This window comes from Hylobates moloch, unplaced genomic scaffold, assembly GCF_009828535.3.
Source record: "Hylobates moloch isolate HMO894 unplaced genomic scaffold, HMol_V3 SCAFFOLD_2, whole genome shotgun sequence".
Taxonomy (NCBI): Eukaryota; Metazoa; Chordata; class Mammalia; order Primates; family Hylobatidae; genus Hylobates; species Hylobates moloch.
The window spans coordinates 123,809,086-123,953,264 of NW_026652277.1; the positions used below are offsets into that span (position 1 = coordinate 123,809,086).

A 144,179-nucleotide genomic window follows, 5' to 3' on the forward strand; every position below is an offset into this window, starting at 1 on the left:
GCTAATTTTTTTTTTTTTTGGTAGAGACAGGGTTTCATCATGTCGCCCAGGTTGGTCTAGAACTCCTGGGCTCAAGTGATCCACCCTTCTCAATCTCCCAAAGTACAATACCATATTTTCTTTTTTTTTTTTTTTTGGAGACAAGAGTCTCCCTCTTTCACCAGGCTAGAGTGCAGTGGCGCAGTCTCGGCTCACTGCAACCTCTGCCTCCTGGGTTCAAGCGATTCTCCTGCCTCAGCCTCCTGAGTAGCTAGGACTACAGGTGTGTGCCACCACACCCAGCTAATTTTTGTATTTTTAGTAGAGATGGGGTTCACCATGTTGGCCATGGCCAGGACGGTCTTGATCTCTTGACCTTGTGATCCACCTGCCTCAGCTTCCCAAAGTGCTAGGATTACAGGTGTGAGCCACCACGCTCGGCCAATACCAAATTTTCATGACAACCCTGAATTAAAATAAAATTTGAAGAAATAATCACCCTCATACAATTTGGCACCTTTCTTACTATTTGCTAATTGTTATCAATTCTTGATTATTTTAATTCTAGTTCCCTTCCACTCATTAAGTTACTTTTAAGTAAGAATAATAGCTAACATTATTGAAAGTTTACTGTTGTGTCTGGCACTGCACTAAAGGACTTCACAAATATTTTCTCATTTAATCCTCACAAAAGCCCTATGAGGTGGGTTCTATTATCATTTCCATTTTAGAGACATAGAAATAATGGGCTTAGAGATACCAAAACATGGGTAGTTTCTTTTTTTTTTCAATTTTTAAATTGTGATAAAATATACATAACATAAATTTATCATCTAACTTTTTTTTAAATCTGTTTTTTAAGAGACTGAGTTTTGCTCTGTCATCAAGGCTGAAGTGCAGTGGCTCAATCATAGCTCACTGTAATCTGTAACTTCTGGGCCCAAGTGATACCCCACCACCACCTCAGCTTCCCAAGTAGCTAGGACTACAGGTGTGCACCATTATGCCCAGCTAATATTAATTTTTTTTTTTTGTAGAGACAGAATCTCTCTATATTGCCCAGGCTTGTCTCGAACTCCTGACTTCAAGCGATCCTCCTGCCTTGACATCCCAAATGCGTTGGGATTACAGGCATGAGCCACTACACCTGGAGATGATGTATAATATTTCTTTAATTTTTAGTATGTTTTTTTCTTTAAGAGATGAGATCTTGCTCTGTTGACCAGGCTGGTCTTGAACTCCTGGCCTCAAGCAATCCTCCCACCTAGGACTCCCAAAGTGCTGAGATTACAAGCATGAACCACTGTGCCTGGCCTAATCTTTGTAATATGCTGTTGAATTCATTTGCTAGTATATAGGTGAGGATTTTTGTGTCAATATTTATAAGGGATATTGGTCTGCAGTTTTCTTTTAGTGTCTTTAACTAGCTTTGATGTCAGGATAATGCAGGCCTCATACAATGAGTAAAGAAATGTTCTTTTCTCTTTAATTTTCTTTTTAAAGCTTGAGAAGGATTGGTGTTAGTTCTTTAAATATTTGGTAGAATTCACCAGTGAAGGCATCAGGTTCAGGGCTTTTCTTTGTCAAGAGATGTTTTATTATTTTCTTATTATTTTATTTTTTATTTATTTATTTTTTTTGAGACGGAGTCTCGCTCTGTCACCCAGGCTGGAGTGCAGTGGCGCAATCTCGGCTCACTGCAAGCTCCGCCTCCCGGGTTCACGCCATTCTCCTGCCTCAGCCTCTCTGAGTAGCTGGGACTACAGGCGCCCGCCACCACGCCTGGCTAATTTTTTTTTGTATTTTTAGTAGAGATGGGGTTTCACCGTGGTCTCGATCTCCTGACCTCATGATCCACCCGCCTCGGCCTCCCAAAGTGCTGGGATTACAAGCGTGAGCCACCGCGCCCGGCCTATTATTATTATTATTACTCATTCATTCTCCATACTAGTTATAGGTCTCTTCGGATTTTCTATTTCTTCACGATTCAGTCTTTGTAGGTTTTGCATTTCTAGGAATTTGTCTATCTTATCTAGTTTATCCAATCTGTTAGCATACAAATATTCATGGTGCTCTCTTTGAATCATTTTTATTTCTGTAGAATCAGTAGTAATGTTCCCACTTTCATTTCTGATTTTGGTAATTTGAGTTTTCTCTCTTTTTTTCTTAGTTCATCTAGCTAAAGATTTGCCCCTTTTTTGGTTATCTTTTAAGAACTAGTGTTTTTGGTCTCATTTATTTCCTTTATTGTTTTCTATTCTCTATTTTGTTTATCTTTGCTCTAATCGTTATTATTTCCTTCATCTTCTAGCTTTGGGTTTAGTTTGTTCTTTTCCTAGTTACTTAAGTTATATAGTTAGGTTGTTGATTTAAGATCTTTCTTATTTTTGTTTGTGTTTATAGCTATAAATTTTCCCCCTTAGCAATGCTTTTGCTGCATCCCATAAGTTTTGGCATGTTGTATTTTATTTCATTCATCTCTAATTATTTTTCTAATTTCCCTTTTGATTTCTTCTTTGATTTATTATTTAATAGTGTGTTTTAGATTTCTACAAATTTGTTCATTTTCTGATTTCCCTTCTGTTGTTGATGTCTAGCTTCATTCCATTGTACTCAGAGATAACACTACAGTCTTTCATGTTTTCTCCCTTTTTTTTTTTTTTTGAGATGGAGTCTCCCTCTATCACCCAGGCTGGAGTGCAGTGATCTTAGCTCACTGCAACCTCCACCTCCCGGGTTCAAGTGATTCTCCTGTCTCAGCCTCCCAAGTAGCTGAGATTATAGGTGTGCACCACCACATGTGGCTAGTTTTTGTATTTTTAGTAGAGATGGGGTTTCACTATGTTGCCCAGGCTGGTCTTGAACTTCCGACCTCAGGTGATCTGCCCGCCTTAGCCTCCCAAAGTGCTGGGAGGATTACAGGTGTGAGCCACCACCCTGGGCCTGACACTAAAGTCTTTTTAAGTCTGTTTCATAGGCCTATTCTGGAGAATGTGCTGTGCACACTCGAGAAGAATATATTCTATTGTTATTGCGTAGAATGTCTTGTATATGTCTGTTAAACATAATTAGTTTGTTATGTTGTTCAGGTGCTCTATTTCCTTACTTCTGTCTGTTTGTTCTATTCTTTATTGAGAGTGAAGTATTGCAGTCTCCAACTATTATTGTAGAACTGACTACTTCTCCCTTCAGTCCAAGTTCTATCAATTTTTGCTTTCTATACTATGATGGTCTGTTACTAGGTGTTTACATGTTTGTAATTGTTACATCTTATTGCTGTATTGAGCCTTTTATTAATAGAATACATCTTTCTTTGTCTCTTCTAAACTCTTGGGATTTAAATCTATTTTGGCCAGGTGTGGTGGCTCATGCCTGTAATCTCAGCACTTTGGAAGACTGAGGCAGGAGAATTGCTTGAGGCCAGGAGTTCAAGACCAATCTGCACAACATAGTGAGACCCCCCCTCCCCCGTCTCTATAGAAACTTAAAAAATTAACTGGGTGTGGTAGCACATGCTGTAGCCTCAGCTACTCAAGAGGCTGGGGTGGGAGGATAGCTTCAGCCTGGGAGATCGAGGCTGCAGTGAGCTATGATAATGCCACATTACTCCAGCCTGGGTGACAGAGAGAGAGAGACCCTCTCAAAAAAATTTTAAAAAAAAGACTATTTTGTCTAAAATTAGTATACCTACCCTGCTTTCTTTTAATTACTATTTATATGGGATATATATTTCTATCCTTTCAACTTATTTGTCTTTAGATCTAAAGTGAATCTCTTATAGATAACATAAAATTGGGTCATGGGTCATGTTTTCTAATTCAGTCTGCCAATCTTTGTCTCTTGATTGGAGAGTTTAATCCATTTACATTTAAAGTAATTACTGATGAGGTGAGACTTCTGTTATTTTGCTTTTTGTTTTCTTTTTTGATTTATGTTTTTTAAATAAATTTTTTTTTAATAGAGACAGGGTTTTCACCATGTTTCTCAGGCTGGTCTTGAACTCCTGAGCTCAAGTGACCCACCTGCCTCGGCCTCCCAAAGTGCTGTGATTACAGGCGTGAGTCACTGTGCCTGGCCAGCTATTTGTTTTCTATATTCCTTACAGAGAAGCAATTTTTTGACCCTCATTTCCTGCATTACTGTCTCTTTAGAATTTAGTTTTTTTTTTGTTTGTTTTTTGTTTTTTGTTTTTTTGTGAGACAGAGTCTGTCACCCAAGCTGGGGTGCAGTGGCGCAATCTCAGCTTACTGGAACTTTCCCTCCTAAGTTCAAGTGATTCTCGTGCCTCAGCCTCCTGATTAGCTGGGATTACAGATGTGCACCACCATGCACGGCTAACTTTTGTATTTTTAGTAGAAACGGGATTTCATCATGTTGCCGAGGCTAGATTAGTTGATTTTTTGTAGTGAAACATTTTAATTCGCATTTATTTGTATATTCTGTAACTATTTTCTTTGTATTTACCATGAGATCACGTTACAACACTCTATTTTGAATTTACACTAAATTAATTCAATAACATGCTAACTTCTGTTCATTTATAGCTCCATCCTCACCTGTGTGTTATTGATGCCACAGAACTACATCTTTGTACATTGTATGCTCAGAAACACACTAATAATTGTGTTTCTTAGTGTAACAGTCTCTTAAATCATGTAGAAAACAAAAAAGTAGAGTTAAAAACAACTTTACAGCCGGGCCTGGTGGCTCATGTCTGTAATCCCAGCACTTTGGGAGGCCGAGGCAGGCGGATCACTTGAGGTCAGGAGTTTGAGACCAGCCTGGCCAACTTGGTGAAACCCCTTCTCTACTAAAAATACAAAAATTAGCCAAATACAAAAATTTAGAGATGGGGTCTTGCCCAGTTGCCAAGGCTGGGGTGCAGTGGCACAATCATAGCTCACCGCAGCCTCAAACTCCTGGACTCAAGTGATTTTCCTGCCTCAGCACTCCCAAGTAGCTGGGACTATAGGTATGTACCACCATTCCTGGCTCTTTATTTCTTCACATGGCTTCAAGTTACTGTCTAGTGTGCTTTTATTTCAACCTGCAAGACTTCTTTTGGCATTTCTTGCAGGACAGTTCTGGTGGTAACAAATTTCCTCAACTTTTGTTCATCTGGGAATGTCTTAATTTCTCCTCACTTTTGAAGGATAGTTTTGCTTGGATATAGGATTCTTGGCTGAGGGTTTTTGTTTGTTTGCTTCTTTGCTCCTAGCACATTGAATATACTAGCTCACTGCCTTCTTGCCCCTAAAATTCCTGATGAGAAATCAGTTGATGATCTCATTGAGGATTTCTTGTAAATGATGATTCACTTTTCTTGATCATTTGCCTTGGTGTGGATTTCTGAATTCATTATACTTGAAGTTCACTGAATTTCTTAGATGTTTATATTCATGTCTCTCATCAAATTTTGTCAGTTTTCAGCCACTGTTTCCTCAGATAATCTTTCTACCCCTTTTCCCATGTTATAAGATTCCCATGATGATGAGTATGTTGGTTTACCGATGGTGTCCCACAGGTCCCTTAGGCTCTTCTCACTTTCCTTCCATCTTTTTTCTTTCTGTTTCTCAGACTCAATCATTTTCTTTGTCCTATTTTCAAGTTTGCTGATTTTTTTTCTTCTGCCTGCACAAATCTGGCCAAATACCTCTAGAGAATTTTTCGTTTTTGTCCTTGTACTTTTCAGCTGTAGAGTTTCTTGGTTTCTTTTTAGGTTTTCTATCTTTTTATTGCTGTTTCCATTCTGTTCATACATTGTTTTCTTGACTTTCCCCACATCTTCCTTTAGCTCTTTGAGTGTATTTAAGACTGTTTTTTATAGTCTTTGTCTAGTAGGTCTGCTGTCTCATCTTTCTTAAGGACAGTTTTTGTTGGTTTCTTTCTTTTGAATAGGCCACAGTTTCCTGTTTCTTTGTGTGTCTTGTGATTGTTGCTGGAAGTTAGACATTCGAAACAAATAATGTGGTAACTGGAAGTCAGACTCTCTCCCTTTCCTATGGTTTGCTATTTTTGTCTTTTTTTTTTTTTTTTTTTTTTGAGACGGAGTCTCACTCTGTCACCCAGGCTAGAGTGCAGTGGCACGATCTTGGCTCACTGCAACCCCTGCCTCCCGGGTAGCTGGGATTACAGGCATGTGCCACCATGCCCAGATAATTTTTCTATTTTTATTAGACACAGGATTTCACAATGTTGGCCAGGCTGGTTTCGAACTACTGACCTCAGGCGATCTGCCTGCCTCGGCCTCCCAAAGTGCTGGGATTATAGGCATGAGCCACCACACCCAGCCTGCTATTTTTGTCTTTGTCCTGTTTTGTTTTTTATTCTTGTGGGCTGTCTCTGTGCCAAGGATCAGCCTGAGGTATAAACTTAAGGTGTTCTCAGGTCTTTTCTGAGCCTGTACATTTCACTGGGCATGTGTGATGACTTGCAAATTTACTCCTTCTATGCATTGCTTTTGCATATTGTATTTTTTAATGTCTGGCTCCCAAAAGGGGAAAAGGAGAAAAATGAAGAAGCAAAGGGGTGCTGGTCCTTTAAAATCTCTGGCAATTGCTTTAGCTGGAGGAGGAGGACCTTGTAATAAAGGGATGGTATGTTCAACAAAGACAGCCTGTCTCTGTGTCTACACTTCCATGATCCAAAGCAGCAATCAGTGATCAGTGATCAGGACATAGATCCTAATCTTTGGAGGATAGAGTCCCTTTTGCACACCCTGGCAAGCTGCTCCAGGAGTACATACACAGCTGCCTGTCATGGGGCTAAGAGGTGGGGAATGGGTAGCTGCTGCTGAGTTAAGAGCTGAAATTGACCAAAATTAACCATAATTTGACATCCAAGCCTTCCCCTAGAGGTTGCATGAGTTCCAAAATAGTTACATGAGACAAATTTTGCCAGTGTGTTTGTTGTCTAGCTGAGAAGACAGGTCCCTACTCCTTCTTTCCAGAATCCTCTCTCCCAATTGCCATTTCACACACATTTTTATTCTTCTAGGTATATTTTTAGGAATCTTATTTTGATTTGAATAGAACTTGTAAATTCTAATGTCCCATTGCTAGAGAATATCAAATGAGACAATATATGAGTATGTATTTTTAAAACTTTTTTAAATAAGTAAGTAATCTTCTTTCTTGTTCACACTCTTTATAATTAGACCATAAACTTAGAAAGTTCAGAAACAGCTATGTTACAAGAAGTCCTTTTGATTGCTTATGGTCATCTTCACTATCTCAGGCTGCATTGGAGGAGTGGGGAGAGGCTCAGAGCTTTCCTGAAAGGATAAGGGCATGTCTTTAAAAATAGACAGAGAGCCTTTTTGTGTATATGGATTTTGTTAAATCCAAGAGTACAAAACTATATTTGGTCCGTGTATTCATAAAAGGCTGTCTTAAGTTTATTTTCATCTAAGAGAAAAGTGACTCAATCCCTGTTATGTTTGTCTAAGTTTCTGTGTAATTCAACACACTGATGATAGAAAGATAGATTATCCTCTTTAGCTACTATTTTGGTTACTCATAAATGTTTTTGAAACATTGTGCCAATTTATCAAAAAAGTCTATATTCCTAAACCCACTGATTTCAGGAAACAACCACAGCTATTTTTTTTATTGTTCTTATTTTGTACTGATTGAAATATAGGCCACCTGGAATTAGCTTCCTTCTGTCTCCCTTATTATTAAATTCAAGTGTATAATTTTACCCCTGATGTGTTCAGTGAAGCATGATTAAAATGTTACTTTAAAAGTTAAAATAAGCTAGTTTGTGAAACAATAGTACTAAATGGGTTAGTCACAAATCTATTGTCATACAATATTAGAAATAAGTATTTCTTGCTGACATCCCTGCCTTAATCAGTTAGCTAGTCCATAGCGGCTTAGCGAGATTGTGTTTAGCCTATTTCCCGAATGGCAATTAAGAAATGGTTTTATTTCCTAATAAAGGTTTGCCAGTGATATTTTTCTGGCCTGTCCACCGCTATAAATTCTCCGTCTCCATCCCTCCCTTTACAATACCCACACCTCTCTTGAAACCCTCTTACTTTCCCTGATCACTAAGACCAAGGCATTCAAAATATTCCCTGTGTGTTTGGGCACTGCCCAGTGAGGAAGAAATGATTAACCAGCCAAATGTTTGAAACCCAGCTACATGCACTGATTATTATCTGCTTAACTCTTTCTTATCTTGAACTGTGAGGAGCTTAATGGCTGGGACCCATTGTTCTTCTCTTGACATTAATGAAGAAATCAGAGCATGCAGCTGATTTCCTAAGATGGCTGAGAGTGACATGCTGAATTGACTGATTTGTCCTTTTCTCCCCAGGACCATTCTAGCTAGACTAGAGCAATGGAGAGTGTGGGGTTGCTGGAATAAACACATGTGCACATATAAGCACACATGAATACAAGCACACCACCTCCGTCTATCTGCAGGCCAGGGTGTATTTACCTTCTAGTAAAAGGATTGAAGAGGCTCTCAGATAGTCTGCTTAAGAGATATACTGTCCTCCTAGTTTCTGTTCTACTTTCTCGGTGATTAAGAATCCTGGCAGCAGCAGCCGTCTGCAGCTTTTCTCTGTAAAGCAGACTTCACAGTTCAAACCTGTATCCTGTGGGCTCAGGTGTTGTCCAGATACATACATACTTGACTAAATTGATCAGAAGGTTGTCTATTTCTTGTTTGTTAAAATTACAAGAATTACTATTAATTTGCAGTTATGAATTAAGAGTAAAAGCTCCCTTTTCAATGTTAACAACATGATGTGTATCCTTTATTACCTTCCTAAATGTGCATATAATTATAGAGGAACAATTAAGATAGAAATATATAGTGTTTTCTGTCATTGTTTGTGAAAAACAGATCATATTACTATCTTGCATTTGTCAATAAAAGGATGATGAAAATCCTTCTACAGCCACTGTTATACGTCTTAATTTGGCCTGGCGTTCAATGCTATGTTTGACTATAGTATATTCAACCATTCCTGCTAATGGGCCTTAGTTTACTTTCCTATTTTTTCCCCACTGTAAACAACATGACATTCTAGGAGAGGTAATAGTAACACAGTTTCTGAAGTTGGACTGCTTGGATTGGAATCCTGTGGCACCACATAGCAATGTTTGGAGCTCCAGCGGGAATGTTTCTTGTGTTCAATTCTGTTTGTTCTCCCTCCTAGGTCTTTTGAGCTGGTGTTACTACTAATGTTACTGTATGTCTCTCTGTTACTTTTCATTGTCATTGCTCTTTTGAGAGAATCTTCTTGATAACATAAAATACCTCCCAGGCCCTACCTGCAAACATTGTATTTTTCACATTGTTCAAAGGTTAGTATTTTTGTTCAGGAGCAGAATGAGTCAGTTGAGGAAGATTCTAAATTGAAAAATATCTGGGACATCTCTCTCAAATAATGATTAAGAAAAAAGCCATTGCTTTAGGTTATTGCTGTTATGTTCTTTTACTTTCATTACCTTAAAATACGTTTGTTTGTTTTTCCTGAAAATTCAAGCAATACCTACTAATTATAGAGAGTTTGGAAGCTACAGAAAAGGCTAAAAATTAAATAAAACCATCAGGTGTGACTATGAAGAAATAGCATGAGATAGTTTCTTGGCATGATGGAACCATTGTGTATCCTGATAGTGGTGGTGGTTATATGAATCTACATGTGTTAAAATTCATAGAACTGAACATCCCCCCAGAAAAGTTTGACCGTATAATAATTTTTTAAAAGTTACATAAAAAATAGAACCATCCATAATTCCTCCACTTAGCATTAATCATTATCAACATGGTAACATGGTGGCATCATTCTTCCTAGTATTTCTTTCTTGTTTTTTTTTTTTTTTTGAGACTGAGACTCACCGTCACTCAGGCTGGAGTGTTATGGCACTATATTGGCTGACTGCATCCTCCACCTCCCGGGCTCAAGCAATCCTCCCACCTCAGCCTCCCAGGTAGCTCGGACCACAGGTTCATGCCACCGTGTGTGGCTAATTTTTGATATTTTTGTAGAGATGGGGTTTTACCATGTTGCCCAGGCTGGTCACAAACTCCAGAACTCAAGTGATCTGCCCACCTCAGCTGCCCAAAGTGCTGGGATTACAGGCATGAGCCACCATGCCCAGCCCCTTCAGTATATATTTTGAAAAACATTTTTATATGTTTTGATAATATTTAATCACCAGATATTTCTAATTCATATAACTGTTCTCTTATTAGAATACATCTCTTCAGTGTTACCTTAAAAACTAAGTGTGGGGCCAGGCATGGTGGCTCATGCCTGTAATCACAACACTTTGGGAGGTCAAGGCGGGCAGATCACCTGAGGTCGGAAATTCGAGACCAGCCTGACCAACAGGGAGAAACCCCGTCTCTACCAAAAATACAAAAAAAAAAAAAAAATAGCCGGGCGTGGTGGTGCATGCCTGTAATCCCAGCTACTCGGGAGGCTGAGGCAGGAGAATCGCTTGAACCTGGGAGGTGGAGGTTGCGGTGAGCTGAGATCGTGCCATTGCACTCCAGCCTGGGCAACAGGAGTGAAACTCTGTCTCAAAAAAAAAAACAAAAAAAACAAAAACAAAAAACCAAGTGTGAATAAAAATTGTTAATTTAAGAATGAACGTTTAACTTCTGGTTTTTCTAGAGTTGTCCTCAGAATAAAACCTGGTCTTCCGGAGACAAATTCTTCTCTTATCATGGGCTATGAAGTTTTGTACCTCAACTTATGTATTCACCCTGCCGCAGCTATGTCCCTGTAGATCCTAGAACTCATGGAGTTCTTCCTGATTTTGGAGTGCTGGAAAGCTTCTCTTCATCCAGCGTTACTTCACCCTCATACTCCCCCTCTCTCCCCATTCTACAAGGCTAACACTTTTTGGGGGGAGGATGGAGTTTCACTCTTGTCACCTGGGCTGGAATGCAATGGTGCATTCTTGGCTCACCGCAATCTCCACCTCCCGTGTTCAAGAGATTCTCCTGCCTCAGCCTCCCGAGTAGCTGGGATTATAGGCATGTGACACCACGCCCAGCTAATTTTTGCATATTTAATAGAGACCGGGTTTCACCATGTTGGCCAGGCTGGTCTTGAACTCCTGACCTTAGCTGATCTGCTCACCTTGGCCCCCCAAAGTGCTGGGATTACAGGCATAAGCCACCACGACTGGCCCAAGGCTGACACTTTTAAGCCTCAGCTTAAAAGTCACCTCACAGAGTGGTCTTCTCTGAACACCCAGTTTCCCTCCACTGTTATTTTCTCTCACACAACACAAACAATTGCCATAATCGGTATTTATTTTTACATTAACTTGTTTATTGTTGTTCTCTCTCACTTAATTATAAGCTCCATGGAGGGCAAAGACTATGTCAGTTTTGCTGAATATCATATACCCACTGCTTAGCACAGTGCCTGGCATGTAGAGGGAGCTCAGTAAATAATCGTTGGCTAACTGAATGAATGAATGAATGAATGAATAAGAGCTATCATGTTCTCATAAGACATAGATCTAATTATTACAAAAATATGTTTGGAGAGCTTATATTCAGATTTTATTTTATTTATTTTATTTTATTTTATTTTTTTGAGATAGAGTTTCACTCTTGTTGCCCAGGCTGGAGTGCAATGGCACGATCTCGGCTCCCACAACCTCTGCCTCTCCTGGGTTCAAGCGATTCTCCTGCCCTCAGCCTCCTGAGTAGCTGGGATTACAGCATGCGACACCACACCCAGCTAATTTTGTATTTTTAGTAGAGACAGCGTTTCTCCCTGTTGGTCAGGCTGGTCTCGAACTCCTGACCTCAGGTGATCTGCCCGCCTCAGACTCCCAAAGTGCTGGGATTACAGGCATGAGCCACCACACCTGGCCCAGATTTTAATATTTTTTAATCGAATTAACTGTCAGTGGTATCAAGATTGCTCAGTGACCATCACTGTATCTTAATTTTATGAAATGGGTTGTGATCCTCTTATTCTACACAGGAGTGAATATTTTAAAAGCTAGGGAATCTTTTTCCATTTAGTTTTTTCTTACTTTAATTTCTTTTCTGTTTTAGTTTTATGCCCTACCTGCTTAACCCCACTATATGTGTGAATATGTGCTTGTATATCTCAATCTATATTGTTAGAGTTACTATTGGCTTTACAATTCTCAATTTCTTTGGAAAGCAAAAGCTTTATACTCTTTTTTTCTCCCACTAATCACTTTTGGTTCTTTCCTTTTTTTCTTTCTTTTGTTTTTTCTGTTCCTGCTCATGACTAAATTCTGTTGCTAACATTCTATGAGTCTGGCTGACAAGACCCTTAATTCCCTTTCTCTTTCTTGAACTGTTTAGAAGAATTTAAAGTTATAATTAAGTAACTAAATGGAATACTAGGTAAATTTTGGCACTAGGTATTGTGAGTGAGTTGGTTTATTTTGTTGTTAATAAATCACTTAGTACTTTTTGCGAAGGGAAGCCAGAAGTAAATCATCATTGCAGAGTGTAAAATAGATAGTATAGAACCCAGGGCGAACATTTGGGTATGAGAGGAGCAGCAGTACTGTTCAGTATCTGGCCTCAAATCATATCACCTCTTTCCACCCTTCAGTTTCTCCATCTTTTACCAATGCTTCCTGGAAATTCTTAATTTTCTAATCCAAAGTGGATCAAAGACCTACCACTACAAGTTTAGGCTTTCATCACTTCCCACACAGGTGAATGGATTATCACTATCCTTGTGATTGTTAAGCTCAGATGTAAGCATTGTAGTTATCAAAGACAGAATTAAATCAGGTTCCTTCTAAAGACATCCTATCCACCTAAATAAGACAAGGGAAAGGAAGAAAGGTTCACTCTGATTTCCAGTGAGACTTAGGTGATAAGAAAAAGGCAGTGAACGTCTTTTCATTGAGTTTTTTTTCCTTCAAAATGAAGAAAAGGTGAATACATAGACACTTTTGGAAAGTTCACTTTCCCTTTAAAGTGACTAGAGAAAACAAAGGGCTAGAAATATTCAACGTAAGATAACCCTTAAAGATAAGATGACTGCCACTTGAGCCCAGGAGTTCAAGGCAGCCTGGGTGACAGAGTGAGACCCAGTCTCTTAAAAAAAAGGGAGATGCATATGGTATTAGAATACATTTTTAAGTGATTTTTTGAACTTTTATCTTTCTGGTAAGCTACTGTGACTAGAAAATGCAATTTCTCATCCATCTTTCCAAGGTTCTAGCTAATTCAGGAACTCTCCCAATAAAACACCATCATTGTTATGACATTGTTCAGGTGAGTGGGAATAACAGTGTTAATCCCCAGAGAAGTGGCTATTGCACAAGTCGCAGAGGGCAGATTGGGTGTCTGTAGAATGCAAAACTTGAATTAAGGGTTGCAAGTCCACACTTTTACTGCTTTCCTTGAGATATGTGGTAAAAAAAAAAAAAAAAATTAGTTCCATATTAGACTGTTTAAAAAAGCAAACAGACTTTATTTAGTTTGGTAGATTTTCTTCCTGGTGTCTGGAACTATGCCCTCATTTATTGTGGCTTATTCAAAACAACATATTTTAAAGCAGTAATTATAGTACTGATGATCAACAAAGGCAAATATATGTGCCATGCTAATCTTTGTACAGTATTCTGAGAAATCAACGTTGTTCTCTTTTATTAGTGGCTGAAAGTAGTTAAATATTTTCAGTAAAAACCTTGTTGACACTCAAGGTATTTTTATTTTGAGAAACAATGGAGAGACAAAGGCTAAATCTCTGTTTGCTCTTCTGTGACTATCATTGATTCTCTCTAAAATGGGGTCAACAAAATGATACAGAGAGGTAAGAATATCTTTGTGCTTCAGTCTGATTAGGGGTGCGGGGGAAGATTTGGAAGAGGTTGGATCTTTTAAAACTCAATGTAGAGTTTCCCCTAGGCAAAAGCTAAACAAAACCAATGCCTGTGTTCTAGAGAAATGTCCTAAACAACCTCTTCTCCCCTACCAAGTTTCATGAGGTAGATGCAGAGCCTACTCCATATCCTCATGGGTGATATTATTATAAAATACACTCTCATGCTTGGCACCTCCAAATATCTGATTATTTACCTTGAGCAAGACAAAAATGTCACCACTGTTTGAAGAAATGAAAGTATTAGTCCTGATGCTAGCAGAGCTGCTTTAGAGAAGAAGAAGGAAAAAAAAACAAAAACAAAACAAAAAAAAACCACCACCAAAGAACCCTTGGTAGGATGCTAATCAGGCCTATTCAGAAAAGCCCTAATTAATGTAATTAAAATCTGTCAGATCAAACTGATTAGCCTGATACTCAAGCTGAGTGGAGGGAGTGGGGCTCCTGGGGGGAGGGGAGGCAGCTGCTGCTAATAAGGTGGGGTTAGCTTTCAGAAGAAGGAGGTGGTTGGTCTCCAAGGTGATCAAAGCAACTTGTCTTTCATTTCCATGGAGGGAGGACAGTGGGCTCCTGGCTGGAGACCTAGTTTCCTGTGTCTCTGGTTGCTCTCCCGTACCGAACCATTCAGGTAGGAGAAGCAGGGCCTTCCTGGGCTGTGGTGGAAGGCAGCTGGGGAGGTGTCTTGTCTTCCTCTTTGACAGCTAGAATATAGATGAAGCATTTTTCCTCCCCTGGCAGTCCCCTGTTGCAGTCATTGGTCATGACCACGGACACACCGGCAGGAAGGAGACAAAGGCTGTGTCATGTGATCTTCCTGATAGGGCTGTTGACACAGGCCTCTTGTGAAGATCCACATTCTGGGGTGGGAGAGCAGCCAGTGGCCTCTGCCCGGCGGGGCTCTGCGCTGGGGAGAGGGAGAGTTCTACTCAGGGGCAGCCCTTTCAGAGGTCCCGAGGAAGTTTCCAGGCAGCTTGAGTGGAAAAGTGAGTATTTCATCACCAGTGCAAGAGTCTTAGTCTAGCCAAATGGAAGAAGGAAGGACAAGTAAATTCGGAGTTAAGAAATTCTCTGAGCTTCTAATCATGTCCTGAGATATATTCTTTCCTGGAGGGGTAAAATGACATTTCTCTTAATCACAGTTATTCTGAAGTTCAGAGAAGGTTATTGCAGGTCTTTATCACTTCTTTACTGATATAGAAGTTTAAAAAGCAAGACTCACTTAAGAGATTGGTGCTAACCACTTGAAGTGATTTTATATGATCTTTCCTTGCTTCTTAACAAACGGGACAAAGTATCCTTGGTCTTCATGATACCGTAGTCATCTTGTACCCATTTTGATTTTTCTGCTAACACCAATATCAGAAATAACTAGGAAAGAAAAAGGAAGAATGGAGATATGGAAAGAATTTGGAGTTTCAGCTTTTTTCCTTAGTTGTAAGTGCTACATGTAGTTGTACACAGCATTTTTAGTCACAGCCTAGCAATTAGGTTTATACAATTTCTTGAGTTTTTGACAACAGTCAGAGAAGTAATTAATTTGGCTTTTGCTAGCATAGTACACCTTAAAAATTGCCTTTAACAGTGGGGTAAGTCTCTGATGGAAATGCCTGTAGAAAGATGGACAGACACATGAATTGTGGGCCAAAATGTAAGTTGAGAATTGCGTAGCTTCTTTTCATTGTGTATGGTTTAGCTAATAGCACAAGAATAGGATGTAAAAAGCTAAATCTTTGTTGTAGAAAGTTAGTAGGACCTAACCAGGGGAAAATGTGTATTAGGATCACCACTGCAATACCCTCTTCTGTCATCCTTAATCTTCCTTATCACATTTTGCTACCATTTCTTACAGTGGTTGCACCAAAGGAATAAGAATTGCAAGGGCTTTCACTAAAACTTTAGCAAGAAAGTAAGAAAACCGTTTCTGGTGACAAAGAGAGTAGGAACTAGGAGTTGAGAACCGTTGATAGTTGTCAGTTTTTGCTGTGGTTAGCCAAGTGAGAGCAAATCCTATATTCCAACCCTCAGTCTCTTCAAAGCTAATGTGGGGGCTGGGCTGGAAAAGTGCACAGATCTAAACACCTGGGACATTTAAATGAATAAATTCAAAGTAGAAACATACTCCATTTTCTAGCTGTGAAACTGCATATTTGGCACTTCTTAAACAGCTTGTGCCAGATTCTAAAATGTAGTGGTAATAAGTAAATGAGTATATGCCTTTATTTTTGCTTTATTTGGTATGAATGACTAGAAATGGGAAAAGTTCCATTTCCTTTTCTAGACCTCTAATAGCATGGGCCCTGTGTCTGTCAAAAGCAACATCTTACACTTTGGGAGGCCAAGGCAGGAGGATTGCTTGAAGCTAGGAGTTCAAGACTGGCCCGGACAACGTAGGGAGACCCCATCTCTACCAAAAAAAAAAAAAAAAATTAGCCAGACATGGTGGTGCATACTCATAGTCCTAAGGAGGCTGAGGTGAGAGGATTGCTTGAGCCCAGGAGTCTGAGGCTGCAGTAAGCTGTGATCATGCTACTGCACTCCAGCCTGGGCAACAGAGACAGTGTCTCAAAAAAAAAAAAAAAATACGCAAACATCTCTAGGAAAAGCAATATGAGTGTGTAGTTATGGACAGGACTCAGGCACTCAGAACTGACCACGCTGCATTATTGTGATGTCAACAGCTTAGTTCTGTCCACACCTGTTCTGATCAGACCACTGAGCCTATGTTTGACTTAGCCCCCCTTCCTACAATTTCACAATTTTATGACTCTCCTGGTTGCACTGATATCCTTGAAAAAGACAGCTGAATTCAGTTAGTGAACCTGCAGTAAAGTGGGGTTGCCTGGTCAGCACAGGGTCTTATCAGGAGAGAAATGTGTTTTATGGAATACTGAAGGCCAGAAAGGTAGGGGAAGGCTTTTCTCTTTTTCCTTGTTACTTTTGTCCTGCTTCAGATTTAACCTTTTCCACTCCTTAGTATTTTAGAGCTCTTTTCTCTAAATGTGAAGGAAATGCCTTCCATTTTTTTTTTTTCTTTCGGAGACAGAGTCTTGCTCTGTCCCCCAGGCTGGAGTACAGTGGCGTGATCTCGGCTCACTGCAATCTCTGCCTCCTGGGTTCCAGCGATTCTCCTGAGTAGCTGGGATTACAGGCATGTGCCACCACACTCAGCTAATGTTTGTATCTTTAGTAGAGATGGGGTTTTGTCATGTTGTTCAGGCTGGTCTCGAACTCCTGGCCTCAAGTGATCCACCCACCTCGGCCTCCCCAAGTGCTGGGATTACAGGTGTGAGCCACTGTGCCTGGCCCCATTTCCAATTTTATATTAGCACTTTTGGAGGCAGCAGAGAATGTGGGCATGATAGTATGGTGAGTATGAGAGAAAGAACAGAGAGAACAGATGCTGATACTGGAAAGCAAACTACTTGCAGCTCCCAAAGCCAATTGTGTTACCTCTTCTATTTCTATAATAGAGGAGCTGGACAGCAAATGTTGAAATCTGTAACTTCCTTTCACCAACAAGCCTCAGGTGGCTGACCAAGTCGTGTACATTTTATGTCTATATGAATGTGCTTTCCATGCATCCCTTTAGTAAACAAACACTTCCAAAGTCACTTCTCCAGCCATACTTCCCACAGTTCTGTGAGTCCTTCATTTTGGTCGGTATGGATGGGAGGATGGCCTGAGCTCTTCCCTCCCCTCACAGCTTTGCTTGTCCAGCTGTGGCTGCTGGGATGCCATCCGAGGCTCAGCTCAGATGACACCTTCTCCACCACCTGCCCTGGTTGCCCTGTCCTCCCTTGCTGTCTTCCTCTCCTGGGCTGTTTCTGTGGCATCTATCATATCCTTCCCTGAACTGCGTGCACATGCACATGGCCACACACACACACACACACAGGCGCGCTTGTACTATGCCAGACTGGAAACTTGTGCCTTCTCCGTGCCTGGCACCATGTCTGTAATTAACTACCCACTGAGCAAATGAATATAGGAAAGAATGATAAATGGCTGCCTTTACCTTTAAATTCAATTGGTTCCTTGTTCTCTTGATTGTCCGTTTCTCTTTATTTCATGTCTTTTTGGCCTTGAGAACCTGAATTTAGGCCATTGAGAATTTCATACACACGCTTTCGCCCTCACTCTAACCTGCTGACCACTTCTTTAGTTTTCCTACAAATGCAAAATATTCATATTTGGTGCAGAGTAGCATAGGAGATGGCACTGAGTAAGGAGCTTGAATACTAGTCTGAACTCCGATGCTGGTATGATGTGAACTTGGAAAAGTCACCTCATCTTACTGGGCCTCTGCTTCTATTTCCATAAAATGAGGGGGTTGGACTGACATTGCTTCTCAAATATGGGCCTTGGGTCCATAGGCTGCTTCCGCAACCAGATTTCTGGTTTTATCTACTCTGTTTGTTAGTGTTGCTCTAAGATTTCAGTAGGCTTAATAGAAGTAAAAAAGATAAACAGAGGCGGGTGAATCACGAGGTCAGGAGATCGAGACCACGGTGAAACCCCGTCTCTACTAAAAATACAAAAAATTAGCCAGGCGTGGTGGCGGGCGCCTGTAGTCCCAGCTACTCGGAGAGGCTGAGGCAGGAGAATGGCGTGAACCCGGGAGGCGGAGCTTGCAGTGAGCCGAGATTGCGCCACTGCACTCCAGCCTGGGGGACAGAGCCAGACTCTGTCTCAAAAAAAAAAAAAAAAAAAATAGATAAACAGTAGTGGTCCCATTACTGAGATAAAATCTTTGGATACAGTTATACTCTACTATATTATCTCTAAGGTTCTTTATGGAATCCTAAACTAGTGTGATTTGAAGACATGAGAAGAGCTTTACTAAAACTAAAATGAAAACCCAAAAGAATTATTACACATAGGAATTGGTTTTTTTGTTTAGTTTTGCAGTTGTTTATGGTACTTTTGGATATAAAGTATTGAGGGTTTTTTAACATTTACTTTTTATTTTCACAAAAACAGATGAGCTTGTTTCTGAAGAATGTATATTCCTAAGCTGTCAGCTTTCTGGGCATGTTAGCTTCTCTCCCTTCATCTATCTTACCCGCCAAGAGAAAACTTCCCTCACCACAGAAGGCTGTTTGGGGACTGGGTAGTTTTGTATGCTAGATGTCTTACACAGTTACACCTTCAAAAACGTATTTTATAACAGTTAGTACTTAGGTGGATTTTGGCCATTCATATTCTTTCTCTTTTCTTCTCTGAGTTAAAGCAAACCAATATACCCACATCTAAGGAATTCAGAGAAACACTATTCAAAAGTTAAAAGTAAAGCAAAACTTCTTAAAAAGTCATATCCTTAATGAAGAAAGTGTTTACTTTTTGTATTTAAAATCTAGTGATAAATTGTGCTTAGAAAGAAATATATAAAAATATATTTGGAAAAGGTACATCCAGAAAATCTTTATGCCTGATGGGTTGGTTTTGTCACTATCCCTATAGTGTTGTATCCATTAAAAGAAAAAAATCTTACTAGAAAAGTCAGGTTTCACCTGTTATAATATATCCACAATGTTATCCATCAGTTTGTGTATTTTTTTCATTCAGAGCATTGAGCCCGACTGAAGAGAAACTTAAGAAGGATCACAAAGCCAAAAAGTTTCCTTAATTGTACCTAGGAATGAAAATCATGGTAACAAGAATATCTGACATGTAATAAGGTTCCTTGTTAATTGTTAACTCTTTGAGTTGGACCTGGCTCCTTAAGCAAACATAACCTCAGTGGGCTGGGGCTTCTGTCCCCGCAGACCCAGTCTTAGGGACTAAGCTTGTGGACTAAGGAGGCCTCTTCCCCAAACTAGGAGAGTGGACTCACAGCAGGAGGGCTTTCACTGTCTCTTCAAACAGGAAGGGAAGGAATCATGTTACTTAAACTGCTATTTTCACATAAAGAAGGCAGAGAAGGGGGACTGGTTCTGTAAATGTCTTTAAGATCACAGGGTAGCTGACCTGACTTTCTCAGCTGTTATTTTGCTTGTTTAACTGACCCGTTGTCTGAGCAGGTGTGTGGTGCCGCAAAGGATTGCTTAGGATAGCTGGCATAACTTTCCTTTCCATCTGGAAAAAAGAGGGCTAAAGAGTAGGCCACAACAAGGCTTGGTTAGGAAGATTCTGGAGTCTGAGCCCTTGAAGGGGGAAATGATGCCGAAGCCTGAATTTTCTTTATAGAAGGCAAAATTATTTTTGAAAAGGTGAGTGGGTGGCCTATGATGTATTTGGGAAATGGTGTTGCCTGTATATTTTCCGGGTAACCAGTTTGTTTTCTTAATTTTTCCATGTGTAAATTGGAGAATTAGAATTTACACTAAAAAATTAATGTTATGCTAAGTGAAATAAACCACATTTAAAAAGACAAATATTATATGATTCCACTTATTTGTGGTATCTGTGTCAAGTTCATAGACACACAAAGTAGAATAGAGGTTACCAGGGACTGGGGGTAGGGAGGAATGAATAGGGAGTTATTGTTTAATAGGTTTGGGGAGGATGTGAGTTCTGGAGATGGATACTGATGATGGTTGCACCACAGTGTGAATCTACTTAACGCCACTGAGCTGTACACTTAAAAGTGGTTAAAATGGTAAGTTTTATGGCATGTATATTTTACCACAATAAAGAAGTATCAGTTATTATAATATTGTTCAAAGACATACTTATCATAAGATATACCAAAGGAAACCTGTAACACCTTGGTCCAGGGCCTAGAAGGCTAACATGATTAAGACATAGCAAGATTTTTTGTTTGTTTTTTCTTGAGTAGACTGAATATTTTGGCAAGATTTTTTTTACTCTATGGAAGATTTTCACATCCTTTGTTTTAAAGGTATGGTCGTCTTGAATTTCTGGTTATTGATGCCTTTAATGTTTTTTTACGCTTCATGTTTACATTTAACTAACAATTTAAAAAATAACTATCAACTTGCTGTTAATAATGTATATCTTACCTCATCCGATTGTGGCATAGGAAAATATCTAGTGTATTAAATTCAACAATTGTTTTGGATCTTTTGTTGGAAGACAGACTGTCTCCTTGATGATGCATTGGGTAGGATGGCAGATTTACACCCAAATACGTCTCAACTAGATGAGTAAAAATACAACACTTTAAAAATTCATGGTCACGCCGGGCGCGGGGTGGCTCACGCCTGTAATCTCAGCACTTTGGGAGGCCGAGGTAGGTGGATCACGAAGTCAGAAGATGGAGACCACCCTGGCCAACATGGTGAAACCCCATCTCTACTAAAAATACAAAAATTAACCAGGCGTGGTGCACACCTATAGTCCCAATTACTCGGGAGGCTGAGGCAGGAGAATCGTTGAACCGGGAAGACTGGAGGTTGCAGTGAGCCGAGATCATGCCACTGCACTCCAGCCTGTGCAACAGAGTGAGACTCTATCTCAAAAAAAAAAAAGTTATGGTCACTATTTAGAGGAAATTAAAACCTAAAAAAACCCTCAAATATTAAATATTATTTTTCACAAATTTACTTCCTAATTTTTGGAGTAGAATTTTATTTTAATTGCATTTTTATTTTGGAATGAATTGATTTTTAAATTTTATTCAGTTTAGGGAAACTGGACTCAATTTCATTTCTGCCTTCATCCGATAATTTTTATTTACACTGGTTTCAGGAGCATGGTCAGTGAGCTTTGCCTATGGTGACCCTCTTCTTCTCTACTCTCTCCCTGTCCCCAAAGAAGAAAAAGCCTTGTTGCAAATAATTTAATTTGAATTTCTAATCAAATCGTTTTTGAATCAGACAGAAGACCTCTTAGTGAAAATTGTAACCCAGTTGCAAATTAAAATTAAAACAACCAGAAATGTTGTCATAAGTAATCTCTTGTAAATAGCCTTCTCCCCTTTATATGTTTTTTTCCTGTTGTATTTATAGTTTTAAAAAGAAAACACAGTTGAGACCCCAGTTTAGAAATACATAAGTATTCTATTGTATCCATTATGTATTCTAATACAATACATAAGTATTCTGTTGTATCTCGATTGTTTTAATTCTTGAAATACACTTATTGGCACCCAAGGACTCTTAGGAAACTTTATTTTTTTTTTTATTTTTATTTTTTTAAATGCCAACACTCTAAGGAGGCTCACTTGTTCTCCTTGGGACCTAGTTATTGAGTAACAGGGTTGAAGCCAAAACTGAGTTCCCTGGATGGCGAGGCTCCCTGAATACAAGTGTCTTGGCTAATGTCCTTTTTCATGGTTTATTTTACCGGTAGCACAGTGCCCACCACCCCCCAGCCCTCCACCCCCCACAATGTATACAATACTCTGTTTGGGTAGAAAGTTCATGCCTTAGAGCATCCTTATCCCCTAGTTTACAGAGTGGTGAGATCTTTTGAATGAGTGTCTAGAGTACAAAGGTTATGAACCACTTGTAAAAAGTTACAGGATAAAAGCCCCTCTGGGGTTTCCTTGCAGAGCAGAATCATTGTGTTGGTCTCTTTTTTTTTTCATGGAGGCTAGATTCGTAGATCATAGGTCATTTGTTCGCAAGATCAGTCTGCCTATTGCTTGGTTAAGGGGTTGACCAAAGACTGATGGTGTCATGAGGTAGCTGTCATTATTTCATTGTAGCAGGGAAATAGAAAACAAGATCATCTCAACATTTTTACAGAAACACATATGTATAAAGAAAACTGAAGGAAGATACAAACTCAGATATTTTACAAAATGAATTTTAAATGCTTTTTGACTCTGAAGTAAATGATTTGCCTCTTAATCCTTCTTTAAAGCATTTAAAAATCTTTTGTGTGTATACCTGGTGTATTTGTATAAAACTGAAAATCAGATTGCTACTTGTTCGTTTCTGTCTCTCTCTTTCTCTCACTTAAAACTAATTCTGAATTGAGGCAGGGGCAGATGGTGTCTTCGGTATTTGGCTTTTTTTCAAGATTTTCTTTTAAGAATATGTCAAGTATTCTAAAGACCATTAGATGAATTAAAAAGCATGGCTCTTCTGCTAAAACAATAAATTCCATGTGTTTTCTTTTGTGCTTTACAAATGAATTTATGAAAGACTTGGATATCTCAGCCTAAGAAGATCAGTATCAGATTAATGTATAAGCTTTAAGAAGATAAGGACCATGTGCATTTTACTTCTTCAGGTAGAACTAAGAATAGCTACAGGCAGTTTAATCAGTTATTTAATGGTGATTGGAATGAACAATAGCTATACTTTTTAAGGAGAAAGAAGATGCTTAATGTAATGCTTTTCAAATTTTTCTATGCCATAAAAGGTATATATTTCTTTGACCTTTATGAGAATAGTGTATATGTGTTCTTTCATAAGCAAAAACATAATGATCCTTTGACAGAGTGGATACATATTCTGAATTCATAGTGAGAATAGGATTTTGACATTTCATACACATCATTTTACTGAAGACATCTCTAGCATGAATACTGGCAATTTGTTTATAATTTGGAACAAAATATATTGAAATGACCCATACTGCTATTGGACCTGTGATCTGGGTTTCATCAGCTAACTAGGACTCAGTGTGGCCTGTCCTGGATTATCTGAGCCAAGGAAGGAAATAATTCTCACGAAGCATGGCTAGTTAAAAATCACTGCTAATTGAACCTTCCTAGCATTTTGGCTGTTAGGATACTGGGCAGGGTCCTTAAATGTGTATCTGTTAATACTTTGCAGTTTGATGAAGCAAAAAGAAGAGTTGGCTTTTACAGGAATTTTTTTCTTTGATTTAGTTACATTTGTGTGAATAAAATCTGATCATTACTTTGGGAAGATACATACATGTCTTGCATTATTATATACATGAGAGATATTATTAATTGGATCAGGGCCTAGGGTGTGATTAGTAGCCTGGTTCACTATTATAACTAGTTGTCTTTACATCTGTTATGGTTTATTTACTTGTTAGAATACTTTAAATGGAAAATGCTTGTCATTTGAGTATCTGAATCCTTAGAGGAAAAAAGAATGGAGTATGTGTCCCCTTGAAAAGCCTGCAGATTAGATTATCAGCACAGTTAATACGTAAGGGACCTTGTGTCTCCCTAACTTGCCAATATCTATTTGTTGAGTGTTGCAAGAGTTTGCTAATTAAACAGTTCACAAGATGTTTTGAGCAGAACTTGTGGACATTTCACCAATTGAACATTTTATTGCTGCCGTTGAAAAAAGCTAGTTGGTGTTTATTAACTAACTTTCTTGCCATGGTTCTGGAAAGTCATGGGTACAGCTCCGGTCCCCGACTCTAGATTTTTAGAGCTCAGAGTCACTATTGACACTTTGCTTGCAAATGTGCCTGTTGTTACTTCAAGGCACAACCATCACTTTACTGAACTTGCAAATATGAATTAAGTAACAAGATGCCTTTGACTGAGAGTCCAAATCAAATTAAAGCTGTGTGTGGGAGGGGATTGGGAGAAAGGCTCATTCTTAAGAACAATTGTTTTAACTCAAGGAAAAACACATTGTTTCAGATATAAAGGTAGGAACTGAGATATTTAAAATTAAAAGTAAATCCTTTCAGGTTAAGAATTTCCATCTCATAATTCCTTACAGATGAAGCTACAAAGCAGTTTTCTGTCATAATGTAAGCACAAACTTCCCTTACCCAGTCTTTGTGGTACAGCCCAGCAGGACTTGGGCTACTGGCCTTCCCACTCTGTTGTCCTGCAAGTGAGTCCCCTCAGCAGCGAAATGGGAGAAGCACGGAGAGTCGGCACTCACCCACAGATCCCTAAGAGGATAAGGACAGTTTCTGGCCTTCTCGTCCCTCACCGCCTTTGCAAGTGATTTGAATTGAATGAATTGGCCATTCCTAGAATGTAATTAGTAGGAATATTAATCTAGCCTTTATAAAGGTGGAAAAACCGCCCCACTCTTCAGACAGCACATCTAATCTGCTCCAGTATGTATCAACTTGCTTGGACTTTAATGCCTTCAGACCCAAAAGCCTGTTTATCAGCCACACACAACCGACTCAGAAACAGCAAGAGAAGCTCCTGCGAAAGAAGTAGGTTTGAGTCTATTTGCCCTTTGTTGTGGTCAGTAAAGGAACTACTTGTGCTTTTTAATTAGAAGGGTGGGACCAGATTTTTCTTAATTGCAGTTTGAGCTATAACACAAAGCATTTAAAGAATGACTTTTTAAAATAAATTCATTTACATTCTCTCCTGCATTCAACCCCTAACCTTTTCTTTGAATGACTTCTCATTTTCCACTTTTTCCTTAACCCGTCCTTCAGAACATATTCAGCTTCCTCAGTTCTGAATAAGGTTTTGAAGCTGTAGCACTGCTTGTGTTCGTTATTTGGCTTGGGAAGGTGCCCAAGGTGTGCAAGGCCCTGGCAGGTGAGAATGCAGGGACAATGGGTGTGGCTTTTGTTTTCAGAATGTGGATTCACAAGTGCTCAAGGAATATGACTTCAGCACTATACATTTTGAATAGCCAGAAAGGGTTCATCAGAAATTGCAGACAGCTGCTTGTACTACGTAGGATTTATCCTTAGAACTAGACAAGGAAATTTGTATTTCCTGTTTTAATTAGAAGGGACTTTCACAACATAAGAATAAAAGGCATGGTTTGCCCCAAAGACATGCATCTGCTTTATATAAAATAAATGCATTATAAGTGTGAGAAATTGCTTGAAGATGGCCATGATATTGAGAATATGCTGTGTATTTACTTTATAGTCATCTGAGGTTTTCTTTTCCAGTAAGGTTAAGGACCTCAAGAATTTTTATGAGTGGTTTAGAGAAAAGCATATTCAAGCACTGGTGTTAAAGTTGTATTTATATAGAAATGTGAAAAAAAGCCTTTTGCTTCATCCACCTGCCAGATATATTCACATATCTGTAGCCTTCTTTTATGGACCCTGAGAAGAGGCAGTGGTCCTTATTTTTTCACTATAATTTTTGGTTTGGAATGCATACTGAATGGAGTATAAGTAGATAGGAATATATTTGTTGGGGTATTTTTTTTTTCTTCTGAATTTGTAGGATAATCTACTGGTTTACTGCACAATATTGATTTTTTTATTCTCAGTAAATCAACCTTACATATGTCTATGCAGAGAATGCTAAATTCACTGTTTCAAAGGAAAGCATGTCAAAGAGCCATTTCTAAATCATTTGGAGTGAGAAACAGAACCATAAATCATCTTTTAAAATGATATTGGATGTAATCATCACTTAGTCCTTGCTCTATATGAAACTCAATTTTTATTCCTATACCCCTCTTACTCCCAGAAAATGTGCCTTAAACCTTAGATAATTCATTTTCCTTTTTAATTATACAAATATAGGTAAGACAGAAAATGAGAGGTATATTCTAAAAATCATAATTCAACTTTTGCTGTAAAAAGTAGATAGAACTTGATGCAAGTGAATTTGTGTCAGTTTCTCCTAACTTTCCCATTTGGGCAGGGGCACCACTTGATTGTATAGGTTTACAATTTTAAAATGCTTTGTGACTTTTCACCTCCTTGGCCTATTCTTACATTACATACCACCCTGCACCAATATTTGGCAAAAATTATTTTCAACTCTCAAATGACTCTTGGGACAGACTCTAAGTCAGTTTGAGCTCCTATACAAAGTACCACAGAGTGGGCAGCTTATAAACAAAAGAAGTTTATTTCTCAGAGTTCTAGAGGCTGAGAAGTCCAAGATCAGGGTCCAGCCAAGTTGGGTTCTGGTGAAGGCCCTCTTCCAAGTTGCAGACAACTTCTCACTTGTTGTATCCTCATGTGGATACAATCAGAGTGAGAGAGCTCTCTGGGATTTCTTTTATAAGGCACTAATCCCATACACAAGAGCTCCACCCTCATAGCCACATTACCTCCCACAGATCCTGCCTCCTAATCTATCATATTGAGGGCTTAGGAGTTCAGCATGTGAATTTTGGGGGGACACAAACATTCAGTCCATTGCAGCCTCAAGACAATTGATTCTGGCCTCCATTTGCTTCCACTTTGGCATTCCCACTAGCCAGCATATTTCTTTCTTTCTCTTTTTTTTAAGATGGAGTGTCACTGTTGTTGCCCAGGCTAGGGTGCAATGGCACAATCTCGGCTCACCGCAACCTCTGCCTCCTGGGTTCGAGAGATTCTCCTGCCTCAGCCTCCCAAGTAGCTGGGATTACAGGCATGCGCCACCACGCCAGGCTAATTTTGTATTTTCAGTAGAGACGGTTTCTCCATGTTGGTCAGTCTGGTCTTGAACTCCCAACCTCAAGTGATCCGCCTGCCTCAGCTTTTCAAAATGCTGGGATTATAGGCTTGAGCCACTGTGCCTGGCCACCAGCATATTTCTTTAACTTCGTCTTCATAATGTCAGTGTCCTGTTCAAGAAATCATGGTTCATAAAGATCACTCGACGAACCAAATTTAAATTTATAGCATTCAGAGTCACCATCCATCTAGTCAGTACTTCTTTTCATCCTACAAATATTTCTTGAGTACCTACATGTATCAAGCATTGTCCTAAGTGCTGAAGACACAGCAGTAAAAACAACACAGACAAAACACCACAAGACCCCTGTTATTCTGTAACCCCAATAGGGGTTACGTTCTAGAGGGAGAGACAGATAAATCAATAAACAAGCACATTAATTAATTCAATTTCAGGTAAGATAAAAAAGAGTGATTATGATAGTAGAAATAAAACAGTGTAAGGGAATAGAGAAACAGGCTAGGACACTATTTTAGATAAAGCTCTGTAGACCAAAAAAGAGTCTCTGAGGAGGTGGTATTTGAGTAGAGACTAATGAAATGAGTGAGTGATCTGTGTCATGTGTGGTAGAAATTCAAAGATGTGAATATGCTTGTTTGCTAAAGAAATAGAAAAGCAAACAAACAAAACAAAAACCGTGTCTGGAGCCTAGAGAACAAGCGGGAGAATGAAAGGAGATGAGACCCAAGAGATAGGTAGAACATGGAAGGGCCTGGTTTGCATACCTTGGCAAGTAAGGAGTTTAATTTTATTCTGAGGATGATGGAAAGCCCTTGGCAAGTTTTACCATTGGAGTGACATGATGTGATTTATGCTTTCACAGATTTCTGAATGTAGGTGAAGAATACATGGTAGACGACAAGAAGGGAAGAGGAAGATCACTTAGTAGACTCATTCATTCAACAGTCCAGGCAAGTGATGACAGTGTCTTGGCTAAGATAGGAGTGGTAGAGATGGTGAGATATGTTTGGAGGATTTGGCATATATTTGGAAGGTAAAGCAAGTAAGACTTGCTGATGGATTGAATATAGGTGGTGGGGACGGAGATAGGGAGAATCATAAATAACTGATGATTCCTAAGTTCGATTTTGGTGGATGGAGGTGCCAATCACTGAGATTGGAAGATATGGAGAAGAGTAGTTTTGGAAAGAGAGAATCAGTTCTGTTTTGGATTAAGATTGATATGTCCATAAAATGTCCAAATAAAGATGGCAAGTAGGAAGCTGTTTATAGGAATCTGATGCTCAGGGGAGTGTTCCAGGCTGGAGATGAAAATCAGGAGTTGTCAGCATGTAGTTAATGTATTCAATCCAGACAGTTATTTAAATTCAAGTATTAGATGAAGTAGTTGAACTCCAGGTCATGCTATCTTTTCAAAAAGGAAAATGAGGCTCCAGCAAAGGACACTAGATGTAGTGGCCAGTGAGGAAGGAGGAAAACAGAAGAGTGGAATAGTCCAAAGTCACGTGAAGAATTTTCTCAAGAAGGAGAGCACGATTGTGTCAAGTGCTGCTCAGAGATAAACAAGCTGAAAACAGAAAATTGCCCATTCATTTGGTAACTTGGAAGTCACTGGTGAGCAATGTGAAAGGTGATTTTAGTGCAATCATGGGTGAGAAAGCTCGACTGCAGAGCACTGGGGAGAGACTGAGATGAGAGGAAGTGGAGGCCATAGACATAGATAACTCTCTCGAGTACTAGGGATTGGCATAAGTGACAAAAGACGAGGGACTATATAACAGAAAATTATATACAAGGAAGGATGGATCATAGACTTGAAGTTGGGTGATAAAGGAAGTGAGAACAAGTGGTAAATACTGGAGAATGAAATAGTAGGGCAGTTTTTCATTGGATTGGAAGAGCTGATGTAATTTGAGGAGTTTCTGGAGTAAAAGCAGTAAAAATGTGCTGAGAAGACTAAAGAGGAGGAGGTTAGAGACAGAGGCTTTGGAGGACGTGTGCTTCATGGCATGATGGCCATTAAGTGAACTGGGAGTGGGTGGCTGGGATGGGGATAAAGGGGGAGAAAACAATCAGATGATGACAGAGGTAACAAGAACTAACGGTAGGGAGGATGACAGTGAGCCAGATGTGAAAGTCTTCCGTCATCAAGGGGGATAGACCAGGAGATCTGTGGATGATGGCAACAAGTAGAGGTGTAGCAGACACCTGATGTCATGTGCTTCAAAAGAACTGGGATTGGGCTTGGGGGAAATGATCTGGAAGCAGTCAGTAGCAAGGAGAACCCCAACCTCAATGCCAAGTCCCCTGCTTCTCTTTCTGGTTTTTAGCCAGTGTCCCTGGATTTAGCCACAGCAGTTAGATGGTTCCACTAATCTGGACTGAGTGCCTTCCAGCAGTTCAGCTCTTCCTTGTTCTTAAAACACCTGGCTAAGGAGTTACATGCCCGCCAGGATGTCCCTGGTTTTCCTTCTGGCTGAATTCATCTGCAGTGGGCATGATAATCATGTCCAATATCTCATTGTTATCTCAAACATATTTTCCAGTATGTGATTAGATTCTGAATTCCCCTACTTCACTTTGGCCACCCTCAACAAATTTGGCTTTTATACCCCAGCAACAAGTACTATAGTGTAAGGACACATGATTTCTTATTTGAGTTGAATGTCTTAATATGGAAATTGAAGCTTAGAGACATTGAGTGATGGGCTTAAGGCTTTCAGCTAATTAGGGGCAGAGGTCTTCATGCATTTTCAAGGCATTGGGAGATTTTGATGATATCCAACTGGCAAATTCAGCTCTGGCCCATCCATGATCATTTCTACTTTAGTTCACGGAGTTAGAATTTAGACCTATCCAGGAGGCCTAGAAGTGAAGTGAAAGACTTTAAAGCAAGATATATTCAGGAGAGGATCTATCCTAAAGTTAATTCTGTTGATCCATTTTGATTATCAGATTGGGAATGATGAAAATAGCTGAAAAATGCCAGTATAGGCAAGGGTGGGGGAAAAACAGCTGTCAGTGAGGTTGTGAATACATTCATCAGTGTTGCAGAGCAAGTGGGATGTATCTATTAAAAATTGTAAAAAAATCTTTTAGCCTCCACTGTCTACATGGCTTGTTTTGATAATTCTTTTAGGATATTTATAGAGGTTCTTGATCATTTCAAATTTGGAACTGCCTATAGAATCTTAAAAATACATTTTTACTATATGGGAACAGATCTTTGTCATGTGCAGTATTTCTTTTTATTCTTCAAGATCTAAGTATCAAGGGTAATTTTCTATTTCTTTGTCCTATGGAAAAGTGAAATTTTAATTTTTCTTCTCATAGGGAAAGAAAATGTGTAATCCCTTCATGAGGCTAATCCATAACATGAAAATTCATATCTTGAAACTGATTTTCCACTGATTTATACAGAACAATTTGAGATGTATTTCCAGTGCTCCAGATGCCTCTGCACAGTTGTCGATGGGAATGTGGAGGAAGCTGGCTCTTACTAAAGTAATTTTAGTGGGATGTATACAAAAAATATTGGCTGCACCTGGCCCTTTCTAAGAGTGAAATGTCCTTTATAGCAAATTGCTCTAACAAGAGTTATTCCTGTATAGAAAAGGTTTTGGATAGCTTTCAAAGCGTTTTCCAACATAACTCCCTACCCCTCCTCCAACACACACACCATTTTGAATCATAGGTTTTGACTAAGTTTTGGCTTGCTGCTGCTCAGCCTGCAACAGTTGGTTGCTAAACAGGAGGACTACTAATGTGTTCAGAGAATATTGGTTCTCTTCTGGTTGCTGATAGGAGGTTTGTTGGGAAGGAATGGGAGTGTAAATGAATAATCAGTGCTGGTTTCTGTTTTTAAGAGTCAAAGGAAATGGCAGTCCCCTCTCATTTCACCTCCCACCCCCCAAAACGCCTAAATGAAGATAGATGGAGTCCCTTACCAGCAAAGGGCGAAGGGGATGCCCTCTATCTGCAATAGGAATGGCGGGGTGATTCGTGGGTCCCCGCAGATTTAGTCCTTTCGTTGTGTTGTTTTCCTGGGGCTTCCTGACTGTGACCACTGCTCAGCTCTTAAAACTTCTACCTTCAGGTCACGCAAAGGTCAATGTAAACTAACTCAACACCTCCTTTCCAGATCCTTCTTCAAATGGCAAGAAAGACCAGGGGAAATAATGAGCTTGGATTTTCAAAGGCTGCTTTCTACACCAAGTATGTGCACTGGGTGTCTTTTGTATTTTGGCTGTAGAGCAGATAATCTCAGCACCAAATAGTATGGTCTAATGCTGGTTTCACAAGTAGAGTTTTCTTGATCTTAATTGTATCCTGCCTATAAATATCTCACACCCCTCCTCCTACCAAATAATGAAAAGTCACATTTTAAAGCAAAAACATGAATTGCTGACATGTCAGGCTTAAGTTTTCTCCTCATTTTCCGGTATTCAAGAATTAGGTGTGACTCCCTGCCCTGTGTGATACATATTTTCTCTAGGCCATCCCTTCATGTATAAAGAGAATGAGTCAATTTAGCAATTCCTAGTTCCTTGAAAAATAATTTCTAAAAAAATAGGAAAGAAATACATTATGATCAATCCCCAAAATATTTATTAGTCAATTCTGGAAATTCCATGTTAAGTTTACGAAATGCTGAATCAAGTTCTTGACCAAATCATTTGTTAGCTTGAGATTAAAAAGATGGGGCAAGGAGAACAGCTGACATGGAGGGTAGAAGGCAGAAATGTGTCAAGAAGCTTTTGCAATGTTATTTTGGTTAATTTCCCCTTGTATGCTAGTCTTATTTAAAGTAAATTATTCGTCTTCATTGTGTCAGTGTGGCTTGTAGGGATTTAGCCTATATTCTGTTTACTTACATGTTTTAACAGAGTGCAGAATAGCGAATAGCTTTGAATTTAGAACTAGCTTAGAGAGTTCAAAGCTCACTCATTCTGCAAAGGGTAATAATGCCCTAGTATTAAATTTTTACCCCAAATCCAGAATCTGGGATGGACCCAATTGCAAGAGGAAGTACATTTTTCATAGATGAAAGGGAGAAATCACTGTCCCATCTAAAAATAGCATTGTGTTTTCCACCAGTTTATATCAGCTGGAGGTAGGATTAAACAGTAGTTGTCTAGAAGAAAGAGACAGTAATTGAGTGTGACTGTTTCCTCTGCAAAGGCCTGGCCCAGGTGGTGAAAGTTAAGTACTGTCATTCAGATAAGGCCCAAAAGCAGTTAGCCTCGATGTCTATTTGGCTTTTCTGTAAAATATCCTCTCTGGGTGTTGAGCTGTGGACAGATGAAATCCAGGCCTGTTCACAGGGCAGTCACAGTGATCACTCAGGATCAGTGAGATGCTTAGCCAGCGGGGAAACTGTTGGGCAGTTTAAAACACAGGTGGATGTTTTTGCAATGAGTAAAAGAGCCTTGAAGAGGATTTGCCAAATGACTCAAACCTGATGTTTTGAGGACCACCAGAATAATTCTACTCCTATGTGAAAGGGGAGATAGGAAGCAGTGCAAGAATGAGTACTTATCGTCTGAGGGCATGCGGCCCAGCCTCAATTTATCTTGACCTCTAATAGCAGGAAAATCCTCTCTCTGATTTTCCTGGCGGTATAGGCATAAGTTGGGTCCTTATGTTTCAGATGTTTCCAGAGCTGGTTCTCCTTGGTGAGAAGGAAAGAATGCATGCTTGGCCAAAGTCCTTACAGATGCTGAATTAAAGCTAGCACTGATCAGGAGACTTTCTGGGGATAGGGTGGGAGCAGAGAACAGCACAGAGCCTTGGAAAGAGCCTTGAGAGGCTTGCAGATTCTGGAGGGGTTTTCAGCCCAGCCACTGAATTGTTTTTTGAATTTAGGGCAGTTGCTTAACTGAATTACCGTTTCCTCTTCTGTAGAAGAGAGATGATGCTCTCTGCTGTTAGTCTATCTAGTCTTCAGTGGGACCTCTGCCAGCCACACTGGTTGTCCATGTGACTAACTGTGCACAGACTGCTGGAATGGCTAAGGTCTGCCATGGATGGGTTTATTCTGATCTCTGGGGTAGGTGGAGGCTGTTTTGATGGCTAGAGGAGGTCTGTGGCTTTAGTCTTTTTGTTGATCTTATGTATTTATTGGACAAGTGTTTCTTTTTGTCAAGTTTTTTGTTTTTTTAAACAGACCAGGTCTTGCTATGTTGCCCAGGTGCTGGACTCAAACCCCTGGACTCAAGCAATCCTCCTGCCTCAGCCTCCCAAGTAGCTGGGACTACAGACATGTGCCACCACACAATCTTATATATTATTAATTCAACAAATACTTCTTGAGTATCTACTATGATTAGACCTGCCCCTACACAAACCAATCCATAAGAGCCAGGTGACAGTACATTTTCAGAGAGCATCCTATAATTTAGCTCTTTTATAGCGTCTCGTGTTGTTAATAAGCTGAAATGTACATGGGTTAAAAGTCTGGAAGGAGGAAAGTGTAATCAACAGTTCACTTTTTCTTACGTGTATCATTATCATGTATCAGTAATGTTCAGGTTATAGTAATTATACATTAAAAGGGCTACACTTTTGGCACACAAGTATGTTTTTAATTACTGCACAAAAGGTAATACAGGACTAGGCTGCCTGCCCCATAATATATAAATATAGAAAATGATTATGTTATTTGTAGTTTGTCAGTTTATTTTAAATAAAAACTGGGTCAGCAGGCCTTCAGATAAGAGGTTAGGATAAAAGAAGATTGAGACTTCCCTGCTTCCATGGATTGAACCCATGACTTCCAAAATCAGGGGTCTGCCCCATAATCCTAATGGATTGACTTCCAAAATTCCTTGGATTTGTCCTGCTGGACTTGTCTTTCTAGGGCTTAGCTGGATCCCTGCAGATAGATATTATGGTTTATATACAGTAATTCCACTTAGTCCAGCTGTAAATTTAAGTCTGTTGTATTAATACAACATTGAAAGGCAGCCTTGCCCTTCTCATGGAAGCTGAGCCTGTCTTTCAGATGTGTTTAGCAGAAAATCAAGGATTTTCAATTAGTTGGTTGGAAGGCCCTTGGAGAAACAGCCGTGCTGCCTAACCACCCATTGTCTATGGTTTCCGCTTGCTCCTTCCAAATGGGACAAATAAAGAGATTCTGTGCGTGGTCATTAATAGGCAAGCTTTGGTGGGGGCTTTGTTCTTAAATGGGGGCTTTATCTTATCCCTGCTGGTTAAGCCCCTCCATGTACTCCTCACCTGTCATAACTGTCATACATTTAATTCATCATGCTGGTGGACAGGAGCTAGCTGTTCATGTATAAATGGAAGCGGGGTGAGCTGTGAGGAGGGCTCGGTCAAGTCAGTCTTAGAACTTTACCCTCAAAGACGATTATCAGATTTTAATAAAGATTTTTAAAATAAGATTTTAATCAAGTAGGCAGTTTTGTGAAGGAGAATTTTCTGCTTCATGATTCTCCCACAGAGCAGGTTGGATTTTAGAATCCAGCATTTCAAAAGATAGTACAACAAAATATGTTTAAGATTCTTGAATCCACATTTAAAATACAATAGACATTCAGAAAGGGCATTCTTCTGTTCCTTTCCTGTCTAACTTTTTTCTTAATTATAAAAGTAATATTCATTCTTAAAGATTTGAAAAAATACAGAAAAGAAATCAATAGCATTTCTACCACCTGGTTATAATTGATTACTATTTTGTGTATGTGTTTCTAATCTTTTTTTCCTGTGGATATACATATATACAGATTTTCCACCAAAAATGCTTACAGTAAGTAATGTCAGTTACGGGTCCAGGTACTTTCCTCATCCTTACATACCTACTGCAACATTGTTCTTTATTATAAAATTATGATATTGCTTATGGTAAAGTATTTGAACCATACCTGTGGACATAGTGTGCCAGGCCCTTTTCCGGATGCTTCATGTGTATTAAGTGATTTAGTCTTCACAATCTCCCAGTGAACTTAGTGCTATTATTATCTCCATTTTGCTGATGAAGAATGAGAGATGTAGGGAAGGTAATTAACTTGGCTAAAGTCAGACAGCATGTAAATAGTAGAGCCAAGATCTTAACCCAGGCAGGATGACCTCAGAGCCAATTCTCTTCACCACCATTACAAACAGCCTCATAGAATTTGCTTGCATAAATAAGACATTTAACCGATTCCACATTGTTAATCATTTGGCTTGTTTCCAGTTTTTCAATATTATAAACAGTGCTTATGGTCAAAAACTTAGTGGATAATTCTCTGGTTGCATTCCGTTACTTCCCTGGAATAAATTCCTGTAAATGTAATATCTATGTTTAAGTGTATGATGTTGGGTTTCCTTAAAAAGCTAAATATAGAATTACCATATTACCCGGCAATTCTACTACTAGTTGTATACCCAAAAGAATTGACAAGGACTCACTTATATGCCAGTGTTCATAGCAGCATTATTCATAATAGTGGAAGCAACCCATGTGTCCTTCAACAGAAGAATGGAGAATCAAGATGCAATATAAGCCATAAAAAGGACCGAAGTGCTGATATATGCTACATGTGGATGAATCCTGGAGACATTGTGCTAAGTAAAATAAGCCAGACACAAAAGTTCAAATACTGTATGATTCCACTTCTATGCGGTACCTAGAAAGGGCAGAGTCAGAGACAGAAGGTAGAATAGAAGTTACCAGGGGCCGGGGAAAGGGAGGAATGGGGAGTTATTGCTTAATAGGATCAGAGTTTCTGTTTTGAGTGATGAAAAAGTTTTGGGAATAGTGGTGATGGTTGCATAACAGTGTGAATGTAATTAATACTACTGAGTTGTATGCTCTAAAATGATTAAAATGGTAAATTTCTGTTTTATATATTTTTAAACCACAATAAAAAATGTACATTTGGTAAAAATTTAGAATATCTTCAGCAACATCTTATTATTTTAAAACATTCAAAGCAATTTATATATAACTTATCTATATTTATTTCGCATAGGTAAATATACTCACATTGTTCAGAATTGTAAAGGTACCAACAGGTATACAGTATACAGTGAAAAGTGTACATGCACTCCAGCCACCCTGTTCTTTTTTTTTTTTTTTGAGATGGAGTTTTGCTCTTGTTGCCCAGGCTGAAGTGCAATGGTGTGATGTCGGCTCACTGCAACCTCTGCCTCCTGAGTTCAAGCGATTCTCCTGCCTCAGTCTCCCTGGTAGCTGGGATTACAGGCGGATGCCAGGACACCCAGCCAATTTTTGTATTTTTAGTAGAGACAGGGTTTTGCCATGTTGGTCAGGCTGGTTTCGAACTCCTGACCTCAGGTGATCCACCTGCCTTGGCCTCCCAAAGTGCTAGGATTACAGGTATAAGCCACCGTGCCTGGCCCACCTTGTTCTCCTTAGAGTAGCAACTGTTCTCAGCTTCTTGTGTAGCCTTACATATGTTTATTTGTGTACAATATGTATATTCTCCTTCCTTCCTTTTCACATAAGTTATAGTATCTTGTAAACCATTCATTTAAATTTGTATTTATAGAAACCTCTCCCACTTTAACTCCTGCACTTTCCAAAAGCATGGTTAAATTCTCCTTCTACCATCCACAGTCATACACGGGAACATTGTTACCACAAGCTGTACTGAGCTGGGGTTCTGGGTCAAGAGATGGGCATCCTTGCCTGGACACACAGTACACTCTTCAGAAGGGACCTTTTCAACTCTACAAACAGTGACAGCATCATGTCATCTGCAAAGAAAAGAGGACATACAGGCATTTTTCTTTCCCCACATAAGGAAATTATGTTACCCTCCCTAATTTGTTGAAAAGAGGCAACTTCTTTAGGAATTTGGGCTATGAACATTCCCTGTTTAGAGGCTATGGTACATCCCCTACCTGTGGCCACTGTTAGGTCAGCAAGGGGCAGAGCCTTCTTCAGCTGCAGGTGACTTCCTATCATTCACCCATCTTTGTGCCTGATGGTCTATCTTGTGGTGTGGGGTTGCAGAAAGCACACCAGGTTGTGGGGATAGACTTCGGATTGGCCATCAGCTTGACTACCACTGGACATTGCCTTTGGATGGTCACTTTGCCTCTCCAGTAAAATAAAGGGCTTCTGTAGGGACCCTTCTGGCATCTAGAGTCTACAAAGTGTTTAGTAGCTTAGCACAGAGTCCAATCAATTAAAAAAACTTCAGACACATACAGTTGAGAACAAAGTCTGTAACTTTATTATATATGACTCCCAATAATGTCTAGGTTTAAAATAAATAAAATAGCAGTTTTTGATAAAGCCATAAACGAAGATGCTAAAACTGCCTGATGACACAGAGCTTTAAAAAAAAATCAAAGTTATCAAAATTGTTTGTAGACTCATGCAACTCCAAAGTACTGTTAAGCGTTAATAAATGAAAGCATCTTTAGCACTTAGGGAAGATATATGGCCTTTTTCCTTTCAACAGCAATAGATACCTGGGATGTCCTTTTATAGTTGTAACAATCATGGAGAGAAAGCAAACTGGGATCTGAGAAAGGTGCTGGATTTGAAGATTTAGATGACAGCATCGCCTTACTCTTCTAAGGTTTGGCAGCCCTCTCCACTGCTCAGATATCATGGAGAAAGAGAGACGAGCTTCTCAGATACTCCAAGTGACACGTGCCAAACACGTGGAAGGTAAATCCCCTAATACAGTCTGTTCTTCCAGCATTCCCTGGCAGTCAGCCAAGCTAAATATTTCTGCTGGATAAAAAATGCACTCTCATGTGCTCCACTGTTAACTGATTGCCTGACTTTAGTGGAAGAGGTTGCTTCGGTGAGGAGAATGGGAAATGAGGAGCTGGTCTCCAACACCCTGTGTGTGCATTTTTCAACTTAAAAAAAAGTCTCTACATTATTTGTGGCCTCTGACTGTGTTAACTGATGCTAGAAGGAAGGAGAAAATTGGGAAATAGATTTAGTGCAATTCTTCCCTCTCCCCATCCACCACTTCTCCCTCAATTTGTTTTCGGTGATTATCTTTTCAGATTTCCTCAGTGGCTGTCATTTGTGTCTGTTGCATGTTTTTTAGCTAAATCAATTTTCAAAGGCTGTTACATTTGGTCAACTGAGAGACCTAACATATGGACTAGTGGGTTTGTGTCAGATGGGGATTATAGTTAATTGAAATTTATGACAAAACTGCTGACTTCATTAAGACTAATTAGAGGAATAGAATTTGGAATCAATATTTCAGATACCCCCTTCTAATTGTTTTAGATGTTTTTCTTTTACATAAACGGTAGCACATTTTTAGTCATTGCGAGAATACAAATGAAATTATGGTACACTTTTGTATCTGCTTTTTTAATCCATGGACTTATCTCAAGCATTCTTTCATATCACATTTTAAACTTTTTAAATGCCTGAATAATACTTATATTATGTTCACCTTATCACAATCTATGTAATAATTTCTGTAAATTTGAATATTCAGGTTGTTTCTGGTTTGTCATAATTGTACATAACATTGTAACTAATGCTTATATAACTTTGCTCAAATTATTTCCCTGTGGATATATTTCTATAAGTATAATCATTTGGTCAAAGGTTATAAATCTCTAAGGCTCTTGGTATAGATAGGTAAATTTCTTTTCAGAAAAGTTATACCAACAAAGTATAGTTTGTAAATATTTAGACATTTAAATTTAACCTAAAATTTCAAGACTTTCCATCTCTTTCTATTTTCCTCTATGTAAATATTGGTAACATTGTTAATATTTGAATAGTAACCCTGTGGCATAGTGCTTCTATCTTTTGTGCATTTGACAAACATATTGGGCTCTGACTGTGTGCTAGGCATCATGCCATACCCCAAAGATTGGCTTTGCTACTTTCAAATATTTATTCTGAAGGCAATCTTCCAGACCGTTTCTTTGAACAATGATGATTTGTAGTGACATGTTTGAACCATCTACATTAAGAATGCATCTTATTGGCGTGGTGCAGTGGCTCATGCCTGTAATACCAGCACTTTTAGAGGCCAAGGCAGATGGATCATTTGAGGTCGGGAGTTAAGACCAGCCTGGCCAACATGGTGAAACCCTGTCTCTACTAAAAATACAAAAAATTAGCCAGGCATGGTGGTGGGCACCTGTAATCCCAGCTACTTGTAGGGGCTGAGGCAGGAGAATTGCTTGAACCTGGGAAGGGGAAGTTGCAGTGAGCCAAGATCACACCACTGCACTCCAGCCTGGGGGGCAGAGTGAGACTCTGTCTCAAAAAAAAGCATACATCTTATTATGCCACCCATTCATGTTCTAATTCACAAAATGAGGAGAATTATATGTATATGTTATATATGTATGTATGTATATGTATGTTACGTGTGTATATATATATATACACACACACACACACATACATACATACAGGTATCTCCAATAAAAATTAATACAGGAAGATAACAATGCTGATCCACTTCCCATCGATTTTGCATTGATTTTCTGGTATTGGATATTGCATTGCTGTACCCATCCATACACTTGCTGGTGGTTTCCTTTCCAAGCCATAGTATTCACTCATAACTGGAATTAGGGGCACAATCTGTGTGGCCACAGACCCAAGCCAGCCTAAGTGACCCCTCTGAGTACAGAACTCAGGTCCTTGGCCTCATTATCCCAGTTCTTTGTTAATCTCAGAGGCAGATTATCTGTTATGTGGTATCAGTCCAAGCCGTATATTCAGATGCCATTCCTGGGAATGTTCCACAACCACAGCATGTTTTCTTTGCTTGGGAGGGAGGGTGGCTGAGAGTTAAGGAAGACAATATTTTAAGTGTAGATATCATCTAAAAGGTTGGCATCTGATTAAGTAAGGCAGTGGTTCCCAAACTTGACAGCACATTGGAACCACTTGAGGAACTTTGAAAAGTAGTGGTGCCTGGCTCCCACCCCAGCATTCTCAAGGTTCATTAATTGATCTGAGATGCAACTTGGACATCAGGATATTTTAAAGCTTCCCAGGGTATTCTAGTGTGCAGCAAAGTTTGGGGACTACTGAAAGATTTTATGGGGCATATTTTAATGACCTACTATCAATGTGTTCCATTTTCTGATGCCCTTGGCTGGGCTTTTGCTGTTGTGTTTACACCAGGTCATAGACATTTATCTTCTTTACCTATGGTGAGGAAAAGATGTCCTTCATACTTCTTAGCTGTTTCATTGGGGGCAGGAAAAGAGGAGAGAAGTAGGGAAAAAATTCACATTCTAAAAGATAGCAACAACTAATTGAATCTGGACATTGTTTTTTAGGGCTATTTTGGGGTGTAATATGTAGGTCTTAAGCAGAATTCCAGATCGCAAATGAGGTAGCTCTGGGAATTGTGACCTTCCCTGTCCTGTCTCCACTGAAGTGCAGCATGCAATTGGGTGTGCCTCACCTGAGACTGAAGTATCTCATATTCCCCAAGCACAACTCTTCTATTTTCTGTTATAGAAGGGGGAGGAATAGAAGAAGGGAAGAATATATACAGGGAGAACAATTCCCTCTTCCTTCCCACAATTAGTTAGTCCCACAATCTTTTCTCTATAACCCAGTCCTAATAAAACTCAAGACCTGGATAGCTGTGTTTCAGCGTCGCATTGGGAGGCTCTGCCTGGACGTATGTGTGGCTTCTCCTGCTGTCTGCGGTGCCCCCTGTGTTGGGGAGCTGCAGGGAAACCTTCTAACCATCCACATCATGAGCCCTGGGTAAATGAGAACAGAAACATGACGTGGTGGATTGAGCTGTTCTCTGGAAAGAGGATGGTTTCAATACTCCTCATCCCACACAACTTCCAGGGGTGCTTTGAAGGGAACCTTATGCCAGCAGGCCTTTGAGCTTCCCTGGAAGACGTGGCCTATGTTGTATACAGATTTGACTCTGGTGGGCTGAGGAAGGGGAAGTAGTGATGTTACAAGGGAGTAGTAGAAGGGATGAGAACTGGCTGCCGGCTCTGCTCTTCACCATGTGGCAATTAAAAGGAGACAAATGTCCAAATCCTAGTGACAAATGCATTTGTTTGCCTGTGTGCATGTATATCACTCTAAACCCAGATTATCTCTCAATTTCCTCCTTTTTTTTTTTTTTTTTTGAGACAGAGTCTCACTCTGTCGCCCAGGCTGGTGCAATCTCGGCCCACTGCAACCTCCACCTCCTGGGTTCAAGCGGTTCTTCTGCCTCAGCCTCCCGAGTAGCTGGCATTATAGATGCCCACTATCATGCCTGGCTAATTTTTGTATTTCTAGTACAGACAAGGTTTCACTATGTTGGCTAGGCCGGTTTCCAACTCCTGACCTCAGATGATCCACTCACCTCAGCCTCCCAAAGTGCTGGGATTACAGACATGAGCCACAGCACCCGGCCTCAATTTCCTTTTGATTAGATATTAAGGGCAATACTGTATCATCATATATCATATTATTTCTTCAATTTAAAAAATGTTCTGAATAATGATTAAGCCATTTACTATCTATGTTCTCTGGTCAGCTAGACAGCATTAAGGAACTGTTATTTTTATTTATTGCTTTGCCTAGGTAATGTGTGGCTAAGTATTTTATTATTTAAATGTTATTTGTGATTTTTAAAATTTATGTAAAGAGAGAAAAGATCATAACTTAGTAAGTGATTTCAAGAAGTGTATTTGTTGGAATCATGATCAGTCACTGTACATGGAATCCCAGGCCCAGTGACCAATGAGGAGGGAGGCCTGGCTATAGTATTGACACAGATGCAGGCCCCACATCCTCATCTGCATTCCTTAGAGGCCAGGTGTGACTTTGGATTCAGAATTTTTCAAATGTTAGAGAGGTGATATTGAAGCATATACCCTCAGTGAGTTGCTCTTATTCAAATGTTAGGGTTTCTGCAGCAGAAAACATGATCCACATGAGTGGAGACAAAGACTACAGACCGCCTCTGGTCAGCATCCGTGGGAGCCATGCAAAATTTTGGGGGAGGGAAGCACCATGGGAAGGCTGTAATTCAGAGTGATAATTCTGGTGGCAGTGGTGATGATGAAAATTGCAAAGGAGTGGAACTGAAAATGGAGAAGGTAATTATAAGGCCACTATAGTATCTTAGTGGTTAAAGTTGATCTATGGCAGTGGGAATAAAAAGTGAAACAACATTCCATTTCCAGAGCTTTTTGGATTTTGGAAATGCAGATGAAATGTTGTAGGCCTATACTCATAACTGAGTGACCAAAAGAAAACTACTTTCCCTGAGAGTCAATTTCTTCCTTTATGAAATTAAGAAATACAGTTTCTAGGGATTGTAATTTCCCACGTACCAAAGACTTGTGGACTTCCCACTTAGTTGCCAGTTGCTCACAGCATGTTGTATAATAATTTTAAACTACATTACTCATGTATGTTTGATCATTGCATTTTCTGATTTGCATGCTCCTCAAGGGTTGTTTGTATTAGTTCCCAAACTAGATAATGCTAGTTATAATTATGTAACTTAATTAAATATTATATAAATCAATGACATATAAGTATTAAGAATTGTTTCCATTAAAACCAAGTAGAACTCGTGGCTCACGCTTGTAATCCCAGCACTTTGGGAGGCCGAGGCGGGCGGATCACAAGGTCAGGAGATCGAGACCACGGTGAAACCCCGTCTCTACTAAAAATACAAAAAAATTAGCCGGGTGTGGTGGCGGGCGCCTGTAGTCCCAGCTACTCAGAGAGGCTGAGGCAGGAGAATGGCGTGAACCTGGGAGGCGGGGCTTGCAGTGAGCCGAGATCGCGCCACTGCACTCCAGCCTGGGTGACAGAGCGAGACTCCGTCTCAAAAAAAAAAAAAAAAAAAAAAACCCAACTAGAACTCTTTGGAGAGGCTTGGTAAATACTGGTTGAAAAATCCTATAATTGAAATAGATGAAACAACTATAGAATATTGGATTGGGGGACGAGAGGGGATATAAATATCAGAGAGGCCTGGTGCAGTGGCTCACACCTGTGATCCCAGCACTTTGAGAGGCCAAGGCGGGAGGATTGCTTGAGGCCGAGGGTTCGAGACCAGCCTGGTCAACATGGCGAAACCCCATCTCTACTAAAAATACAAAATTAGCCAGGCATGATGCCACGTGCCTGTGTTCCCAGCTACTCAAGAGGCTGAGGCATGAGAATCGCTTGAACCTGGGAGGCGGAGATTGCAGTGATCTGAGGCCTTGGTCCTGCATCAAAGATAGGAGAGTTGACATATTGTTTCCAATACTGTATAATGTATAAGGTTAATAGTCATCATTTTAAAGAAGCTCTAATTTAACTGTTTGTATAATTTAAAAACTATTGGTCCCAATTGCGTTGGATAAGAAAGCATCAACCATGTTGACTATTGACCAAATTGGGGGGGAAATTTTTTTTATTATCATAACACAACTTGATTTGTGTTATCAATATTTCTTAATATATCAACATACCTTATATTTTGAAATTTTCTGTAAGACTCTGTTTTTATGAATTGAGCCGTATTTAAAGTAAGGACAGGCCGGGCGCGGTGGCTTACGCTTGTAATCCCAGCACTTTGGGAGGCCGAGGAGGGCGGATCACGAGGTCAGGAAATCGAGACCACGGTGAAACCCCGTCTCTACTAAAAATACAAAAAATTAGCCGGGCGTGGTGGCGGGCGCCTGTAGTCCCAGCTACTCGGAGAGGCTGAGGCAGGAGAATGGCGTGAACCTGGGAGGCGGAGCTTGCAGTGAGCCGAGAATCCGCCACTGCACTCCAGCCTGGGAGACAGAGCGAGACTCCGTCTCAAAAAAAAAAAAAAAAAAAAAGTAAGGACAGTCTATTATTACTTTCAGTGGCTTCGTTTCCAAAACAAACAATTTTCAAAAATCCTCATTTTCCTATATTAAATTAGATTTCTGGGAGCTGAAGTAATATTTTAGCCATGGTTTTAGTTCTGATTCTTAACTAATTCTACATATTTTGAGACAATTGTATTTTTATTCTGGTGATCTATGGCATTCAGAATAAGAACATTCATATGCAGCAACAGTAGCTTCTTGAGAAATGCAAGACATTTTTAAAAAGCTTTACGTAGCCTTGTATTAACCATAAAATGTCCTTGGTTCTGATCATCTCTTCCCTGGCCTTCAGGGGCTATTGTGTGTGTTTTCCTGTAGGATTACCCTCATTTTTTCACATAGTGAGAATTTATCACCATCAGATGCTTATCAGGATTTCTAAGTCAAAAGAAAGCTATACTTTTAATAGAATGTAGACTTTCCCTTTTCAGGTAAAGTTGCAGCAAGCTTCTTTTTCTCTCTCTTCTTTTTTAAGAGCTGGGGTCTTGCTATGTTGCTCAGGCTGGTCTGGAATTCCTGGGCTCAAGTGATGCTCCTGCCTCAGCCTCCAGAGTAGCTGGTACTACAGGCATGCGACACTGCACACAGCTAGTAATATTATTTTTCATCACCATACTCTTATTTCAAAACCAAGGAAGTTGGTATAAGACCATAATAAAAATCACTACATGTAAAATTTAAAAAAAAAATTTTTTTTTTTTTTTTTTTTTTTTGAGACAGAGTCTGACTCTGTTGCCCAGCCTGGAGTGCAGTGGCACGATCTCTGCTCACTGTAACCTCCACCTCCCAGGCTCAAGCCATCCTCCAACCTCAGCCTCCCGAGTAGCTGGGACTACAGGTATGCGCCACTACGCTTGGCTAATTTTTTTTTTTTTTTTTTTTGAGACGGAGTCTGGCTCTGTCGCCCAGGCTGGAGCGCAGTGGCACAATCTTGGCTCACTGCAAGCTCCACCTCCCGGGTTCATGCCATTCTCCTGCCTCAGCCTCCCAAGTAGCTGGGACTACAGGCGCACGCCACTACGCCCAGCTAATTTTTTTTTTTTTTGTATTTTTAGTAGAGACGGGGTTTCACTGTGTTAGCCAGGATGGTCTTGATCTCCTGACCTCGTGATCCGCCCGCCTTGGCCTCCCAAAGTGCTGGGATTACAGGCGTGAGCCACCGCGCCCAGCCGGCTAATTTTTATATTTTTGTAGAGATGGGTTTTGCCATGTTGCCCAGGCTGGTCTCAAACTCCTGGACTCAAGGGATCCGCCCACCTTTGCCTCCCAAAGTGCGACATCCCCAAGTGCTGGCATTACAGGCGTGAACCACTGCACCCAGCCTGGTAAAATCAAATTAAAATATATAAAACTCTAAATACATGATTGAACTCTTAGGTGGCACTGATATTGAAGAATCAGCAAAATAACGGAATTGTACTAAATTTTGTATACAGAAAGAATTTAGAGTGATAGTGCCTGTAAAAACTAGATTTGAAATCGTAGTATTTTGTGGAGAAGGCTTTTGGGGAATTGGATGGTGTTGATTACGTTACAACAGTCTTTTAAAAAACATGTAAGCTGTTACGTTATTAGTAGAATAAAGTAGAAAAAATGAAGCATTTTTCTCTGAATAATTTAAAACTATGTAGCACTAGAAAAAATAATCCCAATTTAAATTTATTAGATCTGAATTAATATTACATGAGGAAGGCATACTGCTTAGTAAAATGTAATGTAATTTTAGACTATATTACTTAAGATGTACAACTGTTTTCTACACACAAATGGATTATATGCAAAATGGTTGCATAACTTATTTATCTTTGTTTTAAACTACTCTGCACATCCTAAAACAATTTTGCAATCAGAATTCTATCAGCCCACTAAGCAACAAGGAGTTTGTTTTGTTAATTGCTCTAGTTAAACCTAATTACTGTGGGTGGAGTGGCTTTCCGTGAAGGGGAAGAAGGCCCTAAGACTGGCAGGAGAAAATTTTAGGAAGAAGTCCAGTGCCATGAGTGCAGATGGCTGAATGGACAAAAGCAGACCCCACAAGAACTGTGTAAGTCACTTTCACTTGGAAAATCTATTACGTTTGTTTTTCGTGGATGAACTTATTTTCGAATGCTGTTGTCACAGGTTAGTTCTTCCCATTCCCGTAAACATGAACATCTTAATGTCTGTGGCTCCTGCCCTGGAACATGTTTTTTGAAGTCCCATAAACAAGGGCCGAGCGGCAGTCTTATTTTCTCTAGAAAAAGAGAAAGTACATTCATAGCCCACTACAGTGCTCCCTTCACAGATGGGAGCTGAGAACCATTTTAATTGATTCATTCAGCACACATTAATCAACCATCGATCACACCGCCAGGCACTGCGCTAAGGGCTGGATTTTCAAAGATACCTATGATTATGCATAGCCTGGTAGGTAGAAGACCACAGAGACAGATCATTGTCCAGGAGGGTGAATCACAGAGCATGAGCAAAAAAGTGGTATACATGAGGAAATGGAGCTCAAGGCTCCCTGTTTTCCATAGACACCGCCTGAACTGGAAGCCAGGTGTCTGGGGCCATGCCTAGCACTGTCACCATTACCCAGCAACTCTGTAGCAATACATGTACTTCAATAAACCAGGACTGTATGTGGACTTCTTGGCTGTATCTTTGCTTTTTGGGACTTCTGAAATTAAAAATGTTTCCACGAATGTCTGAATTCATATGAATGAATGTTTAATATACATAACAGTTTGAAGGATAATTTCACATGCTGTGTTTTCATTCCTAATGGCATTTTGGAAAACCTTCTGTCTTCTAAAGAATGGGGGAATATCATCACTGGAGAAACCTTTTCTTTGTCTGGCAGAACCTTTTTCTATTAATGTAAACTAGTTGTTAATGAAACAGAGGTCAATAAGGAAATAAATCTTTGATTTGTTTAAATATCTTCTGCACAGAACATCAAGACAAATGGATGTCCCTTGTCTGAGGAGGGGAAGGCTTTGGGAGAACATTGAGTTAAGCAGTGAGGTAACTGTGATGAGATCTTTCTTGCTCGGTAAATGTGTTTACTTTTTTCACTGGTATTTATACTAGTTAATGTGTTGCTCCAGATAAATCTACTTCCTGCGTCCATCTTTCAGCTTGTTCTCCTCTCTTGGGAGTTGACAAATGGTTTGTGTTTGACACCGTTTATCAGCTGAGTCCCTGCTGGGTGCTGCCAGAGGCTTGCTCAGACTACTGCAGAGAAAAAGTGAGTACGGTAAATTTGTATTTCTAGTCCCTCTGTCTAGAGGAGGGTGCATCGCACAGGAACAGATTCAGATGGCTGCAAGTTTTACCTCCTGGAAGACATAAATTTTCAGTCCAAAATAAGCTCTTAATCTTTTCCTGGTGGGATCTCTGTAAAATTGAATAAAATGAGACCCAGTTTAGAATTTCCTCAGAAGGGCAAAATTAAACCTACTGGGTGACTGCTGTCATATCTTTGACACCCTGAAAGTGCCTTACATTTAGGGAACACTGAAAAAACATGTCCCCCAAAATGACTGCAATCCCAGAGACTGCTGCTTTTGATGGAGCAGGATAGCAGCCAGATGCCTTCTTTGTGTTATATCAATGCTTTTGAATTTAACATTCATTCACATTCATGCAAAGGGAATAAACTTAAGTTAAACAGCATGGCTGGGTGCAGTGGCTCATGCCTGTAATCCCAACACTATGGCTGGCCGAGGTGGGCAGATCGCTTGAGCCCAAGAGTTTAAGACCAGCCTGGGCAACATGGCGAAACCCTGTCTCTATCAAAAAATACAAAAATTAGCTGGGTGTGGTAGTGGGTGCCTCTAGTCCTAGCTACTCAGGAGGATCACCTGAACCTGGGCGGCTACGGCAAGGCATGATTGTGCCACTGCACTCCAGCTTGTGTGACAGAGTGAGGCCCTGTCTTAGAAAAGAAATAAAATAAAAAATAAAACAGCGTGAGGGCCTTGAGTAGATCATTTGGGGTCTCTGGAATTTACAGTTTTATTTCAAAAATTATTATTATTATTATTATTATTATTATTTTGAGACAGAGTCTTACTCTGTTGCCCAGGCTAGAGTGCGGTGGCGCGATCTCAGCTCACTGCAACCTCCGCCTTTTAGGTTCAAGCGATTCTCGTGTCTCAGCCTCCTGAGTAGCTGGGACTACAGGTGCCCGCCACCATGCCTGGCTAATTTTTGTATTTTTAGTAGAGACAGGGTTTCACCATGTTGGCCAGGCTGGTCTCAAACTCCTGACTTCAGGTGATCCACCCACCTTGGCCTCCCAAAGTGCTGGGATTACAGGGGTGAGCCACCGCGCCTGGTCTATTATTTTTAACATTTAAAAAAACTGTTAAAACAAGGATCAGTGAGGAAAAAAAAAAATAACTGAAGAGAATGGTATAATGCACCCAGTACCCAATTCAACAATTACCAACTTAAGACCTGGGTTGTTTCATCTATCCCAACGCCACCCAATGATTTTGAGGCAAAGGCCAAAAAGCATATAATTTCATTGATGAATATTGTATCTTGTATTTCTGAAACACAAGGATTTATTTTAAAAGAAAATCAACACAGCAGGGCGCAGTGGCTCACACCTGCAATCCCAGCACTTTGGGAAGCTGAGGCAGGCAGATCACTTGAGGCCAGGGGTTCGAGACCAGCCTGGCCAACATGATAAAACCCTGTCTCTACTAAAAATACAAAAATTAGCCGGGGATGGTGGCACGTGCCTTTAATCCCAGCTACTCTGGAGGCTGAGGCACAAGAATTGCTTGAAGCCAGGAGGTGAAGGTTGCAGCCAGCCGAGGTCATGCCATTGCACTCCAGCCTGGGTGACAGAGCAAAACTGTCTCGAAACAAACAAACAAACAAAAAAACCCAACACGTGATTCATGATGGTTAGAATTGTTAATTTCAGTATTGTATTTTAAAAGGACAGGTTATTAACCACTCTTTAGGCTATTGAGCAGGGAAGAGTGGGAAGAGATAGCTCTATAAAGATTTTTCAGCATTAAAAACACACCCAGGGCCAAGATTGAATTGCAAAGATGATTTTGCTCCTTTCATGGATTCTAGGAGATTCTGGAAGAAGAGCACATGCAGGTAGGCACCAAACTGGCATTTAAAGCTCTGTTGTTTAGATAGAATTACATCCTTTGGGGTGCTGGGTGAGAATGAAGACTTTACTCTGCCTAGCTGGTGGTGGCAGCGTAATTAGTGAGATGTCAGCTACAAATGAATCAGTGAGGCATGCACTCCCCACACATAAGCACATGCAGATTTGGCAGCTAGCAGTGATCTAGCAGTTGGATCCTAAGTGTGCCTCGTGCCACTTGTTGAGCCTAATGCAAAGTGCAATTTAATCACTGATGTGCCCGTGAGCATGATTAGCTGTTAACCGATTAGTGAACTGTCTGAGGCCCGAGAGTCATTGATTTGGACTCAGCCTTCTGTTCCACGCCCCCCACCGCAGCCCCCAGCATCCTTTCTTCTCCTCCCTTCAATCTATGAGGAAGAAAGGAGAAGGAGAAGAGGAGAAAAGGTCCAGATGGGAAGAAAAGAATGCTGAAAAGATCCTGTAGGAAGTAGGTCAGGTACTTTGGAGATTAGAGTAGCTTGCTTCATCCCTGAATGCGAGAGCCAGGCACAAGTAGCATACAATTAGAAGGAATTAGAACAGCAACAAGTAGCTTGGATTTATCAGCTTTAATTGTCTATTGTCAGGACAGAGCTCTCCTCCCAGGGATCATGGTGGCAGTACACATCCTAATACTTTTAATGGACATCCATTGTGGGATTATCTCTCCTAAAGGCAGTGCCTGTTCTCTTAAAAGGAGCTGTGGGTGTCCTGCCTGAAAAGCACCAAACCGCTCCTGCCGTGTGTTTGGTCCCATTCTAGGGTAAGGCAGGGTTGCCCTTCAGTCCCCTAGAGGTGCACCTTAAGGGGGCGGATGCCTACTGAACATTAGCTCCTTTGCCCTGCTTCCCTGGGGTGCCTGCTTGGAGGAAACAATGGGCTGTAGATGGAGAACAGATAAGTCAGGGCTGATGGCTTCTGGATCTCCAGGCTATCTTCACGTTAAAAGGTTTCCCAGCTTTTCCTTAGTCAACATTAGAGAGTTGTTCAAAAGATAAGGTGTCTATTAAATGAGGTTTGTTATTGTCTTGCCTTTGCCTTCTCTTTCCTCCTCCCCTCTCCACCTCTCAGGTGGGTGGAGGTGAAGGACAGTCATGCCTTCTTCCAAACTCAGGCACTGAATTTGGTTGAGGCGGGTTGAACTTCTCCTGGTGTCACCACCGGTTTAACATTTAAAAGGTTCTCCAATAAGCGCAGCCCCCTCCTCCTCATTTTCAAGTCCATGTGTACCTTAGGTCCAGTAGATGCTTAGGATCCAATACAGAACGCTGAGCTTGGCTGGAAATCTGAGAGCCAAGTTCTGGTTTTGCTCCCTGAGCTGCAGCCCTGCCTGTGGGCTGGCATTTCCCAGGTTCGCAGTTCTATGTTAAGATCCAATTACCAAAAAAGAGTCTGGGAGAGATGCCCTTTCTGCTTCCTGACCTCTAGTCCTCAGTTTCCTCAGCAGGAAAATGAAGTGTTGAAGGGGATATATGGTCTTCGACTTAGATTGGATACTAAATCCCCTTTGGAGCAGAATGGGAGTTGGGGGCTGGGGGTGGTCAAATGATTTCACTGTGAATCTTTATGAGTCTGTCTCTTCTATCCTAACTTACCTTGGCATGAAAAAAGTCAAGCCTCTACAGTCTTGATCTTCCCTTAGAAAGGATGAGAAGAAATCGTCAGTCCCATTTTAAATAAAACCACCTGCGTCCTTTGGTTAATATTCTGTGATTTCAGGGAAGCACACGGTGGCAGGTACAACTGTAGGGTCCCTTTTCCTGTTCCAAGGGGACTGCTCCTCCCTGCACTGGGTCTTCTGCTGCTGTTGCTGCTCATCCTCCAGAGAAGCCGTTCACCTTCATTTTTAAGCCACCTGGTCCTCCCTAATCTTATTCTTGGCGACCTTCCCTTTATTTCCACCTTGAGTCCTCCCCTCTTCCAGAATGGCTTCTCTCCCCAAACATTTGACCCACAGTCTTGCTCTCTCATTTGTGTGGAAGCTGCTCTTCCTGTTCTCCAAATAAAGACAAGAGATGAGTTTCAAAGTGGACACCTTTCCTATTGCTCTTTTTCTCCCTTGTTAACAGTTCAGGTTTTGCCTTCTGTTAGTTTAATTTTAGGATTTTTCCTTTTAGGATTATTCCTTACAGCTGTAAGTTTAGGAAGTGTCTTCTGCATTCTGAAATAATCTCCTTCTCCTGTTCTTTCCGACAGACTTCTCAGAAATTAAAATTCTTCTGTCTGAATATTCACTATGATAAAAACATAATTAGAAGGGAAAGCAAATTTTGGAAACCCCAAACCTTGGTTTCCCCACAAGTCATATGGAAATGATTAGTATTGCTATTATCATTTATTAAGTTGGTAGATGCTGAACTAAAGGAATAGTTTAAAAACTAATTTTAAAATCATATATAAATGATTAGATGAGAATACAACTGTCTTTCTGAAGGGAGGGCTAAAAAAGATATTAATACTTAGATGTAATGGTACAGGTGGTTCTATAAATACTCTGAGGCCTCGGGCATCCTGTGGGTTTTATAAAGTCCTCTGGAGAACACTTTTATCTTCATTCCTAGGGTGGGAAGGGGGCTCTACTTGGGTTCTTGAATTTACTTAATTTTTGTTTCCCTTATGTAGGAAGTCAAAACACTGACCTCATTCCAAAACATCCAACAGCCCCCGAAGGTCACCGTCCCAATGTTTAGGCCGTGAATATGTTTGTCAAAAGTTTTTGGGAGGTGAGCTGTGTCATGAGAAGGAAGCTTGTGCTATTTTTAAATTGATTCAACTCATCATTGAAACATATCATACACATATCACACCAATGACACACACAGGCTGCATTGTAACATAGCATGTGTCATACATATATTCTCTCTCACTCATACACACATACTTGCTCTTCTTGTCCGGCTTTTAAAAAGGAAGGCAGCCAGAAGGCCAAGCCCAGTGATTTGAGTTGAAAAGCCTGTTAAAGTTTAAAAGCCAAGTGTCCCTCTAGTTCTCAGCCTGGCTTTGAGACATGTGGGAGGGCTTCAAAGCCTCAGTGCCCCTCTCTCAGGCTCAGGCTTACAGTTGGTCCCCAAATGTTTACCAGCATGAAGATGCCTAACTTACAGGAAGCGGGAAATGGGTGTGGGGGTTGAGGGTGGGTGGGTGGGTAGGGAGTAGGAAATAAGAGGGTGGGGGGGTTATTCTCTTGATGTGGTTAGCCTGTCATTGACCTTGTTTGGGTATGGCAGGAGTTGAATGAGAAAATGAAAACATGTTTCATCTTGGGTACATTTCATCCCTTTTTTTTATTTTAGGAAAAAAAAAATTCCTTTCCTTAGGAAAAAAAAAATTTTTTTCCCCAAGTGGAGTTCAGGTCTCCAGATTTGGTACTCAATTTCCCTTCATTCTACAATAGTCCTTTCCCTATAGAGTCATCTGGCTGCCAACATTGCAATTCCCAATCCACGCAGGAACTGGGAGAGGAAAAAAACTGGCCCAGTAGCTGAAACCGAATTAAAATTGGCTGATGGAACTGTTGTGATGATGCCATCCACGGGAATAGATAAGAATTTCTGAGAACAGAACTATTTGGCTCATTCATGATTTGCTGCCATTGTGAACACTTTTAATGAGAGAGCTCTGCCTGAGAAATGCTGATTAATAAAGATAACTGAGGTTCTTTTTGGTGTTCTAACTTGGGGGGAAATAATATAGTGACTAAAAATGCACCAAGTTATTACTTAGAAACAAACCCTTTGAGACATAAGATTCCAGACAGTGGCAGCCTCTGATAGCTCTCTCTGCACAGCTGTACTGCTGCCAGGGTCTCCCAACTTTAGTCAGCAGTAAAAAGGTGCACTGCTCAGGCCCTCTGAGAGGACCGAGTGAAGTTCAGAAGTCAGTCCCTTTTATTCTCCCTAATGGTTTTGTGCTGGACAATACCTAAATATTACAATATGGACATGTTTTTTCCTATTGTGGAGCAAGCTTCCTTTCTTTTATTTCTTCTTTTTAGTAGCTTTCATTTTAAATGGTGATATCCATCCTTGACTACTATAATCATAGTCAAAAGTTGGTTTGGAGGTTTTTTTTCCCAATCACTTTGAGACAAGAAGCAAACATGTGAAGGACTTTACATTCCAACACTCTGTGTCTGAAAATTTACTTTCCTTAAAGTTCTACCCGTGGCCTTGTCCAGCTCAGCTGGGACACCTGGAACTAATTTTAGGGTTGCCTGGCTAAGCCCCACACTGGTATTTGAAGTTTGCGTCCTCCCTAGACTCAAGCCCATTTCACCACCTCTGAAGGTGAGTGCAGGCTGATATTAATTAACAGTGAGTTGATTCACTGGCATCTTCCAGTCATTAAAGCAAATATTTGGCTTAAAATAGCCTTCTTCCCACCTCAAATATCAAACTTTTTGCCTAGTCCCTTACTCTATCATGGTTGACTCACCAGCAGTTGCATGATGGTGTATGTGGCCTAAGAACAGAGTTTGAGTCTAAAAGGGAAGTGAAATACTCTTTAACATCTGCAAGTGAGACTGTTTGAACAGCAGGCCAGCCTTCAGTATGACTACATTGTTTTTCTGTCCATCGTGGTGCTGACTCAGCATCAGTTAATAAACCCTCTTGAGCAGGCTGGATTTCTCTTGTTTAATTATCAGCTTGGAGCTTTCTGAGGACTCTTAGGAATTGTTCATTCAGTTTTCCACCCCTAGCAGATCCGCCTTCTAAAAGTCCTGCTTCCTCTTGGTGCTAGCGTCCCCTCTGGCATAACATGCAATCACAGGTGGGCCACGCAGCAAGCAGGGAGTGTGTGCTAATCATGTCCCCTAGTGGGAATTTAATTGTTCTGTACTGAGAGAGAGATTGCAGCAAGACTTTAGACACCATTTCCTGGCAAATAATCTTTTGCCTCTCCCCCTCTCCCCTAAAAAAAATTCTAGAAAATTTTCTAAAAGTGAGAAAAGAAATTTTAAAGATAAACACATATTTTTAGGATTGAGTTGGGCTTTTGTTTTGCTTTGTTTCATTTCTTCCTGTAAACAAACACTCAGATGTCCATTTCATTGTATGACTAAGTTGGTATCATTAGGTTGGAACGGGGTGTGTGTATGTGGGTGTGTGTGTGGGGGGGGTGGGTGTGTGTGCACACGTGTATTTAAAATGTTAGAAAAGACATTGCAGGTCGAAGGAGAGATGATTAAAAAAAACCTACCTATGGTAAGGCAAGCAGGAAAAATGGAAGACCTGGATTTCAATGATCTAACTAATAATTGAAATGGGGTGTTTGCTATAAACATTGTTTCTCTGAATTAAAGGATTCCTTGCTGAAGGCACAAGACCATTGAAGGAAGTAAAGCATCTGGTTTGTTTTGTAATGAGAAGCAGGAATGCAAGGTCCACGCTCTTAATAATAAACAAACAGGACATTGTATGCCATCATCACAGGATGTCCTTCCTTCAACAGAGGACTGACTGGGCTGGAGGAAAAGCTGGCCGGGGCTCAGAATAAGCCCCACTAATTACTGCCTCCGACCGCTTTCCACTTGCAGTGATCAGTTCAATATTCCTCTGAACTGTGAAGCGATTAATGCTCTACATTTTACTTACACTCCTGGGAAGTCAGCCTGTGGGTTCTGGGAGGAGAGGAAAGGAAAACAAACATTAATCTGTAGAATTATAACTTTTTCCTATTTCCCTATTTACTAAATAGTTAAAAGAGGAAAGTTAGTTCTGCCAAGTTTGAACGTTAGCAGGAGAAATGGAATGTTACAACTTTTGGGGCGGGGGGCGGGGAAACGTGCGTTACATGCACAACAGCTTGAGGACCAGACAGCTCCACTGTATTACATTAGCTGCAAAAACAATTTAACTTGCTCTTTTGAAGTAAGATTTGTGTCTTTTGTACCTGGGGATTTGAGCTGAGAAATCAGAAACTGTGTAGGTAAATTTTAAGTTTCCTTAATTTAAGGAACGTGAGCCCCCTAATTCTGCCGCGCCAGGAAGGAGGGCGATCTGGAGTGTTTAGAATACAATAGAGCCCAAGTAAGCGTTGAGGTTAAGTGCCTTCAAAGGGAAGTAAGAAGATTCCAAGTCAATGTTGAAATACACAGGCGAAGAGAGGAAGCTCTCGGCGGCTGTGCTAGCAATCTGGGGGAAAGCCCTGGGCTCGGCCAGGTGGTGTTGGCCACGCCCCCACTTCGCGCAGCAGAGTGGCTAAGGAAATCTTAAGCAGGGAGGGGAAGCCAGACGGTTAACACAGACAGTGCTGCCGTGACACTCGGCCCTCCAGTGTTGCGGAGAGGCAAGAGCAGCGAGCGCGGCACCTGTCCGCCCGGAGCTGGGACGCGGGCGCCCGGGCGGCCGGACGAAGCGAGGAGGGACCGCCGAGGTGCGCGTCTGTGCGGCTCAGCCCGGCGGGGGACGCGGGGAGAATGTGGACTGGGTAGAGATGAACGAGACTTTTCTCAGATGTTGGATATTTGCTTGGAAAAACGTGTGGGTACGACCTTGGTAAGGAACTTGAATTTTTTTTTTAATTCTGAAATTGATCTGAAAACTTTCTTTTCTTTTCCTTTATTATTATTATTATTATGTTTTTTGTTTTTTTTTTTTTTTTGCTAATGTCGCAGTAGAAACATGCCTCTGCTTTAGTGCACTTAGTGCTGTCAAACATTTGTGAGACTTTCCTTATGAATCATTAACCCTTTCAATTCTAGACATAATTGCCAATTCATTGAAATTTCAGTAGTGGTTCCAGCTCACACTCGTCAAACTATTCCGGGTTGGCTGAAGTTTTCAATTTTATTTTATTTTTAACATGTATTTGGCGTCATGACTCTACATGTTGGAACTAAATAAAAATAAGCAGATTTGCTTAAATCATAACTGAGGGAAAAATAACTTTGCATCCACCTTTTTTTTTTAAGAGCATCCTATTTAGAGAAGTGGAAGAATGTAAAAACCTCCTTGAAGGACTTCTACAGAATGTTATGTTTACATTTGAACAAGCACACATTCTTACATGGAAATGATACCCATATTCCTCATTTTTATCAAACATGTCTATATGAGAAAACCCTTACAGAAGTTGTTTACCTTTTTTTGCCTTTGGAAAACACTTTTTTTCTGAGTGTGAGGGAAGATTTGGGGGGAATATCCTCATCAATGTACAAGTGGAAGCAGAGCTTGTCCTCTAAGTCTTCTAAATTTGTTATAACTTTAGTTACAGTAAACTGTAGTACATCAGTGACTTCTGGGAATTCATACACTTTCAGATTTAAATGGAAAGTGCTATTTGTAGCTGAGGGCTCCTAAAGGAATTCTCTCCAGGGAATTTTATTGAACGGTTTTATGTTTTGTTTCTGCCTTTTCAATTTGGTATGAGATGCTTGCAAGTCAGAAGACACTGCAGGCTGTTTTCCCCTTCACCCATTTTTCCTCCTCTTTTCCTGTGGTCCAAGTGATTTCTAAGAGGCCGTAGCTCAGTGATGCTGGCAGGATGCAACCCTTTTCAGTCTTCCATGTGAGAGGATGAAAGAGAGCTCGCAGCAGAGGGAGGAGGCAGTTGTTTTGAAAGTTGTTTTGCGTTGGGAGCTGGTGGGAAAGTTCAGTCTTCCCCATTTGGAAAAGGCAGGCTGGGTTCCGCTCCTGCACCACACGCGCTTTCCATTTTTAGCTTCATTCAGAGGCAGACAGAGCTCCTTCCTCTTCCTCTCCTTGTTTGTGACACTTTTCTGAGGCAGCTTTTCCACTGTGCCGAGGGTCTGGCGGCCATGACCCCAGGCATTCTGGGACACTGGACTCTGTGCCCAGAACATTTTTCTGCCATGAGAGGTAAAGCCAGGGATTGTTCAGAGGTGATTCTTTTTTTTTTTCTTTTCCCCACAGTGAGGTTGCCACATTCTTATTTTTTTCTTTTCTTTTTTTTTTTTTTTTTTTTACTAAGAGTAGCATTTAAAAACCTTGCTTCTTTTCAAGGCAGTTTACTTTATACGGCTTTTTGGCTCTTACTCAACTGTACGAAGCACTCTGCATCTGCTTTTAAAGTCTTCAGACTACTGTATTAGTCATAGCCTCTCAGAGGGAGCCACAGGAACGGCGGGACAATGGGGATTAAAGGCCTTTCCCTTCTCTTCCAGGCTGCCCCCAAGTGTAACTCCAGCGCTGTGAGGTTTCAGGGATTGGCAGAGGGGACCAAGGGGACCATGAAAATGGACATGGAGGATGCGGATATGACTCTGTGGACAGAGGCTGAGTTTGAAGAGAAGTGTACATACATTGTGAACGACCACCCCTGGGATTCTGGTGCTGATGGCGGGACTTCGGTTCAGGCAGAGGCATCCTTACCAAGGAATCTGCTTTTCAAATATGCCACCAACAGTGAAGAGGTAAGCCTCTGGTTTATCGACAAGAAGATTGGGGACCTGGTACCAAATCTCCCCACTTGCCCTTGAGGCCTTGTATATCTCTGAAAACCTCTGAGAATCTGTAAGTATCAGTAAATAATTGATTGCTCTATTCAATTCTTGCATTGCTTTCTCTTTCCCTAAACCATTTCCTTCTCATTTCCTCCAGCCTTCAACTGTTCCGTACTAATTAGTAAACAGTTAAATATTTTGGCAAATTGACATGTCTTAGAAAAGCAACTTGCAGCATAGGGTGGGTGAAATTGTCAGTGAACTTCAAGAAAGCTCTGGGCCCACTGGCCCTAGTGTCCCTGTTGTACAATATCAAGGGAGAAAACTTTTTCTTGGAAAAAAAAATTTTAATGTTTCTTTTGTCTGTCTTTGGTAATTAGTTGGCTTTACTCTTTTTAACAAGCCAGCTTTATTAGCTGGGTTTCTAAAACTATCCTCAAAACTTTGACGTGTTTATGAAGTGAAGTGATGGTATAAGCCGAGAAAGGGGGTCATGTAAAAGTGTCCTCTGTCTGGATGACTTCAGAGCTAACCACTGTTTATCTGCAGCAGCTCCTTTGCTGGGGCTGGGCTGGCAGGCCAATTCCTTACTGGCCTCTGAAGTGGGTACACTCTTTGTTGTTTCAAAGGGGATGAAAACCCAAACTTGGAATGAGCAACTGATTTGTGTTTACCTTTTATATAAAGATTATAGCTAGGCGTGATGTTTAGCTGTGAAATAACTTGCAGAACCACCTCTTGTTTTCAGAATTTGGCTTACTGTAGTTGCACTTACTAGTCTACTACTGGGTTGAGTTGAATGAAAGGACCCCTCAGCAGACTTCCCATACCACCATTAGCACAGAGCACTGTCAATTCTATTACTTCCTTCAGAAAGTAGGGAAAGGGGATGATTGGCCGTAGAAATCCAGAATTTGCTACTGGGACTATTCCTTACAGCCATGTCAAATCACTTTCCCCCTTCCCTAAGGAACAGTATTTGAAGGAATCCGGGAGACTGGGAAATGCTTTGTCTCTTTCCTGTTTGTGTCTGAGTCCAGTGTTTTTGGTGAGGGGGAGACACAGCTGTCTAAAATTAAATAGAACAACGATGCTCAGTCTTTCTTTTTTCCCCTGCTGCTGGGTGAATGGAGGCAGATTTTATAAAAAATAAAATTTAAATTCTAGTTGTACGTGCATACCAAAAAATTTAACCCCAGAGGTCAGCCTTAATTATACCTTTTCCTGAAAGTAATGCTCTTCTTATAGAAAGTGTCTCAATATGTGGCCGTTGGAATGAAGGTAAGATTTGTTTGGGTATATAAGGTTTGACTATGGCTTTAAAAAGTGTAGCGTGTTTTTTCCCCATATCAAGTTTGACCAAATATTGGTCTGTTCCCAAGGTTCATTTGTGCTGTGTTGCCCTGTCCAGCCCTTTGGGACTGAAATAAAAATCTCCATTCTGTGGGTCATCTTTGCCTTTTAATTCTATAATGTTCTTATCCTCAGTTCAGCTCTTAGCTTAAGTTTTTCAATTTCCATCATTCTCCTTTAAAATCATAGCTAAGTCAAGTAATGCTCTTAGATCATTTAGTTCAAGGTTCAGAAAGATAGTCACTTACCCAGAGGCATATAGGTAAAGCCAGACCGGGGACTTGAAGCAAAGTTCTTCTGACTTCTCCAATGAGTGCTTCTCGATTATGCTACACTGGCCCCTCTTGGTGTCACTGTGGTTTTAGTTATCATCTTAACATATTTCAGACCAATCCTTAAGCTATTTTGTGTTTTTTTCCCTCTAAATGTATAACTTCCTATTTCAATATATTAAGCAACCAAAAAACAGACAATGCCTGTGTTCCTGAAGAAGGTGCTTCGAAACTAACCTAAGAGGTCAGGGTTCTCTTATCCTATTTCCCTATCTTGCATGTAACTGAAGCACTTGAATAGAGGACAGTATATCTTTAAACCCTAATCATAAAGTCAAGCAAGGAGTAAACTTGAATGTAATACTGTCTTAAGCTTGCTCTGGAATTTGTACCTATTTTTCTGTTTCTCTCCTTTGTTTTTGAACTTTGAGAAAGGACAGCTTCCTTTAGAAGGTGAAAGAGGATGGTGGAGTTGAGCCATTAAGGCTAGGATAGCTGCAAACCAGTTCTGGGACGGCAACATTAAGGATTGATGAAATGTTTACATTATCTTTATTCAGTTAGTTCTTTAAGTTCCATGAGCCATTGAAATAGGAAGAATCTTTCTACATGTACTTTTTATCTGACTTATTAATCTTACCCTTCTTTAAATGTTTTCATTTAAATAGCAAAAGATGTTACAATATGTGCTATTGTGCTGACATACTGGGGAATTTTTTTTTTTTACAAGACCATTTTTCATTATGAATTTGTACCATGTGTCAGCACCTTTTTTTTTTTTTTTTGGTTAAAACAAAACATACAAATCATATTTCTGATCTTGACCCTCATTTTTAGATTGGGTTTAGAATCATTCTGCACCTTTAATGAAAAACTGTTCTTACTTCCTATTTCCAGAACTGAAATCAAATATAGACCTACTATTCAAAACTTTGAAAATGTTTTAAACTGATGGGTTATTCTTTTATGGGGGTTTTCCCCTTGTCCTCCTGAAATAATCTCTTATGACTACTTGACTACAGTAAAATCAGTTCAAGCATTTATATTTTGGAAGCGTCACCCTGTAGAGTTTCTGCCCTCGGTTGAGACTGCTTGCACTCAAGAGGCACTGCGGCTCTGTGAGTCTCACCTCCCTGTATCGTGGCTGATAAACATCAGACAGATCGTGAGGACTCCCTTGGTGTCCATTCTGATCGAAGTCCATTATTAACTCAAGCCATCTGTAAAAAGTATCTCACCATAACATGCAATTCTCTCTTCATGCTGCCTTTTATTTGAGAAATGATGTACCAAGGCATCACCATGTCTCCTTTAATAGAAAGATAATGAAAAAGGAAACCTTCTCCAAACCACTTTGTTCACTTCACTCCTTTTAAAAAATGGGGTGATTGCCGGGCGCAGTGGCTCACGCCTGTAATCCCAGCACTTTGGGAGGCTGAGGACGGCAGATCACCTGAGGTCAGGAGTTCAAGACCAGCCTAGCCAACATGGTGAAACCCCATCTCTTCTAAAAATACAAAAATTAGCCAGGCATGGTGGTGGGCGCCTGTAATCCCAGCTACTTGAGAGGCTGAGGTAGGCGAATTGCTTGAACCTGGGAGGTGGAGTGAGCCGAGATCGTGCCACTGCACTCCAGCCCAGGCAACGAGAGTGAAATTCTGTTTCAAAATAAATAAGTAAATAAATGCCATTGCACTCCAGCCCAGGCAACAAGAGCGAAACCCTGTTTCTAAATAAATAAATAAAATAAAATAAAAATGGGTTGATTGCAGGCTGAAGGTCTTGGTCACTACTGAGTTCTAGTCCTCTCAAGACAAACATTCATATGGTCAAAACAGAATTATAATCTAACGAGTCATTCTTGTAGAGTGGGATTCGGGGAGGGAAAAGAGATAGCTAGTAATTTAAATGATCTTAATGTAATTTGGGGAGAGGATTATCAGATGACATTTAGACTTGGATATAGTTTCTGCTTCAAACCCACTGCTGTGTGTGTCTGTTTGCATACTCTCTAAAGAAGGAATTTGAGAAAAACAAAAAACAAAAAAAAACCTATATTGTCCTTGTTATCAGCCTTCCATTAAGCACTCCAACTCAACCCATCCTAAACTGTAAAATCTCCTTCATTGTGTAAAATTGAAAAGAAGCCCTATGTTTTGTCCGGAAGCTGTGGAAACTGTGGATGGCAGGGTGTGTTCTGTAACTGAGGCCACAGACAGAGACAAATCTGCTCAAGTGGTGGAGGGGTCTGTACCGCACATAAAGAGCTTCTGTGGGAGCAGGTGAAGCAGGGAGGTATTGAAGCCCGGTGTCCTCTTGCTGTTAAGTTTATAGAAGGCACAGAGCGGCCTGTCCCCAGCAGTAATTCTTTAGGACCCTGGTCAGTTCCAGTGAAGTTTCCTTCTTGAGTTAGGTGAACACATTCTTTGTCTTTTTAGCACTGTAAAGTTTAAGGTACACACCAGGTTCCTCCTTAATATTTGCTTAGTTCAAAGATAAACTGTTACAAATTATGGGTCAGGGAGATGGGTAGTCTAAGATGCACATTCTGGATCTTTCTAGGACCAGAGGGAGACTTAGTACTTGGTTTTTCACTTCCCTTTAAAAACAGTCCTGGTTCTTGTTCCCCCTCCAAAGTTACCTGGACAAGCACCATAGTCAGTTTCAGCTTTTATGGCGTCTGTGAATAATGTCTCAGATGTGCATTTGAAATGATGTTTATTGTATATTAGAACACTAGACTTAGAATGGATATAGGTGGTTTGTAAGCGCCTTCCAGTTTTGAAATTTTATGATTTTGTATCTTTATCTATAGGTATGAATTTGTATGTGCCCTATAGCACTGTATGTAATTGAAATTTAAAATATTAGGGCTCTGTCCCTTTCCTAATGATAACCTAATATTGAAGCTCTTTAATTTGTCTGGGGTTTGAGGATTATCATAGACCTCTCTTCTACCACGGAGCCTTCTCTTTTTAATTGTTCTCCTGTCTTGCCTGTTGAATTGAATTTGTAAGCTTAGAGATGGCAAGAGCTACTTCCGGTGCTGCTTTATAGCTCACTGGTGACAAGTCCATAGCTGTGCTCAAATAGGTATTGGGTAGCTTATGCTTTCTAGCTGACTTCTTTTTGGGCACAAGAAAATGTGTGTAAGATTGATAACTGAAAACCTAGAGGCCCACTCTGTAAAAGAATGGCAATTTGGAAGAAGAACCACGACCTCAGTGCAGCGCTCCTTGTTGGTAATCAAGCTCTGACTCCCAAGACACCATCTGTAAGAGACTATAATTTAAAACAAAGTTGATGAACCAGTTGAGTGCCTTTCTTAAAATTACTGCTGTAAAGTAGATATGTTGAAAATATCAACTGCTAATTATTGGCTCACCAACAAATGGCATGATTTGTTTTTCCTGTTTGTCATTCTAATATTATGGAATAATCACTGAAATATGAATGTTAAATGATTTGCATGTCATAGAATTCAATTCCATTAATTTTCCAAATTAATTAGATTCAATAATAATATGTCCAAAACAATGAGCCTCTGAATAAGTCTACTAAAGCTTTAAATATACATATTTATATCTCAAGACTGCTCTGAGATGCTCTTGTCCCCAGTAGTTTTACTGCCAACAAATACCAATAATGACAAACGGTGATTAAAAGGGCAGATAGATGTAAATGAAGGCAGAGGAGGAGGATGAAATGAACATCTGCTTTTTTCAGCTCTCTGACAGAAATTCTTAAAGGACCAAAAATAACACTCTTGTTTCAACTTATGTTAGGTGTAGGAAAATTTTCTTTTTTTCTCTTTCCAGTCTGAGTATGCTTCATTGATTTGTATATTGAATACTAAATTGTTTTAGAAAAAAAAAAGCCATTTAAGTGGCCGATAAGACACTTAAATGAGAAAAGCTAGTCTGTCACAGGCATGTAGGTGTGCCATATCTATTTAAATAGAGGTTTAAATTATTGATGAGACTTAATGAGGAACTGCTGGTGTATATTATAACCAAAATTGTAGATTCCACTGTGAACAATCTTTGTGCATTGATCGATTCACATATTTGAGTCTACCATTTCAGGTACACAAATGTACAGGAGCTACTGGGGATATAAAAACTGGAAAATAAACATTATCATCTATTACCACTCCCTCCTCCTTGGTCCATTTTAGTAAAGAATTCGGTCAAGTGATTGGTAGGCTATCTTGAATGAGAAGAAAATAAAACTAGGAAAGTGAGAGAATAAAAACCAAAACAAAACTGTAACTGCAAACTGTTGTAAAGGACTACTCACAGAGGAGTTCTATTGAATAGTGACGAATTGCTTCCTGATTCATGGTTGGTGATTTTTTTACCCACTCAAAGAGAAATTTATTATTAAGGAGGAACTGGTATAGTTAACATATTTCTTTAGCAAGGCCCCACAAAGTTAAAATGTGTGATGCATCCAGTCTGAGGTCATTTCCTCAGATCTTAGAACCTACAGCTTTCCTCAGTATAAACTTAATTTCAAAGGAGGGCTTTGGCCAGGCATGGTGGCTCAGCCTGTAATCTCAGCACTTTGGGAGGCCAAGGTGGGAGGATCGCTTGAGTCCAGGAGTTTGAGACAAGGCTGGGCAACATGGTGAGACCCTTTCTCAACAATAACAACAAAAATTAGCTGGGTGTGATGGTGCATGCCTGTAGTCCCAGCTACTCGGGAGGCTAAGGTGGGAGGATCTCTTGATCCCAGGAGGTCAAGGCTGCAGTGAGCTAAGATCAAGCCACTGCATTCCAGCCTGAGTGATAGAGGGAGACCTTGTCTTTAAAACACAAACACACACACACACACACACGCACGCACACACACACACGCACACACACAGGGCCTTTGACCACTCTTGAGTAGAAGACTCGAGAAGAACAAAGTAGAAGGCCAGAGAAGAACAAAGTTACTTGAAAGATCTCTTATTAAAGAGAATATACAAGCTATGAAAAAAAAAACAAGCACAGACACACACACACAAACCTCATCTGGAATGAAAAAAACATAATGCATTTGGTTTCTGGTTCCTTAGGCTGTTATGGAACAACCAAAGAACATTATTTTGGTTTCTGAGGTCAAAACTATTTTATTCCCCTCAAGCACACTATGCTTATGGTTTGAGGGAGAATGAGAAATAGGAAACTAGGAACAGGCTGAAATGGTCTAATCTTGACCGTCTAATTCTGCAGTGTCTTATTCTCATTCTAAAAGAGAATGGTTATCTTCACTGTTCTAGCATAAAAAGTAATGATAAAAATACAAGATCCTGTATTACCAGACAATAATCTCCTAGACTGTTTTAATGCTTGGTTGAGTATTTGCTTATGATCTCAGACTTTAAAAGATCGTCTCCCCCATGGTGAAGCTTGTTAATTATGTAGGCATCATTAATGTCTGTTTACTTATCAAAATTTTATCATTGTTAGTTGTATTACTACTTGACAGTCCAATTTATTTAATTGAAAAGATTGGTTAACATTTTATAGTTAAAGTAATTGTTTCCTGTGTTTTTTCCTGTTTAGGTTATTGGAGTGATGAGTAAAGAATACATACCAAAGGGCACACGTTTTGGACCCCTAATAGGTGAAATCTACACCAATGACACAGTTCCCAAGAACGCCAACAGGAAATATTTTTGGAGGGTAAGTAAGGGAAATTTCTTCAGACCCATTAAATGTTAGGAAAAAATGGAGCTAAAAGAGCAGGGTGGCTCACATTTCTCATCCTGTGCTGAGAAATGTTGGGGTTCACCCATAAGTATCCAGCATCCCCACGGACACAGGGAATTCTGAACAAATGTGATGAAACCGATTAAATGTTTGACCTGTAGGTGGTTAGTGATGGAGATACGGGCTATATGTGAATCTTGATTTTTGCAATTCATTAGAGCTTTGTAATGAAAGGAAACAGTTTGTTGCTTGCTTTAAGGATAGGTTCATTTGCATTTCTCTGCAAGGAAGTAGTAATGAGTCACCAAGCCTTAGATTTCACCCCTTTTTGATTTCTTGCTGACTTAACTTTAATTGAATGGAAGAGTTATCACAAATGAATTATCCTTTTTTTTTTTTGAGATGGAGTCTCGCTCTGTCGCCAGGCTGGAGTGCAGTGGCGCGATCTCGGCTCACTGCAACCTCCGCCTCCCAGGTTCAAGCAATTGGACAATTGCCTCAGCCTCTCGAGTAGCTGGGACTAAGGTGCGCGCCATGATGCCCAGTTAATTTTTGTATTTTTAGTAGAGACGGGGTTCCACTATGTTGGCCAGGATGGTCTCGATCTCTGGACCTCGTGATCCGCCCGCCTTGGCCTCCCAAAGTGCTGAAATTACAGGCAAGAGCCACCGCGCCCAGCCCGGAATGACACAAATGAATTACCTTAGAAGTAAATGCCATTAAGGAAGGATAGCTGAAAGATGGGTTGAGGGGAATGGAGGACCACAGAACTAGTCCTATTTAAATACATGTGCATGGTAAAACGATTCCATTTGACAGTAGGTTAATTATCTCATAGCATAAGGAAAATGCTTAGCAGTCATATGCAAGATGATAAGCTTTCCTATAGCATCCAACCAAAAGATCTAGCCAGTACAATTTCCTTTGCTATATTAGGGTTAGAAAGGCTCCCAGAGGTGAACTAATTAGATGGAATCCTTGAATAAAAGCCTGGATTAGCAGTGAACAGAAAAAAGTCAGATTGCTTTCCTTCTTCTCATAGATGTCTTAGGGATATTTAGTTTCCTCAGAAGATAAAGAATTTAGTAAGCGTTTTTTTGTGCATACTTACATGAAATGTACATTATTTGAATTCTTTAAAAAGAAACAGCTGCATGATAACAAAAATTATGTTATGCTTGCTTTAGCTGGTATTTTTGCCTAGAACAATTATATCATTTGGACAAGAAGCTATTCCTAAGAAACAATATTTTTAATCCAGCAAGTTTTTCATTTTTAGAAATTTATCTTACTATTTCCCAAGCAAAAGAGGATAGTTACAGATTCACTAAGAATCATGTGCTCACAATTTTTATTTAATAATTATTCCTCCTTAAATATTAATCACCTGACTTACAATGGTGGAACTATGAGTGCATTTTTGCCTTTATTGTCAATAACGTCTTCTCAGAAGTGAGCCACAAAGGTGCATAGTTCTTGGAGTTAAAGGTCTGAATTAAGACAATCCAGCATAAGTCTCATTAATGTGTGATTATTTCGAGAAAAGGCCAGAAGCACCTAAGAACCTCCCCTCACTGTCCAGTTCCCTGTTTCATTTAAAGATTCACTATAAGTAACTGAAAGGCTTTCCTTGGGAGGATTTATTTGAATCAGGCTTTCACATGCAAAGGATATTGTAGAACATCTCGTTTTTTCTGGCAGGAATATGAACATCTGTTGTGAGGAAAGAAAAAGTTTCATGCAAATTACACAGCCAAAGAAGGGATGTTCAAGTTGAGAAACCAGTGACATTTCTTGTAACTGTACTATGAATCAGCGCATTTTAATCTTCTAGATAATATATGGAAGTGCAGGAAGGTGGTAGGAAACGGTGTTCATTTTACGTATGCGTTATTTTATTTTATTGTGTGTCAGTGACTTCATGGCACCGACATTGCTGTTTTTAAATGAGGATACAGTAAATTGCAGTCCGAGGAAGGCTAACTGGAATCAACATACCCGTAGCTTTAGAAAGCAGTTTCCGCACCAGCGAAGAGTACAAGAGCGATGGAACCCCATGTTCCTGGAAGTTTGCACATCAGAGTAAACAAACTTGAAAACCCCTCTTGATAGCAGAATTCACCCAGCCTTGTTCCATTTTCTCTTAACAAAACACACCGCAAAAGCTCTCACAAGCTGCTTTGATGAAGCCACATGTATTTCCCCCTTCACAATTTACAGGAAGTTACTCTTAAAAGAAAGTGATTCTGGTGTTTACCGCCTGTGTTAAAGGGACAGAGTTCCTTTTTATTTCTGATAACGTTTGAGCGAAATACAGAAACTATCTGTGAACTAGCATAGTCGGTACGTAAGGAAAAGCAATAACCTGCTGTCCAGTGAGCGCAAAATTCCTGCTACGAACAGTGCCTTACTACTGCTTGGAGACTGCAAGTCGCAGATCACACTAGGTATTGACTGATTGTATATGTATAAGGAAATTTCTTAAAGTCTAAAGTAAAGGTGGTACCTCCTAAAAAGAGGGAGACAGAGAAGACTTTGTGTGGAAGGATAAGGAGTGGGTTTATAGTTTCAGTAAGAGTGTACGTTTTAGTTTTTCTTCTTCCTCTGCCTCTTTGCCAAGTAGCCTGAGTGCATCTGTTAACCAGAAGTAGTATCACTCTAGGACAAACTTCAAATTCTTCATTCTGCGTTGCCTTTAAGGAACAACATACTTTCTTCCTGTTCTTTTTCCAAAAACACACGCCTATGGCTCTGTGTGTGGTGTTTTAGCCAGCCTCCTCCCAGATAAGGGGTTCCCTTCCCTCCTTTGCATTGAAAGGAAAGTGCAAGTCTGGACATGTTTATCAAGAGGAAAAGTGACTTCTTAGTAATAGACTGTCAAATTCTGGCTGCTGCCCCAGTGTTCGCTTTGTTATGGCAGGTGAAGTTCACCTTTGCCCCACCCAGTGTTTCCACAAAAAGGCAAGGTTCCAAGTATTCATATGAACAAGTGTTACTTTAGGACTTGGAGGGTTGGGGGTGGAGGATGTTTGCATAGTTGAAGCCTTGGGCGGGGGTGTAGGAAACGGCGAGTACAGAGGCCATAGAAAAAGCTGAGACTCAGTTTGACGTCGTCAGCCAGCTTGGTCTTCTACCCAGTGACTCAAAGCACTAAAAGTCAGCATAATCGGAACTGAAGTCAGTAGCATCGCCCATTTGCCATTCACTGCAGTAGCAAAAGTAGTACTCTGTGGTGGGTTAATCGGTTTGAGGCAGCTCCTTAAATGAACATTTGTGTTTCATTTTTCTGTTATTTTCCCGAACATGAAAAGACGATAAAACTGAAATGGAAAAGGTAACTGACAAAGTGTGCCTTACCTGTTTCCGTCCTGATTTCTGCTGATTCAAGACTATTCTGGCTAAACTGATTTGATCCTTTTTCTAACTAGGCAGTAGGGGATCAGAAATCACACACGGTACTGGCTGTGTTTATTCTGAGAGATGCTGGGGAGCTTTGGGTCTGACTTCCTTTTACATGCCTGTCTTCTCTTTCGGACAGATCTATTCCAGAGGGGAGCTGCACCACTTCATTGACGGCTTTAATGAAGAGAAAAGCAACTGGATGCGCTATGTGAATCCAGCACACTCTCCCCGGGAGCAAAACCTGGCTGCATGTCAGAACGGGATGAACATCTACTTCTACACCATTAAGCCCATCCCTGCCAACCAGGAACTTCTTGTGTGGTATTGTCGGGACTTTGCAGAAAGGCTTCACTACCCTTATCCTGGAGAGCTGACAATGATGAATCTCAGTAAGTGGATTACAGAACAAAAAAATAAAAAATGCCAGTAATGTCGGTTCTGCCCCTGTGAACTAATAACATGTTGTTTAATTATACGGCTTCGTCATGTGTTGGATGAAGTAGGTGGCTTAAGCTAGGGACTAGGAAGAGGAAAAACATTTTTTGAGTCCCTATTAACTATTATGAAACTTGATCATTAAAAAAATATATATATATATATATATATATGTGTATATATGAGGAGCTACCTTGAGTTTTGAATTCAGGACGTTACAGGAAGAAATATATGTCCAATTCTAATTTATCCTAAAGCAGTTGGGAGAATTACAGGGATTGGTCCAGACATGCTGCGTATGCAAGGTATAGCCCTCATCTGTGGTACTTTGGCAGGCCTTAAGACTGCACCAAAATATTTATAGATGTACATCTGAGTGTACAGTTAGGCTCTGATGTGGAACATTGTAAGATCATTGCTAGAAAAACTTTGTCATAATTTTTCAATATTATTCTAAGTGAATAACCGTAAAGATTTTATATCTTAACTTCCTTCCTTACAGTAAAAAAACTATCTGATCTCTTGATCAGTATTACAGTAGCCACCTATCACTTTATCTTAACAAATTCTCAATTCCTTAGGTTTATGTGCTTTTACTTCTTTTATTTGATTAAAATTGCTGTCATGACCTTTCTCTGCAGAGGGCTGCATCATTTTGGTCATTCTCAAGTGATCTCTGAGCAATTTAAGAATTGCCATGAGATTCTAACCTCTGCTGTAACTATGGTTGGGTGTTCTTGGTTAGACCACTAAATCTTATTAGCAGTTTTAAAAATTAGTTCCTTTTGGTTTAGAAGTTAAGACTAGATGCTGAAGTTTTTGTAACTTTTGGTTTTGATATCATTTCAAACTTAAAACATTTTAAGAAAAGGACAAAGAATTTCCACGTACCCTTTACCCAGGTTTACCAATTATTGATAAGTATATCCGTTTGCTTTACCGGAAGGCTAAATTGTTTTAGTTCTCATTTTCACCTTTGAGACATTTGGAATAAATATCAATGTTAACATAAATTGGAATTTTGACTTTGATTTTAGGACCAATGAACAAGCCAAGTACTTACCCTAGTCATATATAATCCAACTGTATGGTTATTTGGTATTCATTCCACACTTCATTTTTACTTGATCTCCCTTAAGATTGCAAGATTGTGTTTGCAGTTTTCTGAAAATCTGGGGCTATAAAAGCATCAGGACCTCCCCCGTAGGGGAGGTCGTGTGTTTGGGGTCCTTACACAACAGGTTACCCTTGAGCTTCAGGAAAAGAACTGGCTCCCAGTTCCCCAGTTCCAGCTTGATGGGTCTAATCAGGTCCTGACCAAAAAGGTGGCAGTTCTTTTCCCTCATGTCTCTTCAGCACTCCCCGAGACTCTGGAGACTCTGTCATATCCCTAGGGCTGAGACTCCCAGGAGCTATTCGGCTATTTTGGCATCTGTGTATGCCAGGCCCAGTGCTGAGGACCTAGTAACAAATGAAAAATGCACAGGCACAGCGGCATTTTTGTGGAACTCATATCCCAGCTGTGTATCTCGGGAGAAGCGCACAGCTCCCTCCTGGCTTTCTTAACATAGTGAGCCACTTCTGCTTAAGGGTCTCCTTACATTCCTTGAGTTTAATCATTCATGGGTTCAGAGGAAAGTCTTCTGATTTTTGCTTTTCTTTAAACAGTTCATTTGAGGTGACCTTCCCCAGTGACTTTGCACCAACCACCAAGAAACTTTTTTGCATGCTTCCCGCACCCTGTGCCAATCAAGGGAAGGGTTTAAAGGCCTGGTGTTTTTATTCCACAAGGAAAGGTTTCGCACAGTATTTTAAGGTTCAAGTGCTTCTACTTTGTGTTCAGAAGCAACTGTCATATATACTGTGAAATGACACCTTTTATTTATCCCTCTTTATTTATGCAGTATATCCCTTTTTATTTTGGCAGAATTTTTTCTAAATGGTGGTTTAACATTGTCAAGCACATTTCATTGTCCAATATTCATAGTAAAGAATGAGAGTTAACAATAACCAGTCACATTAAAACAAGATTCCTGCTGCCAGTTGTGAAACCAGTTGTCTTAGGCGTGGCAGCTGATGATTGAGACTGTGATCAGAAAAATTTCCACTATTTCATCAGGCCTAATAGGTAGATTGTGCCTCCAAATGAATTGTGTTGGGTTTCCGTGCTTAAAACACAATAGAGGTGGTGCAAGAATCTCCATGAGGGCTTAAATGGCAGTGATGGTTCAGGCGGTAGAGTTTGGAGAAGAAGGGATTTGAAACAAACCAAAGGAAAGAAAAGTAAGGAGCCAGAAGTCACAAACTGGCATTTTTCTAAAAACAAAGGAAAAGGAATAAAAGAACTAATAAGTTTGAAACCCCTACCCCTCCCAAATTTGGCGGGGGGGGAGTATTTTTTTTCTATCTATCTAACTAACCCATCTAGAAAACAGTTGACCAAATTATAGACTTCTAAATGTTAATCTGCTTTCTCAGTTTCAGTTGAAAAGAGACTTTGTTTTGCCTACTGCAGAACTTCTAGGTTCTTTCTTATAGTCTTGGGGTTCTTATTATAGATCGAAAATGTGAGTCGGCATAATTAAGCCATTCGGAGTCTTCAGAAGCAGTTCACTCTTGAAATGACTCCGTCCGCCTACAGCCATTTAAGATTTCAGAACAAAAACAGATCTTGATTTTCTTTTTCATGTTAACTCAAGCTGCTGCTGAGTGGGAGAGTCAGAAATGACACCAGCTCCACTGATTACTCAGCTGCTGAAGGATGATTTTTTAAAATGCACCTTTACTGTATATGGACTTCCTAATTTCCACCTGTAGAGCATCTTAGGGAGGCTAACATGTCACTCTGGATGTTCTTTTAGAATAAGATGCAAATCTATTTTTCTGAAGGCATTAGAGATAGCAAACATTTATTGTGAGTTTACTATATACTAGGCACTGTGCTAAGTGTTTTGCATAGTAAGTTTGCAATTCTGGCTTTTTTGTTGGCCCAGTCGTAAGTTTCATATCAGTTCAATATTCAAATTATATTAAGGTACTTAAGAAGAATCCCTGGCTAAATGTGAGGGGCAGTGCCACAGATGGACTGAAACTTTATGCTTATTGCACATTTATGCTATTATTATTTGTTAAATTATAGAACCAAGGGAGTATGGAAGCCCCTGGAAAAAATATGAGACTTAGATACATAATTTGCCACCTAAAAATGGCTCAAAGTCATGAGGGTAAAGTTTTTTGTATTTCCATTTTATTCGAGTGGCATCATTTTTTAAAATCATTATTTTATTAATTTGACCTATATAGATGTTTCCAAATCATTCTTTTTCACCTTCATAAAATTCCTTCCTGTGGCTGTGAGATGCCTTGCCTATCAGTTTTCAAGCTTAGTTGTCTCTCTCATCCTTTACCATTTTAGCTTTAAAAAACAAAAGTGACAATTAGAACTTCCTGCCTGCTGGGCCTCACTGAAAGACTGATATTGGCCTGATAAGGAGATATTTATTTTGGTTTAGTGGCTTCAGAAATGCTTCTCCCTCAGCAAGCTTTCCATCACGCCCCCCCGTCAGCATCTTCCCCTGATAGCGTTCTTCTCTGTGTTTATTCTGGGGCTTCAGGCTCGCCCAGGAAGAACTGATAACAGCTGGCAGGAGATAACATTCTCTGAGGGGCTCTCAAATTGGAATCGAATCCCTCAAGCCAGTCAGCCTAGAGAATACATTTGAAGGGTTCAGTTCTGGAGTTTCACAGAGTTCCTTTCTAGACCTGTCAGATAGCAAGCCTGGAGTTCTTTCTCGACCAAATTCAAGCAGGGACATTTTTTAGACGATGAAGGATATTTGCACAAAGGCTTCAGCGCGATCCCCCAAACCTGCTGCCTCTGAAGGCATCTCCACACATCGACAGCCAATGCCTTCAGTGCGTTCCTAGGGCAGGTGTCCTGGCTTGAGTGACTGCCCTCCAATAATCAGAGCTCAAACTAAACATCGTATGTTTTACTTTTGGTTTCCAGGCAAGGCTGAGCAGGGAATTTTCAGTTTTCCCTGCCCAGATGGGCGTTTTTTCCTGAAGGCATAATTTATTGTGTAGCGAGGAGACAGGGCTGACTGTGGCAGGGATAGTCTAGAACTGTCCTCATTGCTGCTGTTCCTAAATAGTATCTTTACCAAGTAATAACGTGCCGTCTTTGGGAATAAGTGCTTTCCTCTTAGCCTGTTCTGTTTTCTTGGGTGCGCTAAGTAATTGAACTGGCTCAGGAAGTACCTATTGTGGTTTGGCAGAGGTGACTGTCACGCCTTGTGACTCCAGGGGCCAGCACTGCTGGGATCCTGGCTAGACCAGACAGAGCCTTGGTGAAGTGCTTAGGCTGTCTGCACATCGCGAGGGAGGTGGTATTCACTTCGCTAAGCTCCTTGGCATAGGCAGTTTGAACAGGGCTTTATCAAATTCGTATTCAACAAGAGTAGAGGTGAAAATTGATGACTGTGTATTACTTGAAATGAGTCTTAATCTTTCACATTTAGTTCTCAGGGTATGCTGATTTCCTTTAGGTAAACCATGAGCATCAGAAAGACTTTTATTAACCTATGACAGGGTCCCCACCCCAGTATTTTTCCACTCCATTAAAATGGAAGCTTTTTTTTTCTTTTTTTCCTTTTTTGAGACAGAGTTTCACTCTTGTTGCCCAGTCTGGAGTGCAATGGCACAATCTCGGCTCACCACAACCTCCACCACCCGGATTCAAGCGATTCTTCTGCCCCAGCCTCCCAAGTCGCTGGGATTACAGGCGTGCGCCACCGCACCCAGCTAATTTTGTATTTTTAGTAGAGAGGGGGTTTCTCCATGTTGGTCAGGCTGGTCTTGAACTTCCGACCTCAGGTGATCTGCCCACCTCGGCCTCCCAAACTGCTGGGATTACAGGCGAGAGCCACCGCATCCAACATAGGCTGTCTTACTCCAGCTTAAACAGCAGTTTTCTATCGTAAGGTCTGTACTAATGAAAACGGAATCACCCAAGGCTGCTGTTTGTTCTGTCCATGCTGCCATTGTCCCCATTTTGCTGAGGAGGAAATGGAAGTGCACTTTTGAGTGACTGGCCCAGAGGCCTCTAGAATGAGAGCGCGATTGCATCGCCAACTGGTACTTAGGTTTTCTCAAGAAGAAGGAGCAACTTTGGCAGTTTTGCTTCAGTTCTCTCTAGCCCTCTGTGTAATCACCCCTTTTTCTTTATTTCAGCACAAACACAGAGCAATCTAAAGCAACCAAGCACTGAGAAAAATGAACTCTGCCCAAAGAATGTCCCAAAGAGAGAGTACAGCGTGAAAGAAATCCTAAAATTGGACTCCAACCCCTCCAAAGGAAAGGACCTCTACCATTCTAACATTTCACCCCTCACGTCAGAAAAGGACCTCGATGACTTTAGAAGACATGGGAGCCCCGAAATGCCATTCTACCCTCGGGTCGTTTACCCCATCCGGGCCCCTCTGCCAGAAGACTTTTTGAAAGCTTCCCTGGCCTACGGGATGGAGAGACCCACGTACATCACTCGCTCCCCCATTCCATCCTCCACCACTCCAAGCCCCTCTGCAAGAAGCAGCCCTGACCAAAGTCTCAAGAGCTCCAGCCCTCACAGCAGCCCCGGGAATACAGTGTCCCCTGTGGGCCCCGGCTCTCAAGAGCACCGGGACTCCTACGCTTACTTGAACGCGCCCTACGGCACGGAAGGTTTGGGCTCCTACCCTGGCTATGCACCCCTGCCCCACCTCCCGCCAGCTTTCATCCCCTCGTACAACGCTCACTACCCCAAGTTCCTCTTGCCCCCCTATGGCATGAATTGTAATGGCCTGAGCGCTGTGAGCGGCATGAATGGCATCAACAACTTCGGCCTCTTGCCGAGGCTGTGCCCTGTCTACGGCAATCTCCTCGGTGGGGGCAGCCTGCCCCACCCCATGCTCAACCCCACTTCTCTCCCGAGCTCGCTGCCCTCAGATGGAGCCCGGAGGTTGCTCCAGCCGGAGCATCCCAGGGAGGTGCTTGTCCCGGCGCCCCACAGTGCCTTCTCCCTTACCGGGGCCGCCGCCAGCATGAAGGACAAGGCCTGTAGCCCCACAAGCGGGTCTCCCACGGCGGGAACAGCCGCCACAGCAGAACATGTGGTGCAGCCCAAAGCTACCTCAGCAGCGATGGCAGCCCCCAGCAGCGACGAAGCCATGAATCTCATTAAAAACAAGAGAAACATGACCGGCTACAAGACCCTTCCCTACCCGCTGAAGAAGCATAACGGCAAGATCAAGTACGAATGCAACGTTTGCGCCAAGACTTTCGGCCAGCTCTCCAATCTGAAGGTAGGCCTTGAGAGAGAGCAGTCCAAGGGGCTGTGAGTGCATGCTTGTGTTTGTATTTAGCTTGCTTCCCATGGGGTATTGATTGCATTTGCAGTAGTATGAGCCCCCGGTTGGGGATAGTGGGTATGGATTCTGCCTGGCTTTTGCCACTTCTAGCTCTTTGACTTTGGACAAGTGACTTCCCTTCTCCTGATTTTCTTCTGAATAATAAAACAATTAGGGGTTTGGACTAGAAGATGAGGTGAAACTCCCTGCTAGCCTGTGATTTTTGTGCTTTTAAGAAAAACACCGTTCTGAAAACATGAAGATTTCTTCTTTTTAAGACTGTCTTGATGCTTTTCTTAAGATATTTGCATCAACACTTGAGTCTTGGAGCAGAAATGTTAGGTCTCAGAGCCAGCTTGAGAGCAGAGCTAACACATGTGGCTTCTTCCCAGGTCCACCTGAGAGTGCACAGTGGAGAACGGCCTTTCAAGTGTCAGACTTGCAACAAGGGCTTTACTCAGCTCGCCCACCTGCAGAAACACTACCTGGTACACACGGGAGAAAAGCCACATGAATGCCAGGTGCGCAGTATTTTCTGGGTAGACCTTCTGACCTTTGTAGAAAATGTCTGTGAGTCACCCTCCCATGTCCTTTACAGCCCGTAGTTAAAGCCAACACCAGATTCTGCCTTGTCCCATCCTGGGCTGATGGCACTATGGGCCTTCCCAGTACTCTGTGTCTGCTGATGACTTGAGATGGCACAGGCAGCTTCTAGTGGGTGGGAAAATGGTAGTGGAAATAAACAGCCCCTCATGTGCCGTGTGCCCACATCCCCGTTTGCTTAATACCACACTGGAGTTGCCACAGGGAGGCTTCTCACCTCCTAGGTTGCTGGGTGTTGGCCTGTAAGCCTGCCCCTCCCATTGGCAACTCTTAATCTTCTGGCCTTCCTGTCTCCCTTCCCGGCTGTCTCTCTCCTTCCCTACACTGTAGGTCTGCCACAAGCGATTTAGCAGCACCAGCAATCTCAAGACCCACCTGCGACTCCATTCTGGAGAGAAACCATACCAATGCAAGGTGTGCCCTGCCAAGTTCACCCAGTTTGTGCACCTGAAACTGCACAAGCGTCTGCACACCCGGGAGCGGCCCCACAAGTGCTCCCAGTGCCACAAGAACTACATCCATCTCTGTAGCCTCAAGGTTCACCTGAAAGGGAACTGCGCTGCGGCCCCGGCGCCCGGGCTGCCCTTGGAAGATCTGACCCGAATCAATGAAGAAATCGAGAAGTTTGACATCAGTGACAATGCTGACCGGCTCGAGGACGTGGAAGATGACATCAGTGTGATCTCTGTAGTGGAGAAGGAAATTCTGGCCGTGGTCAGAAAAGAGAAAGAAGAAACTGGCCTGAAAGTGTCTTTGCAAAGAAACATGGGGAATGGACTCCTCTCCTCAGGGTGCAGCCTTTATGAGTCATCAGATCTACCCCTCATGAAGTTGCCTCCCAGCAACCCACTACCTCTGGTACCTGTAAAGGTCAAACAAGAAACAGTCGAACCAATGGATCCTTAAGATTTTCAGAAAACACTTATTTTGTTTCTTAAGTTATGACTTGGTGAGTCAGGGTGCCTGTAGGAAGTTGCTTGTACATAATCCCAGCTCTGCAAAGCTCTCTCGACAGCAAATGGTTTCCCCTCACCTCTGGAATTAAAGAAGGAACTCCAAAGTTACTGAAATCTCAGGGCATGAACAAGGCAAAGGCCATATATATATACATATATATATACTTATTTACACCTGTGTCTATATATTTGCCCCTGTGTATTTTGAATATATGTGTGGATATGTTTGCATAGCCTTCCCATTACTAAGACTATTACGTAGTCATAATTATTTTTTCAATGATAATCCTTCATAATTTATTATACAATTTATCATTCAGAAAGCAATAATTAAAGAAGTTTACAATAACTGGAAAGATTCCTTGTAATTTGAGTATAAATGTATTTTTGTCTTGTGGCCATTCTTTGTAGATAATTTCTGCACATCTGTGTAAGTACCTAAAATTTAGTTAAACAATCTATGACTTCCATCAACCTCTCTCTCTAATAATGGTTTGAAAATGAGGTTTGGGTAATTGCCAATGTTGGACAGTTGATGTGTTCATTCCTGGGATCCTGTCATTTGAACAGCATTGTACATAACTTGGGGGTATGTGTGCAGAATTACCCAAGAATAACTTAAGTAGAAGAAACAAGAAAGGGAATCTTGTATATTTTTGTTGATAGTTCATGTTTTTCCCCCAGCCACAATTTTACCGGAAGGGTGACAGGAAGGCTTTACCAACCTGTCTCTCCCTGCAAAAGAGCAGAATCCTCCCACCACCCTGCCCTCCCCACCGAGTCCTGTGGCCATTCAGAGCAGCCACATGACTTTGCATCCATTGTATTATCAGAAAATGTGAAGAAGAAAAAAATGCCATGTTTTAAAACCACTGCGAAATTTTCCCTAAGGCATAGGCGGCTTTGTGTGTGTGAGGTTTGGGGGCTTGAGTCTGGGTGGTGTTTTGTTGCTGGTTTTTGTTGCTTTTTTTTTTTTTTGTAATGTCAGAATTGCACAAACATGGTGCTCTACCAGGAAGGATTCGAGGTAGATGGGCTCAGGCCACACTTTAAAAACAAACACATAAACAACAAAAAACGGGTATTCTAGTCATCTTGGGGTAAAAGCGGGTAATGAACATTCCTATCCCCAACACATCAATTGTATTTTTTCTGTAAAACTCAAGATTTTCCTCAGTATTTGTGTTTTTACATTTTATGGTTAATTTAATGGAAGATGAAAGGGCATTGCAAAGTTGTTCAACAACAGTTACCTCATTGAGTGTGTCCAGTAGTGCAGGAAATGATGTCTTATCTCATGGAGTAAATGTGCTCCAGCAAGATAGACTTTGTGTCATTCTATCTTTTATTCTGCTAAGCCCAAAGATTACATGTTGGTGTTCAAAGTGTAGCAAAAAATGATGTATATTTATAAATCTATTTATACCACTATATCATATGTATATATATTTATAACCACTTAAATTGTGAGCCAAGCCATGTAAAAGATCTACTTTTTCTAAGGGCAAAAAAAAAAAAAAAAAAGAACAATCCTTTCTGAGACTTTGCTTAATACTTGGTGACCTCACAATCACGTCGGTATGATTGAGCACCCTTGCCTACTGTAAGAGACCCTAAAACCTTGGTGCAGTGGTGGGGACCACAAAACAACCAGGGAGGAAGAGATACATCATTTTTTAGTATTAAGGACCATCTAAGATGGCTCTATTTTTTTCTGCCACTTTATGATTATGTGGTCACACCCAAGTCACAGAAATAAAAAACTGATTTTACCACTGTAATTTTTCTTTTTCCCTCCTTAATAAATACTGATACATCACTCTTCAATCTATTTTATAATTATATTTGACATTTTGTTCACATCAACTAATGTTCACCTGCAGAAGAGAACAAATTTCGAATAATCCAGGGAAACCCAAGAGCCTTACTGGTCTTCTGTAACTTCCAAGACTGACAGCTTTTTATGTATCAGTGTTTGATAAACACAGTCCTTAATTGAAGGGTAAACCAAAGCATCACGTTCACATTAGACCAAACACTTTTGATTCCCAACTACTTGTTCGTTCTTTTTCTCCTTTTGTGCTTTCCCGCAGTGAGAATTTTTATAAAGACTTCTTGCTTCTCTCACCATCCATCCTTCTCTTTTCTGCCTCTTACATGTGAATGTTGAGCCCACAATCAACAGTGGTTTTATTTTTTTCCTCTACTCAAAGTTAAAACTGACCAAAGTTACTGGCTTTTTACTTTGCTAGAACAACAAACTATCTTATGTTTACATACTGGTTTACAATGTTATTTATGTGCAAATTGTCAAAATGTAAATTAAATATAAATGTTCATGCTTTACCAAAATTTGTCTAGTGTCTTGAGTGAAGGGTCAGTGAGCGACATCTTCTCCATACTGTACAGTTGGCACCAGACCAAATTTTGAACACGATACAATTTGCCTCTCCCCTGCCCCCACCCCTGTTCTTCAGCAGCACCCTCTGGGATGCCCTGATTGCCCCCAGCTCCTTCCAGGAGTATATTTGTGCGTGATCTGACAGCATCGATCTGTCTCTCACAACTAAGATTTTTCTTTATGAATGATAAAAATGTTCTCCAAAGAAGGCATTTCAAGCATCAGCCAGTAAGTGGGAGATGATTTGTTTGCTTTGTGAACTTTTACATTTTATTTTGTCAATGGACATGGGGTGGTGAGCAGATAAGGAGGACTTGGATCACTTCCAGAAATGCCCTGCTAGCTTGTGCCAGTCTGTGTGCGTGTGTGGAGACTAAGCCCACTTATGGGTGTGGGGCCCTGGGAAGCCGGGTCAGGGAACACTTTGCCCATTGGTGACGGCAGCTTCAGTAGCTTCCTCTGGGCAGGCCATGGGGAGTGCCCTACGGCCCATGTTTACTCCTTCACATGTAAGTACATTTGCTATTTGCTGCTTGTCCTTTTTTTTTTTTTTTTTTTTTGAGACAAGTTTTTGCTCTGCCACCCAGGCTGGAATGCAGTGGAACGATGATGTCTTATTGCAGCCTTTATCTCCCAGGCTCAAGCCATCCTCCCACCTCATCCTCCCGAGTAGCTGGGACTACAGATGCGTGCCCCCGGGCCCAGCTAATTTTGTCTGTTCTTGATAGAGACAGTCTCACTGTGTTGCCCAGACTGGTCTCCAACTCCTGGACCCAAGCAATCCTCCTGCTTCGGCCTCCCAAAGTGCTGGTGTTACATGCATGAGCCACCGCACCTGGCCTACTTGTGCACTTAAAACCAGTTTCCAGAAAGCTACTTTCCCAGAATCTGAGCATTGTTAGTGTGAGAGCCAGGTATCTTGGTGGTATGGCCACATGGCCCTACGTGATGGGAACAAGTCTACGTGCTTAGCCATTCACGCTCCAGAAACTAACCTGTCTCCAGAGAAAAGGCTCACATAAATTTGAGTCTCAATTGATAGATGTAAGTAGGAGATGCTTCTAGAAAAGTGATAGTGCAGTCAGTGAAAAGAAAATCTAAAAGCTCTTTGCAAGTGGTTTTCATGCTTCCCATTTCATCTATTAGCAAATTTATGGTTTTATGCGCATGCTGACTGCATGTTAAGAAAATAATGCTCCTGCTTACATTTGGACACTCAAAACTGCCTGATGCTTTGTTTTTAATGTTTCTTCTTTAAATTCACTTAAACATCTGTGCCAAGAATTTGAAATGCTGCCAACATGTAACTGTGGAGTTAAGAAAACCAGAACCCTATTGTCATAAACGTGCCAAATGGTGCTGGTTATACTCCTAAATTCTACAGAACCATTGTGGTAATAATTTTTCAAAACAAAGCCCAATAGGATCCTGAGAGTAACAGCTAACTACCATAAATCAAAGTTCTGTACTTGGTAAATCATTTCTTTTTTTTTCTTGAGAGTTATATATCTTGGGAACACTTGTGGACTTAGCTGTTTAATGAAACATTACATAAAAAGATAATATTCACTAATGAGCCCAAGTCCACCCAGCCAAAGTCCATACTGTTGGATCAAGACTTCATCCAACTGTTTGTAGGACAAAGTAAGACTGAAGAAGTCACCTTTTTCTGAGTTTACCTTTAATAAAATAAAAACTCTGTGCAGAAATGATGCATTTAATTCCCTACCATAAGGCAATATATAGAATATACAGCACCGTGGGAGTCTATAGGCACATTTCTAGATATTTTTTCCTTGGGGGAAATGAAATCAATTTAGAACCCATAAGTTGGTATAAATGAGCTCATTCCTTCGTGTGTGTGTGTGTGTGTGTGTGTGTGTGTGTGTGTGTGTGTGTGTGTGTGTGTGAGAGAGAGAAAGAGAGAGAGAGAGAGAGATGCCTTCTCTAAAAGGAGATAATGAGAAAAGGCCAGAACAGAGGAATGAAAGTAATTAGAGGCACATGGCAGAGGATTTCTAATGCAAAACCAGGCCTCCAGGATAATCCGGTCTAGAAAGGAAGGCTGTACCACAGAAGGCAGCAGCTAAAAGAATTGATGAACAGAAGAGTTAGATAGAATGTGATCATTGAACCAGTCCAGAAGGCACTTCTATTTCCTTTCAGAGATCGTGGAGTTCTTTGTCCATAACACGTCATTTCATTCTCAGCTTCTGGCCAGAAGAAATCAGATCATTATGGGCAGTGGCCATCAAATCTACTTCTGGGTACGTAGTGGCTACAAGAAATGTTTTAGGATCGGTGGATAAACTTCCCTAACATCATTTTTCAAGCTTCAAGTCCTTAGAACCCAAGTTCATTTGCTCAAAGTGCTGCTGACAGCTGCTCCTTAAATAAGTGAAAAGTGATTTTAATCTCAATACAGTCTTAATCGTGTAATTCAGGCAAAAATGCAGCAAGATTCCAAAAAGTTATTTTTAACTGAATTTATGCAAATAGTCACTCTCCCTTTCCCAGTTTTACAGCATACTGTAAACTAACAAACCTTCTCCTAGTTTGCTCTTCCTTCCAGGTTTGACAAGTAATGAACCAGGGTTGGCTGTGTGCACTTTTCCTTCTCTCTGAATTTTCGATAGGTTTTATTCAGCATAAACATGAATGTAGTCATCTTGTGGTTTTCCCCTACCCTCATCATAAAAGAAAGGAGAAGTGACAGATGAATAGCAATGGCTAATCTTGGTAAGAAGTTCTTCAATATGTTAACAAAGGGGGTTCTCATGGAATTGTGGCAAAGTTCCCCAACTTCAGGTGTCTTAAAGATTCACCTGAGGATGATGGCAACCAGCTCTTCCCCATTGTGGGTAAGGAGCAGAGCAAAGGAAATGAAATTAAAGCATTGCAGAGGGGACTTTGGTTTAAGTCACCAAGACGAACACCTACATTTAGAGTTTGTAACACAATGGATTCCTTCCCATGGGAGGGAGCAGTCCCCATCCTTGCAGGGCTTAGAGAGGAATCCGTGTGTGTGAAAGCACAGGATGAACAAGATGCTCTGGCGAGCTTTTCCTAGGTCTTTAATGTTTCATGTTCTTTAATGTTCCTGAGGCCTCCTTGGAAATGCTATGTATTTAGGCAGATCTGGAGAGCCCGTCTGATTCTGAGGAAGAGTCTGTGATATCATGAAATGAATTATGCTGTATATTCTGTAAAACATTTTAAGAGATATTCAATGTTTGAATTCCCAGGGCTTCTGGAAGGGTCTGAAATTGAAAATGAGGCATGGTGCCACTGTCACCTGCATTACATGTGGCACTCTGTAAAGCAACCTCCAGGCTAGCAGTCTTTCAGCGCAGTTATCACTTAAGAAGAGACGGGACCATCTCTGCATTCTCTCCACTCATCAGCACTACTTCCCTTGAGTACTGTTTCCTATCCACAGGCAAAGAAAATGAGACACACCCCAGTCCCCTTCCACATAACCCTATCTTGCCTCTCCAGTTTTTATTTTTTTATTTTATTTTATTTTTTTTTCTTGAGACGGAGTCTCGCTCTGTCGCCCAGGCTGGAGTGCAGTGGCGCGATCTCGGCTCACTGCCAGCTCTGCCTCCCGGGTTCACGCCATTCTCCTGCCTCAGCCTCTCCGAGTAGCTGGGACTACAGGCGCCCGCCACCACGCCCGGCTAATTTTTTGTGTTTTTAGTAGAGACGGGGTTTCACCGTGGTCTTGATCTCCTGACCTCGTGATCCGCCCGCCTCGGCCTCCCAAAGTGCTGGGATTACAAGCGTGAGCCACCACGCCCGGCCTCCAGTTTTTAGTACAAGCAGCCTGACAGTGATTTGCTGTGAGATCAACCAACTGTGGATCATTAATGGGGTCACTTACTCTTTCTTCCGTGGCTCTCAGGGCCAGAGTTTAAAAATACACCTAAGATGGGAACTGAGTTGATGAGCTCCTACCATCCTCCTACCATCATGGAAAAAGCAGCCTATCAGGAGTTTAGGGAGCTTGATTCTAGTCCTGATTCAGCCCCTGGTTAAACGTGTGCTCCCAAGAAAGTCCTGGAACCTCACTGGGCCACAGTTTCCTGGTCCTTAAAAGGAAGGAATCATTCCTGAGTTGTCTTCCTGTTCTTTGGAAGATGTTCTTACATCTCCTAATATGCTCAGATTCCACTGTTTTCTCTTATTTCCTTTTGATTTGTTTTCCTTGGAACTCTGGTTGTTGCTATAGGCAGATATTTGTAATTTAGAGAGCAGATGGAGAAAATGAAAATGAGGGGCAAGTCTGTATGGAAACAACTATTGTGGCTTCTTTTGGCAAAAGTGAGTGGGCTTGCAAAGGTCCTGCTAATTTGTAAGAACCATGAACTTTCCCCAGGAATTAATATGCTCATCTGAAAGGAATCAAGATTCTTTTAATGGACGTAATAGCTTATGCTTAAATCAAACTTCTGCTTAAGTACCGTGAATTCTAGGATGTGTAGTGGGTTTTTGTTTTTTCTCTTCGTCTTCTTTCTCTTTTCTTTTCTTTTTTTTTTTTCTTTTTAAAGCAAAGGCCTACATGTAAGATGACTGAGAAAGATTTAAGCCTGTTGCCACAAAAAAGAAAGGAGGAGAAAAATATGGGCAGCTAAAGAAAAGAATGAGAACCCAGTCAAGGGACCCTAAGAAGACGCTGAAAGGAAACGTTTCAGTTAGAAAGCAATCAAGGCCCTGATACTGTTTTAACGGCTCAAAGTTTAAAAAAGGGAATAAAGAAAAATTAAACTGAGAGAGGGAGGAGAGAGGGAAAGGTTAAGCCAAGACAGAAACTGTGAGCAGATAGATGTGAAAGGGGCTGAAAATAAGTGAAAAGTGAAAAATTGCTTTATGAATAAACCGTTGAAAAATAGTGAGTGAAAAAGCAATTGTGCTTCCAGTTATTACTGAATCACAAGCTCGTGGAAGACAGAGGCTGACCCCAGCAGCAACTCCACACTAACCTACATTGCAGCAGTTGGTGCACTGCAGTTCCTGTGGGCGGACACCGTTTTCTACTTGAGTGTTCAGTTTCATTGTGATTACTCTCCGTCACCGTCGCATGTGGGCCATTTTACCGCCTTGAACACAAAAAACCTGACTTGGTCATCTCTCTAGCCTGCTGACACTCCAAAGCAGGTGATATCCTCCAGAGGACACACAGAGACCAAGGAGTAAGGGCGAGGGGAAGGCAAGCAAACCTGAGAGAAGGAGAAGCCTCTGCCTGCTCCTGCTTTTGCCTGAAAATGACAATGTGATTTCACACTCAGTGCCCCTGGTCATTCCTGGAGGTGCGTTCCCACAGGGACATGGTATGGCCCATTGGACAAGTCTCTTCTGTGCTAAGAGCCAACAGATCACCCTTCTTAGGAACCCATCTGGGCTCAGGCTTAGCAAATGAGATGCCAACCATAGCAAGCTTCCCTCCACCCTTTGGCATACTTGGGGAAGCACAGGGAGCCCTAGGAAGTGGACCGGTTCCACCAGTGTGACCGCCCTCCTCCTCCAGGAAGAGGCTGAAGAGTGGAAGTGCCGGACACCTGCCGTAAGAGAGGTCAATCCTCATGAAGAATGGCTGGTACCAAATGGCACACGCTGTTTCCAAAGCTGCAGGCTTGCTCTCCTTCTCATTGCAAGTGCAAAACCCACTTTTATATTAGAACTGCCCCCACACAGCTAGCTTTTGGTTATATGCTTCAACAGAAAGGAGGTGGGAAATGGGTGGCCACAGATTCCAAAGTAATTTGTGTGGGAGTGCTTCCTGGGCACTTTATTGGTAAGCATTCACCCTCCCTGAGCACACCCTCATCTCAGTGACAGATGCGGGCAGGCAGGTGGTCCTCCAGGGTTCTAAGGTTGGGGAAGCCAGGCCAAGGAAACATTTGACCCAGATGACCCAGAAAGCAGTTAACTCATGCACACAGCTGGATGCATAATCAAAGAATGAGGTCCAATTTTGATAAATCTGTTTCATTTTTAATAACCAGGGTAAGACTGTAGTTCTGTACATCTGGCCAAGGGGGCTGAGGTTTTCCTCAAAGGGCCATGCAGATCTTGGTATCTTTTTTTTTTTTTTTTTGAGATGGAATCTCGCTCTGCCACCAGGCTGGAATGCAGTGGCACGATATCGGCTCACGGCAAACCTCGCCTCCTGGGTTCAAGCAATTCTCCTGCCTCAGCCTCTCGAGTGGCTGGGACTACAGGCGCCCACTACCACCTCCAGCTAATTTTTGTATTTTTAGTAGAGACGGGGTTTCACCATGTTGGCCAGGATGGTCTCGACCTCTTGATCTAGCGATCCGCCTGCCTCGGCCTCCCAAAGTGCTGGGATTACAGGCCTGAGCCACCGCGCCCCGCCAGATCTTGGTATCTTTTCTTGCTGTTGCTACAAGAGGTCCCTGGCCTTGTGCTGATGGGAAGGTTTAAGGCAACGTGCTTTCCTCCTTGAGTTTGTTCATAAAGGAGGTAGACGAGATTGGTCTTTGAGTATCTCCATCCCAGAAATAAGAAAATTCAGGTATGGAAAGTCCAGGAACATGCCGAAGCCACCTAACAAGTCCATGCTGGAACTGGAGACCATGTCCCGGCTTCCTGACTCTGGCAGATTAGACAATGCACCCATTGCTGAGCTGCAGGGGCCCAGTGAGCCACTGGCATTGTTTGTGTGTAGGGCAGCCTTGCCAAAGCAGCAGAGTCTTACAGCATTAAGTGACTGTCTTCTGCCTTGTCAGGAGCTTGACTCTTAACTAGTTCTGCAGACATTTCAGTATGGAAGGAGGAGATAAGGAGTCTTGGAGAATCATGGCTTACTATGGCCTACCATTACTGTGAATCCATCTCACTTCCAACTCCACAAAACCGTTCTTGTCTCTGAAGCTGAGCTCATTCCAGATACCCGCTTTACTGAAAGGCTTCCATCTCTCTGGGGGTGGCCAGTTCCCCTGTGAAGTGCCAGAGTAAGGTGATATTTCCGGTGCTTTAGCAGAAAGGTGGGTGTCAGGCGTCAGGAGTTCTCCAGCAGCCTCAGGCCAACAGTGTTCCAAAGAGGAAACTGAGGCACAGAACTCACCCCATCCCATCAGAGTGTGCCTCAGAGACCTGGCACCTGCACCTAGAGAGCACCGCGATCCTCAGGTAGGGGGGCATTGAGCAATTGCAAAAATTCACATGCTATTTTGGATAAACCGGCTTTAAAGTTCATTCCACTTTAGAGACATGGAGGGTTGTGTTTTCTGCAAAGGAAAGGATATGTATAAATGGCCATATTTTCTACTTCAAGTGCACACACAACAAACTGTGTTGCTTCTGAGCTTAAGGAGGTGTGTTCGTTGTTTTAAATATTGCCCATGCATAGTTAACCAATGTACCTGGAGGCAGAGATGAAAGCTGAAAAAGAACAGTCAAGTCTACCTTTGTGTTCCAAGGCAATGTAATCCCACAAGGCACAATTCCTCTAAGAATTATCTGAAAATTTTCAGGATGCTCACCTGTTATACAGCTTTTGCAACCAACAGAAACTCTAGAAGATTTATAGTCGGATTGCTTCAAATTGGTCGTTTTTGTCTCCTCTAGTTTTGACCTACACGTGGATTCCAGACTGAAAATTACATTATCCAAAGCAAACCATTCAGCCCATCTTAGATAGATTACAGCTGTTTCAACCCTTCCTCCAAATGGAGGGTAATAACATAATATATTATAGCTCATCTATAGCCTGAAGAATTATGTGCTCTTAAAAGGATTGGCTGAAAAGAAAGAAAAGGAGGGAAGACAGGAATCTTCTAAAACTAACTATATAACTTAGAAATGAGAGAAGCATCCCTTAAATTCAGGTCTGACTCTTGTTCACATCAGAGACGTGAGCATTTCAAGGTGATGGAATGGAAATGAACTTTGCTAGCAGGGACTTTCAACCCCATCTCTCTGTGAGTTCTGCTGAGGGCCCCTGGGCGCTTGGTGGGCTTCTCCTAAAGAGAGGCATGTATGCCTGCAAGATTTAAAAAAAAAAAAAAAAAAAAAGCAGGGTAAAGTCTGTAGCTGAAGGTTGACAGACTTCCTTCCGCACTTGGGTTTTTCTCCCTTCTAAGGGCCGTTTGAAAGTTCTTCTTGTGCTTCTAACTGAGCAGAAACCACATCATGTCTTTTGTCATCATCTTTGCTCACCACTGGAGACCCTGGTGGTTAGAGAGGGAAAGTCCCTTTGGATGGTGCATATGGGGGTAGAAGGTGTTGGGAGCCAGGAGGGGGTCCGGGTGGAGAGGGAAGAAGAGAGGAGAGGTCATCAAGCTGGCCTTTCTGGCCCAGGCAATATACCCACCCTGGCTAGACTTTCCAATCCCCAGAGTGGCAAAGTATATCTTTTTGGTTATTCAGTATGTCCCTGGTTATGTTGGGTTGCTGAGGGAATAGCTAGGGGTATCCAATCTTTTGGCTACCCTGGGCCACATGGGAAGAAGAAGAATTGTCCTGGGCCACACATAAAATACACTAACACTAACGACAGCTGATGAGCTTAAAAAATAGTCGCAAAAAAATCTCATAATGTTGGTCGGGCGCGGTGGCTCTTGCCTGTAATCCCAGCTCTTTGGGGGGCTGAGGTGGGTGGATCATGAGGTCAGGAGTTCGAGACCAGCCTGGCCAAGATGGTGAAACCCTGTCTCTACTAAAAAATATAAAAGTTAGCCGGGCACAGTGGCGGGCGCCTGTAATCCCAGCTACTTGGGAGGTTGAGGCAGGAGACTCGCTTGAACCCGGGTGGCAGAGTCTGCAGTGAGCCGAGATCACGCCACTGCACTCTAGCCTGGGCAACAGAGCAAGACTCTGTCTCAAAAAAAAAGAAAAAACCATAATGTTTTAAGAAAGTTTACGAATTTGTGTTGGGCACCTTCAAAGCCATCCTGGGCTGCATGCGGCCTGTGGGTCACAAGTTGGACAAGCTTGAAACAGATCATTAAACAAAAGAAAACAATTTACTTCACGAGCTCCAAGTTTCTGGAAAGCCCAAAGAGTGGCCACAGTGACCTCTGTGTGGCCTGAGAATAGCTTTTACCTGCCTTCCTGGCACAGAAATTACCTGGAGGGGGATTGGAAGCAGAAGTAGGCAATAGGAACACAGCTATATATTTGGTTTGAGCTCTTTTAGAGTAGACGCTATAGAGACATTCTATTCTCTGTTTTATTGTGATAAAAGATAGAACCTACATTTACCATCGGAATCACTGTGCAGATACTGTATGGTAGTATTAGCTATAGGCACATTGTGCAACAGATCTCTAGAGCTTTTTCATCTTGCAAAACTGAAACTCTATACCCATGGAACAACAGCTCCCTGCTCCCCTCCCCCTCAGCTCCTGCGTAATGACATTTCTTGATCGTGCTGTTAACCATGAGTACTTTTCTTCGGTTAAGTCTACAAACTTGATTTCCATACCAAGACCTGTTTTAAGTTCACACACCAGCTGAGCTGCTTCAGGAGCAATTCAGATTCACTCTGCCATGAATATTCATCACTCACTATGGGTCATGATCACAAATGCATGTCCTCAGCACTCTGGCTGGGCTTCAGCAATTTATGGAGTTGTTATTTGCACCACCAAACCAGTCAGGAATGAAAATAACAATCAACTCCTTAAATGTTTACAAGCCTCCTGGGATATTGCACATGTAATTTAGAGCTGCCATCTTGTCTCCTTCTTTCTGTCAGCAGAATGGAATGTCCTCTCCAGTAACTTGTTGGCTTTAGGAACATGGGGAATAGAAGGCTCCTCGACCTGAATTGTCTAGTCAAGGCTTGGCTGAAGTCCTCTTTGGTAGCAAGGTGTTTGGGTTCTCATTGCTCTGCAATGCTTCCTTATACAAGTCACTTCAAAACAAACCTTCCCCGCAGGTTGTCCTTGGAAGCAGAGCAGGAGGCAGGTAAGTACTCTCACCCAATCAGCACAATCAATTTGTCATTCCCTGAAAATAGAGTCGTCCCTCCAGTCTGTCCAGGTCGGTGGGGATAGACAGGAAGGCCCGGCTGCCTTTGAGCAATGCCACATTCCAGTGGGGAGTGGTTCCCCCACATTCACCTTACTAGGGCGGGAGTGTTGTGCCTCGTGCCTGCAGCCACCCTTGAAGTGTTGTTGTTAAACAACAGTCATGAACTCTGGAATGTCTCTGGTCATTTATAGCGTGACTGTGTCACTCTGTAAATGACACTGTCAAGCTTCAAGGCCTAGAATGAAGTTGGTTTGCTTTTCAATAGATCACAGTCCCACCCAAAACAAAGCTTCCAGGCTTTTACAATGTACTTCTTACTGTGAAACTCCTAAGAGAATAGAAATGCTAGGGAGATAAAATACAGGAATAGACTACAAATCACACTCCAGTCATCTTACAGACCCTTTAAAACACACAGAACAATTTGACCATACTATTTGCAAATAAGCAGCTTTCTGGAAATTAGCTGGGCGCTTCTTAAAGCAATTTTTGTCTTCTCTCACTCTTGTCTTGACTTTTCCTTCTTTGGTTCATTTCCTTCATGAGATAAATGAAGAGCACAAGAGACTGAGGTTCCAAAGAACATGTGATTCGTGAGTCATGTCTATTTTTTCTCTATAGTGTGAATTGAAAATTCATTGTTCCAGTAGAAGAAACAGAAAGTTAAAATGAACATTAAATGCTGCTTTTGCTATTTCTGTAATACAGCAATAATTATGAAAATAATGCTTCTCATTTGATTTATGCTGTATAAGTTACTATGGTCTGTTGGTCATTGTCTCATTTTATCCTCACAAATACCCTCCGAGGAAATTTTATTATTCCCATTTTGTACACAAGAAAACTGAGGCCCTGCGAGGTCAAATAAATTAGATAATGTAGGAAAAAACCTTAACCCAGTGCTCATACAAAATAATCCACAAAGTTAACATCTTTAAGGAACTTGCTTGACATCACACACGTAGGAACTGTGACAAGGACTGTGACCTTCATATGCTGTGGTCAACACTCACTCCACCTCAGCCGAGCAGCCTTAGGCCATAAAATACACAGATCTTTAAAGAGAAATATGGTTTTAAACCTATTCTGCAACCTACAGCTTATTATGTACTAGCTATGAAGGTCGAAGTTTTTTGGAGGATCCACTAAATGTAATTCCCATAGTCTTGTGTTCTTTTGACCCATTCCTTACAAGAAAAAAGTGCTTACAAAATCCTTCCTACTGTCCCTCTTAATTTTAAATCCCTTTCATCAAATAGGTTGAGTCAATACATGAATCCTGAGATTGTTAACATTTTTTGTTCTCAAGTTGTAGGTTTTCCATTGTATTAATGAAAGATAAGTCCTGCATTTTTACTGATTCATTCATTCATTCTATGAACATTTATTACCTGCCTATTATACTTCAAACATGGGCCAAGCTGGGCCTGAGGGCCAGGTCCAAATATGACCAGGACCTTGACCTCAAAGAAATACTTGCTTCATGAGGGAGAGAGCAATGTACAATCTGATTAACGTTATTGGTCTCTTTTAAATAAATTGGTTCCATTAATACCTGCTAAGAGGGATCATTGAATTAGAAATACTAATACCCAGCTTTCATTTTGGAGCATTTAATTTGACGAGTGTTTGGGGATCTTTCACATATATTCACCTTTGGTTTAATAAGGTTATTTAAGTAACAGCAGTGTATACTGACTATATTTGAGTTCCGATGTCTAATAGAAAACTCATATTCTACTTATTATATTTGTACTAGCCCCCAAGAGCATTGCTAGAACAGAGTTTCAACAACGAAAATCATTGTTGAACATGGCTATGCCCCATAGTGAAAATTATAAATCAGTGAGGGCCGGGTACAGTGGCTCACACCTGTAATCCCAGCACTTTGGGAGGCTGAGGTGGGCAGATCACTTGAGGTCAGGAGTTCGAGACCTGCCTGGCCAACATGACAAAACCCTGTCTCTACTAAAAATACAAAAACTAGCCGGGCATGGTGCTGCACACCCGTAGTCCCAGCTACTCAAGAGACTGAGGCAGGAGAATCACCTGAACCCCGGAGACAGAGGTTGCAATGAGCTGAGATCGCACCACTGCACTCCAGCCTGGGTAACAGAGCATGACTCTGTCTCAAAAAAATATCAATCAATCAATCAATGAGAGTTTAGGAGTAGGTTGTTTGTTCCTTGCACTAGAACTACAGTATCATTTTCAGGTACATCTTCAGAAACATGAGTTTCTGGATAAGATCACAAACCAAAAAAACTCTAAGTTTTTTTTTTTTTTTTTTTTAACATTGTAAAAAACACTCTCTGCTGAGATGTCTTAGGCTTTGCATTCAACCATCCTAGCATCTCATGAGGATGCACAAAACCATTTCAGGCTAGCCATTATTTTATATCAAATGAGTGCATTCCCAGAACCACAGCAATACTGGCGAGGCGGGTGAGGGGAGCATCGGTGTCATGAAATGGAACAAGCAAGATACTCTGGGGGATACTGGTGGGACAGGTGATCAAGAGAGCTGGGTTTAATCCTGGTTTGGCCGGCTGGGTGACTTAAGCAAGACATGTAACCTCCCTGCGTGTTTCCACATCTATTAAATGTAGCAGTTAACCCAAATGACCTATTGAGTCCATTTCTACAAACCAATGAATGTAAAGCTTATTGCTTATTTTAATAAAGCTGTATGAACTTTAAAAATATTGTTGAAACATTTTGTGGTGGCTCTCTCTTCTAGCCTCTGCCCAGCATGGTGTTTTGGTTGCGGTGGCAAAGGGAAATGGGAGCGTTGCCTTGTAGCTCTTGGCTCAGAACTTTGGGAGGTTTCAATGACTCAGCACGAGGCCCTCTGCCCTGTGGGTCAGGCCTGCAGGTGCTCAGGTGGGCCTTGTTATGAGGGAACTGTCAGCACTTTGGCGTGAGGCAGGAACTTGAAATGTGGACCATTTCGATAGCCACTCAGATTCCAGGGCACTTGACTCAAGCTTAGGAGTGTCAACCTCCATCCCCTCATCAAACTGCCACCTTGGATAATTATGCTCCTCAAATTACTCTCTTATTTCAGTGCTGTGTGGCATCCACACTTCCCATTCCCTGGTGTTGTGGAGTTGGCTTGTTGTTTTCCAGCCCATAAACCTGATGACAAGGCTTTTACTAGTTAAGGAGTGGGTAGAAGGGTGAACTGGGATATTCTCTCTAGACTAAATGGATCTGCTCCTGCAGGTCACTAAAGAGTAAAGAGAGAAAGAAAACAAGCAATCCAACGATCTTCCCCTCCCCTTCCCCTTGAGGGCAAAGGAAATATACCACCTGTGAATACACTGGTGTCACCCTAGAGTCGCTCTAAGTAAGGGTCTTAGAAATCTTGGAAAGGTTATAAAGATTAATAGAACACGTATGCATATGGGAGAAAAACTATTCTTGTTTTTAAGAAGTAATGCGTTGCGAAATTACAAAGCTCTATGATCTTTAAGTTATGAGATGTCGACATAATTGTTTTGAGATCAACCAATCAGACCACACATTTCGTACTACCAGGTTATAATGAGTGTTCATTAAACATCATGATAACAACACCCTCCTTGTTTGTTAACAAAGGGCATTCTCTTCCTGTATCACTGGTGACAGCTGATGCAGGACAATTAAAGTCATCTACTCATTCTCTCTTTTTCCTGATTGATTCCAGAGCTGTTGTGTGGTCACAGTGTTTTTTTCCCTTCTTCTCTTCCTTCTCCATTTTCATCTTCCTCTGAACTGCACTAGATCCCCTCATGGGAGGGACTGTCACCTTCGCGACCAGTCAAGGCCCTCTTGGTGATGCTTAACTTTTCCAGGTCACTGGGCCACTGTTTTGTGAACTGAAGTCAACACTTAATAAATGGTATTCCAATAGCTGGAGACATCTGCCTGCCTCCCACGGTGCCCGATTTTCCCAGAGGACTGTTTACTCTCCTCACTGGGCTAGTCAATGGAGTTATCTCTTCTAAGTGTGAATGTAAATGTTGGAAAAATATTCAACTTTTGGGAAACATATTCTAAATATCTGCTTTTATTTTTATTAGTTTTATTTTATTGGTGTTTCCTTTGATTGTCTGGTTCTCTGATTTAGGCAAGTCATTTAACCTTTGAAATACCATTTGCTTCTCCATACCACTGGCATGATTGAGGAGCTTTAATTCATTCACCCAATATTTTATGAAAGCCATACTATGTGCATAATGCTGTGTTTTGTTTTTGAATGTCTGTGCCTGTTCTGTAAGCAGCTACAAACTAATTGAGAAGATAGACATTTACACAGGAAAATAAAACTCACACTGAAAGGCAGCACATGGTAAGACAATGTTGCATGTACAAGGATATTCATTGCAGCATTGTTTGTTTAACAACATTTTGGAAAACATCTCAATGTCCATTAACAGAAGAAGGGTTAAATAAATGATGATCATCTATATAATGGAATACTACCCAGATATTAAAGGAGAATGAGGCAGATCTACATGTACTAAAATGGAAGAGCTCTCAAGTATAGCTTTAAGAGAAAAAAGGAAGTGTGTAATCATGAGTACTGTGCTACCATTAGTGAAAAGAAAAAAATAGGAATATAGACGCAAAGTCTTATATATGCATGGATTATCTTGAACAGCTACATAACAATCTGCAGAATGTGGATGCCTCTAGGGAAGAGATGGCTGGAGTATGGGCTGGGAGAGAGATTTGCTTTACCTTGAATATTCTTTTGTATCTTTTGAATTTTGTACCAGGTACATATATTATCCAATTATTAAATAATATTTAAAATGTGTCCTAATCCTCTGGCCAGCTCAACATTGAGGGCTGGCATACATTAAATGAGGGACGAGTAGAGAACTTTTTCATAGAGGTCTGAACCATGGAGTGGATTCTCTGCAAAAGGTTTTAAAATAGTTCTATTGGAGGAAGGCGTGGGGGTTACTGCTCTGTCTCCTTCAAGTCAGTTCCAATTCAATGCTTCTGACATGGAGAGCGGGACAGAAGGAGGGGTTTCAATAACCTAATACTACATGACATGGGGTTTTAGGTCACCATCTCAACATGTTTATTCCAAAGGGAGGGGATTTGGGAAACACAGGAGAGAAAGCCGGAAGATTCCTCCTTCTCTGAGAACCTGTGTTGTCAAACTCATGGGTGTTCTCTGTCACCTGGACACATGTGGCCAAGGAGGGGACTGAGCAGCCCTGGCTCCTGTCATAAGAAGGGTTCTAAGTTCTTCCTGGCACATTCCCAGAGAGTCTGGAAGCTTATCGGAATAGCACTTCATAGACTCGAAGAATCTCATAGGGAGGAGGGACCCTGGAGACTTTCCTCAACTTCTTCATCTTACAAGCAGGCCACTGGGGACAAGCAACCTGCCCATGGACACATCAAGCAGCAGCTGCAAAGCTGGGACTACACCCTCGGTCTTTTAACTCTACATGCAGTGCTCTTTCTATATCACCGCCACAGGGTCACAGTCCCCTTGGGTTTTCAGCAGAGGCAATGCTAAGGACATGACAGTTATTTTCCCCAAACCGATGGAACACTGTGAGAGCAAGTTCAACAACTCAGGCTTGGGGCTTCCCTGAGACCAGGCTGCTGAGACAGGTTTTGGGATGGGGGTGGAGAACTAGGAGGTTCTCTCTCTTGCTCAGGAGAAGGTGGGTGATCATACAGACTTTCCAGCAAACAGCCAGGGCAGGCAGCTTTCTGGGCACCCAAACCTCCCCACCATGGGTCCAGTCCAAGCTAGACGCTTCAGCATTGACACTCCACACCAAAATGGATCTCATATCAATTTTTATCAGTGAGGGGTTATATAAAACCTCCTACAATCTCAGATCTGGAAACCATGTAATAGGAGTAAAGCAGTCAGAAAAATGGATAAGTTTTGCCCCTTTTTTATGTAGGAAAAAAAACACCTCAGTAATTGAATTAATTTTTAAAAATGTAACAAAGGGCTGGGCACAGTGCCTCATGCTTGTAATCTCAGCACTTTGGGAGGGTGAGGCAGGTGAATCACCTGAGATCAGGAGTTCGAAGCCAGCCTGACCAACATGGCGAAACCCCATCTCTACTAAAAATACAGAAATTAGCCGGGCGTGGTGGTGGGCGCCCATAGTCCCAGCTACTCAGGAGGCTGAGGCTTGAACCGGGGAAGTGGAGGTTGCAGTGAGGTGAGATTGTGCTACTGCACTCCAGCTTGGGCAACAGAATGACAGTCTGTCTAAGAAAGAGAAAGAAACGTAACAAAGGCCAAAGTCCCCCGAATTTTGTCACCCCCTTTCTCTTTTTGCTATGCACATGAGTCCCCCTGAGGTGTGTGATCAAGCAGGTCTCTGGGCACTGAGCCTGCTGGCTGCGCTGGCAGCCCCCTCACCTCTCCTGGGCATGGAGTCCCAGCACCTTGCTCACCTGAGTCTCACCTGTGTGTGCAGCTCCAACATGGTTTACTTTCTATTTACTAAAACAAACTTCCTCTTTCATGATGACTTTGGAAAATGGACTCTGGACCACTTGGAGTTCATAAAGACACGAATCAGGCTATCTTAGTCCTGACATGAATCACTTTCTCTCCCCACCCATTTCCACAGACGCCTGGGTAATTTGGTCTCACTGAATCCCTCCTGCTGTCTTCAGAAGGATTTCCGCCACCTCGGCAGCATGAGTCAAAATGGATCATCCTCCTCGCCTCACTGCTTAACGAACTGAGGTGTGTGTTGGAGCTGAATGTTTACAACACAAAACCACCAACCATCTTGTTTCTTCATGTTTTGACAGCCCAGAAGCTGAGCCGCAGGGAGAGGACCTCCCCATTCCTGTACAGAAGACAGGGGTCTTCTTATGTCTTAACTTTTCTTAACTACTGTTTGGCTTTCAGTGAATGCTTCAAAAGTTCTACCCTGTGTCCAGCACCCCAGGTCTTGATGGATAAAAACTGTCAGCACCTACGCTAATCTTCATTCCTCATTTCCAGCCACAGCTCAAGGGGTTTGCAGTCTGTCTTTGGAAATGACTCAACCAACAGTTGGGAGTGAAAAAAATTAATGATGCCACATCTTCAGGCTTTGTCCTTTCATTTACCAAGTCGGTATTTAATGAACAACTTAAGATTGTACTTCCGGCCGGGCGCGGTGGCTCACGCTTGTAATCCCAGCACTTTGGGAGGCCGAGGCGGGCGGATCATGAGGTCAGGAGATCGAGACCATGGTGAAATGCCGTCTCTACTAAAAATACAAAAAAATTAGCCGGGCTTGGTGGCAGGCGCCTGTAGTCCCAGCTACCCGGAGAGGCTGAGGCAGGAGAATGGCGTGAACCCGGGAGGCGGAGCTTGCAGTGAGCCGAGATCGCGCCACTGCACTCCAGCCTGGGTGACAGAGCAAGACTCCGTCTCAAAAAAAAAAAAAAAAAAAAAAAAAAAAAGATTGTACTTCCTTGCAGTGAGTTTGCATTTCATGAGACCATGAAACTAAAGAAAAAGTCAGCCAACCTCACTGCTCCCTCAAGAAGTCCTCATTTCTGAACCGAATTATTTCATTTCTTATTCCTCGGTAGGAATTCTCTACGTACATTCATGACATATCCCAGAAGGGGCAGTGGCGTCTCACTGCTGCTTAAGGCATCTTCGAGGTGCTTTCTTGTTTCTATTATCTTGACTATTTTCACTACCCTTTCCCTCTTTCTTTCTTTTTTCTGCATTTTTCTTGTCAGATATTGGCAGATTATTGAGTTGCCATCAGTATTTAAGTCAGAGTTCTGTTTTAGGCAAGGGTTATTTTACAAATAGACACAAATAGCTTCAAAGTATCCCCATGGCTTCTTTCCTCCTTCTCCATGTTTACTATACTATTATTTAGTAAAATTGTTAGTCATAAATTATCATTATTTAGTTAAAAACGAAAAAGCATTTGGCCAGGCACGGTGGCTCACACATGTAATTTCAGCATTTGGAGAGGCTGAGGCTGGCAGATCACTTGAGGTCAGGAGTTTGAGACCAGCCTGGGCAACATGGTGAAACTCTGTCTCTACTAAAAATACAAAATTAGCCAGGCGTGGTGGCACATGCCTGTAATCCCAGCTACTCGGGAGGCTGAGGCAGGAGAATCACTTGAACCTGGGAAGCGGAGGTTGCAGTGAGCTGAGATCACGCCACTGCATTCTAGCCTGGGGGACAGAGAGAGACTGTCTCAAAAGAAAAAAAGAAAGCATTTTAACATAATAAAAATATTTTTAAGTGTTTAATAAGAAAGAAATTATTATATAGTAAAATTGTCCATATTTACTATACTATTTCTTTTTTCCCCCTTTTCCTGAGGCAGAGAGAAAGGGTAGGGGGAGATTTACTCTTGTTCTGATCCGGAACCAACCTTCAGTCCCAGTTCATTCTTCTCCCTGCCTAAAAATAAGAGTTAATGCTTCCCAAATGCTTTACAAACATAAACTCATATAACACCTAGCAAACATATCTTGTCCTCCTATCAACAAGGAGATGGTCTGGCTCTTAATACTATGCTGTCCTGCCTCTCACCACCTCTACGCTACCTAATCACCTCTTGAGCAATTAAAACACAGGCGCACAACCTTAAACATATTTGAAATATTTAAAAATAATTCATCTATATAATTTGGATCCGTGGACATTAACTTCCTCAGTAATGTGATGCTAGCCGGGCGTCGTGGCTCATGCCTGTAATTCCGGCACTTTGGGAGGCTGAGGCGGGTGAATCACCTGAGGTCAGGAGTTAGAGACCAGCCTGGCCAACATGGTGAAACCCTGTCTCTACTAAAAATACAAAAATTAGCCAGGTGTGGTGGTGGGTGCCTGTAGTCCCAGCTACTCAGGAGGCTGAGGCAGGATAATTGCTTGAACCCAGGAAGCGGATGTTGCAGTGAGCCGAGATTGCACCATTGTACTCCAGCCTGAGTGACAACAGAGAAACTCCATCTCAAAAAAATAAAAAATAAAAAAGTAAAATAAAAATAATAATGTGATATCTTTGAGTCTGACTATTGTTTGCTGTGGCGAAGTCTGGCATGGAAAACACTATAATGTTGACAAATAAGAAAAGCAACATGCAGTTCAAAATATGACACAGAAATGTCACGCTTACGAGGATCATCTGAGTTATTTTGATGATAAGACCTTGTCCTTTTAGAACACTGGCCGGGCACGGTGGCTCACGTCTGTAATCCCAGCACTTTGGGAGGCCAAGGCAGGGGATCACCTGAAGTCAGGAGTTCGTGACTAGCCTGGCTAACATGGTGAAACCCCGTCTCTACTAAAAATACTAAAATTAGCTGGGCCTGGTGGCACACACATGTAATCCCAGCTACTCGGGAGGCTGAGGCAGGAGACTCACTTGAACCTGGGAGGCAGAGGTTACAGTGAGCAAAGATTGTGTCACTACACTGCAGCCTGGACGACAAAGCGAGACTCCATCTCAAAAATAAATAAATAAATAAATAAATTAATTAATTAATTAAAAAAGAACACTGGCCTCTGATCCACCGGAAAGAATTTCATAAGATTCAGTGCTAAAGCTCAGCTCGTGGCTTGTTAGGTGAGCCCCTCATTCAGACTGTTTTAGACTCTATTTACGCCAACTTTATGCACAAATCTAAAACGGTAGGGGATCTGCTTTCCAGTCCACAGAAGACTAGAAAGACAAATGAAAAGGCAGAGCCAGGGGGACAGTGCTGGAAACCAGCACCCTGAGAGAGGGTAGCGGAGGGAACTGATACCTAAGCAGCTGGAAGAGGAGCTTTGCAGAGGCCCAAATGTCAGACCAATTCATGTCAGAGATAACAGCCCCATCCACAGCTCCCCTGACATCGAGAAAGACAGTAACCGTGCTCATCAGCATGTCCTGAAGCCATCAAGACAAGGACAGACCATGATCAACTGCAGCATGATGAAGAGGTTCATAACTTTTTTAAGGAATCTCTATACATAATGGTTCAAGTTTTATTTCCTGAAGGATATCAGTAACATCAAGAGCAAAAAATGACTCATTCCCTAAGATTTCAGGATAGCCTAGTTTTGCTTTGTGTATTTGCATGCAAGTTATCCTAGAGATAAGGCACACTGTCATCTATTAAACTAGTCTCCGATGACCATAATTTTAGATCATCAAGTGACAGGTTTCTCAGATTATGAAACAATAATTAGCCTTAGCTTCATGAGTCTGTAAAGCATGTATGACTATCTCAGGGGACCCTGCATGTCTGCTAGTGCAGGTTTCACCACCGATTCTGGCAAGAGCTGGAGTCAGCCTGGGACTGTGGTTATTTTGCATACACGAAAAGCCTGGTAATCTCTTTGAAGGGCCTGGACTGTGTACAAAGATCCCTCCCTTTTCGCATAATGGTACTTTACTTCCTGGATTATAAAGATATTATTTTACTAGAGAGAAAGGAACTGGATTTGTGGCGCATTTTTGTCCAATGATTTAAGTTAATTCCTCATGTTCAAAATGAAACTGTCAGTTATAAGCTGACCAAATGAAGCAATATATTTCAAACTCAACAGAATCTTTTTATGCACTCTACCAATCTACGTACATCCCGAATTCCAACATAATTACCACCCCAGGTGTTGGTTAAAGAGCACTTTTTAACTTCCCATGGTGGACATTTCTAAGCATCCACAAAAGTAGATAATAGCATAATGAACTTCCAGGTACCCAACCTTCAGCTTCAGCTGTTACCAATATTTTGTCAGTCTTAAACAGTATGCCTTAGTGTGCCTAAATGAACTTCCCTGTATTTTAATTATCCAGGAGGCTGGAAGTATTTGGGCAGCCAGGCCTCCAGCCCTGAGGTATGATTAGAAAGATATCAAAGGCTCTTCACCCCACAGATGATGCGTGCCACGAGGAGTGATATATTCTTGGTTCTCTCTCTCTCTCATACTCTCTCTGAAAACACAAATGCTTCTGCTGAGGGGGCATTACTGAAATTCCTAAAACCTTGTTAAGAGTTGGTTTTTATCAAATGATTTTGTTCTAGAACAGGAGACTCTGGAGGGACAGCCTAACATCCTTGTATCCTGGGGATGAACAGGGCCCTGGAGGGAGAAAGGGAACAGCGTGGTGTGAGGTAGGAAAGACAAATTCACAGTGTTGTTTTGGCTTAGCCCTGGTAGGAATTCCTGTAAGAGACTGTCTGAGAAAAAAATTATATTTGGAACATTTTTATTTCAGTAATCAGGATTTGGGAGTCTTAGAAAGGATGAGGTAGAAAGCCCCTTTACCATATTTTTTTAAATAGCTTAAGTCCACATTATGTTTCAGCAGTGAGAATATATTCTGGAATTCAATTACGTAACTACAAGAAGCAGGATGGCTGGTTAGAAAGAGTTTTACTTTATTTTTTAATTTTTTACTTTTCTTTTTTTCTTTCTTTCTTTTTTTTTTTCTGAGACGGAGTCTCGCTCTTATCTCCCAGGCTGGAATCGGCTAGCTGCAATCTCGGTCTCCCAGGTTCAAGCGATTCTCCTGTCTCAGCTTCCCATGTAACTGGCATTACAGGCGCAGGCCATCATGGCTGGCTAATTTTTGTATTTTTGGTAGACATGGGGTTTCACCATCTTGGCCAGGCTGGTGTCGAACTCCTGACCTCAGGTGATCTGCCCACCTCGGCCTCCCAAAGTGCTGGGATGACAGGCATGAGCCACCGCGCTCAACCTTGTTTTTACTTTTCAGTTGATAAGATGTCATTCAACAGTTGCCAGCCAACATTCTTTTAGCAGCTGTGACACTGGTCCCTCAGCTTAGAAAGAATAATTTGAGTGGCACTTCTCACTTAACATTCTGTAAGAAGAGAAGAGTATACCAGGACTTTTTTTTTTTTTTTGGCTTAACACATGTGGTTCTTCTCCATATGTTGGGAAGTCCCTGCAGCAGGGAGTGGGCACAGGCACAGAACTGCCCGAGGAAGGAGATGGAGCTGTTGTTTGCTATTCTTGAGGTCCAATATTATAAGAGCATCCTTGATGAACCGATGTGGACCCGACTAAGGTCAGCTGATAGAAAGCATTTCAGAATTTGGCTGGGCGCGGTGGCTTGCACCTGTAATCCCAGCACTTTGGGAGGCCAAGTTAGGAGGATTGCTTGAACCCAGGAGTTTGCAACCAGCCTGGGCAACACAGTGAGACACCTATCTGCACAAAAAATTAAAAAATTAGCCAGGGCTGGTGGTGCACAACTATAGTCCCAGCTACTTGGAAGACTGAGGTGGGAGGATCGCTTGAGCCTGGAAGCTCAAGGCTGCAGTGAGCTGTGATTGCACCCACGGTGCTCCAGCCTGAGCAACAGAGCAAGACCCTGTCTCAATCAATCAATAAGTAACATAAAAAAGCATTTTGTGAAAACGCACCTGACCCAGCAGGTTGGTGCATGGTCTACGGTATCAGGTAAAATTCATAGACAGGGTCCTGCAGTGAAGGCCTCTCGTGAAGCCTTCAGGGATGGCCTCAGGCCCCACACCCGGGCACTGTCCTCCAGCCCTTCCTCACCAGGTGCTTCTGAGCCCTGAACTGCTGGGCACGAAGTTGAAGAACCACTGATCACACGGCTTGGAAGAGCCCATCCACTTCTGATATTTTGTCACCAATCATCTCTGCCAAGAATTCCCTGGGCACGTTCGCTGTGCTGAGCGGTGTGGTGGGTCCTCCAGGGAGGTGACAACTCTGTCATCAAAGAGCATCACTCGAGGTGGAGAACAAAGGTTCATGGAGAGCTAAGGACAGGACTTCTCCAGCCCCCGTAAGCCTTCATCCTAGTTACCATGGAAACAGTGATTGTTTAATTATTTTCTCACCAGACAGTAGACTCCTGAGGGTAGGAAAGGTGTCTGCTTGTAGCCCCAAGGCCTAGGAAAGTGCAGGACACCTCAGCCTTCATTCCATGTCTGTGGAATGAACAATGGCCCACTGGCTGGCTTGAACAATGTATGCAATGAGGAGACAAAAGAAAGAGAAGGAACCCAGCCAGCGAGTTTGGGATCTATCCTTCAGATCACAGAGGCTCATTGAAAGTTTCTAACCAGGGCAGTCACATGGAGCCTTCCACGTTTCTGGAAGGGGAATGTGCAGTGAGGCTGAGGGATGGGAAACAGGGAAATCTGAGACAGGGTGGCCCGAGGGAAGCTACTCCAGTAGCAAAGGTCGAGACCTGGAGCCCCTGCCCGACCCTCCCGAGGAACTGTCATGGAGCTGTGAGCCATACAGGTGGGAGTCTGGCCACTTCAGCGTTTGAAAGCATAACATACTGGAGCTGTTTATAATACAGTCAAAGAAATGGGGTCGCACAGACAGATTTGGAGGAATGTTTATATACATCCATGAGCGTCTATGCACGTCCACCTGGAGTTAAGGAAAACATTGTCTGGCCATATATTCCTTCCCGGTAACTCTTTCAGGACTTCAAGGCTTCATTTAGCTCCTGGAAGAGCTTATTTTCCAGACACACACTCCAGCAGCGCCCTAAGTTCATGGGCGCGCATCTTACTCTCCTGGAATATTTTAGTTCTTCTGGCTCAACAGATGATTATTACAGTTGTTATTAATGTTGGTTCTAATAATAGCAGTAGTCATAAACATGTTTCTCGGGGGCCACCACATTGATAGCAATTGAAGCCTAAAAGAACGTAGTCCCCAGGGACCTGTAATACAAGCTAATCAAGCAGTTAGAAAGGAATTTTTTTAAAACTTTCCCCCCTTAATCCCATCTTTATTGTGTGGGTGGAAATCACCACTTGAGAGAGGAGCCTCAAGGCCATGATCTGGAGCGATTTCAAACAGGTTAAGGGGTGGCATTGTAGTCCCTGGAGCCCTGCCAAGTAATGGCTGGTGTTTCAGCCTAGACCAGCCCGTCCAATAGAAATAATGAGAACCACAGATGTAACTTCAAATTTTCTGGTAGCCACATTAAAAAAACTAAAAAGAGGCCGGTGGCTCACGCCTGTAATCCCAGCACTTTGGGAGGCCGAGGTGGGTGGATCACCTGAGGTCGGGAGTTCAAGACCAGCCTGGCCAACGTGATGAGACCCCATCTCTACTAAAAATACAAAAATTAGCCAGGCGTGGTGTCCCATGCCTGTAATCCCAGCTACTCAGGAGGCTGAGGCAGGGGGAATTGCTTCAACCCAGGAGGAAGAGGTTGCAGTGAGCAGAGATTGGGCCATTGCACTCTGGCCTGGGCGACAGAGCAAGACTCCATCTCAAAAAAAAGAAAAAAAGAAAAAACCAAAAAACTAAAAAGAAACAGGTGAAGTAATCTTCTAAATATATTTTAGTTAACCCTATGTATTCCAAATATTATTATTTTGACATATAATTCACATAAAAATTGTTAATGGGGCTGGGGGGGCGGCTCATGCCTGTAATCCCAGCACTTTGTGGGGTCGAGGCGGGTGGAACACCTGAGGTCAGCAGTTCGAGACCAGCCTGGCCAACATGGTGAAACCCCATTTCTACTAAAAATACAAAAATTAGCCAGGTGTGGTGGCACACACCTGTAATCCCAGCTACTCGGGAGGCGGAGGCAGGAGAATCGCTTAAACCTGGGAGGCGAAGGTTGCAGTGAGCTGAAATCGCACCACTGCACTCCAGCCTGGGCAACAAGAGTGAAACTGTCTCAAAAAAGATTTGTTTTAAATAAAATTGTTTATGGAGTATTTGAAATTCTCTTTGTTGTCACTGTTTCAGGTTTTAGAAATCTGGCATGTATCTTCCATCTCAGCGAGTAGCTACAGAACTGCATGTGGGGCTCTCGGCTGCCACAGCCGACAGCACAGGGTGAGCTGCTCTGGGAAGGTGCTGCTGTGTCTCTTGCCGGGCACGCTCATGGACCAGCTACCCGAGGAGGCAGTGACCAAAGGACTGGAGTACTGGGAAGCAAAACAAGGGAGAAAGGCCAGTCCCCACCACTCCTGGTGCCTGCTAAGTGGGGTAAATGCCCTTCTTGTAGATGAGCGTCACAGCAGCGATGCAAGTGTTGGGACGGAGAGAGGAAAGGAAAGCATTGAAAGTCCTGTAAGGGTTCTGAGAGTCATAGATCCCGTAAGATGTCACTCATCTAAGTCATGCTCTTAGGACTCCGGGCAGTCAAGGAAGAGAAGCAACAAGCCCAGGCAGAACCAGGAGAGGAAGAGGAAATGAGGCAGGTGAGGGGATTTGCTCCACCCGGTCTGGCCTGGCGGGGAGGGACTGACGACTGCAGGGCTTCCTCAGAGACGATCCCTTCGGCTCAACAGGCTTGCCAAGGAAGGAAGGAGCCACCACCCGCACTGGGAGATTCATCTGAGAGATGAAAGGAATGGAATGCCACAGGACAACCCTAGGGGAGGAGTGCACTACACAAGGCGCTTCGGGGGCACGAGGGTGCGACATGAACAAGCCCACTCGCCGTCAGAGTCCCAGTGCCCTCTCTCCAGTGACCAGGCCCCCGTGGAAGGCCCAGTCCACCCTCCAGCTTTCAAAAACTTTGAAATAACACAATGTAAAACAGTCTAAATTATGTCAGATGATTCTAAGTGATTAAATGTGACAAAGAGGTATGTCACCAGGGTGGCTGCCTGATTCCCCAATTCTCTGTATCACTGAAATGAATCAACGGAGAGACTCTGAGTAATGCCGGGCATGGCCACCACACTCGGGCTGCTGTTTCTTACAGAGACCTGGGATCTTTCCCAAACGTCACCAGTTCAGCCAGGGATCCTGACACAGGTAAAGTGTCGCATCACACCCAGCAACCACGAGATTTGCCTTCTGCTGCTTGGGGGTAATCTCCCTGTCAGAGGCGATAAGCGTGGAAGGATGCTTTAGAATTATGCCTTTTAAAACGAAAGTAGAGTTCCAGGGTCAGAAGGCGTTGACCACGGGGACAGAGAGACTGCGGGTCAAATGTCAGGCCATAAACTGTCAAGATGACACACGGTGCGGGCCTGGCAGGGCATGACTCATCAGGTTCTCCCAGTGCCAGTGGGACAATTAGCACGCTCGGACAGCTGGGACGTTTGTTTTCAGGCCAATTTCTAAAGAAAGTTCTAGATGTTGGGGCTGGAAAGTGACCGACTTCTTCAGGACCTGACAGAGTCTCTCAAGTCATGCAGGGCTGGGGGTCTCACACAAGGGCTCACCAGGGACATGTTAGTGACTTACCCTGCCCAGACCAGATTGCTTGGAAGCCACACATATGGTAAACAAACAGGAGGGAAATGTGTTCCTCCTGGGTCTGCCCCACTCATTTCCCTCCCACAGAGGAAACAGCCCACTCCTGGAGTTCAAAGCTTCCCAAAGGCCCGGAAGCTGAGACAATATGTAGGGGCTTAGTAGGCTCTCTCTGCTCTGATTCCAAAAGCCCAAACCCGGAAGACAGGTCACCCCTTCCAGGGGGTGAAAAATGAAGTCTGAAGCTGGCAAGGAAGGAGCAGGCTTGGGAAGCCTCGCTTTGGGGAACCTGGTTGACCCGACAATTATTTTTTATGACCTGGCATACTTTATGTTGATGGCTTCATTTCTGGTTATTACCTTCTATTAAAAAGCATCTTGAGTAAGATGATTATGGGGGCATCTTATTCCCGCCTCAGGAATCTACTCTGAAATTTTCAGAGAACTGTTGTTTTTCCTGGACATATTATTACTATTGTTGTTTTTGCTATGATTGTGATTACATAAACTGCTAGTTGTTAAATAGCTCTTTTTATTAGCCATTGCTCACAATCCCATTGCTTTGAGATAAACAGATATGAGGTAGATACCCAGATAGGACACAGAGAGGTCAAGCACTCCCATAAGGTCCCTCCAAGGGCCAGGGATGCCAGAGGTGTTCCTCTCCTCCCCCTCCCCAGCCGTCTTACCAGGACCAGTATGGGGCACAGTGAGTGAGCAAACATGCAGGAACGACATGCCCAGAGCAAGGCCAGCCCTGCTCCCATGCGCCAGGCCGAGCTGGTGCTGAAGTTCTGCCATGGGTCCCTGGTGCTCTTAACTTTAGGGGTCTGCTGAGTGGGGAGTCTAGTGACAGGCAGGATGGCTTGGGTTAGCTGCATCCTGAAATGAAGAGTCAGCACTGGGAACCACGAATGTGCCTGAATCTTAACTTGCAATGAAAACCCTGTGGGTCAGGCTGGGTGCGGTGGCTCACGCCTGTAATCCCAGCACTTTGGGAGGCTGAGGTGGGTGGATCACGAGGTCAGGAGATCGAGACCATCCTGACTAACACAGTGAAACCCCATCTCTACTAAAAATACAAAAAAAAAAATTAGCCGGGCATGGTGGCGGGCACCTGTAGTCCCAGCTACTTGGGAGGCTGAGGCAGGAGAATGGCACACAGGAGGTGGGGGTTGCAGTGAGCCAAGATCGCGCCACTGCATTCCAGCCTGGGTGACAGAGTGAGACTCCGTCTCAAAAAAAAAAAAAAAAGAAAGAAAACCCTGTGGGTCACAGCCCTGCGTCTCTCCCACCATCGCCTCACTCAATTCAGTGTCTGAGACCAAATGCATTGTCTTTACCCCCAAGTTAAAGCTTGGTATCTGTTGAATTCCATCAGTGGCATCTCTCAGTCACTCAGGAGGAAAAAAAAACCTCGGAATTATTTTTAAATAAATTTAATTTAAAAATAATTTGTTAAATTATTTAAAAATAATTATTGAAAAAAGGCAGAAGCTTATAGAGTAACAAGTAAAAATGTCTTCTCCTCCCCACTGCAACTCTCCATCTCACTCCTCAGGAGCAATCACTATTAACAGTTTGATGTGTACCATTAAAGACTTTTTTCTATGCACTAGCCAAGACACATTTTCTTTTGTTATTATCTTTGGCCTTACTCTTGCCTTCCTTCTAATACCCAGTCATCAATTCCCATTAATTTTTCCTTTATGTTTTTCATGTCTGTCCAATCTTTTTAGACCCCACCCCAAATTCTTATCACCTTACACTTAGAATATCAGTGCTGCATAGAGAAATAGCAAACGGATTTGGAACCAATGACTTAGGTTTAACTCTTGGTTTCTCCACTTAGGCAAATGACACCTTCTTTGTGCCTCAGTTTCTTTATCTGCTCAAAGGGGATAACAATATCTACCTTTTGAGGTTGATAAAAATAAATAAAGGATCAGCATGTAGTAGGTGCTTAAATAATGTCTGCAATTACTATTTTCTTTTAAGTGGCCTCAGGAACACCCACTTTAGTTCCCTCGGAGTTATATTGCATACCATGGTCAGATTAATCTTTCTTTTTTAGAGACAGAGTCTTGCTCTGTCCCCCAGGCTGGAGTGCAGTGGCACGATCTCGGCTCACTGCAAACTCCGCCTCCCGAGTTCAAGTGATTCTCCTGCCTTAGCCTCCTGAGTAGCTGGGATTACAGGCGCGCACCATCATGCCCCGCTAATTTTTGTATTTTTAGTAGAGACGGGGTTTCACCATGTTGGCCAGGCTGGTCTCAAACTCCTGACCTTGTGATCCGCCCACCTCGGCCTCCCAAAGTGCTGGGATTACAGGCGTGAGCCACCGTGCCCGGCATGGTCAGATTAATCTTTCTTAAAACACTGCCTTTATTGTGACAGTCTCTTGCTCAAAATCCTAAAAGGCTTCCTAACATTTATAGTACAATGAGAAACAGTCTTTACTTCACTCGTCAACTCCAGTTGATTGGTAGTGCCTGCCTGAGAGGTGCCGCTGGGCCTGGTGGTAGAGAAGGCAAGGTTAGATTAGCAATGTCCTTACAGGAGCACAGGTAAAGTAGCAGCAACTGCAGCCTATAGCACAAAGTCCAGCATTACTTCACCTCCTCTACCTCCCTAGAGGATGCCTTTCTTATTGGTGTCTTTCTCTCCCTGTGGACTGCTTTCCTCCTGATCTGCCACATACACCACAGATCCTCTGCCAGTGGAACTCTCCCTCCAGATATTGCCACAGCTGGCTCACTTTCCAGCATCCAGCGCTCAAATGCTACCCCTGCAGAGGCCAAGCACTCTCCATCATGTTGCTGTTTCTTTACTTCACAGCACTTCATCTCTATCTGAAGGGATCCTGTTTATTTACTTGGTTTCATGTTCATCGTCTGTCTCTGCCACAGACAATGTCTGAACCCCTGAAGACAGGAACTTCCTCTTGTTCAGCAGCCTGTCCGTAGAGCCTAGACCATGGGCTGGCACCGGTAGGAGCTCGGGGTCTTGCTTCTTATAGTTCTCTTGCATAGTGGGTGCTTCTCTGATGACTGAATCGGGACTTCCCAAGCAGACAGTAACTTGAAGCCAGGGATTGGGCTTGATTTTTCTAGGTATTGGCCACATGGAGTCCAGACTGGCATATAGAATGTGCTCACTAAAACCTGGATTGGCCGATTGCTGAGGCCTTCAGGGGGAATTTTACAAAGGCACTTGGGCATGCGAATTGCACAATAGGTGCTCAAAGGCTATAGGCCACACCTGTGTCCAACCTGTCTCATTATAGACTACTTTACATGCACTCCTGCTGGCGATTTCTCTCTGGACCTTCTCCTCGGTAACTTTCCTAAAATCACATGTTCCCAAAGCCACCCTGGTGATGTACTAGTTATCTGGGCCGTTTGCTTCTTGACTGCAGTATTGCGGTTGTCTATTTTCTGTCTTAGCATCATGTGTCTGCCAGAATGAAAGCCCCTAAAGGGCTTAGAATGTTGAAGTCCACCCTGCAAAGGAATAACATGGCCCTCAGAGAATCCTGCAAAACAGAAGCGATCGGTGAGATGGAGCTCAATCTTTTTTTTTTTTTTGCAAATGTGGATGGATTTCCAAGGGAGAAATGATTAAAGATTATTAATTTTCCTGTGTTTGAATATATTTTCATTAGTCTTTTTCTACTCACAGACATATTGTTTTCATTGAAGTTTTTTCTTGTTAATTTATGTCTGAGATCACATAACATAAACACTGAGGAACACATTATGAAAGAAAAAAACTATTTCATGTTCTACCACCCTAACAACTATTCATTTTTTTCCTGTTTCCTTCCCATCTTTCTGTATCTGTGTGTATACATGTGTGTATATATACATACACACATGTATACATTTGTATATATATTTTATATATTTATAAATATATTTACATTTATATATTTATATATTTACATTTATATATTTATATATAAATATATATTTTAAAAAATACACACACACACGCACACACACACACTCTTTTGTTTTTTCTTTTTCCGAGACAGAGTGTCACTCTGTCGCCCAGGCTGGAGTGCAGTGGCGTGATCTTGGCTCACTGCAACCTCTGCCTCCCAGGTTCAAGCAATTCTCCTGCTTCAGCCTCACGAGTAGCTGGGATTACAGGTGCATGCCACCACGTTCAGCTAATTTTTGTAATTTTAGTAGAGACAGGGTTTCACCATGTTGGCCAGGCTGGTCTCGAACTCCTGACCTCTTGATCCGCCCCCCCCCCCCCACCCCCGGCCTCCCTAAGTGCTGGGATTACAGGTGTGAGCCACCGTGCCCAGCCTATATATGCATATTTTTCACGTAGTGATAGGCTTGCTTAAGAGAAACATTTTTACTGCTAAGTCCAATAATAATAAATGTAAGAAAGCACCAAATATTATTAGTTTTTATAATAATATGTTTTTTTTCAGATGCCTGGTTTTAATTACCAGGTCTTGAGAAAAATTCAGAGGTATAAAATATCAGGGGAAAAAAAAAGAATAGAAATGCCTGGTGGCCGGGCGCGGTGGCTCACGCTTGTAATCCCGGGCGGATCACAGGTCAGGAGATCGAGACCACGGTGAAACCCTCTCTACTAAAAAACAAAAATTTACGGGGCATGGTGGCGGCGATCCCACTACTCGGAAAAAAAAAAAAAAAGAAATGCCTGGTAAAGGATGCCTATACCTTTACAGAAAGACATTTACTCGTTCCTACTTTAAATAGGTTCCCATGGGTTGCAAAAAATAAAATGCTTCTCTTTGTCCCAACTCCCATAGAATTCGCTTTCATGGGCTTCGAATGCCCAAACTATATACAGTCAACCCTCATTATTTGCAGATTTTGTATTTGCAAATTTATCTACTCACTAAACTTTATAATCCCCAAATCAACACTCATGAAGCATTTGCAGTCATCTGCAGACATGCACAGATGCAGAGTAGCACATTCAAGTCACCTAATATGCACATTCCCAGCTGAGGTTGAACAAGGTGACACTTTGTCTACTTGTCGCAGCTCTCATGCTGTAAACAAGTGACTTTCCGCAGTCTATTCAAAGCCATGTTTTTTTCCTCGTTATGTATTTTGTTAGTGATTTCACTGTTTACAATGACCTCTGAGTGTACTGCGGAGGTGTACTAATGTTCCTAAGTGCAAGAAGGCTGTGATATACCTTGTGGAGAAAATCCATGGGCTAGATAAGCTTCCTTCAGTCATGAATGGTGCTGTTGGCTGTGAGTTCTATGTTAACAAAATCAACAATATGTATAAAATTAGGGATCTTTAACTAGAAACACACATGACACAAGGTTATATATTGATCAGTTGATGAAAATGTTGTGACCAGGGCTCTCAGGAACTTAACCGTATGTTTCCCTGTAGTGATGGTTCAGAATTTGCTAATTCAGTGTTCCAAGTGAGTTTATAGAATAACCACTGCAAATAATGAGAAGCAATGGCATACACTTTGTGTACATAGGCATTTTTTGAGATAAAGAGGGCTATAATATTTATCAAATTCTCAAGGCGGTACTGAAAAATGTTCAACCATTACTTCAGAACTTCTATTATGAGACAAATAGTGCTGGTCCTCTTGAGAAACCAAGGGAGTGGACTCAGCTCAGTGACTGTCTGGATCAGCCCAGAAACAATGCAGGCTGCCATCTTGATCTGTGCTTTTCCCCATGGACATGAGCAAGGGCACTTCTAGGCTAAGCAAAATCAATCGTGTTTCATAGATTTGGGTTTAAAGAGCACTCTAAACCAGCTCAGAGGAATGGTATGTTTTAGAATCCTAGGGAAATTGAGTTCTCCAATCATCACTTCAGTCAGCTAGAAAAGATACCCTTTTGGCCAGGTGCGGTGGCTCACGCCTGTAATCCCAGCACTTTGGGAGGCCGAGGTGGGTGGATCACAAGGTCAGGAGTTCGAGACCAGCCTGGCCAATATGGTGAAACGCTGTCTCTACTAAAAAATACAAAAATTAGCCAGGCGTAGTGGCACGTGCTTGGCAGGAGAATCGCTGGAACCAGGGAGGCGGAGTTGCAGTGAGCCGAGATTGTGCCACCATACTCCAGCCTGGGCAACAGAGCGAGACTCTGCCTCAAAAAAAAAAAAAGATATTCTTTTAATAAAGAAAAAAATACATAAAACTTAAGAGTGTAATAACAGCTACTGTTCATTGAATGCTTACCAGGAACTAGTATGATGATAAGGAACTCTTACAATCACCCTGAGAGGGAGGGCATGGCAATCCCTAATTAATAGATGAAGAAACTAAGGCTCAAAGAGGTCAAGCCACTTTTCCAGGCAACATGGCTATGGTGGGAGGTGGGGCTGAGGTCAGAGCTCGGGTCTGCACGACTTCAAAGCCTCTACTCCTAACCACTAGACTAAACTTAAGCTGCACAGGCAGGACAATGACTGGCTCTTCACCCACCTTGGCTCTCCACCCAAGTCCTTTAACCATTGGGAGTGTGTTCAAGGTGATTCACTTAACTAACATCTGTTCTACGTACCCTTCTCAGAAGCCCATCGGCTAAGGTGGAGAGAGCTGACTGTACACTCCAGGGTGATGAATTCTAATTCTTTGGCTCTTCTTATTATCTTAGCAGGTGGCAAATTCTAGGAGTTCCTAAAAATAGGTTGCAAATTCTAGGAGCTTCTAAAAATAGTGCTGGGACTTTAGCTTTGCTAGAGAAGGGATTATTCTGACCTTTCGTCTCAGGGGCCCCCCGCCCCGCATCCTGAGGGTGACAATTTCACTGCTTTGCATGACATTTGGTTTCTCTCACATGTGGCTGGTCGGATTATACTTTACAGGAAGTCAGAGAGAAACTCTAACCTCTGCCTGGGCTATTTATTGCTTTTCATTCTCCTTCTCTTATACTCCTCACCCTCCCTTTGACCTCTTAAGTCTTTGAGACACTTTTGAAACCCCCTACTAGTAGCCACATTTAGGGTGTGCTGGTGTACTGAGGAGGGAAGCGTGGTCAGGTGACAAGGGCCTGACCTGCTCACTCAGCCTGGTGTCACTCTCTGCTCTTCCCCCCACTTCAGAAGTAGAATCACCCCATGATCAAGTCCCAGCTCTTTGAGGGAGGTGCTGCCTTGAAGAAAGTCACTTAATAGTACAATGCCTCCCTGTCCAATCTATAAAAACGAGGCGATCACACTTACCTACCAGGCAGAGGTGTTGTGAGGATTAATTATAGCCCTCAGGGCTTTGAGAGACGGCCAGATGAAAGGCTTTCTATAGCTAAGTTCCATCCTGGGCATGACTCTTCAGCTCTCAGCTTCCCTGCCAGTCACACTCTTCCAAAGTCACTCCTCAGGGGAGAGGAATGGCCTCACATTGATGAGGTAGGATGTAAAATAGGACCAATATGCAGAACTGAGTCCAAAAGCTTTAATGTGGGTTATTGAGAGCTGCACTCTCTGTGAATAGGAAGTGCAAGTTCAATGCGTAGTTGGTGGGGTCCTTGGAGGCACATCCAGGTAAAGCCAAACAAAGGCACAACTGCCTACACCAGACCTTTCCTGTGGGTGGGAAGGGTTGCAGAAAGCCTTTTGTTCCAGCATCTATGCCTTTATGCTTATAAAGTTAGAAGGACTCAAGAAGCATGTGTAAGTGGATTTGGATGGAAGTGGAAATGATGCTGAGGAGTTCAAATTACGGGCAGCTAAAGCAACTAAACCAGTCTCTCCGCCTGCTAAGAAACCCTGGCTTTCTCCATCCTGAGCTGGGGGTGGCAGGGTCACACACAGACATGCACCTACATCCTGCCCTTCCAGCAGCAAAGCTCCTCTGGGTGCTTCCTTCCTTGCACAGAGGGGACTGTCCCTGGCAACAAATGCCCGACCAGAACTCAAAATGCAGAAAAGCAGCACCAGCACTCCTGCCTTCCTAACATCTCTTAAGCAATTCTTTCAGGCTTACAAGAGATCCTGAAATATTTTCTGCTTCCATTTGGCCCTCTGACTGACTGAGAGGGCTGATGCCATTAGAGAGATTCCAATGGGATTATGGTCCCTAAATACCAGGGGTGGGGAGCATGAGCTTTGGAGCCAGGAAGACAGTTCAAATCCCAGGCCTATTGTGCTCTAGCTGTGTGTCCTTGGACAAGCCACTTAACCTCTCTGTGCCTTAGTTTCCTCTTCTGTAAAATTGAGCTCCTGTGTGGATATAAGGGTGAAATGAGAGACTGTATGTAATAGGGCCTGGCACACAAAGCACTCAATTCACATTAGCTATGGTGAGAAAGGCAGAGAGGGAAGCAGGTGACAGGTGAGGATTCTAGTTTGGGGAGGCTAATTTTCTTTTCTTTTTTAAATCACTGAGCCGTGTGAATTATGCTATCCCCATGCCAGAAAACCCCAAAGAGGGTTTTGGCTGTGCTGGAGCACATCTGGCTCACTTTCCCCTTGACCAGTGGGTCTGGCGCCTCCGGCTGGGTCCGCCTGGCTGATGGTATTTCACCCCTGGATGCTGTCTTTCCTGTGCTTTCTCCACACCCTAGAATTCTTTAGGAATAAAGTATCTCCTCACAAGGAAGTGAAAAGAATCAAATTTCCTAGCCCTGCTACCTCACCTTGCCCCTGTGAGCCAGGCGGTGGCCCCACTGTGCCAGCACAGCAGTGGGAGCCTCAGGGGCTGCTCTGAACTGCCTGGGAGGGGTAAGAGAGGGCAGAACGAGGGCCGTGCCTGCGGCTGCTCTGCTGCAGGGTTCCACTCCAGGCCACGGTAGCATTGTGGATGCGCGTTTGAACTTTGATGTATTTTGAAGCTGCAATTTTAAAATGTAACCACACCATAAACTTACTACTTAAAAAAAGAAATCTCACAGCACCTGGGCCACAGCACTAGGCCACAGATCTTAGTCAAAAGAAGGCACAGTGTGTGGTGTTAGCAGGGACACAGCAGGATCTCATGGTCACTGAGAAGCCCTTGAAATGGGTTCTGAGGCAGTGAAGATTGTCCTCACAGCAGCAGTGGTCCCCCACCAAGAGAGGCTGTTCCCCCACCTCCCATCCCCCTGGCTGTAGGCTCAGGCCGACCATCCCTCCCACCCCCAGGCCCCACAGCTTCACTCTTAGGGGTTTAGACCTAGAACAAAATTGTAAATCTGTTGAAATATTCCTTTTTGGGGACTAAAGTGGGAGAAGACAACCAGCAATGTCTGAACCCTCAAGTGAGACCCCAGTAAAAGACTATCAATCCAAGAGGGAATTTTGGGAAGAGAAATGCAGTGCCCCATACTTACATAAATGCTCACATGTTATATGTACATGTGAGCCTCAGATAGGCAGATTGGTAGATAGCTCTCTGTGTGTGTGTGTGTGTGTGTGTGTGTGTGTGTGTGTATAAATGATTTATTTTCTGATTACTTTTTTTTTTTTTTTGAGACAGGGTCTGTTGCCCAGGCTGGAGTGCAGTGGTGTGATCTCAGCTCACTGCAACCTCTGCCTCCTGGGTTCAAGTGATTCTCCTGCCTTAGCCTCCTGAGTAGCTGAGATTACAGGTGTTTGCCACCACGCCCAGAAAATTTTTGTATTTTTAGTAGAGATGAGGTTTTGGCATGGTGGCCAGGCTGGTCTCAAGCTCCTGGCCTCAGGTGATCTCCCCGCCTCGGCCTCCCAAAGTGCTGGGATTACAGGTGTGAGCCACTGCACCCGGCCGTGTTTCTGAGTCCTTCTATAATTTACTTCAGAAGAAAATTTGGAAAACATTCAATGAAGAAAATTTGGAAAATACAGAAAAGCACAAAAGACATGAAACCCCTGGAACCTTCCCATCTAGCAGTAGAGATCCGGAGGCTGAATGGTGGCTGGCTGTTGAGCCAGAAGCCCTGCAGGAGGGTGGGAGAAGCATGCAGCAAGCCTCACCCCTTTACTGGCTCTGGCATCAATGACCAGTAATTGGACTTCTCTGGCCCACAGTTTCGTCATCTGTGGAGAGGGGATATTACACAGACGGATTCTAGGGTCTTCTCGGCCCAAGCATTTGAGAGAGTATCAGATTCCAGGATCACGAGCCTGAAACAGGACACGGAGAACTCCTCAATGCTAGCCAGTGGCTACAGGAGCTTCAGGTCAGATGTCCATGCAGAGACCACGGGGTTTCTGAAAGTGTCTGCTTTGCTAGAACACATCGAGAAGCTGTTTAACGTATCTTTGCACATCCTGCCAGGTGTCTGGAGTCTGTTGCAGTCACCTCATGTGTCAGAGGGCACTGTTCAGCCTGGGGCTCGGGAGTGAACTCTGGCCCTGCCACTAGATTCTAGAGCCCCTGGGGCCTTATACAAGGCTCATCATGTCCCTGACCCTCAGGTTTCCCATCTGCAAAATGGGGAAAATAACATCTGCCTTCCCCAGCTGACAGAGTTGCTATATCAAAGGAACAAACATACATGGAGGCATCTAGAAGAAAATATCAAGCCCCCAAAACATGTGAAAGAGATCCTTGTAGAAGTGAATCCATCCTCATGGAATTTTACTAAATGAAAAGTGGGGCTTCATTTCAGGCTGCATCCTGTCCTCAGACCATCAGTGAGCACTCAAGTAAACATCAGTGAACTTACTAAACAGGTGAATGGGAAATAGAGAGGCAGTTTCAAACCCTGGCTTTCGGTAAATGTTAGCCTTACAGCCACAAAGTAGGCAGTGCTTTGACAGCAGGTGGGAGATGAGGAGAGAAGGTTTCCTGGCCCTTCACCTTGGTCACTGACTCAGTGTGAAACAGCGCCTGCAGGGAGGAGGGGAGTTCTCATCCTGGTTCTCAAATCAGCCTGCAGCCACAGTGGGAGCAGTGAGCCGAGTTCAGGGCTGAGGATGACTAAACAGCCTCCTCATCATTAATAACAATAATACTTGGCATTTATCTGGTTCTTTATGTTTTCAAAGTGCTTTACAATCATTAATTAGTTAACTAGCATGCACCACCACCCCGACGTCTGCCTGCTGTGCTGAGCAGACAAAAGAGCCCGGCGGGACCTGCCTGTCTGCCCGGGGATTGCAGAGCTGGGGGAAAGTGAGGGCTGGGGTGTGTGGGGAGGGGAGTCAGTATTAACATCAAGGACCAAATTCACAAGGAGATAGTTACAAGTCTGTGCCAATAGATGTGGGTGTGCATGTTCCTTGAGAAAGGATGTCAGGCACACAGGCAGGGACCTGGTCAACCCTTGGACAGCTGGCTTCCGTTCTGAGTGGGTAAGGATGCTGCTTCACAGGGGGCTTAGCATTCCCCTAAAAAACTGACTGCTCTGGTCCCTGCCTAGAAAGGTAATATAGGAAATTGGTTGCACCTGTGCCCTGAATAGCTGGCTTCAAACCATGGTAGAAGATAAATTCCCCTGCTCTTTGGAATGCTGGTGTATTTTTGGTGCTGTTTTTCTAAACTACAGGGTTCTGCACACTGCTGAGATCCAAACCTGTTGGAACTGTTTGTCTAACTTGCACTGGATACGTAGAGATTAACTTCACTGCAAAGGGTTAAACACACGATGTCTCCCAGACACTCACTAGTGATGTTGATGCTGATGCTGATGCTGATGGAGATGGCAATTGGTCAGCTGAGGTGTGCTTTCCCTCCTTCACCTGTCTCCCGAGATTTAAAATGGCAGGATACAATACAACTAAGCAACTTGGCCTAGGTGAGGTAGCAGAACCCACAAACAAGTGTATTAAATGAAACTGGACATACCAATTGTCACTACCTAGTTACATGGAAATCTGATAACTATTGTACTTAGAGAGTAGAAACCAAAGTCATAAGCCAAATAAGTGACCAGAAGAAAGCGATTAGTCATCTTTCTTCGTGAGTGATCACAATGCTTCTGAAGCTTCTCCAGCTGCAACTTGCAATTTAGGGCCCTGTCTAATGACAGGGTGAGCTCCTCTTATTGATCTCCAGGCTTCTTGGGTAAATTAAATGGCAGGTACACAAAGAGGCGAGGGACAGGAGTGTGGCAGCAGCTTCAGAACTCTTACTCTGTTAGCATGAGGTTCTAACAAAGCCATAGGTACCTGGGCTGCCCCGCATCCCCAGAGCCAAGGCTTTGGGGCCAGTTGCCTTCTCCGGGTGAGGCATGCACCCTCTGCTGAGTCGCCTTGATGTACGGCCCTCCTCATGGCTGTATCTGTCAGATCTCAGGAACTAAAAGCAAGAGGAGGGCTTGGTTTAAACTTGGCTGGAAGACCCGGGAATGATAATAATAATTAACACAGCTCAACTTCCACTTGCGCTATAAACAATAATTAATGTACACAGCGGCCCACTGAAACATCTAAGTTTGGATTATGAGTCTTGTTTTGCAGACAGGGAAACTGAGGGCAGGAGGTTAACTGACTTTTAAAGGCCACACAGGGACTCAGTATTATACCTGAAATTAAAATCTGGGCTTCCCTACCTTCTGATCTGAGACTTGAATCACATCTGTCTGTCAACAAAGACTTAAGAATAACAACAAAGTTATGCACACTCACCAAAAAAGACATTTCTGCAGGAGTTCAGGAAAAAATGATAGGCGAGGTGTGGCATTGGCCTCCCAGTCCAGACCAAGCCAATCACCCACTGCTAGCGGGCAACCTCTAAACCAGACATGAATTGGCAGTGCTGTGTCTTATCTATGTGGCAAATAAAATATTCCTAATAACTGCAATTTAAATGTAAATGTAATCAGCCTGCTTCCCTCATTTCTTTGCCTCCTTCATTTTTGTGGTTTGATCTAAGCAGCTGGTAGGACTAGTTTACTGCCCAAACTATTTACACACTAAGAACTGAAGATGTTTTCCCCACATCTCAAATACTACATAGCAATCAGCTTTCCTGTGTTTACCTTGCCCAATTGTTGTTTGAGTATTGAGACACTTGCATTAACCTAAATCTCCAAATATTGCCTGTACACTTAATTAAAACAGCTTCACTTGAACTATCACACTCATACTCTCATATATCTAATAACTGATAAATTCCAGCATAAAATAAAATACAATTGCCAAGTCAATTATTTTTTCCAGGAAGACAATTTTTAGTGCAGCTCTTAAAAAGGATAATCTTATTCCAGCCTCTTTTAGTTGTCAGTGACAGAAACTCCATTCAAACTGGATTAGATGGTGAATTCCAAAGTAGCTTCAGTATAGCTGTGAGCAAACGATGTCATTTGTACCCGAGTCTCTCCATCTCGATTTGGCATTGCCTCAGTTGGGGCTCCTGTGTTCGGATGAGGTGGATACTTAAGTTCAGGCTGACTTCCTCCAGCGGAGCAACACCCAGCAGGTGTAGAGCCCTTCTTTACTGATAGCACAGGCAAGAAGTCCTGGAAGTGATGGGCTGGCCCAATGGACCTCAAGCCCCTCTCTGAGGTCACTGTGAAAGGAGGATGTATCCCTCTTGTTTTCGAGGTTTAGGATGCATACTGGCCAGTAAAGGCAGGGTATGGGGGTGCCCCCCCACCACTGGGATCAAGTATGGTGGAGAAATGATTCCCCAAAAGAAAACTGGAGTATGTTTGCAAAAGACAGGAAAGGATGAAAGGCAGGTAAAAGCAGCAGATACCTACTACTGTAAGTGCAGGAATTTAAAAGTCAACATTTTACCATATGCATTAACAGAATATTCTTCTAAATGCTATCTTCATTCCTACTCATAAAACTCTGGTTTGGCCCTCAATACTATTGCTGAGTGACAATACCACTTTTAGGAATGTAAACTAACTCATTTCCAACAGAACATGTGAGAATCGTAGAACAGAAAAAGAAAGTTCAACTAGGTATCAGATTCCCTACAGGCTACTGCTGTTCATCCTCATCACCACTATCTTTTCCTAGCTACCCCTCACGGAAGCACTGGTCTACTGCTGTGTGGCTAGGATAGATCATCTCTCCTGGAAGGTTGTCTCGTCCCATCTAGCCTTACACCTGGTGACTTAGAAAAGAAAAGAAAAGAAAAGAAAACTCTCATCAAAGGAGTTCTTTACAGAATAAAAGGACAAATTAACTCCAATGGTTAATTTCCTTCTTCCCTAGAATGCCAAAATCAATCATAAGTCAAAAATGGAAGTTTCTCAATTTCAACCATATCAGCGCGTAGACTCAACTTTCAGTAACAGGAAAACAACAACAAAATAAAATGACTGAGGCCGGGCGCAGTGGCTCACGCCTGTAATCCCAGCACTTTGGGAGGCCGAGGTGGGCGGATCACCTGAGGTTGGGAGTTCGAGACCAGCCTGACTAACATGGAGAAACCTCATCTCTACTAAAAATACAAAATTAGCCGGGCGTGGTGGTGCGTGCCTGTAATCCCAGCTTCTCGGGGAGCTGAGGCAGGAGAATCGCTTGAACCCGGGAGGCGGAGGTTGCGGGGAGGCGGAGGTTGCGGTGAGCCGAGATTGTGCCATTGCACTCCAGCCTGGGCGACAAGAGCAAAACTCCGTCTCAAAAAATAAATAAATAAAATAAAATAAAATAAAATGACTGGCAACTTTGAAAATAGGATGTATGGTTCCTGACACTGCAGAATGAAGACAAAGAATGCATGCTTGTCAAGTCTGCAGATGGCCAAGCACAGAAAGGACACCCTTTATCCTGGATGAACAAGGACCTGTCTTGACATGATTGTGAGGAGGCAAGTGAAGAGTCTCCACGCTGAACAAAACCAATGGTGGGCAGAGATTGAGAAAGGCTGGCTTCACTTCAGTTTGAGGGGGGAAAAAAGAACTATGGGGTTTAACTGATCACAGAGCTAGTGTATGCCGACCATGTGATCCATCTACTGATAAATGAAACCAGTAGAAGGATGATGATGTCATAGCAGAGGTAACAGTTGTGGTCACATCAGACCACATCCAGGGGTTCATTTGCTCTTGTCCAGAGGCGGGCATTTGGCAAAATGAGGGGTGTACAAATCCCCCATCACAAGACTTTGAGTGCTTAATCTGGAGCAGAGAACTTGTGTTGAGGTGGTGGTGATGACACATAATAGTTCCTCAGATAGTCCAAAGACTTAAAACTTGCACTGTGTTGTTCCATGTTGGGCAGGATTTGGAGCAGTTGGTGAAAGTTAGGGGGATGCAGACCTTAGGCCAATAGCTTGCTACTGAGAACTTGCTCAGATCCCACTCCTGGGGGCAGAGATGGCATGACTCCATGTCAAAGACGCCTTGGTGGGATTCCTGCTCACATGAGATGTAGCGCAAGATGATTTCAAACTCCCTTACTGCCCCAGGAGAATGAGCTGTAGAGGTAGAATATAAGACAGTGTGTCCAGTTCCTCCCAGAGCCAACATACCCGTTATATATGTTGGCACAGTGCCTGGAGCCCATGATACTTACAGGGGCCTACACACTGTTTTAATGGACAGGGAGTGGTGGCTCATGCCTGTAATCCCAGAACTTTGGGAGGCTAAGGCAGGAGGATTGCTTGAGGCCAGGAGCTTGAAACCTCCCTGGGCAACATAACGAGATCCCATCTCTTAAAAAAGAGAAAGAAAATGTTTAGGGCCTACAAAAATAAATTACATTTTGGCTAAGAAAAAAAAAATGTTGAAGTATTTAAAGTTATATAAAAATAATGTTTATGGTGAGATTGTGGTGGTGGGAGGAACCCACGGAGGCAATAGTCATGAATGCCATTGAAGGTCATAAGGTGGCTCTGGCCCTGCATGAGGCCCGGCTACATGCATGCCTCAGCTCCTGCAAGGGATCCCCTTCCTTCCTGCCTGCCTTCCTGCCTTCCTGCCTTCCTGCCTTCCTGCCTTCCTGCCTTCCTGCCTGCCTGCCTGCCTGCCTGCCTGCCTGCCTTCCTTCCTTCCTTCCTTCCTTCTGAGTCTCACTCTGTCGCCAGGGCTGGAGTGTATGGAGCAATCTCGGCTCACTGCAACCTCCACGTCCCAGCTTCAAGCGATTCTCCTGCCTCAGCCTCCCAAGTAGCTGGGATTACAGGCACCCGCCACTACGCCCAGCTAATTTTTTGTATATTTAGTAGACATAGGATTTCATCACGTTGGCCAGGCTGGTGTCAAACTCCTGACCTTGTGATTTTCCTGCCTCGGCCTCCCAAAGTGCTGGGATTACAGGTGTGAGCCAGTGCTCCCAGCCGCAAGGGATCTCTTTCTGGCCTCAGCCAGCTCCAGCTGTGCACTGGAACAACACAAACTCCTAAACTACCCAGTCATGATACTTTCCTTCCATCCATTCTATGGATCTGGGGATGTTCTTTGCCCATTTAAACAAAGACAGGACATTCTCCACGCCAGAAGCAACCCACTGGTCTAAGCAAACTAAAGAAAACAGGCCGGGCGTGGTGGCTCATGACTGTAATCCCAGCACTTTGGGAGGCCGAGGTGAGCGGATCACTTGAGGTCACAAGTTGGGGATCAGCCTGGCCAACATGGCAAAACCCATTTTCTACTAAAAATATGAAAATTAGCTGGATATGGTGGCCCACGCTTGCAATCCCAGCTACTTTGGAGGCTGAGGTGGGAGAAGTGCTTGCACCTGGGAGGCAGAGGCTGCAGTGGGCTGAGATCATGCCACTGTACTCCAGCCTGGGCAACAGAGGGAGACTCCGTCATATATATCACAGTGCTATACAATTATAACACAATACCCAAAACTTTTTCATCATCTCCAACAAAAACTCTGCACATATCCAACAATAACTCTCCCTTCCCCGTTCCACCATCCCTTGGTAACCCATTCTACTTTCTGTCTCTATTATACTTTCTGTCTGTATGAATTTGCCTATTCCATGTACCTTATATAAGTGAAATTATACAATATCTGTCCTTTTGTGTCTGGTTTATTTCACTAAGCATAATGCTTCCAAAATGTATCCATGTTGTAGCACATATCAGAATTCGATTCTTTTTTATAGGTGGATAATATTGCACTGTATGAATATACCAAATTTTGGTCTCCATTCATCTGTTAATGGTCACTTGGGTTGTGATATGGTTTGGCTGTGTCCTCACCCAAATCTCATCTTGAATTGTAGCTCCCATAATTCCCATGTGTTGTAGGAGGGACCCAGTGGGAGATAATTGAATCATGGGGGCGGTTTCCCCCATACTGTTCTTGTGGTAGTAAGTCTCAGGACATCTGATGGGTTTTATAAGGGGAAATCCTCTCGCTTGACTATCATTCTCTCTTACCTGCCCACCATGCTAGGTGTGCCTTTCGCCTTCCACCACAATTGTGAGGCCTCCCCAGCCACGTGGAACTGTGAATCCATTAAGCTTCTTTTTCTTTATAAATTACCCAGTCTCAGGTATGTCTTTATCAGCAGCATAAAAACAGACTAATACAGTAAATTGGTACTGGTAGAGTGCGGCACTGCTGTAAAGATACCCAAAAACGTGGAAGCAACTTTGGAACTGGGTAACAGGCAGTGGCATCAGTGTGACCTGGATGTGAGACATGGAGTCAAAGGTGATTATTTTGGAGCTTTAAGATTTGACTGCCCTGCTGGATTTCCAACTTGCATGGGACCTTTAGCCCCTATGTTTGGCCAACTTCTCCCACTTGGAATGGGTGTACTTGTCCAATGCCTGTACTCCCATTGTATCTAGGAAGTTAACTAACTTGCTTTTGATTTTACAGGCTCATAGACATAGACAGAAGGGACTTGCCTTGTCTTAGATGAGACTTTGGACTGTGGACTTTTGAATTAATGTTGAAATGAGTTAAGACTTTAGGGGACTGTTGTACGACTGGTTTTGAAATGTGAGGACATGAGATTTGGGAAGACTGAGGGGCAGAATGATATGGTTTGGCTGTGTCACCACCCAAATCTCATCTTGAATTGAATTGTATTTTCTATAATTTCCATGTGTTGTGGGAGGGATCTGGTGGGAGATAACTGAATCACGGAGGTGGTTTCCTCCATACTGTTCTCGTGGTAGTGAATAAATCTCATGAGAGCTGATGGTTTGATAAGGGGCTTCCCCTTTCGCTTGGCTGTCATTCTGTCTTACCTGCCGCCATGTAATACATGCTTTTTGCCTTCCACCATGATTGTGAGGCCTCCCCAGCCACGTGGAACTGTGAGTCCATTAAGCTTCTTTTTCTTTATAAATTATCCAGTCTTAGGTATGTCTTTATCAGCAGCGTGAAAATACAGGTTGCTTCCATCTTTTGGCTGTTTTGAATAATGCTGCTATGAACAATGGTATATAAGAATCTGTTCGAGTCTCCACTTTCAGTTCTCTTGGATATACATATGGGAGCAGAATTGCTGGGTCACACGGTAGTTCTCTGTTTAAACTTCTAAGAAAGTGCCAAACAGTTTATAATCATGTTTTGAGGAACATGCTGAGCTGTTAGTCAACTTTGTTGGGTGGAGATGGTTGGGATGTTTGAGCTGGGAGTAGAGATGAATAATGGCTGCAGCTTGAATCAGGCCAAAGAACGAGAGAAAAAGCATGGTTAGACCTCAGGCATTCTTCTGCCCACGGTGCTGACAGGGCACCCTGGACACTTTCCTTGTCACAATGATTGTTAGGTGGACGAAAACCAGAAAATCATTTGACAAACAGAATTACTCACTATTACCCCTTGACCAAGCCAGCATAACACAGCCATCACCCAAGACAGGGGAATAGTTTCATTAGACTGAATTCTTACTTAATAGCATTCACTTATTTTTTTAATTTACAGAATATGTCATATAAACAAAAAGAATACATAAGTATAGATTTAATAACAAAAAATTAATGCTGCCAAATCCACCACTTAGCTTAAGAAATAGACCTTTACAACACGTTTGAAGGCATTTACCCCTTTCTGATTACCTTCTGTTTCCCTACCTCACCTGTAACCACTATCCTGAATTTAGTCTATTATACTCTTGTTTTTCTTTTCTTCTTCTTTTTTTTCTTTTTTTCTTTTTTTTTGAGACAGAGTCTCACTCTGTCACCCAGGCTGGAGTGCAGTGGCGCTATCTCAGCTCACTTGAAACTCCGTCTCCTGGGTTCAAGCGATTCTCCTGCCTCAGCCTCCCAAGTAGCTGGGATTACAAGCACATGCCACCATGCCCGGCTAATTTTTGTACCTGTAGTAGAGATGAGTTTTCACCATGTTGGCCAGGCTGATCTCGATGACCTCCTGACCTCAGGTAATCTGCCCACCTCGGCATTCCAAAGTGCTGGGATTACAAGCATGGGCCACCACGCCTAGCCACTCTTCTTTTTCTTTATAGCTATATCATATATATGTATGCCTAAGTAGTATATTGTCTAATTTTGCATGTTTTAGTAAAATCATCTGGTATGTGTTTTTCTGTGACCTGCTTTTTCATGCATCATTATACTTTGGAGATTTATCCATACTGAACTTTGTAGCAGTAACTCCTTCATGTTCACTGCTATGCTGTGAGTTCCATTTTATGCATATTCTAAATGTATTGACCTATTCTACTAAAGATGGGCCATTTCAGTATTTCCTAGGAGTTCCTTTTTTTGTTTTGTTTTGTTTTGTTTTGTTTTGTTTTGTTTTGTTTTGTTTTTAAAGGACCTCCATTGGCTTTATTTGTGATTCTAGAATCTGGCAACACTTCATTCCACAAAGTAGAATGTGTTCCCCTAAGAGTTCACTCTAACCAGGGTTTTTCTCTCACAGTAATTGATGCTAAATAGTTTTAATTGCCTGTCTCCCTACATATGTAGGTTTTGTCTCCAGATTGTGAGCAAGAGGGGAACAGATACCAAGTATCTCTTTTGTTGGCTTAACAAGCCTGGAGTGATCCTACCACATCCTGGGCCACTTGTTCTAAGCACCGCCTAGTGGACCAGGCCGCCATGTCTCCGCCCCTGTCCGACCCTTCCGTCAGAGCTGATTGGACCAGAGGCAGATACTTGACTCAAGGTGGGCCAATCAGACGCACTCTCTTGAGGATTTTAAACTCTCAAAAGAGTCATCTCTGTTTCTTTGTGCTTGGCCCTGTAAAAGCGGATATTTGGGCCTCTGGTTCTGCTGTGTCTCCCTTATGCTGTGTATGGAGGGGGAGGATGGGGTTGAGGGGGTTGCTGGTATGTGAATGAGGGGACTGAATAGGATGGATAGAATTTTTTTTTAAGAGCAGGTGTGGGGAAAGAGCCCTAAAAGCCTTCCAGGGCTCCATCCACCTTTGGTCCCAGGAGACCCACCTGCTGGGTCTCTTATAATTGAACGTTCTGGCTTCAATTAATTTCAGTTGTTTTCTATTACTTGTAATCAAAGACTCTCACTTATCTGTCCAATTTTCTTCTTCCCAGTCATTCAGAAGAAATGCAGAGCTGTCCAGGGACACCCATAAACCCAAGAATGAGTTAAATTCTTTCCCTACCTCACTAGAGAGAGGAAATTCTCCATTTCCAGAGGCAGTTGGCTTCAGAGAGTTAAACAATGGAGTGGATACTTAACTGTTTTGAGCTGCTAATGCCAGTTTTATGTCACCTGGGTATAAGGCAACTATACTTGTTTTTTCTCATGTAGTTATTTTGACCAGCTCTTAGAAATGGCTGTATTCTGCTCTTAACTTCCTACAAAAATGCAAGATAAAGATAACTGCCCATTATCCTCAGGTGACTGGGAGGGTAACTATGAATAAATGAATTTCACAGATAATCCCCAAACCTTATCTAAACTCTTATCTTCACCAATAGCTTCCTCTTCGGCCTTTTACCAGAGCTGTTGACAAGAGGCAAATGGACTGTGACAAGCGGAGTTTTTATCTCCTTTTACTTCCCTTCCACACCTCCAGTGGAGAAGGCTAATGAGCAATGACAAGAAAGAAAAGACAGGTGGCAGGAGGGCAAAGAGAAGAGACAGAAGCCTGGATGCTTTGAGCATTAGCAAAACAGCTCCAGGAGTTGGAAGAAGTTGGAGGGCTCTAAGAACATTTATCACCGAAAGATGGGGCAGAGAAACGGGACGCCCAAGCATGACAATGCCTTGTGGTCGTGCTCCACATTTCACAACAAGCTTTTCCAAAGTTCAGATCGCTGCATTTAGGAGACAACATACTCCTTCCAAGTACTTTTGGTTCTGAAGATGCGGCCCTCGTTAAATGGAAGTGCACTTTCCTCCTGTTTGGTTTTGCTCTCTTTTATCAGCACATGCAGCCCCTCAAGGCAGTGGGTTTTTTATTTTAACCTCTGCCAAGTGGTGAAGCCAGCCCCAAATGCCCCATCACACTTTTTCTTTCTTTTTTTTTTTTTTTGGAGACAGAGTCTCACTCTGTCACCCAGGCTGGAGTGCAGTGGCGTGATCTTGGCTCACTGCAACCTCCGTCTCCCGGGTTCAAGCGATTCTTCTGCCTCAGCCTCTAGTAGCTGGGACTACAGGTGTGGGCCACCACACCTGGCTAATTTTTTTTGTATTTCTAGTAGAGACTGGGTTTCACCATGTTGGCAGCTGGTCTCAAACTCCTGACCTCAGTTGAACCACTCGCCTCAGCCTCCCAAAATGTTGGGATTACAAGCGTGAGCCACCCCACCTGGCCCTCATCTCACTTTAGAGAGTAGCCATTCAGCTTTGAAGTGTAACTTGTGGTGAGCTGTCTTCTGCCTCCCCTTTTTGCGTTGGGAACTACTGTATGGCCACAAAAATGAGTGCAGAGGTGAGGATGATTGTCCAGCCGTGCCATCTTTGGAAGGGGTTGAAAATTCAGTTGCCTAAACCGCAGCCAACTAAATCAGTTAATCCTTTGTTGAGCTCTTTCAAATTTAACATTTCAAACTTGCTCTCAGAAACCGTTAGGTATGCACTGCTGAGACCTTGAATTTGGAGGGTAATACCAGAACATAAGCTTGCAAGCAGAGGAAGACAATGGTGTCTCATTATTCTTGGAAACATACTGTTCCTGTGCTTTGGTTCAAGCTTTTGATGAACAGAAAATGTGCTCTGAACTTATTTTCCTTTTTGTGAAATCCTGACACAGCATTTCTGATTTCAAAGGAAGCTGTATAAAAAGACCAACAGAAACCCCACAAAATGAGACCACCTTAAAACCAAGTTTACTGACTAAATGGGATTAAGCTAGAATTGTGTTTGAAAAAGAATAAACCAGAAAAAAACAAGTCTTTGCTGCATGGTGCCCACTTCTATCTAAACCACTCTGAAGTCCAGATGCAAGCTGTCACTGGAGCATCTCTGGAGAGAGCGTGGGAAGTTAAAAGTCAGTGTTTTTGATTAATTAATAATCATCCTCAGCTGTGTTGGCAAATGATAAAAACAAATTGTCTGCCTTTAAAGTAAGGGTGGAAGATGTGTGCTTACCCAGAACCGAAGGGGAAGGAGGAACAGCCCTGTTGGCCTAGTCTGCCCTTGACTAGTCTGGTGGTGGTTGAACAAAGACGACGTTGTATGCCTCTTGCCCTATAAAATCCTGATTAGGAAGGAACAGCCATAGCTTGGGCAGTCAGTCAGGGAGGGAGGCAAAGGAAGCCAGTGTCTAAGGAATAGCCCAAGGACTATTTGATGGCTACGAAGTTGTCTTCAAGAACAACTCAATGAAGCATTTGCAGGAATAACTGTTTCTCTCTGTTTGTCATTGTGAAAGTCATTTGAGCTGGAGCCAGCAGGCTGTAGCTGAGTGTGAGTGAGTGTGAGTGTGTGTGTGTGTGTGTGTGTGTGTGTGTGTGTGTGTGTACTGGGATAAGGTGAAGTTTTACTGGTGGTTTAGAGGAGAAATGAACAGAGCCCTTTTCTTTTTAAAATTTGCCACCTGTAAGCTAAACAATGTCAATATCATTCTTTCCTGAAGACCCTGCAGCTGCCATTCAGTGCCATGTCTCTCCCTCCAGATCCTGTAGTTTTTAGCCATGTATCACAGTCATTCTACCTCTGCCAATGCAGTGACTCTTGCCTTTTTGACAATACCTGGCACAGATTATTGGAGATAGCAGACACAATACACATCTTCAATAATGGGATGCCTGGAGGGAGGCTGGACCAATGAATGGGCCTGTGCCAGATGCTGTGTTTATCTTACTGCTCAGAATTCTATATTCCCCAGTGTCTGCAACATTTGCCTCCTTTTCTTGTCCCCACTGCCAGAGCCATGGTGCAGGTGCTGATTAATTTTTGCCTATTCTACTCTCAGGGTCTGTGAATAATCCTCTTCTTCTACCTGCCTTTAATCCATCCTACACATTCAGTTCACTCTGATTCTATCCTGCCCCAGCCTCCAAACTCTGTGGGGCCCCTCATTCCTTGCCAAATAACACTATGATTTAAGAGCCTTCACACCGTGGACCCAGAAGATGTTTTCACCCTAACTCATACTATCCCTTATGTATCGATTGTCTCACAGCCTGTGCAATCGAGCAGCACTCTGCCTAACTTCTCTTATTTTCCTACCTTCATCCCTCAGTAAAACTGTACTCAGACTTTATATGTCAAATACCAATTCTTTTGTGAAGTTTTTGATTTCACCAGTTGGATATGATTTCCTTTCTTCTGTTTTTTTTTTTCTTTTTTTTTTTTTGAGACAGGTTCTCACTGTCACCCAGGCTGGAGTGCAGTGGTGCAATCACAGCTCACTGCAGCATTGGCCTCCAGGCTCAAGTGATCCTCCCACCTCAGGCTCCCAAGTAGCTGGCACTACAGGTGTGTGCCACCAGGCCGAGGTAATTTTTAATTTTTGTAGAGAAGGAGTCTTGCTATGTTGCCCAGGCTGGTCTCAAACTCCTGGGCTCATGCAATCTGCCTGCCTTGGCCTCGTAAAGTGCTAGGATTACAGGCATGAGCCACCATGCCCAGCCACCTTCTCTTGATTTTTACTCAGCGTTCTGCTCTGCCTTTTGTATTAGACTCTTTACGTGCTGTTCTAACTACCTGATCAGAGGCCCCTGAGGGCACGAAGGTCACATTCATCTTTGCTTGCTGCTAAATTATATTCGGAGTGAACCAGGCAACCAGTGCTCCTCCTGCTAGGTGTTTGCAGTTTAGCAGTCCACACTGGCATAGCTGCAGCCCCTTATCTGAGACCTGGTACCAGAATCGACATGGAAAAACCCAAAACTTCAACACATTAAATACTTGCCTATGTTCATTTTCTGCTATATTGCAAATTACCAGCAATTTAGTGGCTTCATAGAATGCCCACTTACTAGTTCACAGTTCTCTAAGTCAGAAGTCCGGAACGGTGTGGCTGGGTCCTCTGCTTAGGGCATCACAAGGTTGAAATCTAGGTGTTGGCCTGAGTTTTTATCTGGAGGTGATGAGGAAATAATCCACTTGTAGCTTTTTCCTGTTGATAGAATTCAGCCCTCTGTGGTCATAAGACTGAAGTCCTCCTTATCATGGAATCAGGCCCATTGGGATCATTTTTTCTTTCTTAAGGTCACCTATGTCATAAAATAGCAGCTAATCATGGGAATAAAATCCATAGTATTCTCAGGGTGTATACACAAAGGAGGATGCAGGAAATCCTGGGTCCGTCTTAGAATCCTGCCCACCACATCGCCTTAAATATAAATGTGAGGCACTGGTGAGCTGAGGACAAATCCACTTTTGGACAAATGGTAGCTGGGGAGGCCGCTGTGTTTCTTTAATGAGTCTAGAGAGATGTCCAAGAGAAGGGAAAGCTTAGGACTTCTTGGAAAGTTGGGAGGGTCCTGGAATTTCTGAAAGTAACCTGATGGTATGGAGGCGTGGGTTTTCCCGTTTAAAAAATGGAGATGAGGAAGGGGGTTCAGGGAGTGGATGAGATGTGCAGGGAGTGGGTGGGAGTGCTGACGCTGAAGGAACCAGAGACTGGCATGGGTAGCAGAGCAGCAGGGAAGGAAACTCATCTGGGAGCCCCGAGTCAGGGCTGTGATTCTGATCCGCAGTGTGAAGAAGGTGCTGGCATGGCCAAGGCCCACGGCAGAGGGGACCACCTCAGTGGATGTGCTGGAGCGAGTGGAGGGTCCTGCTGAGATGAGTCTATGGGAGGCCGAGGGGAGCTGCGTGGCCTGCAGGAAGTCTGCCAGCTGGCGTGGAGGGAGACTGAGGAAGGCAGGGGCTTTGGCTGCTGGGCTACCGTGAGGGTGAGATTTCCCAGAAGAATGTCTCGCAAAGAACTCTTGGCTATGAATAAAGGAGGAAACATTTTCCAAGAGACCACAGAGCCCAAGGCAGTGCCAAGTGCTGGCCCATGGGCCATGAAGTTAGCTGCTGACTCACCCTGTGACTACAGGCACCTTACTTGGCCTCTCACTGCCTTTGTTTCCTCATCTATAAAATGGAGACTAACAATAACTCTGCCACTGCTCAGTCTAAGTAGCATATAGAAAACACTGCAGTCACTAGCTGCCAGGAATATGCCTCCGCCTTTTCGCGGGCTCTGCACTGTGGCTCCACCTGTAACCTGAACTAACCATTCACTGCTGGGGAAGAACACGGCACAGGTGCAGTGTAGCCTGTTGCAGCTCAGCCCTGGGTGAGGCTGGTTCTCTTCCCAAGCTGGACCCTGGGCCTCAGGAGAGTCACATCCAAACTGTGTGTAAATCAAACAGCAATTCTTGTTTAGGAGACCCCTTTGTGCTACATAACCTCCTGGTAGATTCCTTCCTGGAAGGAATTTTCTTGGGGATTCCAAGTGAAGAAGTTTCCCCAAGTCACATGTAACTCACCCTTCACTTTCACTACATCATTCATTTTGTTAGGCAAAGCCCAGGCATCACTGTTGAAAACTTACCAAATGGTGAGGCTACTATAAAGCTTTGAAACAAGAGCCAAGCATCTGCTCGCATTCCATAGATCCCATAGATGTACTTTGGGTGATGGTTGTAGGAATCTGTAGGCAGGCGTAAGTCCATTTCCTGTCTGGGCCTAGAGCAAGTCTAAAAACTCTCAAGACAATATTGGGCAGTTGTTGACATGTCCTAGAACTTTCCAGGTCCCAACAAGGTGCTTAGAAAGAGGTGGGCTGCTTTACCAAGAACTTTAAGAAGTGAGCAGTGATTTGAACTGAGGAGAAGCTCAAAGGAAAGGGGTCTGATGCCAGCTTCTAGGTCCCAGCAGAAGTCAGGACAAACCCTGGCAGAGAATTGATGTAGCCGGGGCTGCCTTACAATGTACCAAACCTCAGAGAGCAGTCAAAACCAACCCTCAGGCTTTTGTTCCAACCTCATGAGGACACAGTATCAGGAGCTCCTTGCATCCTGAGCAGGAAGGTCCTTCTGTGCCAGGACATGTCTTGTGGCCTGAAGGTGCTCCACTAATGGACAAGCATTGTCTAGGGACTGGATCTTCTCCATGTGGGGTCCTGGAACACAGTCAGGCCATGCAGTTGGGCAGCAGGGCAGAGTGCAATACAGGGCTGCTTTTCATGTGCCCACCTTGCCCCCACTGCCAGGACAGAGGTAGGGCCTGCGGGGCTATTCTGGGGGATGGTGATGGGCTGAGGATGGGCCTTGGAGCCTTGTGATCACTCTCAGAGTGGCCTGGGGCAGGCTGAGAGTCTTCTGGAGTTTCCAGGTGGACAGGCTTGTCTTCATCCAGAGCCCCAGGACTCCTGCATTTTGCAGAAGTCTCTGGGTCCACCAGGGCACACGTTCGAAATGATCTTCCTGTGGTCTCTCTGCTCAACCTGGGAGGCTTTTTCAGCATCTTTCTAGAATTGAGCAGAGTCTGGCTGTATCTTCAACCCTGGGTGGCTTTGCCCACAGTAATTCTTGGTTCCTATATTTTTGTTTCTAAACACACCATCTTAGCCTCTAGAACTCTTATCATGCCCCTGCTTTGTGAGCTGCAGCAATTTACCAACTTGCTTAATTCCAGGGTTGCTTTATAGGGAGGAATACTCGCACAAACTCCACCACTAAGGGGCCATGAGACTTTGGGCCAGTCATACCACTGCTTGGGACCTCAATTTCCTCATCAGCATAATGAGGAAACCGGGCTAGATGATCTCTAAGGTGCTTTTGGGCTCCAACATCCGCTCATCTATGATCCTACCATTCTGAGGCTTCCCTGTAGAGCTTCAGTTATTCATTTGACAAATGCTTATTCAGCAACTCCTGTGCTGAGTCCTGAGGATGCACTGTGAACGAGATGTGGCTACTGTCCTCAAGGAGGAGGAAAGTAAAAATTCAAATTAAGAAAAAAAGACATATATAACTTTACTAAACAGTGTGAACTCAGTGGAGTAAGCTGGGACAGTTGAAGGGCCACCTCATTGTTTCCTGATTCTAGGGATCACTTCTCTTCATTGCCTGATGTCCAGTGTCTTGGAAACTGTTGTTTCATATATTTCGTCTGTTTTGTGTGTGTGTGTGTGTGTGTGTGTGTGTGTGTGTGTGTGTGTGTAGGGGTTGTTTCAGGCAGGAAGGTAAATTTGGTCTCCATGACTCCATATTGGACAGCAGCAGAAGTCCTAGCAAACTTTTTTTTTTGAGACAGGGTCTTGCTCCGTTGCCCAGGCTGGAGCACAATGGTACGAGCCCAGCTCACTGCAGCCTCAATTTCCTGGGCTCAAGAGATCCTCCCACCTCAGCCTCCTATGTAGCTGGGACTACAGGCACGTGCCACCATGCTCAGTTAATTTTTTATTTTGTAGAAATGGGGTCTTGCTATGTTGCTCAGCCTGGTCTCAAACTCCTGGGCTCAAGTGATCCTCCTGCCTCAGCCTCTGAAAGTGCTGGGATTACAGGCATGAGCCACCATGCCTGGCCTCCACCAAACATTTTTGATCATATAATCTAATTTTTAAAATTGGGCCTGCATCCCCATCATATTTATATTTATCTATAAATTTTATATGTGTACACTTGTGAATACATGTAGCATTAATCATATTTATTAGTATTAGTAACAGTAAAGCTTAATTTCTTTGTTTTTTAGATTGAAACACAGATAGGAATAGAAGTTAAGATATTTTTTTCTTGCACACCAATGGATCATCTGTGTGTCTACACATTTAAGGCCAAAGGACTCAGGAAGACCAGTTCTGTGAACTTTCAAAATTGGTTGGAAAAGGTATCTGAGATACTTGGTATGGGTAACAGTACACATTTTGTTCTCAAATCAGAAACATGAGATTGGTACACTTGGCTGGTACCAAATAAAGCTAAGGTTCTACAAAAAGAGTCCTTTAAAAATAGTGTTTGAAAAAAAATTGCATTCCTTGGTCCTATTTGACAAAATGCCCACAATTTTATCCCTTTACCTTGGTCATACCTTATTTAAATGTCAAAACTGTCCGTAAATCTTAAAACGCATTCTCAGTGCTATCTACTAGGCAATGTGGAAAAATGCAAAAAAAAAAAAAAAAAAAATCCTCTGAATACAAATGCCTATCCTGAGTTTAGCTATCTTTGCTTTCCTGCCTGTGTCATGAGTGGGATGCACCCAGGAGTGATGTCTTAGTCCATTTTGTGCTGTAATAACAGAATACCACAGACCGAGTGATTTACAATAAACAGAAATGTCTTGGCTCACAGTTCTGGAGGCTGGGAAGCCCAAGACCTGAGGGGCTGGCACCTGGTGGCTGCATCATCCCATGGCGAGAGAGCAAGAGAGTGAGAGAGCGAGACAGCGAGAGAGAGAGAGAGTGTGCGTGTGTGTAAAAGAGGGCCAAACTCCCTTTTTATAACCAACCTACTCCTGCGATAACGGCATTAGTTCATTCACTCTGCCTTCATGGCCTGATCGTCTCTCATCAGGCCCCACCCCCAAACTCTGTTGCAATGGGGATTAATTTTCCAATACATGCTTTTTAGGGGACATAGTCAAACCATATCAGGGGGACTTTAACCACCTGCACTTGAAGAGAAAAGGAGAGGGCACTGAATTAGGTCTGTACTTCCTTTCTGAGACTTTAGAAGATATCAAGAGACCTGGCTCACTCCTTTCCTCCAGCAGCCTGTCCAGCGTGGCCCTTGAGCTTGACTCACAAACAGCAGCAGAAAATAAGCAAGGGGAAGAACGTGCCTGCAGAGCCAAAGTCAGCCTGTAGAGCTCAGGCTGGCAATCACTTTCACTCTGCTGCAGCAAGCACCCCGGGGCTGCTGCCCAAGGATCAATGCAGCAAACCAGCAGGAAGTGGAATGGTCAGCAGAAAGGGTAAAGGAAACCTATCCTTTGTCAGACAGGAGCTTTATTTCCACTCTGGTCCACAGCTTCAAAGGGCAGCTGCCTCACAGGGAGAGTGTTTGACCAAATCTGGTTTGCACGTTTGAAATAAGAACTCCATTTATTGCTCTCTGAAACCGAGTGCTAGAAGGCCCCATTCCCAGCAGCCTTGACACCCCCTGTCCCCTCCTACTGTGACAGTCCAGGTTGTTCCAGCTGCCCTGGCTGATGTCTGGCCCTCCAGGATGGATGTGTGTCCAAGAAATCCCAGACCCATCCTCCACTTGGACGATTTTGCAAACCTTCACATAAGAACAGATTGCACAAGCGGTATGTGTGAGGGCTGACGGAAGAAAAAGGGAAGAGCTCTTTCTGCTTATGACTGGGATGCTGTTATTCATCAAGCTCTGGTGTTTCAAGTGAGTTTTGTGGATGAGGAGGCCAAGTCATGTCAGCACTAGAAACCTCCCAGGCCTCAGTCATATGTGCTACCCCACCTCTTCCCCACAGCCCCTGTCCTTTACGAGGACCCTCCCTGTTTCATGCTTTCACAGAGTAAAGCTGCTGTGAGTGGTGCCTTGGGTCACACCCAGCTCACAGTGCCCCACAGAATCTGACACGAGGTCTGGGGTGAACTCTGTGGCCCCGGCCTCCATCTTCTGCCCTGCCCTTGCTTCCTGAGGTGGGCAGGAAGCGGGACTCGCAATGAGGGCTAGGCCCCGGCTTCTGGCAGTGGGAGAGCTTCTATCCTGCCCAAGGGGTTAGGGGAAGGAATGTTGGTCACATGAAATCCAGGGGCGGCTATGTAATGTGGGAGACAGCAAGCATCATGTTCCCACACTGTAAGTCATGATGACACTGTTAAAAACGACGGGTGGGTGGGGGAAAGTGAAAGAAAAAGAATAAGGGGGAACAGAAACCAAAATGAGGCATACAGAGGCATCAAGCAAGACTAACGGCCAAGGTATGAAGAGAGGCCAGGGCAAGGGGCGGCCTGGAAGGGAGTCAGGAAAAGGCAGACGAATCAGACTGGGTAGGAGGAAAGGAATCAGGCCAAGGAAAACATAATGAGATGTGAAGAGAAGACATGATCATTTGGGGAGGTGGCAGACAATCTGCCACCAAGTACATCAACACAGAGTGTTGAAGGCCAGGGCCAAGAACACCTTTGGGGCATCACCCCAGTACAGCATGGAGCAGCACTTGACTGTGAAATCTGTGTCTCTGCTTGCTGGAGGCCTAACTAAATCCAGATGGAAAGGGTCTGTGAGACTCTTAGAAGAATAGAAAGGGGGGTAGAAGTAGAGGGAAAAAACCAGAGAGACCCATCTGTGCATCACAGGTCTTCACGAGTTCATTCCCAAGCAGGCTCTGCCTGTGGTCTTGTGGGTGATGCAAAAAAATAAAAAATAAAAATAAATAAAATTTTAAAATAGGATCTTTGGCTTTTGTCCTCATAACCTAGAAGAGGGAACAGATGCACATACACAAAGCATCAAGCAGCAACAATTTTACTGAGACTGTTCAGAGGACACAGTAACAGAATACTGGTTGAATGAATAAATGAAGACCAAAGAAATGAAATGCAGAAAGGCTTTCTTGACCATGTCACTTGTCATTTTAAAAAAATTCAGGAATTGGTCAGACGTGGTGGCTCACACCTATAATCCCAGCACTTTGGGAGGCCAAGGCAGGTGTATCACCTGAGGTCAGGAGTTCCAGACCAGCCTGGCCAACATGGTGAAACCCAGTCCCTACAAAAAAATACAAAAATTAGCCAGGCATGGTGGTGGCCATCTGTAATCCCAGCTACTTAGGAGGCTGAGATGGGAGAATCGCTTGAACCTGGGAGGTGGAGGTTGCAGTGAGCTGAGATCGTACCATTGTACTCCAGCTTGGGCCACAAGCATGAAACTCTGTCTCAAAAAAAAAAAAAAAAAAAAGCAGGAATTAAACAGTGTTGGTCAAAATGGATGAAAAATTCAAAAATGGATCAAGAAGGTACAATACCCGGGCTTGACAATAGCATAGCACAGGTTCTGAATCAAAGCAGAGAGCAGGAGGCATAGCTGCCAATTCTAGTCTTCTGGGTGAGCTGAATCTGCCTAGACATGGTATTTAACACCTTAAAAAAAAAAGAAGGTACCCCCTAGGAATCATATTTAGTATATAAAAGGCAACAAGGAAAGACTGGTTAGATGGCCCTAGAGGAGGCCAGTTTGCTAGCATGGAAGCAAGGCTTTCCTGAGGCTGCTGGTTTGGACAGAGACAGATGTTGGAAGACCACTGAAGAGCAAAGATCAGGTGAGTTAACTGAGATTGGCAGGAGGCTAGATGCGAGAGGAGAGTTGTTGTATATGTGTGTGTCAAAGAGGCAAGGGCATTCAACTTTCAATTGAGAGAAATGAATAGGAGGGGCTGGGCATTGTGGCTCACGCCTGTAATCCCAGCACTTTGGGGGGCTGAGGTGGGACAATCTCTTGAGGTCAGAAGTTCAAGACCAGCCTGGTTAACAGGGTGAGACTCCATCTCTAAAAGTAAAAGTAAAAAATTAGGCTGGGCGCAGTGGCTCACGCTTGTAATCCCAGCACTTTGGGAGGCCGAGGTGGGAGGATCACGAGGTCAGGAGATCGAGACCACGGTGAAACCCCGTCTCTACTAAAAACACAAAAAATTAGCCGTGCGTGGTGGCGGGCGCCTGTGGTCCCAGCTACTCGGAGAGGCTGAGGCAGGAGAATGGAGTGAACCCGGGAGGCTGAGCTTGCAGTGAGCCGAGATTGCGCCACTGCACTCCAGCCTGGGCGACACAGCAAGACTCCGTCTCAAAAAAAAAAAAAATTAGCCAGGCATGTTGGCATGTGCCTGTAGTCCTAGCTACTCTGGAGGCTGAGGTGGGAGGATTGCTCATTCCCACCTATTCCCACTATCCACTCTATCTCTAAAAAGAAAATAAAGAGAAAAATTGATAGTGAAGATGATGATTGCAACAACTAACATTTATTGAGTGCAAACTGTGTGCCAGGTGATGTTCTAAGTACTTTACATATATTAGTTTATATAATCTTCACTACCACTCCATGAAGTATTATTGTTATTATTTCGAGACAGTCTCATTCTGCTACCCAGACTGGAGTATAGTGGAGCAAGCATAGTTCATTGCAACCTCAACCTCCCTGACTTAAGCAAACCTCCTACCTCAGCCTCCCAATTAAAGTTGCATGCCACCCTGCCCAGCTGATTTTTTAATTTTTTCTAGAGATGGTGGTCTCACTATGTTATCCAGGCTGGTCTTGAACGCCTGGACTCAAGCGATCCTCCTGCCATGGCCTCCCAAAGTGCTGGGATTACAGTTGTAAGCCGCCATGCCTGGTCTATTATTATTATTATTATTATTATTACTATTATTATTATTATTCTCATTATTATTTGCCTTTTATACAGAAAGAAATCCAAGCAGAGAGAGATCAAACAATTACCCAGAAATTAGCCCAGGACTCTAACATTAAACTCTACAACTCTCTCTGAAGTCATGAAAAATTTAATGTCTCTTTCTTTAGCTGTAAACATCTGTCCTCTAACCTGCCTACATAAGAGACATTGCTGATGATTAAACCTTTGTGAAGAGACTGACTGTGTTGTCATTATGAGAGTGTTAACATTATTATAAGGCAATGCTTTTTCCAGAAATACTAAATAGATGCTCACATTCTCATGCAATACCACAAGGCCTTTAAGAAGTTTACAGAGGTTCGTCAAGTAAAGAATCCTCCTGTGTGCTCACAATAGACAATAATGCCAAAGGAATCCTCTCTCAAAAGAAGAAAGGTCTCTTTCTGACACCCTCTTGCAATTCTTTCAAGGTTTGGGGGATGGCACACTTCTTTCTTATAAAATGGTTCCCCACTGAGAATAATAGCTAGGCCCTTGTAAGGACAAGAGCCTCTCCCACAAGGGCCAAACCAGAGGACCAAGCCACCTCAGAAATGGGGTTTTGAATCTGGGAGGCAGCAGATAGAGAAATAGATAGCGAATACATCTGTTTTCACAAGAGCCTGTTGTTCTCTGTACTAACTGCTATAAAAACGACATGAAACTAGCCACACATTAGTTTTGGTTCTCGTGACTAAATCAAGGAATGGCATGATGGTGCTGTGTCATTAGAAATGAAACCAGTTCTTAAGCGAGAGAATAGGGCCAATATTTTAATAACCCGAACAATTTCATAGAAAAATCAAAGCTGAAACTTCAACACCCTAGCCCTGAACACCTGCTGCTTAAGTTGGTTCTGAACCAGTGAAACTCCTGTCTTGTCATGAAGACATGGGATGGGCCCTGACTTCCCCAACACTCATGGTGGCTGGGGACATCTTCTTTCCATCTGCTGCCCTGCTAAGGTGGAAACGGGGGCTCAATCTTGGCTTCGACAATGCTGACTGTATTTGGCACTTTAAGAAAAGTATCTCATATTCAATTATTTTTTTTTCAAATATGTAACCTTATATATTTTGATACATATGATGTATCCTCTAATATACGAATTTGACCTTCCCTGAGGTATTATCATCCACGTTTCTTCAGATGAAGAAATTGAGACTTAAAGACCTAAGTGACTTAGCTAGAAGCAGGCAGAGCTGGGCTTCTGAACAAAAGTGTTCTTATCTATATCTGCATTGCCTCAAATTTGGCCTGCATCACAATAATAATGGCGTTGAGGTAGTAAACATTCGTAAGTTGCCTCCCGCCACATCTACTGCCCCTTTTCCTGCCACAGCACCCAAGTATTACCTGGAGGGAACCCTCTCCTCCGCACTGCCTCCCTCTTCTCTGGCAGGTGGATACAGCCATCTCCTAGGGGTGGGTCCTCCTGTGCTTAGGTCAATCAGAGCACCCATCATCTGGCCGGGTGATTGGCTCAGGGGTGGGCATATGGGCTGATTCAGGCCAGTGAGGTTTGAGGAAACGTTCACTCGCACTTCTGGGAAAAAGCTTCCTCAGTCCTCTGTTGTAACATGGGGGAGACAATCCCTCTTTTCCTGGCTGATGTACTGGAGAACACAGAAAGCCCAAAATCCCTCAGCCATTTGTCCCAATAAGAGAAGTGCCAGCCTGAGCAAGAAGCCAGCACAAGGAAGAGGCAGCCCTTATGAACAAAACAGACCTGGCGATGGGATCATGAAGAGGGTGTAAATTCCAGATCAAGCTGTGGAGTTTTCAGGCTGTGAGCCAATGCAATCCCTTGGTTGGCTTAAGCTGGCTTGCGTTTGATTTTCTGTTGCGTGGAAATTCTTAACCAGTGTGAACACTGCTGGTACCGCTCCCAGTAACATCTGATTGTTGCTTTGGTTTCTCAATCAATAGCATAAAACCCATTTGACAAAAATGACTAATCCTTCAAAATTCATCAGCATTTCTGGAGCACAGCCATCTCCGATGCCTACCTGACTTTCCAGACAGGACCCTCGTTTTTCTATTCCTGAGGTCTGGCTTCGTCTGTTTTCTGCTCCGGTATAGCTCAGTCTAGGTCATTTCTCCTCCGGGTTCCACCAGTGACAAGTGACAGCTGCATTCTGCTGAGGAAACAAGCAGGAGCACGGGCAGCCAGCTACAGATACCAGCATCAGCCTGACGAGAAAAGCAGTGCCAAGAAAGGGTTTGGCCACAATACATTTTTGTTTGTTTTTGAGACAGGGTCCCCCTCTGCCACCCAGGCTGGAGTGCAATGGCACGATCACAGCTCACTGCAGCCTTGACCTCCCGGGCTCCAGTGATCCTTCCCCCTCAGCTTCCCAAGTAGCTGGGACTACAGGCCTGCACCACTACGCCCAGCTAATTTTTGTATTTTGTGGTAGAGACAGGGTCTCACCATGTTGCCCAGGCTGGTCTCAAACTCCAGGCAAGCAATGTCTGCCTTGGCCTCCCAAAGTGTTGAGATTACAGGTGTGCACCACGGCGCCCAGCCTCACACAATATATATTTAATAGAATGTAAAATCAGGTGGGAGAAAGTTCTTTGGAACACATTAGCTATATACACTATTACCTCACCAGCTCTCTATCAGAATGCTGAATCCCAAAAGTGTTGGGACCACTCTGAAGATCTCTATTTGCTGTTGGATGACTCTCCCAAAGGTTCAGAGATTTGGCATCAAAGATTATAAAGTCATATGGGATTGAGAATCTGTAATAAAAACTGGTTTTTGCGATTCTACTCAATCTCAGTTTCTCTAGGAAAATTCTGTTATTTCCACTTCTGGCCAATATGACTAAGCACCGAGGTGGAAACACAGCCTAAAGAGCTGAAAGAGCCCTGTAACTACCCTCTGTAGTCCGATGTGAGAAAGAAAACATAAATAAGTATGGCGGGGCTAGATGTGTAAAGGGGGTCCCTGTTTCCCTCTCCATTTCCCCCATACTCAATCTATCAGCGAGGCCATTTTCCAAATGTGTCTTAACTCATCTATTTCTATGTTTACTAGAATCATGTAACTTATTCACTCCATCAATGTGTATGTTGAAGGTCTGCTGTGTTCCCCACATTGTTCCAGTGGCTGGGAGAACCAGACTGACAATGGGATGTGAGCTGCACATTCTAGGGACTCTTCTTGCTTGGACCAACATAAGTGCCTTCCTACTGAATGCCCCCTGCTTCCTCTTATCCTGTCTCCCCCCATTCTCCACTTTGTAGCCTAAAAGGTCTTTTCAAACCATCACCACTTCCTTGTTAAATGGCTTCCCATCACTCCTTAAGCGAAACACCCTGTATCCTAGCCCTGCTTGGCAGCTGCGTGCCTCCTGTGTCTCTGGCCTCTTTTCACATCCGATGTTCATACCTCACAAGCGCCTCCTTTCAGATCCTTAAGCATGTGCAAGGTTATTTTCTTTTCAGAGCTTTCAAACTGCTTTTATTTCTGCCTAAAACAGTAGCTTTCAAACTTTTGGGGGCCATAATTCCCATTAAGAAACACATTTTATATAATGAACCAGTAAATACATCAACACATACCTATACATAAAAGGAAAAAGTGTTTTATAATACTTCTGATATTTTCTATTCCTTTTATTTAAAAAAGCTAGTCATGACCCACTGACTGCAATTTGAAAACACCCCTTCCTCTGTTCTTTAAATGGCTGGTTCTTTCTCATCTTTCAGCTTTCTACCTAAATGTCAGCCACTTGCAGGGGCTTTCTCCAACTACCTGATCTAAACCAGGCGCCTGACTGGGGTTATTTTTATTCTCAGCCCCTTGTCCCTTCTCTTTAGGGAATGTATTAGAGTTGTAATGGAATATTTCATTGTTGAGATTTGCTCTTTGTCTACCTCACATGGTTAGCTTTTGAAGGCAGAGACTTTATCTGCTTTGTTCCCCATTGTATATCCAGCATGGGTTCAATAATTAGCATCAGAGTAGGATACAAATATTCATTGACTGACTGAGTTAGTGAGTTGGTATGTGATGCTGAGGCCTGGATTTAAAAAGAAGATTCCCCAGTAAAAGGAATCAGTCTCTTGGAGAAATGGCCAATTCTAAGGCTGGAGCAAGAAATATATAAGTAGTGCTAAAAAGTAAGGAAGTGCTCAGAAAACAAAAGAAAGGGGGGCATGTGAAAGGCACAGGAGCCAAGCTGAAAGCTCCCAATGGCCAAAGCCAGAACAATCTGAGCAAAAAATAAGCAACCTACAATCAGATTATAACCCCAAACATTATTCATGAAAGTTCATATTGATAGAAACAAATGGTTTTCTAAATAATGGAAGAGATAAATCTTCTTTACAGAAGAATTTCAAATAATTAATGCAGATACAGGTTGTACATCCCTAATCTGAAAACTCAAAATCCAAAATGCTGTCAAATCTGAAACTTTTTGAGTGCCAACATGATATCACAAATGGAAAATCCCACACCTGACCTCATGTGACAAGTTGCAGTCAAATGCACTCAAAACTTTGCTTCATTCACAAAATTATGTAAAATACTGTATAAAATTACTTTCAGGGAATGTGTATAAGGTGTACATAAAACATAAATGAAATTTGGGTTTAGACTTGGGTTCCAGCCCCAAGATATCTCATCAGGATGTGCAAATATTCCAAAATCCAAACAAATCTGAAATCTGAAGCACTTCTAGTCCTAAGCATTTTGGATAAGGGATACACAACCTTTACTACCCTCAAGGAGATATAGCTTATTCTCCCCACCCACCCTACCCTCTTGAGGGGAGGAAGTACTGCACTTAGCAATTTCCTTCTAAACAGTGGAGTAGGGAAACAGTGGGGAAACCTGGCAAACAGTACCTTGGCCAGGTGGTCAAGGTGGACTTCCCTAGTGATGTTCATGTGATACTATGTCCTGACAATGTGATGTGATGAGCAGGGCATTTCACCTCTGTGGTCTTCCTCTCAATAACCCATAAACCCAGTGTGACATGAAACAAGCATCAAACTCAAATAGAGGGGCATTCTACAAAATACCTGACAAGTACTCCTCACATCTGTCAAAGCTTCATTAAAAATAACTAGAACCTGTCACAGAAGATGGAGATTAAGAAGACATGACACCTACACACAATGTGGTGTCCTAGATGGAACTCAGTACAGAAAAACGAAATTAGTGAAGAAACTAAGGAAATCAGAATAAATTATGGACTTTAGTTATTAATAATGTATCAGTACTAGTGCATTAACTGTGACAAATGTACTAATGTTAGATCCTAGCAAAAGGGAGAGCTGGGTAAGAGGTATGTGGGAACTCTCTTACTATCTTTGAAACTTTTCTGTAAATATAAAACTGTTCTAAAATTAAAAGTTTGACCAGGTGCAATGTCTCATGCCTGCAATCCCAGCACTACAGGCGAACGAAGTGGGAGGATGGCTTTAGCCCAGGAGTTTGAGACCAGCCTGAGCAACATGGCAAGACCCCATCTCTACGAAAAATGGAAAACAATTAGCCAGGCATGTTGGTGCACACCTGCAGTCTCAGCTATTCAGGAGGCTGAGGTGCGAGGTTCGCCTGAGCTCAGGAGGTTGAGGCTGCAATGAGCTGTGTTTGCGCCACTGCACTCCAGCCTGGGTGACAAAGCGAGACCCTGTCTCAAAAAAAAAAAAAAAAAAAGTTCACTTAAAAAAAGCTGAGCCTAATTAACAAGAGCAGGACCTTCATTCAGTTGGTTTTATGGAGCACCCACAAAGCACTACAAATCCTGCTGGGCACAAAGATACTTAAAAACACTTGGAAGATGAATAGATGAATTTAGACAAGGAAAGGCATCTTGGGTGGTGAAAATCATGAGCAAAGCAGTGCTTTACAGGTTGCGGGGGCAGAGGGTGAGCAGAGAGAGAGAGAGAGAAAGGAGTATGAGAGAAAGTGATGACAAGAATGAGAAAGAGACAGACTAGTTGGTTTTGTAAGGTGGAGTCTGATATTCCCCCACTGAATGTAAGCTCCATGAAGGCAGGAACCTTGTCTATCTTTAATCATCATATCTCTAGTACCTAGAACTGTACCTGGAGCATAGTAAATGTTTAAAAATATGTGTTGACTAGATGAGTGACTGGAGAAATGGATAAGGAGTGCCTACTGGAAGCCCCACTTGAACCTCAGAGCCAATTTTTTTATGTTAGGTCTCTCAAATGCCTGCTGGATTTGCATTTTTGTACATAGTAATTATGTTTGCATCATTAGAAAGCATGCAAATGTTAGCATTGGTTTTGAATGGCCCTAATGTTCAACCACGGTATGAAAGTCCTAGGACATAAACTTAGTTCCCTGAAGCACTTCTTGATGGTGTTAATGGGTAGGTCTGCTGACAAGCAGAAGTGAATGGCATCTTCTCCAAGCTCTGTTCTAGTGTTCTGTGAAACCTAGCAGGGACTCAGCACCATGGGATGGAGTTAGTGGAGGCTTCAAAGCTTTCCAGATGGTCTCTGGAAATGTAAGGAGACAGTTTAGAGGGACGCTGAATTGCCCTGCAGGCATCCAGACATTCCTCCTTAATGGTCCTAAATGCTAAACATATTCACTTACATATAA

General features: G+C 42.6%; 1 protein-coding gene across 4 annotated transcripts; it reads left to right on the forward strand.

The window, feature by feature from the left end:
* Positions 1 to 47,003: 47,003 nt before the first annotated feature.
* On the forward strand, positions 47,004 to 78,861 carry PRDM1 (PR/SET domain 1). Of its 4 annotated transcripts, none has more exons than XM_058435447.1 (7): positions 47,004 to 47,088; positions 57,125 to 57,373; positions 64,581 to 64,700; positions 68,266 to 68,518; positions 73,797 to 74,905; positions 75,343 to 75,471; positions 75,884 to 78,842. In XM_058435447.1, exons 2-7 carry the CDS (start codon positions 57,191 to 57,193, stop codon positions 76,457 to 76,459), a joined length of 2,370 nt encoding a protein of 789 aa, XP_058291430.1. In that variant the 5' UTR covers positions 47,004 to 47,088; positions 57,125 to 57,190; the 3' UTR covers positions 76,460 to 78,842. The 4 variants fall into 4 exon arrangements, with proteins under 4 accessions (XP_058291430.1, XP_032011804.1, XP_032011809.1 ...); XM_032155913.2 differs by lacking the exon at positions 47,004 to 47,088 and adding an exon at positions 55,209 to 55,496 and having other exon boundaries at positions 75,884 to 78,861; XM_032155918.2 differs by lacking the exons at positions 47,004 to 47,088; positions 75,343 to 75,471 and adding an exon at positions 55,209 to 55,496.
* Positions 78,862 to 144,179: the final 65,318 nt, after the last annotated feature.

Excerpts from the sequence above, each read along its gene's own strand:
- PRDM1 (XM_032155913.2), top strand. The coding sequence starts at position 55,455 with ATGTTGGATATTTGCTTGGAAAAACGTGTGGGTACGACCTTG. Across the intron at positions 68,519-73,796 it reads GCTGACAATGATGAATCTCA|CACAAACACAGAGCAATCTA; the intron begins GTAAGTGGATTA and ends TCTTTATTTCAG. Across the intron at positions 75,472-75,883 it reads AAAAGCCACATGAATGCCAG|GTCTGCCACAAGCGATTTAG; the intron begins GTGCGCAGTATT and ends CCTACACTGTAG.